The following is a 142,135-nucleotide window of genomic DNA, read 5'->3' as shown; positions in this document are numbered from 1 at the left end:
CTGGCACCCTGGGCACGATGGAGAACACATGCTGTATCTTTAAAGCAGGAGAGTGGTCAGTCCTTGACCCTTTGTATTTCATTTGCTTTCATTCACATGGTAGGGAAGCTGATAGGAGGAGAACACGTTTTTGTTTGTTTGTTTGTTTTAAATCGCTTTAAATGAAAGAATGTGCATTATTATCTCCTATAATCGAGCTGGGGACTTGCTGATCAGAGCATTGTGCCCATGTGTTATGCACCCTAACCACTCAGCTATCAGGTCCCCATATAGTTTATTTGCTTTTATTGTGATTACAGGGAAGGCACAGGAGTACTTTGTGACCATTTTTCTACAAGTGCTTTAAGATGATGTTTTATTTTTAGCATTATTACCTCCATGGCTACCTCCTGTACTTTTGTCCTTTTTTTCTTTTCAAAGCCATTAGGAAAACCAGAGTCAGACAGATGCTTTTAAAAACGTCAATACCAAACACAACTCCATGCGCATTTTACTTTTTGTGTGGACCTGCCATGTGTATTTTTACCTGTGAAGTTTTAGCCCTATCTACCATTCTACAGTATATCTGGACCTGCCAATGCGTTGCTACCTTTTTCCTTGTTTCTTTTTTTTGCATATACTCTCTCTCTAGATAACTTTCTTATTTTCTCCTTGCTCTCCCTCTCTCTGCCCACCCCCCCCCCCCCCCCCCCGCCCCCAAATAAAGGAGTTTGCACAAAAAACAATTTTGTCTTTACACCTGTAAACCTGTGATGTGACAATAAAGTTGATTCAGTTGGACCAGTAGTAGTCCAGAACCAAAAATCCAAACACCCTGTATCTGTCTCACTGAGCATAATTATGCACTGGCAAAATTCATAAGCATTGGGCATAATGTATTTTAATGTAATACCTGTAACAGAGCAATGAGCCTAGTTCATTCCTCATCATACAACAAAGTATAAACGAACAGATGTTTAGTGAGTGACACTAAATATAAATTGAGCCATATATTAGGCATTAGACAGGCTTGTTGTTGTGGGGAGGAGGAGAAAGGTCTGATGGGAAAAGACGAAGGAGAGAACAGGAAGCACTCCTCCACCATGTCAATATGGTAAGTGACAATTCCAGTACCGTGGAGAGTTCCTCACCATGATTAGTTATTAGGTGCTGAGGAACTCTCCATGGTACTGGAATTGTCACTCACTCATTCACACTGTGGAGGATATTTCCCCCCCTCCCAATGTAGAGGTGGTGACCAATTCCATCAATGAATGCGATGCTTCTTAAAATTGCTTCAGAAGCTCACAGGTAACCGGTGGAGAGCATCCAATATAGGAGTGATGTGGTCACGCTTCTTAGCGTGACCACAAAATGTATGTTAACGTTGACCGTGGCATTCATATTTTGGGCAAATATGTCAATGTCAGAATTGGACAATGTATGTATTTATTTTATCTAATAGCAGACTTGTATTTGTACGATGTGTGTGGGCAAACTGGGCATGCTCCAGTAAATATGCATATGTATGCAAAACAAAAAAAACAGGTATACACAGAAATCAAGATAATTCTGCTACAAACACCTGTGCTAATTTCATTGACAAGTTGATACTTAATTTGAATCAGATGTCTGTGAAACACAACTGAGACAGTTGTGTAAGATGTTCTAGATGTAAAGGAACTTATATTATATACTGCAACAAGCAAAGCATCCAATTGAAAGTGTCAAACGGTATTATCTCTGCAGTTTACACGTTGACAAGATGTAGGAACATATTAGATACTGAAACAAGCAAAGCATCCAATTGAAAGTGTCAAACGGTATTATCTCTGCAGAAGGATTCCATGTCATGTTAGCTGACACTGTGCGTGCGTGCGTGCGTGCGTGCAGGGTAAGGCATTCATAATTGGAATGCCTTGCCACAACAAGGCAAGCCAAACAAAGAAAGCCGTAAACAAAAATGAGGAGGACTAGAAATTAAATCTAGTGGGTGAGAGAATCCTTATACAACACTCTGTGTCAAGGTTATTTTTAATGACTTGTCATAGACATCACCCCGCACGTACAATTCTATATTATCTGTTCAATATCTTGAATAACAAAGATCTGTGTCTTTTTTTCCTTGTATTCAGTGTAGACCTACAGCTTTAAGCTCAATGTATACACCTTCGTACGACATAAGCATAAATTAGGTATTAGTCACTAAAAATGCTGAATATCAACACTGTTTATGTTGTGTGTATTTGAGTGTGTATGAGTGTATATGTGTATTTGAGTGTGGTGGTTTTTCTCAAGGTTAAAGCAGAATATTGCGGTTTACATATATGATTTATTTTAGGGTTGTCCGATATTGGCTTTTTTACCGATAACCGATATACCGATATTGTCCAACTCTTAATTACCGATACCGATATCAACCGATACCGATATATGCGGGGATTATTGTGATTAGGGTAAGCTCAAATTTCATATCACACACACCATATACAGTAAGAACTCCTGTAACTTATTTATAAAGCAAAAAAAAAAAAAAAAAAAAAATTTCAAAAACCGATACCGATATTTTCCCGATATCAATTTTTATGCTAATATCGGCCGATAATATCGGGAGGCCGATAAAATCGGACATCCCTAATTTATTTTGTCCATTTTACCTGAACATAATGCTTGGAGCGAATCACTATTCGTCATGGACCCTTGTCAGACTCAGACAAGCACCTTTACCAGCTCAGTATTGTAAATTAGTTTTGTAGTGTATTTTAGTCCATGTAATATCTGTAGCAGAGTGGGTGAGAGAGAGAGAGAGAGAGAGAGAGACATTTTGAGAGAGAGAGAGAGAGAGAGAGAGAGAGAGAGAGAGAGAGAGAGAGAGAGAGAGATACAATGAGATGAGAACTTGCAAGAGGGATTCTTGACATTTAACATCACCTGATTAGTGTTGATGAGCATTCAACGATCCTGGAGCCTAATTAATTCTTCAATCTTGCAACAAAGTATAAACGAACAACAGAAATAACAGCAGATGTTTAGTGACTGAGCTAAATATAAACCGTGCCATAAATGAGGCATTAGACAGGCTTGTTTAGTTGAGGGCTGGTGACAGGGACACACCGAGGTGTGGGGAGGAGGTGAGAAAAGACAAAGGAGAGAACAGGAAAAGGGAAAGAAACTGAAAGAACAGAAACCACACAGAGACAAACAGTCAAGCAAAGAGCACTCCTGCATCTCATTATGCAACAGGGGACAGGAGAGAGGAGTGTAGACTACAGATTTTAACTGCATTCGTCTTGCCTGAATTCATTAACCAGAGCCCATTGTGGACCCCTGTCCATTTATCTGGCTTTAGTACAACCATGTCATGTTTTAAGGTTTTGCTCTATTTAAACTGAGGGCATCCATCCATCCGTAATCGAAGCATGAGTTTTACTAGTGTGGTCGATGCACCATTAACATTGCCCCTGCTGGCGTGCTGCAGCTATGTCATCTCTAATATGTCAGGAGTAATCACATGAGGGATCACTTGAAGAGGTACAGAAATGACAATGAGAATCAGCATTTATTGGCCAAGTATGCTTTCACACATACTGTGCAAGGAATTTGACTGGTCGTCAGTGACTGCTGACACCTGAATTTTGGTCGGGCTTAGATTCACAACACACTATAGAGTTGAACAGTGCGGTGTCTAAAGTAATCAGCTATAATATCATAACAATCCAATGTAGACTTACCAAGGGGTCCTAGTTGTAATATTTAACCCACAAACACATTTTGTTTGCAGGATAAATATGGCTGTCTTTAATCAAACTTGGACATTGTCAGCGGAATATTGCCCACACACCCACATCAGGAACGCCACAAACTTTTTGGCTCACAATACTTGAAAATATTGGCGCTGCCAGGAGATTTCTTTAGCACCTTCATGGAACTTCTTATGAAGTAACTTTTGTGAGAAACGCGTGAGAAGAGAAGAGAAGAGAAGAGAAGAGAAGAGAAGAGAAGAGAAGAGAAGAGAAGAGAAGAGAAGAGAAGAGAAGAGAAGAGAAGAGAAGAGAAGAGAAGAGAAGAGAAGAGAAGAGAAGAGAAGAGAAGAATACAGGTGTGACAGTGGTCAAAGACTGGTGCCAGAGGATGTGCCCACATCGTCAGTGAAAGCATTTCTCCTGCCAGAACATCCCAATATCTGCTTGTTTAAGCACACTGAAAGGGTTGTCATGGCTGTCCAGCTACCACAATTTCACTTATTTTAGTTTTTTATGATTGACAAACGGACAGTCCAATAAAATGTCTGCGAGTCAACTGTAGCATGCAAAACGAATTCATTTCACATACCAAAACTGAGTAATTTGTCATGGTTGATCCCGAACAAATTGATAAATGACAGTTAATTAACGTTTAATGTGGAGGTGCAATAAGCGACCTAGAAACAGTCTGCAGAGCTGGCAGTGATGTTCATAGTACATCAAAGGCGAAAAGCAATAAGTCTGGATCGGCATTCCATCTTTTAGGCACAGGCACAGCATCACAATTTAGCCCTGCATCTTGCCTTGGATACTTTTTTCTTCTCTCTGAATCTCTCTTTAACATATACTGTACAAACACACACATACAAAATGATCATTAATGTGTGGCCTGTGTTAGCACTTAGTGACAGAAACATCCCACACTGTCACGGTATTAGCTGGTAGGCCTATTACTGTGTTGAAGGCTCTGCTCTCATCTGACAAAATCTATATCTATATCTAACTTTAAAGTACATTGTACATGTACATTTCTGCTGTTGGAGTTTTACTTGTCACTGGCTCTGGAAGATTTGCATGTCATATAGCTGAGATATAATATTGGTTCCTCCCCATGGCATGGGGGCAGAGGATGAACGTGAAGTGAGCATGATAGGAGGGACCTTGGTTCTGAGACCTCAATTTCCCCTGGCCCATACATTGACGTCATGGGCCTCTAACAGGCAATATTTACCATGTACACTTAAAGTGTATTTGCCATTAATTGTCGTGAAATCATTTCGTCGGCACTCGATTTGGAAATCACAGTTTATATTTAGCTGCCATCTTTAGGCATTCATAGGGGCAATCATTAGAACTTGATTAAAATGCCATGGCAGAAACTAGTGAGTACAGTAAATGACAGTTACAGCATTTTTCTTGTATAAGAAACTAGGTATTGTGTCGCCTGAATGCAATGATTCATCAATGAATCGTCTTTATTGTCACACAGGTTTGATTCTTTTTTTCAAGAGTGCCCCATCATCTGTCCATAGACCCATTAGACCCAACCTCACTCATCTCACTCATCCCACTTGTCTCACAGCTATAAAGTCTTGGATGTCAAACAACTTTCTGATGTTGAACAATGACAAAACTGAGGTGATTGTGTTTGGACCAAAAAGACACAGATACAGTGTATCCCATTCCCTGCTGCTAGAAGCCCAGGGTTTGCAATGGTCCAAAGAGGCCAGAAACCTTAGTGTAATTTTTGACTCTGATCTGAATTTTAATAAACATTTCACCAATATCACTAAATCTGCAATCTTCAAACTAAGGAGCATCTCTAAAATTGGGTAATTCATATCACTTTCTGATGCACAACCTCTTATTCATGCTTTCGTCACTAATCACCTGGACAATTGTAACTCCTTTTTTCCGGACTCCCTGGTACATATAAGTGTGCAGTTAGACCATTTTGTGGAGCTAACCACATATAGGTATAATTCAGTTCAGTTCACTTTTATTTTCGGATTCTTTGGACAAATATAAAAAGGAAAAATAAATATATATGTGTTCAGGCCTATTTCAATCAGTCTGATGATATTACTATTATTTCATTTTTGTTGTGCATCTTAAAAACATCTGTTTGTGCTTGTACACTCCAGAAATAATTGCAATCAGGTGATTTCATAATGAAGTGTTATTTTGATTGAACTGCAATGAGGCCCTACTTGCTCCCTCCCATAGAATACAGTTTTCCTCGATTGCTAAGTAAATTTGAAACTGTGGCCCACTTAATCATGACGAGGACCTAAATGAGCAGAGGAGTATGGTTTGTTGCAAAAGAGCAAGTAATTTATCATTGCTTTCACACAAAATGCTCATGTTAAGCACATTTTTGTACAATTCTGTACAAAAGACTCAAAACATCAATGAAATAAGTCATGTCAAACTAAACTGAAGCATTTGGTCTCAGCTGACAGAAAGAGTCACCCTTGAGTTGGTGTTTTGCAAGAATGGAGTAAGTAAGAAATCAAGGACAAGTTCAAGGAGAGGAACAGGGGCCCATAGAGGAAGAGGGGCGTGGTGGCGTGAGTAGCTCAGAGGCTAAGACAAAAAGCCAATTTTTCAGACAAACTCCATGCCAGTTATTGATCATGACATCAATCACAGCCTTTCAGTGAGAGAAGCTGTGCAGGGGGTCCAGCCCAACCTCAGGAGATTAACTGTGGCATCAATGGTAAGAATATTCAGGAATGCATATTATAAGTGACTGTGCAATACCTTAATGGATATTTTAGTACTACTCTATACAATTTTTCCATCAAGGTCCTTTAAATAATCATCAAAATATCTTTCTTTTTTTTTATCACAAACGTCTTTACAGAATTCAAAGACAACCACATGCTGTTGACAGGGTGTCAACAGTGGATAATTGATACTGTATATGCCATTGGATTACAAGAAATCCAGAGAGCAGTCATGCAGTAGTTTGCCAATGTCAACAGTGTAGCTACAGTATATTGACCAAGAAAATGTAAAAGAAAATGAAAACAGCTCTGCAAAGGAGTGAAGATACCAGTATGTACAGGTAAGAGTTTATTACTGTAATGTATTTTCTTACAGTAAACTATTACATTCCATGCAGCTGGAATATTTTACAAGATTGTATTGTATTGTATTTTTTTTACATGTATTTAGGGTATTTATAATCATCTTTACTGTTTTTCTCAATAGACAATAATGAAGCTTGAAGCCAGTGCAACACCCCATATTTTCATGGATGTACAGTAGATGACGCAGGCTTCAACCTATCAAAAGTAAGGAGATGTGGAGGGAACATCTCATTTATCAACAAGCCACTGTAAATGTGACCGGTCAGAGGAAGGCCATCATGCATTTTAGACAATGTGTGCCACCTTGCAGCATAGATAGCCTAAATATGGCCCTGTGTGTGTGCTGCAATCTCCAGTGAGGGTGTTCTTACCCACATTCAGTGGAGGAACTAAAGTAACATTTACTCAAGTACTGTACAATTTTGAGGTATTTTTTACTTTACTGGAATACCTGTCCACGACCACAGAGTCTGGGATTCGAATTCATCGCGGTGCATCCGTATTGCCAAACATCTACCTGAACACAATTAGCTGTGTTTGGGGGAAGGGCAGCTGGACGGGGAGGGTGATCTTTGTCGCTGTGCTAGTGACTCCTGCAGGCTGAGGTGGCACCTGTTAACAGGGTGTTGAACGGGAGGAGTGGGGCAGAGACGCTACATCCTCCCAGAATGTAGGACTGGCAGGTGAGCCAGTAGGGTACAACAGCAGTGGCAACACAGAAATGTGTGGAGAGGAAGGATTGGCTCAACGAATACATTGGGAGAAAAAAGGGTAAAATTAATAATTTAAAAAAGAAAAGAAAAAAAAGGTGACTTCCGTCTGGAGAAATCTATGCAAGCGATAAGAAACAACTCTAAGATGAGCAAGACTTTGATGTAATAATCTTCAGAATAGATAACTATCTCTGGGTTGATATTAACTAAAATGAAAGCAATGCTAATACAACACCACATTAATATTATCATTTGAAAACAGATTGAAAAAGGGACAAAAATATAATTACATTATTGTATTTTAAATGTCAGGTGTATGTGTGTGTGTGTGTGTGTGTGTGTGTGTGTGTGTGTGTGTGTGTGTGTGTGTGTGTGTGTGTGTGTGTGTGTGTGTGTGTGTGTGTGTGTGTGTGTGTGTGTGTGTGTGATGATGATCAAACAGTACTGGAAATACGATAATAATACTGGAAATCATTTTTATTGAAGCGACAAAGTCAAGCCAGAGGGAGCATAATCCCTAGGCTCAGCTTTTAGTTCCATCAAAAGTTCATCCAGGTTTCAATATTGTGCAGACTGCACATGCATTCAAATGATTTGTGGCTGTACTCAAGGCACTTTCTCCTAGTCAACAAATTCTATGCAATATCAATCTTAAAATTTTCACTGAATATACAAAACCTGGCCTAGATTTCAAAACACTGTATCAACTCTGGAATAACAGGAAGAGGATCTGTGACAGCCTGTCACCTCGAAGCCTGTGCTGTGAGTTCACGGAGACCACTTGTGTTTGTGCTGATTAGTGCTGAGATGACCTCACCAGGTTGACTTATATGTTTTCCTTGTCAATTATCTGCTTTCTCAATCAGTCTGCAGGCAGAAGTGTTACAGGAAATTGATGAAGAACGGCGGTGGCATTTTCAAGCTATTTTCAACCACATATATTGCCACTTAAGATTGGCTTCCTGTTTCACAAGCCACAGCATAATGTCCATCAATGAAAAGTTCAGAGTGAATGAGCTCTGAATCGAAGTTTCTGAATTGGCTATTTGGGGTAGAGGGGGTATATATTGTATAGTAAATTTTCAATTTATCTTAGCAAAAGCTATGCCTATTCTGACAATCTAGTCATCCTTAGTGCCCTGTGGCTAGGCTAAAATAGCTTGTCTAAAGACTGGCATACAGTACACATGGTGTGCACACAGGGGTCTCGATATCTCTCTTGAAAATAGCTCCCCAAACGATTGGCAGCAGCACGGTGCATGAAGCATGATTACGGTGTGCTTAGAAAAAGCAGAGTATACACTATTGTAGGCTACACAATGGCATTCAATGTATAGTAGCAGCAAATGGAGACAAAACAACAAGTTCAACCTTGAACCACAGAAAGACCAAGCATAATAATGACTGCCAAAATACGTATTTGCCCTTTCTCTTTCTATAGAAAAGGCCTTGGAAGAATCAACATCATAAAAAGATGCCAGAGCTTTGTCCAGAGACAGAAAGACATCAACATCCAGTGCTGTTACCAGGTGACAAAGACTACAGGGCTGTGAAATTCACAGTGGTGGAAAAAGTACTCACATTCTTCACAAAATATCAATACTGCAATGTAGAAACACTCTGTTACAGGTGAAAGTCCAGTAATCAAAATTTACTTGGGTAAAAGTACAAAATGAATGGCATCAAAATATACTTAAAGTACCAAAAGTAAAAGTACTCATTATGCAGATGGTTATCATATGTCTAAAATGTTTGAAAATCTTTTGAAAATTAGCTTGTACTGTAGATTGGCTATTTTCAAATAGCCAAAGTTTAAATAGGGCTGAAGTGGTTAATGTATGTTTTGTAATAATAATATAAATCTATGAAGTAACTAGTAACTAAAGTTTTCAAATAATTGTAGTGGAGTAAAAGTACAATATTTGCCTCTGAGATGTAGTGGAATAGAAGTATAGAAAGTTGGAAATAGTCGAGGTAGGTAAAAGTACCTCAAAATTGTACTCAAATACAGGACTTGAGTACATGTATTTGTTACTTTACACCACTGGAAATTCATTTTAGGTCGGGGGCCACATTGACAAAAGCGCAACTCAATGAGGGCAAGACCAGTTGTGCACACGTACGCGTTCACTTCCACAGCTCTCACTGCCATTGTTTTTTAGCCTGTTGTCTCAGTCACTGCTATAACTACGGAATCTAATTTACAAATTGGTTTATCATTAAGAAGATTAGCTACTGTAATTATTGGTATTACGGTTGCAGGCTGCAACAAACTTGTTATCAAAGATTAAATTTGATATCGGTATTTTTGGTTAAGGAGCCAATTCAAATTTAAATACCGTCCCCGCTATAACTACAACATGTTTTGCAATTGCACTTTGCAATTACACGGGTGTGGTTAAAATAATAAGCTAACTGTGTTTCTGGGCTGGTGCGCCTGTTTGATAAGTTACACATGATGTTGTGTGCCATTTTAAATGAAGCTTTGATTGTCGCAACCAAACTTCTGACATGAGTTTAGGCCACTGCAGAGTGCAGACTAAATGCATGATAAATGGCACATGTATAGGTATTGCAGCTTTCTCCAAACAGCTTAATGTGCGTCACATTTACCCAGTGAATCTAACGTGCATACTGTATAATTATTAATTCCCCAGTTAAAAGATAATTTACAGGTGAGTGGGAGACGTTTAAAATGTGGCTCCAAAAAGAGGGTCATATACTGCACAATAACCCCGGCCCACATGGCCACCCAGCACCCACTATAGTGTCTGTCATTGGCTGTTTCTCATTAGTATGGTGGTCCCTCTCTCCCACATTCTCTCACACACACACACACACACACGCACGCACACACGCACGCAGGTGGAATCGTTGAGACATGGTGCCTGAAGAGTGGAAAATTATTAATGCCACTGAGGTAACTGAGAGTGATTGTAAGCACCTGTGCAGAGATAACACATGCCAGTCAAATATTAGATTTAGTATGCATGACACACACGTGCAGCACACTGCACATCAGTCCTATAATATGTGTTTATCGCAAGAGCATGTATTACACACATGCAACATTTTCTGGTTAAAACCAAATGTTTTTGTTTTAAAAGTTTAAGGTGCAGTCAGTGATATATTTTGTTTGTTATATAGATCTATATTCTGATAGCAATCATTGTTATAGTGTTTATTCAGTAACAGGTCTAATGAATACAGGAAAGTGGGAGTTATGACAGAAATGAGCAGACAAACTTGAAAACTGGAACACCATAAAATTAAATCTGATAAATGGACCTCTAATGATTGGATGAAATTGGTTTATTAAAGAGCTAGGTGTCAGGGCCGCAAACCAACCCGAACTCTAGCTTTGCTCACATCTAGTTGTATATAATGTCAGTGCTTGAGGTTAAAAGATATGTTAATGAAAAAAGTATGAGTTTAATGGAAGTTGATGACAAGCAGGAGTTGTTGATAACATGCTTCAAAGCAGCCCACCAGGTGGCTGTCAGTGTGCACAACACATGAATACTTAGTGCTTAGTGCATTAAGCCTGAGGAACACCATTTTGGTTGGTAAGGGAGCTATTCTTTCATGTTCTCATGCACTGTTTTTTCAAACAGCACCAGGCCTACTTAGGTTTTGTATGTGTTTCGATTCCTCGAGTCACACATAGACATGCACAGATTGTACACACACCCACTTGCAAACACATCTGACAGAGCATGTAACAGACTAAAAACAGATTTTATATTAGTATGTATCCACCGAAGAGTTTTTTGTTTTTGTTTGTTTGTTTGTTTTTCCCAGCTGAAAATGCAAGGCACTCTTCTAACACGCTCATCTGGGTGCGCTTGAAGGTGAAGCGATTTTTCAGTGATGAGCACTGCATTCTACCAAAAGTTGTCAACTCTCAGCAATAAAATGCCAAACGTTCACAGCTCAGCACAGAATAGAAATTATGAGTCTCGTCATGCTGCTGGCCTTTCTAGCATAGCGTAAATATTATATGTGGCACTCCCAAAGAAAACAATTCAAAACATAATATGCTGGCTGAGCACAGGAAAAAAAACACCTTGGTGGACACAACCCCTAAGAACGGTCTTCTAAAGATACCCAGATATAAACTGCTAAAAAAAATAAAGGGAACACTTTGATCCCTTAATTCTTTTGAGCAGTTTTCGTTAGCATTATGTACACACATCATGAAAAAACTCAAAAGAATTAAGGGATCAAAGTGTTCCCTTTATTTTTGTGAGCAGTGTATATTGAATCTGGTCTACAATCAGGAAAGCTTTTGAAACCAAAAGGTTGTGCAGAAAGATTATTGGATTATTGGAAGGGCTTAGGTCCTTTCAACACAAGCCATCTCTATTCACCTGTCCTCCTGTCATCAACTTATTTTGGGCTAAATCATTATTCAATTTAAAGACCTCTCAAACTCTGCTGTGGTCAATTGTACAAATCTCCAGAGTCAATATAACCCGATCCGTCAATATAACGCCATGCGTTGCGAGCTTGTAGATTTGCTATTTTCACAATATTTTCTGTGGAACCGAGTCAAACTAAATGTAATGCCTCAACTCCTACAATTCCAAGTGCTTGTCAGGGTGGCTGGTCCCCAGTTCAAATATGATCACTTTGGAGGGTCACAGCCTGCAAAGGTTGAGAACCACTGCTCTAGCTAACAGACCGAGAACAGCCAAAGAGTATTTGACACATCCCTACTCGCACTCGAAATAAAGATATCATCACTGGTCCCCTTTGATTAACTTGGACAGGCTGGCTGCACTGCGCATCCTAACTCAGTACTACAATGACAGATATTTGGATCTTGTCTATTCCATAAATCATACATTGAAGACCTTTTTGACAGCTGGGTCAGTTAGGAGGGGCCCTTTGAATCCATGGGGATGAACTATACCAGTACTCTGTACATGTCATCAGTGCAAACATGAGGGGAATGGTAATGACATAGCAATCAATATAACTTGGGCAAATGTGAACAGAGATGACAACAAATACATGTACGCACACAAAGGCAGTCACACACATGCACAAACATACACAGGGTGACATTAAAGTTGCCTTTGACTTTTAGCAATTAGGTTGTGGAACGGCTGGCAACTCATGCATTTTTCCCTGAGAATTGGTTATTTCAAACTTAAACGATCCAATCCCACAGCCTCTCATGGGGGCTGTGACATGAATACTGAACACACTCATCTCGATTGCATGTTTCTTCAGATTCATAATTCCTTAATTACTGTAATAAGTTCAATGAAGAAAATTCTGACTCTGTGCGAACATACAATACATCTGAGAATCCTAATGGTTTGATTTACATTAGCAGGGGAAGATATGCTAATCCACATTTGTTTGTTATTCAACTGTCCCATTTTGTTAAAAACGATTATTAAGCCCCAAGCTAGTTTTCAGATGATTTATCATCACAAATGACACATTAAGTATTTTGTGTTATATCCAACATATGTTTGGCCCATTGATTAACTCTCAAGGACCTGCTAATTAGTAAGCAAAGCAGCTCATAAAATCCACCCTATATCATCATTATCGAGGCCTCACACTTTATATCAATAATAAGTCTGCGCTAATCACCTCTACACAACTCTCCCACTGAATGCAATTAGAGGACATTGGCATTATACTGTATGTTAGTGACATTTGGCTGTGACATTTGGCTGTGACCTATGTCACAGCCAAAAGGCTGTAATGAATTATACATATATATATATATATATAGTATGTGTGTGTCATATATTGTTTTGAGAGTTATGTGTTTTGCTAATTATTATTAGCAAAACACAAAATCACATAAAGCAACAGCTTTACACAATACACACAGCATACAACAGAAGCAGCAGCTCAGCAAAGAAATAAAAAAGGTTATCCAGAGAAAAAAAGAACGAAAGAATGAAAGAACAAAAGAACAAAAGAACGAAAGAACGAAAGAACAAAAGAACAAAAGAACGAATGCTGGCCATGAGGAATAGGTCTACATAGAGCCACCCATGTTATGAACCAATACGGCCCTGTCACAACTCACAACCTTGAACACAGCCACAACACAACACAACACACATAGGCCTGTAGATCCACATCAGGCTTCGATTCCAAATGAACAATTGGAACTGATGGCTGTTATGTCCAAGCACAAAACCTCTACCTTAAACCTAAAAGGAAATAGCATACTCACACATAGGATAATTGAAGTGACCAAGAGCCACATATACGCATATACTGTAGCCTGTCACAACTCTGCCACCCTCAACAACAGAAGCAATAATAATAATGTAACAATATTTCAAATTTATATAGCGCTTTTCTAAGTACACTTTACATGGAAGAGAAAACAACAAAAGGAAATCAACTTCATCAGTTGACATTCATTCAGCAGTCATTCACATTAAGGAAACACTAAGGAACTAAAACAGGGGGGTATGCAGTTAGATGCGGTGGGTTTTGAGGGCGGTTTTGAAGGATTGGAGGGAGGGGGCTTCTCTGATAGTAATGGGAATCACATTAGTATACACACACAGCATACAGCACAAGCAGCAGCAGCAGCAGCAGCAGCAGCAAAGGAAAAGAAAAGGTTCCTACCTTGAGCAGTCTTCTGCTTGTCTTCCTCAGTTGGGTAAGTGATAGCCAAGGTCAAACTTTGGAAGAGAGAGAGATAGAGCTCCCCTCTCTCTACTTAGTCCTCGGACAAGCCCTCCAGCGGCGTATCCAGTCATCTCCATCCTCCATACATACTGTATCTGGCTAGCTTCGCCGGTACTTTCCTCTCCCGCTGGGAGCTCCCTGTGTCGATGGCAGTGACCGACCAGCCTCATGGAGCACCTGTGCCTTCTCTACATGATCAAGCAGAAGTCATCTGCATAGTCTAGGTCTGTTAAGAGTAGTGAAGCCAAGTTCTTGCTCCCCTTCACTGATCGTCTGCATAAGTGGTTATAGTGAAGAGGAAGGGGGCGAGCGAGGGTGTCCTACTGCAACACCCCTGCCACTCAGGATGTCAAGCTCCGCAATGTTGTCGTCTGGGGCTGGCTCCTATAGACCAGAGTAGATACCATAAGCCTTGAATATCTGAAAGAAAGAAAGAAAGAAAGAAAGAAAGAAAGAAAGAAAGAAAGAGTTCAACCACAGAGCTACTTGGGGGCCGTCAGCAATGTACTATATATATATATATATATATATATATATATATATATATATATATATATATATATATATATATATATATATATAGATGCACACACACACACACACACACACACACACACACACACACACACACACACACACACACACACACACACACACACACAGCACTTTTACTTATTCTTTATTTTTTACAACACATAGCCTACAGTATGTGTACACATCAGATTAAACTAAAACACTAAAACCACACACACACACACACACACACACACACACACACACACACACACACACACACACACACACGTATGGATAGCTTCCCAGACCCACACTGTAACAATGAGCAACACAGTAACTTAACAATGTTGCAAATACACATGCTGTAAATTATGCCTTCAGAGATACAAAATAATAAAGGAACTTTTGAGGCTCAACTTCGTGACTGCTTTGAAATGGTGTGTACTTATTTATGATCTATACTAAGACATTTTTCATTAACCATATTTTTCCTTAATGCTTTCTGCAATGCATCATTTAATTTAAAAGGCAATCCGCCCACAACCAAGATGACCTCATTTTGAAATATGTATTTATTTATTTTCATAAACAGACGAAGTATAAGAACGCCTTGTACAAAGTACATAAACTCTGCCAATGCATTCAGACAATAGGAAAACAGACAGCCCAGGCGTGCACATGCGAACACGCACGCACACATGCGCGCGCGCGCGCACACACACACACACACACACTTACCTCTACACGGCCGATCTACACCAGACTTTTCAAAGCGAGCGTATGCGTGGTGCGTACATCGCGTTTGTTTAGATCCAAGTGATTATCAATGATAGCGGCTACACAAGTAAGACGCGCGAACGCAGCTGGAAAATATTGTGTATTTACGGACTGTGTGTGTGTGTGTGTGTGTGTGTGTGTGTGTGTGTGTGTGTGTGTGTGTGTGTGTGTGTGTGTGTGTGTGTGTGTTTTGACTGCACTCTGGCGCCACTCTGTTGGTTGCACACAGGCAGTGCAGTGCACACATACTGCACACAGACAGACAGACAGACAGAGACACAATGAGAGCAGAGTTTCATAGGTATGCTCCACTTGGGCGGAGGCGCGGCTTTTTCCGCGTTCGCAACCAGGCGCGCGGATACGCGAGTCCCCCATACGCAGACTTAAAATAGGACTGGATCTAAAAGTGCGCGTGTGCGGCGTGTGTGCGAAAAAAGTCTGGTGTGTGCCGGCAGGGGGGACTCACGTATCCGCGCGCCTGGTGTAGCTGCTATCATTGATAATCAATTGGATCTAAACAAACGCGCTGTACGCACCACGCATACGCTCGCTTTGAAAAGTCTGGTGTAGATCGGCCGTCATACAAAAATTGTTTATCCTGAATAGTTTAATATTCATTTTAATATTAAAAGTGAAATTATTCTCAATTAAGCTCTATGTTATGTACTGTATGTTAATGCTAAGCAGCTAAATAGTAGCTAACTCACCGGCTGGCTAGAGAATCCAATCAGGTTGTCATGACGTTAATTAACTTCTCTTTCAAATGTCATGTGTTTCAGCATTTTTAACTCCTAGGCAGTACTGACAACTCTACTCAACTTCCATGTGGTGGAATGTTACATTACACATCGTTTTTTCACTCTATTACTTATAATGACGCTTGTGTCAAACACCTGACCCTGTCTGTCTCGTGCGGGGGGCGGGGGCTAATGCAGACTGCTTCTAGGCTAGGGACTGGGAGTGTCTACAAAAGAACCTGGCATTCACGGTGTGTCTAGCCTCTAGGGGGGAGTGTCTGACAATAACACTTATGTTGTGTCTCAATTCGCTTTTTTAAATGAAGGCTATATTTATAATAAATAACAACTAGGAGAAAGACTTGGTTTAACTGAACAAAGTTTGTTCAATTCTAGGAAACAAAGAGAATTCAGTCAAAGTAAAATAGGACAAAATAAGCTATAAAATAACCCAAGATAAAAGCCACTACTTTTGCTAAACAGTTAAAATCCTTGGGTCCATTTTGCATGGTGTCTTATGCCTTAATTATGGCTAATCTTATTAGGTATTTTTTGTTATTTTGAAAAACATTTTTAAATTGTGAAAATAGGCAATCTACAGTGACGCGCTGTGAGCTTGTATATAATGTAGAGTCAGACAAATGAGATTAGTCATAAGGTATAAGACGCTGTGCAAAATAGGGCCCCTTGGTGTTAATTTAACTCTGAGAGTACAAATGTAATCAAATGGGGTTCATTTGGATAGTTACAAATGGATACTGAGTATTTTACTGTGTCACCATTACGAATGCATCGGCTGCTGTCGCTGTTAATGACAATTCGGTGTTGAATTTAAATGACTTGGCTGTATGATCATCATTGCCGTGAGCCCGTGACCCATGAGAAAAAGGTCAAACATCAGCATTGCCAATTGATGATGATGAGGAGCAATGTATGAGGGCTGAAGGCTAAGTGGTCTATGGACTTGGAACAACTCAAAAGTCATGCTGCACATTATTCCATACTAGTATACATTGTTTCTCTCCTTGAAATGACTATGATACTGGGACAACATTGTCCTCCCCAGTAACTGTAATTGTATGAAGATTTGCTTTTCATCAAGTTGTTGCTGAAGATATAAGTCATCCTGAACCTTTTTTTTTTTTTTAACCAAACTAAAGTGAGGTCTTTGAGTATCTGCTTTTGGGCTTTGCAGCTCCAGTGCTTCTGAATGGGCGTCAAAGGTGTAATTATTTTTCTTTTGAAATGGGGTTTTGGTATTTTGCTCTCAAACGAAATGGTCCTTTCCAAAGACTTGGAAACCAGTTCTGCAGCCCGACATCCCATTTCCTGTCAAATGCCTGAATGAGTGCTTCTGCATTTGGCACTTTGCAACATTTGATTAACAGCTGGGAAAAAGGTACCTTTCCGTGACAGCCACTTGGAATAGTTACTGTCTGACTACAGGACTAAAAGGAGCATGCCGGATCAAGGGCCTCCTCCTATCAATCATAGGCTACTTCAGCACCACTCATTAATTAGAAAAAACAGTAAACGACTGCAATTACTGTCTGATCACCTCTATTGGCGACAAGATCTAAACGAATTAAAGTGATGTCAGAATCACAAAGATTCCACTCTTAAGAGTTCATACTTCCGCCAAAATGTTAAGATATCCCATATCCACCTTAGTGTATGTGTGTGTAAGTGTGCCCTTGCCTTTGATAGTGACTTTTTCCTTTGACCTTTTGGCGCAAAAGTAGTTTTTCATGGCAGCCTACTGTGATCATTCCAACCAAGTTTCCTGAATATCTAGCCCGTCCAACTCCATTGGAAGGCAGTCGCACACTCATAGCCATGATGCAAGAAAAAAATATTAAATACAAGTTTTTAGACATAACAAATCTTCTTCAGGGGATTGATGGACATACCAATCAGTCATTCAAGAATCAACTCCCTACACAGTAGGAGAGGCAATCGTTGACCCTGTCCCATATATGCCAACATAACATCTACAGAAAGGTGCAATGCATTTAAAAAACATTTTATAGGGTTACACAATATATCAAAAACATCTTCATATCAGTCTCAGAGTCTCAAATAGAGCATTATCATTACACCTACAATAATATAAGCAGAGATAGTATCATACTATAATTCTAGTAACCGTCTTGAGTAGGTGAGTAGGTGAAGCGTAGGTGAGTAGGTGAAGCTAGCCGGTTCTCCTCAGTGGCTGGACCAATTGCTCTGATTTTGCACACAGCCATTGACCATTACCATCTGAACTTAACTGTGAAGCCCGTTTTTCAATTTCATCAAATCTCAGCTTCTTATTAGCGCTTTTGTGTCAAACACTGTTGCCATGGTTATGGGACGAACTGCCTCCCGGGTTGCCAGATCATGTGCGCATATCCCCCCACGGATGCGTCGACCGGGTATGGTCTAGTCTATATGAACAAGGGAACCAGGAGACCTGGTACTGCCAGACCCCTAGTGGTTGAAATCTGAATGGCCGGGCTTCGCATGACGTGTGTCCCTTCTATGTCCCTTCTATGACGAAAGGGGGACAGACTTTTTTGGCTGGGGCCGGGGGACAAAGTGACCATGCCCATGTATGGAGAAAACAGATACAAAGCCTCATGTAAGCCCGACCCCTTGGGTCTGGCAACAAAAATGTACTTGTGGGTTGACGTTGGGTCGATGTTGGGTTGACGGTGGACGTCACAAACGTAACATGCCCACATATGGTCAGTATTCTGACACACGGACAGTTAAAGGCTGCTATATGCTGGTGTCTCTGATGCTGTCACAATCTGACGTGGTGACCATATATGCAGACTATTCTGGATCTCATAGTGATGGGCTGAGTGGAAAGTCAGTTTAGATCAGCGGAACTCTGGCTTCCCAGGTGGGCTCACTAACCACTCAGCTATCGCCGCCCCAAACATATACTCCCCCTGCTCCGACTAGAATGGGAGACCACAAGGGGTAGAAATTGAATCTCACAAATAAATTAAACATTTGGAAGTTTAAAACATTTTGCAAATAAATAAATCTGAGATTTTTCTGTACTCATTTCTATGGAGCTTGTGTTGTATTATCTACAAATGATCTACAGTGCGTTGGGCTCCTCGTTTGGTCTTCACCTATGCACCTGTCGCCTTTGTAGATGTGCAAAAGACTTGCTTTGTATGTATTATCTACAGAAAAATATATCTTATTCGTGTACACATTCAATCAACTTTCTTCACCAAATGTACAAGGTTTGTTTTGGCAGGTCAGCAAAAATATACATGAATTAGAACAGGGGTCTTCAACATTTTTCAGGCCAAGGACCCCTTAGCTGAACCATTACGTATATAAAATTGTGTTGCATATACCAAAGGTCTTCTTGGTTGTGGGTGGATTGCCTTTTAAATTGAATGATGCATTGCAGAATGCATTAAGGAAAAATATGGTTAATAAAAAATACCGGTTTACATCAACAGGTCAAGGTATTAGTATAGATCATAAATAAGTTACATTTACCTTTGAACCCCATGGTTCCATATTGTCGTCATTTCAAAGCAGTCACAAAGTTGAGCCTCAAATTATTCTTTTTTAATTACAGCATGTGTATTTGCGATATTGTTAAGTTACTGTATTGCTCATCTTTACAGCGTGGGTCTAGGAAGCTATCCGTGTGTGTGTGTGTGTGTGTGTGTGTGTGTGTGTGTGTGTGTGTGTGTGTGTGTGTGTGTGTGTGTGTGTGTGTGTGTGTGTGTGTGTGTGTGTGTGTGTGTGTGTGTGTGTGTGTGTGTGTGCGTGTGCGTGCATATGTCTGTTTTGTCCGGAGCTAATCTTGCAAAACTGCAGGGAAAAAAAGGCAGAATATGTACCAAATTATTATCATATCATGTTTTATATTTTGGGGCTCAGCCTCAGATTGGGCTGAAGCCTTGCCAAAATGTGGAGTCATGCGTCATAGCCATGCCATTCCCATGTTGATCTTGAGATGCACATGATTAGATTTTTACCTCACTCTCCAGTTGTTTCCCTGGTGCCAGACCCATAATGTTTTCAGAGAAAATCTTATACGGACCAAATTTGAACCACGGCATATCCCTTTTCAATGGGCGGTTTGAGGGCTGTTAAATACACAAAGAAGGGAAATTGCGGAACTTCTCTGATGTCAGAGTGGTGCTAGTAGTGGTGGGTCGAGAGAGACAGAGAGACTGTGGTGGACGGAGAAAGACAGAGAGATGGAGGTGGATGGAGAGATGCGGACAGAGATGGTGGTGGACCACAGGGTTGGTGTGGAGTTGGAAAATTAATGTCATATTGTCGCTGCTGGGCAGAAACCAAAACAGTGTCTAAAACAGTTACAAAACCTGTGTTCCAATGGATCCAGTCGAGTTCCAAGATTCAAGTCACAAGCTCTTGTTAGCACTTTTCATTAGTTAACTTACAACTTACAGTACGTATTTACAAAACATGTACAGATGTAAAGGGGTACCATTTATGGAAAGCAAAATAACACGAAATATGGAGAAACAAGATTTCTTCCCAACAGCGATGACGTCATGATAAAATTAAAATAAAGAGCACGAGTGGTAGACAGTAAACAACTTCAACCTGTCTAGACAGGTACCAGTTTAGAAATCAGAAAAAAAGAGAACAGAGACATTTGTGCGTCAGAGGTTTCATGCACTAAAAGATCTGTCAGCATGTGGGAGAACTGATCATCCAAGGAAACAAAATAACAAACATATAACAAATAAACATAATTAAAGATTAAACGAATGGACAAAACATTTTACTGGCAGCTTCTGTCACTCCTTATCAAGAGGAAGAGATGTCTGATGATGACGCTTTAAAAATAAATCACCTTGAAGAGAAAGTGAAAATATGTTGACATCAATCAACAAAGTAAATTAATTACATCACTCACATGAGGGGGGGGGGGGTTCTACATAATATAGAAGTATCTATTTGCAAAAGATTTCAAATAATGTCTTGATATCCTGTGATTCCTTGTGCAGGAGGGCAATAAGGTGTGCACAATGCATATACATGTCAAGCAAACTATTCTGATAAGGGAGTCTTTAGATAAAGGACTTTGAGAATAAAGGGCAAGTATGTTCTATCTATCTGCTCATTGTAAAAGGTCTGTGGTAAGGTGGTAACTTACCACCTTACCACGGACCTTTTACAATGAGCACCACTCTGACATCAGAGAAGTTGCTACTTACTACTGGTAAGTAGCAAAGAGTGTAAAAATAATATATTGAATCTCCATCTCAAATAACACAGGCAACTAATGAGCCTTGACTTGTTGCTGCATTTACATTATCTCTCTGCATTTCTTCTGCATCAACTTAGGCTATGTCACCCATAACTCCATTGCAGCTATCTGTGCTGCACCCTATAACCATAGGTTAGGTAGGTTTTATAAGTGGCTGGTCTCGCCACTGTTCCAGCAACTACATTGAGATGTCAACAGACGGGAGAGATCTCAGAGCGTCTGGGAACTCCAGACTAGGTGGGCTTTACCAGTACCTCAGCCACAGCTCTATATACTGTTCTCTGTCAGCTACCCTAAAGCCTATAAGCTAGCTACAGTACGACGACAAGTAGGCTTACTTTTAACTTTTTTAAGTTAATGACTGTACAAATCTTTTGTTTGTTTGTTTTCCCCCCCAACTACAGTACTTCCATCAGCTTCAGGGAAATTCTGAAGTGAAACCTATTTTCGTGTTGTATTATCTTTCATAGCATCACAAGTACGGGGCTGTTAATGAAACCCCCCACAAAATACTTTGCCCCCACCCCCTGCATAATACTGCAGGCTTTGCAATCATCCTAAGAATAGACATCCACGTTACAGCACAGTGCTGCCAGGTCTCTTCTCTACATTCCCAGAGAGACAAACACAATGATCTTCATCTCCTCTTCACACTTCTCTTTTTGTCGTTCCTCCCTCTGAACATATTTTTCTCTTCCTTGTTTTCAGTTGTTCTTCTCCTCCTCCCACATGCATTTCTTTCATCTCCTTGCTCCTATCTCCCCTCTATGTTAACCCTCGGCAGATGTTTGAGGCTGACTCAGCCAATACAGAGGCTGTTCTCATATTCAACATGTTTTTTGTTTTGCTCGCTGGTGTTTACAGTTACATAATGGCTTTTTGTAAGTCAAACCCTATTTCTTGACACTAATTAATTACACTTTTTTTTACGAAGTTGGCTGCACCTGTGCCATAACAATAAACAAAAAACGAATCTCTTTGCAAAGCATAGCTCCTCCAACAGCAGAATAGAACATATGAAACTATTTGCAATTAATTTAGCAAAAGCTAATATGCACTCATTAAAGACATACTGTGTTATGATGTAAGCCTAATTAGTTGGATTTGTGGCTTATATTTATTACCCAAAAGTTTTGTCAGCATAATATCACAGGCACAGCACTGACAAGTTTGAGTAGTAGTTCAATTAGGTGCAGAGAAAGTTTGTTTGGAACATGTTAGCTTTTCTACCAGAACAAATAATCTGCATGCAGTGGTGGAAAAAGTACTCAAATGTTTTACTTAAGTAAAAGTATCAATACTGCAATGTAGAAACACTCTGTTACAAGTAAAAGTCTGGTAATCAAAATTTACTTGAGTAAAAGGACAAAAGTATTTGCATCAACATATACTTAAAGTACAAAAAATGAAAGTACACATTGTGCAGAATGTCCTGTTTCACAAGTTATCATAATGTCAGCAGATCAAGCTCACAACGCATTGCATTGCGATGTGTTGTGAGCTAGTATATCAGCTATTTTCGCTGGTTGGTGGAGGCATACAACTGTGATGCTGCATAACTGCATTTATATTATAAACTGCTTTAATCCTCCCTATTTTGTATTCAGGTGCTTGTATATCTTGGCTAATATGAGTCTGTTGTTGCTTGATTCCAATTAGTAAGCTACGGTACAAATAACTCATTAAATGCATGGTAACTGGTGTTTTTATGAGGAGCCACTCAAGACTGTGTGGGCAATTTGTGATTAAGCTAACATTTATTCTTTTATGTATATAGGCCTATTCAACATAGCTAATTTAATCACCTCTGCATACAAGGCTGTTCTCCATCTTGGAGCTCTTTAATCAACAGTCTTGTCCTTGAAGGGGAATTAATGAATTGAACTCAGTTTTATGCCAAGCTTGAATGCAGGGGAGGCTGAGGTCAAAAGTAACAGGGGGCAAACGTAACACACATCAGAAACAAGCTAGAGGGGTGAGACTTCGTGCAAATGCTCAGTAGGGTCCTTTCTCTGCCTATGGAAGCATAGAATGATCGTTTTATCTCAGCAGAAGTTTCCAACAAAAACAGATTTTGAGGTGTAAACGTACATTTTGGAATGTACAGTATTTTCCTTCTGCTGTCTAAAGTTTAGATTACATGTGCTAATTTAAACTAATATATATAGCAAACATGTATTTATGTGTATCATTTAAGTCGATCAATATTTGTACTCATTACTTTTATAAAACATATGCGTGTTGGACTGCTGTTATCAAGTTTATTTTTGTTGTTTTTTGTGCCTTACCCAGTGGCAGCTGCCTGTAGGTAGGCCTACTGTACCTGTTCTTTTTCTCCTGTAAGATAAAATGAAAAGTTATTTAAAAAAAGATTATGCAGAGGAGGAAAACGGAAATAAATAAGTAGACCTATATGTATAGAGCCATTTAATCCATAATTTCCTATTCAATTTGCAGCGCGAATCCAGAGTGAATGAGTGTTCTGCTGTGAATATTGCCGGATTTAAATAGAACTGCTGCACATATATATGTAAATGAATAGATCAATGTTCAGACCTAAAGTTTGAATTCAATACCATGCAACGTCATCATGTCTCTTTGTCACTCTCTTTTATTAAGACATGGAAAGCATCGGTGTCATTTTAGATTTCTTTGGCTATTCAAAAATAGCAGATATACAAGCTCATAGCTTGTAATGTATATAGTATAAAGTTGTTCTGGATTAAGAGCGTCTGCTAAATGCCTAAATTGTAAATTGTATATGCTATTTTTGAAAAATCTTGAAAATGTGTGCAAATATTTGAACATTTGAACACACAATATATTTCTTAAAGTGAACATTTGTAACTCAAATCTTTGCTTCTGGGGGTCCATGGAACAAAATATTTTTGAAATGGGGGGTTTGCGGCCAAATATATATAATTTTGGGGATCCTTGACATGAAAAAAATTGAGCAACAGTTTTCAGAAAAGTGTTAGGATTTAGATTTTAGAAGACATGTTTAGAATCGACCTCAGGTCTTAATGGGTTAATCCATCATTTCCTACTATTCCATTTGTAGCACTGAAATTATTATGAGTCGAGAGTGAATGAGTGACTTAGCTTAGGCTACATTGCTGTATTTAAAATAGAACTGCACATAATTATGTCAATTAATAGATCAAGATCAATGTTCAAACCTAAAGTTTGTAATACCATAATACCATGCAAAGTTGTCATCACGTCTCTCACTCTGCCACTCTCTTTAAGTGATGTTGTTGAAGTGTTGACGTCAGGAGGACAGAGGACCGAAGCCTACAGAGCATCGGCAGCAAGCGCGGAGGAGAGAGATAACCAGCGCGTCAGGACCATGCACCAGTGTTGCCATGTCGGCTTATTATAAGCGACTTTGGGCTTGTTTTTCCTGTAAAGTTGTTTATAAATATTGGCAGTTGCGGGTTGCGTTTTTTGGCCTTGTTTCTAGAGCAGTTGCTTATTTGGGCTTGTTTCCACAAAAACTATTTTTTTTAAAAACCATTGCTTTTCAAATATTTTCATGTCAAGGAGTAAGGACCACCAAATTAATAGAGTATGTAATTGCCCCCGCCCTAAACCCCATCTGAAAACATTGTGCCAGGGACTCCCCTACCAAATTTGTGTTGTTAGAATGTTGACAAAATATTTCACATTTTTCACTTTTTCTCCAAGTTCTATTATTTTCAAATAGCTGATGAATACACATTTAAATTGATCATGACCTAAAGTCGCTTCTTTTGGACTTGTTTTCATAGACCTGGCTGCTTATCTCTCTCACACAATATGGCAACAATGGTCAGGACCACCATGCACACAACCTGTGCCGGTGGTGCGCGTCGCTGCTCCGCGCCCGTCCAACGGCGTCTTCACAAACTTCTGCATGAAAGATAAGAGCGCGATGGAAAAAATACATAACACAAGGAAATAACTAGAGAAGCTAACCGAAAGATGAGTTTATAGTTATAGGCATATCGTTTTACTGAGGTTATAAGTTTAGGAATAAAGTTAGGGTTTGGCACCGTTTTACTGAGGTTACGTTTAGGAATAAGATTTAGGTTTTTAGGCATAGTTTACAGGGGTTACGTTTAGGAATACCAGGTGGCGACCGTACCCGAGGTCGCCGGATTTTGCCCCGGGGCGACTGTGTTTTGGGGCGAGCGTTTTGGGGTAATTCGTACAGAACACCCGAAGCGATGAATAACAAGTCTATTCATCCGAACAGCAGCCCGCCTCGGGCCAGCAGCGGCGGCGGCTCTGGGACCGACGACCAGGAGCTGATCATCACCTCCACGTTCGGCACGCTCCTCTCCGTGGTGTACATCATCGGCGTGTCGGGGAACGTGTACACGCTGGTGGTGATGTGCCACTCCATCCGCTTCGCCACGTCCATGTACATCTCCATCATCAACCTGGCGCTGGCGGACCTGCTCTACCTCTCCACCATCCCGTTCGTGGTGTCCACCTACTTTCTGAGGGACTGGTAATAACAGTGATAATGATCTTTATTTACAGCAGGGGTCTTCAACAGGGGGGTCCGGGACCCCTAGGAGGTCCTCAGAGTTACTACAGGGGGTCCGCCAATTTTTTTGTGTGATATGATTATTTGTTTTACCTTAACCACTTGAACCCTATAGCATCCCTTTTCTAAGGAGAACTTTACCAAAAAATAGCAGATCTACAAGCTCACAACGCCTCGCGCTGCGAGGCGTTGTGGGCTTGTAGATGTGCTATTTTTTGGAAAAGAGGTGTTTGGTGTAGAGGGAAAAAAAGAGCAGACCAAGTAAACAGAAAAAGTTAAATCTGAAACACAATTTTATACAATATAGAGGGGGGTCCATGCTTCATCTCTCTCTTAGCTAGGGGGTCCTTGGCCTGAAAACGTTGAAGACCCCTGATTTACAGAGCAACCTTTCAGACATAAATGTAGTTCAAAGTGCTTTACGTTCAAGTTAAACATACAGGTTGACAAAGCAATAAGTTAAAATCTAGTCAAGAGTAAAAATTAAAGAGTGTAATTGAAAGGGGGGAAAAGAACAGTTAAAAGGAGATCAGTTAAAAAGCAAGGTCATAGAAGTGGGGTTATAGCTGCCTCTTAAAGCCATCAACCGAGGTTGCCTGTCTGATATGCAGGGGCAGTAAGCTCCGAATCCTCAGTGCATCATAGAAAGGCAGCATCACCAGGTCTCTTGCCATTTGTCGATGGCTCCGTCAGCAGTCCAGCACTGAGGGGGGGGGCGGGCGGCCTGGGACGTACTTCTGCAGGCAATCCGACAAAATAGGAAGGTGCTAGACAAGACCAGAGGTCTTCAACAGGGGGTCCGGGACCCCTAGGAGGTCCTCAGAGTTACTACAGGGGGTCCGCCAAATCCTTGCATGTTTTTTTTTACATTAACCACTTCAACCAAGCATCCCTATTCTGGGGAGAACTTAAGCCAAAAATAGCAGATCTACAAGCAAACCTGTTTGGTTTTTTTTTGTTCTCTTGTTTGATCTCCTCTCCTCCTTACCCCCCCTCTTCTTCTTCCCTCTCTTTTTTTTCTATGAAAATAAGGATATGATGGGAACTATGCACGAAAACCAATTTCACCCACTTTTTTCACTTCTGTAAACCTGTGACAATAAAGCTGATTCTGAAGCTCAGCGTGAGGCGTTGTGCTTGTAGATCTGCTATTTTTGGCAAAGAGGTTTGGTGTAGGGGGGAAAAAGAGCAGATCAAGTGCAGAGTGAAAGGTCAAGTTTACTTAGTATTGACGGTTTAAGTCTGGAGATCCATATTAACATGAATCCAACATACACTGATGACAGTGCTGTCAAACAAGTCTATGAAGCTACCTATGAAATCTATGAAAAGAAAAAAATATATATATATATTTATACAATATATAGGCTAATGGGGGTCCCTGCAGTGGTGTGTTCTAGGTTTTTTCGAATGGCATACTATAATTATTCCCTCCCACACGCGTGGCACGTGCATATTTGCGCGTATGTACTTGCTCGCGTGGGCGCTGAATGAAATAAATTGAATGAAATGAAAATTGAATTGAAGTCTAGATTTTTGCTGCCCCCAGCCCCTCCTCCTGCGTATCAGATACGATTTCTCGGCCGGTTTCTAGATGGCTACGCTTGGCTAAAAATTATTTCTGCAGGTCACACTATGTATATAGCCTAACACGGTAGAACACGGTAGAACACACCACTGGATCCCTGCTTTATCTCTCTCTCAGCCAAGGGGTGCCTGGCCTGAAAAACATTGACCCCTGTGCTAGACCCTTCAAGACTTCAAAAACATGTAAAAGAACTTTAAAATCTATCCTAAACTTCACAGGTACTTCGGCGACGCGGGATGCCGCGTCCTCCTCAGCCTGGACCTGCTGACCATGCACGCCAGCATCTTCACGCTCACGGTGATGTGCGCTGAGCGCTACCTGGCCGTCACCCGGCCGCTGGACACGGTCCGGCGGTCCAAGAGCTACCGCACCGCTCTTGCCTGGGGGGTGTGGCTGGTGTCGCTGGTTCTCACCGTGCCCATGACCGTGATGGTCACTCAGGTCACCAAGAGCACGCCGGACGGGGGCGTGAAAAGGATGTGCGCGCCCACCTGGGCGCCCCTCGCTTACAAGGTATATAGGCCATATACAGTGATGTAAAGTAACTAAGTACATTTACTGAAGTGCTGTAGCCTGCTTACGTGCAATTTTGAGGTATTTTCTACTTTACTGGAGTATTTCCAATTTCCAGTGCTTTTACTTCTATACTCCACTACATCTCAAAGAAAAATGTTATACTTTTTACTCCACTACAATTATTTGAAAACTTTAGTTACTAGTTGCTTTGTAGATTTTGATTATTATTACAAAACCCAAGCATTTCAGCCCTATACGTTTCGGCCATTTGAAAATAGCTGACCTACAAGCTCACAATGCGTCGCGATGCGACGCATTGTGAGCTTGTAGATCTGCTATTTTCAAAAGATTTTTATACATTTTAAAACTTGTGAAACGGGACAAGTACATTTTGAATTCCAGACTTTTACTTGTAAGTTGTAACAGAGTAGAGACTTTGCAGTATTGATACTTTTACTCAAGCAAAAAACATTTGAGTGCTTTTTTTTTCTCCCTCCACCGAAGGTATACGTGACTGTGTTGTTTGGCACCAGCATCATGGCACCGGGGCTGGTCATCGGCACCCTGTACATAAAGTTAGCCCGCACGTACTTAGAGTCCCAGCGCAACGCCGTCATAAACAGGGGCGGCAAGAAGAACAAGAAGTCCCCGAAGCAGAAGGTCCTGATCATGATCTTCACCATCGTGCTGGTGTTCTGGGCGTGCTTCCTGCCCTTCTGGATCTGGCAGCTGCTGCCCCTGTACGTCAGCGAGCCGCTGCACCTGGCCTCGCACACGCACACGTGCATCAACTACCTGGTGGCCAGCCTCACCTACAGCAACAGCTGCATCAACCCGTTCCTCTACACGCTGCTCACCAAGAACTACCGGGAGTACCTGAAGAACAGGCACAAGAGCTTCTACCGCTACACCTCCTCGTTCAAGCAGCGGCCGCCCAGCCTGTACTCCTCCTGGGGGAAGTCGGCGTCCTCCAGCAACCAGTTTGAGTTCAACTCCGAGACCCTGGTCATGGGGACGCTGAAGTGACGGCGGGGAAGACAGGCTCGCTGTAGGATCCACAACAGGTAACCAAGACCAGACGTTACAAACTTGTAACCGCTGTGTTCGTGCGTAATTGTGGCATTGACGACCAAATGATTTACTTCAGGGGTCTTCAACGTTTTTCAGGTCCAAGGACCCCCTAGCTGAGAGAGAGGACCCCCTACCTGTCAATCTCTATAAGCTCACAACGTTGTGAGCTTGTAGAGATTTTTATAAATTGTATACATGATACCTTGTGAAAGATGTTCCACTACTGGTGATTGGCAATAGTCTCAAATTCAAATGAACACAGGTGATTTTGCATATTAATTTAATTCTGCACAGTGCAGAGTGTTCTGCTTGCAAATGTGACAGATTATGCAAATCAGAAAACATAAATGCCTGTGAGATTTGTGTGTCTCCAATGCATGTGCTGGAGGATGCTTGTGCAATGTGCAGCAACCCTGTCCCATTTATTTGTACTCTCAATCATTGAGGAAATAGATGACATCAATAGAATTATTTAGGCCTATTCCTTCTGTTCCTTTATTGATCAGGGCTGGTTGACATAAAAATCTAACAGTATTTTTGACCAAATATCTAAACATCGCTATTGTGACGATAATGTCGTATTGTGACGTGATCTTGTAGATCGGCTATTTTAGCTATTTTAGGAATAAAAACGTAAATATACAATAAAGTTAAGACTTATGCCATGGATATAACGATATCCAAATTCCAGATGATATGTAGTCTCACATCACAATATTGATTTTACAGTATATCACCCAGTCCTAAACCTGAGATATGCAGGAGTGGGTCCTGCACTCAGGATGTTTCATATTTGGTCTCTTCATGAGCAATGCTGAGCTGCACCTCATGTTTCATGTAGAGGCCATAACGCCTTAATTCAGATGGCCTACGGAGCTGGAAGGAAGCTCCTTGGCTCTAATCCCTTCTATTAGGAGTGCCCAGCAGCACCCCTTTCATGTCAGGCCCCCTGCTGTACTAGGACTGCATGTTCTAAAACATTTTCATGTCAAGGACCCCCCTAATTGATAGGTATTTGGCCGTATGCCAGGGACGAGAAGATCCCATTCATTCCCAGGTATTCATTCATTCCGCCACTGCCAGCGGTTTACCTAATTTTGAGTCTTTTTGACGATCCACAGAATTCTTTTTTTTTTTTCAACGCGGATGTAAACAAACGATGTCTCGGTGAGAAGACGAGTCTGTCTTCTAACCACGATCGTCCGTTCTGTAGTTATCAGCAGTTATATAGCTCGTTTTCACCAAAAACGCAATCTGGGAAAATCCGAAAGAAATAATCTATTTTTATAAATCTGATAACATTGTAGTGGACGAAGTGAAAATGTTTTAGATTACGTCATTTCCGGGCGTATCCTTCTCTCGAAGTCAAGGCATCATTCATAGGTTGGCGAAGAGCGCCATCTTTAAAAAACACCGCAGGTGACGTAATATTACGTCATTGGCAGTCAAGCGTTGGATTTGAGATGACGTAATATTATGTCCATGGCTTACGTCAATGTGTTAAAAGTTATCAAAACATTCCAACTTTTTCAAAAACGTTTTGAAAATTGCTGTTCTAAAGGCTCACGTCGCGATTGTACATTGGCTATTTTTGAACAGCTGAAGTATGAAATAGGGTTAAAATTAGGGTTGTCCGATATTGGCTTTTTTACCGATAACCGATATACCGATATTGTCCAACTCTTAATTACCGATACCGATATCAACCGATACCGATATATGCGGGGATTATTGTGATTAGGGTAAGCTCAAATTTCATATCACACACACCATATACAGTAAGAACTCCTGTAACTTATTTATAAAGCAAAATGTATTTTTTCAAAAAACGATACCGATATTTTCCCGATATCAATTTTTATGCTAATATCGGCCGATAATATCGGACATCCCTAGTTAAAATGGTTACATTGTTCCTCGTTCCCCTGGATCCCCTCAAGAACTCCTGCAGGGCCCCGGACCCAGTGCTATACTGTAAGTCAACTCTGCCTCTTCAGATCGGTTCATACACTCAAACCACCGGTCAGTTTCATAGTTTGATACGGTCAGATGGAACCATCTGGCTGTACCAAATTAATTGATCACTATGCTGCAGCTTTGCCCACGTATAGGCCTACAGTAAAATCCTGAGTGATACAGTCCGTTTTAAATACACTCAGATAACTGAATACCCTGGATTATGCAGTGTATCCTCTTCTTCAAAAGACACGCACACGGTCACATGTGGAAAAGACGCTAGTTGCAGATTCATTGCATTTTGTTTTCTGATATACATACTGTATGTCACATTTCCAAGCAGAAGGTCTGCAGACTGAAATGTATAAAGCATCTGTATTTATATAAAATCTTCTCCTGCATGGTGCGCTAAGGAAAGTCAGTAATACTGACCTGGGGAGAAACATCAAGCCACTTAAAAAATGGAATAATAGTCAGGGATGTCCGTTATAATTTTTCCTTAACCACTTTCAATCTGACGTCCCTATTTTGGGCATGCCATTGGGTAAAACCTTTCAAGAATCTTCTGGAAAATAAATCGACAAGCTTACAACGCATTGCGTCGTTGAAGGTATAGGGGTGCCATGCCTTTGGTTGCTTTGTAGGCCAACATCAGTGTTTTGTACTCTGCGGGCAGCGAGCCACTGGGAGATCAGTCAAAGTACATATAAGGCTCAGGTGTGTAAATCCACCCAAGATTACTGAGCCCAGGAAAAGGGAGGTCAGTGACAAAGGAGCTAAGCAGCTTAACTACTTAAACCCTATATACTTATACTTGACCCGAGTCCCCCAGGGTTCTATACTAAGCCCCCTCCTTTTTCCCCCTCTACACGAAATATCTTCACCAAAAAACATCTACAAGCGTAAGCTTGTAGATCGGCTATTTTTGCCAAATGTTCACTGGTCTGATGTTTGCTTATCAGGGCGGGCACTTTCATGAAATAGGGTCTATTTTCTGTCAGTGGGATCAGGGACTCCAAGACACACGGTGTGAATTACTTCATCTAATAGCAATAATAGTGAGATAATTTGTCACTCTGAAAAAGCAATTAGACAAGTCTGATATTGATAGGGACAGTTAAATTTCTAACATTTTCTTATGACTCTGTCAGCTGGTCCGATTACTTCAGGAGTGGCCTGACTGGAATCCATGTCTGTGTTTATTGTGGCAGGCCAGTATAAATACTATATCAGGTTTAATAGAAATTAAAGGCAAGCATGCTGCACACTCCTGGCAGGGTTTTGGTATTACCAGACAGTGAAAGCTCAGATTACTTGTCTGTCCTGACGTACGTAGACATGGAATGAGGGACAGCACGAGGTTCAGTGTGTGGGGTTTTTAATAAGTGGGGCCAAGTTAGAGCAGTTAAGTGAGAATGGTTGATGTGTCACTTTCCCTTCGGTACAAAAGAAAGCCGTCATGGAGTTGCTTTCAGCTCTGACATTCTTAAACTGTCATTATGTATGATTCTCCCTTCTGGCTCCCAAACTGTGGCACGAACTCCCCATTGTAATTAGAACTGCATGCTGACTCACTCCCAATCTTCCGGCGTAACCTGAAGACTCACCTCTTCAGACTCCACTTTAGCCAGTAGCACTTGCCCTAGCCTTGATGACCTTGCAGGATTATGCATAGGCTAAAATGTAATTTAGATAGCATGCTATGCTATGTATGCTATGAGGACAGATTCCAGGTGAATGTGTAGACCTGGCATCCTGTAGAGTGTATAGTTTCAATGTACAGATTATAGCTTTTTTGAGATTATACTGTTTAGACTGATGGAAAAATCTTGAAAATGTAATTTTAAAGCAAACATTTTAACTCAAATATTTGCTTCTGGGGGTCCCTGAAACAAAATCTTTTGAGATGGGGGTCCGCTGCCAAATACATATAATTTTGGGGGTCCTTGACGTGAAAAGGTTTGAGCACCACTGATATAGCACCATATGTTTTTCAGAAAACAGTTAGGATTTAGAAGATAATTGTAGAATCGGCCTCAGGTCTTAATGGGTTAAGCTATGTTAAAGAAATTGTACTAATGTAGAGGGGTGTTAGTAAGTTAGTCAATTTATGATAATAATGTTGATCAATACAGAAAAGAAAACCCATTTTGATTATATGAAATACACTCTGACTGAAATGTCATACATAATGTAGTAAGATGACAAAAGGACAGAACATATAGCAAATAAGTGTGTAATTTCTTGCAAAATGTAAATTTATGTACCACCAGTCTTTTCTTCATATCAAAAAACTTAAAACGTAAAAAAAAAAAAAGTTGCAGACCAAAAGATAGTGGCGCATCGCAACATGTTGTGAGACACCGCTGTACAACAAAGTATAAATCAGGCTTTAACATAAATTGCGTTTAGGCCCCAATCCGCTGCACGTGAGTTGTCATTACCATTTCTGGCCATCATCTCTAATCTCACCTTGTGCTGAAGTCCTACTCATGCCATCTCTTCTCACAAAGAATTACAATACAGTGGTGGACAAAGTACACTTCCTCTGTACTTGAGTAAAAGTATAGACACTCCTGGTCAAATATTACTCAACTACAAGTGAAAGTTGCTCTGTCAAATTTGTAAGTTAATGTACTGGAGTACTGGCTTTAAAATAAAACCTAGTATTCAAAAGTACATGCTCAATCTTTTCTGGATCAGGGCCCACTTGAAAATCTATAAAGCATTTTTTTCCTTCTCCCCCAATTATTTGGGGGGCCACTTGCAATATCCTCAAGCCCCACCAGCGGGCCCGGCCCACAGGCTGAGAACCACTGAACGAATAGTGGATAAAATCCTTGAATATTAGTCATTAGTCAACTAAGAATTTCTTTAGTCCACAAATATTCCAACCAAAAGCAGGCAAGGCTGCTCAACAAGGCTGCTCAACACTTCAGACACTTCAGCATGAAGTAAAAAGTGTCAGAATAAAGAGTCACGGTGATTGAGGCTGAAATAAATAAATATATTAGGTTTCATATCCGGCCAAGCTGCTCTGTAGATAACAAGAGCATTGATTTGGTGCATCCAGGCCCAAGGTTCGATTTGTACAAAGAACAGAGGGGGTGGGATACTGCTTTGTTCGACAAATGGCTAATCTACAACCTTGGCTTGTAAATCTTGTGAGGTTCGAACAAAAAATATACATAAAAAAAGAAAATTGGAAAATCACTAGCGTCATGATATCAATCACATTTAGTCACTATAGCAACTCTAGTGACTGATGGGTGATGGGGGGGGGGGGGGGGGGTATAGGCTATTGAAAGCAGAGGCATGGAGTTTCGCACCCCTTACACCTCAGCAAATCAAACCCTGGGTACGTTTTAGCCAAGTTTCTTCTGTACTTAGTCAAAGAATAGACATGTTATTACAATTTGCTTACTAGACATGACATCAAAGTAATGAAAATGATTTACACTGTGATTTGCAATGCGCTAATCACATGATTTCTGAAACCACTATCCAGCCAATAGATATGATGCAAATATAGTAGTCACTTTGTTGTTGCAAAGTAATTATATTTCCATCAATGTTGTGAGCCAAGAAGGAATGAAGAGGGGGGTTCTTCGCACATGTACTGTATATATTATGACACCTCGTGCAAAAAATACTAAAGATCCAATGATTTCTTAAAGAGCTTAAATGTGTAAACATCAGCCTTGTGTGAAGTAATTCCACAAGTCAGGCTCAGAAAGTAAAAGCTAAGACTCAATAGTAATAGGAACATTATGCATAATTATGCATAACCATTGTGCATAGGTATAACATTAGTAGTCAATGTAATGGCAATTCGATATCAATATGGATGAACTATACTCATTATCCGCACCTTTTGTACAAAGAACAGACAAAGTTGATCTGCCTTTACTGCAATTCAAACAGATTTAATGAGGAAAGTGAAAGTGTGTATGGCGTGCGATATGACATCCCTTTTCGCCGAAGCATGAATTAGGCATCAGTCGAAGTCCTTGACTGATGTTCTTTCCTCTCAGTGCCAAACAACATGACATTTAAAAGTGTAATCTTGATCAAAGAAACCGGGAGTTCAATCAGAACATAGACATTAAGATCATAGAGCATAAGTACATAGGCACCCGCATTGGCCGCTGGATTGTGCGTCAATATCCAGGGCAACATCTGAAGCTTGTCATCGAGTGTTTGTCCACGAGCGCCTCACTGCGGTAGCAGAGTTCATGTGCAACCTCTTCCAGAGAGAGATAAAGCAACTAGAACAGGGGTCTTCAATGCTTTTTTCAGCTCAACGACCCCTTAGCTGAGAGAGAGATGAAGCAGGGACCCCCACTACATATTGTATAAAATTGTGTCGCAGATTAAACTTTTTTCATAGATGGCTTCATAGACTTGTTTGACCGCATTTGTGTATTTTCAGACATTTAACCACCAATACTTTGTAAACTTGACCTTTCACTCTGTACTTAAGTCTGCTCTTTCTTCCGTCTACACCAAACCTCTTTGCCGGAAATAGCAGCGCGAGGCGTTGTGAGCTTGTAGATCTACTATTAAAGGCTAACGTTCTCCTCAGAATAGGGATGCTAGGGTTCAAGTGTAAAAAAATATCCTGGCTATCACATAGAGATTTGGTGGCCCCCCTGTAGCAACTCTGAGGATCCCCTATGGGTCCCGGACCCCTGTTAAAAACCTCTGAACTAGAAACTCTACTGGAATGACAAAACAAACTACATCAAGTGCAGACCAATATACTGTATCGGCTGGTTTAACGCATCACTCCATTGAACAGTAGCAGCCAACGTGTGTATATACGTGTATGCATACGTGTCTACTGTATGGTTCAGCCTCTCGTGTTGTTTTCCATTGACAAGCATTTGAATGACTAAAGTCAATCATGTCCAACACTGAAATAGGGCTGCAACTATCGATTATCGTCTCAGCTGTATTCTATCGATTACGGTTGATTAATCAAATCGTTTTTATTTTTTTTATAATCGACTACATCGATTAGTCTGATTAACCACTTAAGCCCCGTCTTATACTTTGTCGTACAACGGTGTGTCGCAAAAATGTAGATTGCCTATTTTCAACATTTTTGCTAATCAACTATTTTATTAAAATTGATTAATTTTTTTCATAATCAATTAAATCTATTAGTTTGAGTAACTGTTGCATCGCTACACTGCTACACTGAAAGAAACATTACTGATTCAAGTGAAGTAAATTCAATTGGATTTTCACATCACCACCTGAAATAAACATGATATCAAGGGTTTTTGACTGACTGCATTACAACATTTTAAAATATGTCTGTGCTTACCAGATATCTCAAAGTCATTTCCCTGTCTGTTGGTCTTGAATAAAACATTGACAGAAACCATAAATATTGGTTCAAAACAAGCCTCACAGGGCAGACACCAACCACTGGATAAAGAGAAGCAGGTGTGAGGAGGCCTAGAGACACGATGCACTCGTCTCTGGATTGTATTTTACCTCCTTCGCATAGACGTCATTCAAAGTAAAACATTAACGAGACAGAAATCACAAATTGTTCTCGGACAAAGAGAGGGTTCTTCTCAGAAGAAAATACCTCCTGGATGTCTGAGTACCGGGGCAAGTGGCAGATTCCGGGATGAAGAGGCGATTTCTGCAGATGATTCAGCAGACCGATGTCGTGTCTTCAAGCAGAAATAGACCACTCTTTCTTCCAAAGTACAAAAGAGTTACGAGGGGAAACACATTATTACTTCTGCCTCTTTCAACAAACCCCGTTTGTCTTAAAGCAATTTCCACTTTGGCTTGAATCAAAAGGAGACATATTGTAGAAATGGACGTACTGTACTGTAACGTCTGAGTGTGATGTACCCTGACCAAGCAACTGGTACACAACAACAGGAAACAAAATCAAGGAACACATACATGGCAGCATAAAAAAAGGCTTCATATTATGTGACTGTTTTCTGTGGCACAATTATGAGAAGCAAATCTAGAAATGAAAAGGAAAAACCCCAGAGACATGTACACACATGTGCCATGACTGAAAATGAAACACGTAAAAATGGAATGTGCAACAAAATCATTTTACGTCATTTATCGCTCTCCTTTCACAGCCTCCCCTTTACCATTCTATCTCTTGTTTCTTTCATCTTCATCTCCTCTCTCCATTTCCAACCCCCCCTGTCCCCCGCCCACACAAAGCCTTAACACTTTTTTTCCACAACCCAACCCCCGCCCTTCCCCTCTGCCCGCTCTGTATTTCAGTGCTTATTCTGGCCAGCAGGCGCCGCGGTCACCCGGGTGCGATTCAGGTCAACATGGGGTCAGAGATGCCGTGCGCCGGATCGCAGGTGAAGGCAACGGTGATGGCGTACCGCGTGCCCCACGCCACCTGCTCTACGCGGTGGAGGTTCTCCGAGCCAGAGGAGAAGAAGGACACTCGCCCTGCAAAGGATTAAGAGAGAGAAGAGGGGTACTTTTTAGGAGGGAAGGGAACGCTTTGGTTCGAGGGTTTGAGGGCTCTTGGGAGGGTTTATTGTTGCCTCACAAGCAACATGTGAGAAAGATGGAGGGAAAGAATTAGAAACACAGTAAAAGAGTGGGAGAAATGAGAAGCAAAAGCAAAGAAAAAGGGAATTGGGAGATGGAAAGTTTGATACTTGATATTTGATATGTTTACTCTCACTTTCACTCTTATTCGTATTCTTTATTTCATGTAACATGGGAAGCTTGCACAAAATAATGTCTCCAACTCTTATGTTCTTGGTGTAAACTTGTGATGTGACAATAAACTGAAGTGGAAGTTATTTCAAAATCCAAGACATCTGACATGAGTTGGCCGTCTGAATAAAAACAAATTCTCTTAGACATAACTGTCAAGGGTAACTTCAGCTCAGTCAGCAGAGGCTTTGCGTGGCTGGACCACAGCTAATGAGTTGTTGCTTTTTAACGAGCTAGCCCAGTGCTATATAAAATACAAACCGCAGTTTCTGACAGATGTTTGCATTACTGTTTGTGTAACTCACACACTCACTGTCATACTGTACAATATATTTAGTTAAGGTTTTGAGACTTGTTTTGTGATCTTATGAATATCACAAATAAATAAATACAAAATAGAAAGAATTGCGCACCAATTTGTTTGCTCTCCATTCCAGAGGGCAAATGCTATAGTCTGATAATTTGTGTGTTTGTGTGCCCGCATATACATCCCCCAGGCAGAGTATTCACATGTCAGGGGAACTCAGCACTTGGATGTACGTATATGTAAGTAATGGGATTTTCTACTCCGACAGTGAGAATAGAGGGAATCACTCAGCATGAAAAACTAAAGAATGGAAAGTGAGAAGAATCACTCTGCACATAAACAAAAGAATAAGCAAGCAGGGGCTTATGTTGTGTTGTTCTGCTTTCAACTCACATCCAAGAAAAGTTAAGGCATTCTGAAGTACTAGAATTTGTCACACTGCTTTAGATAACTGCTGCACAATAACTTTATTTTTGAAAATAATCCCTCACACTTACATTTCCACTGTTTACTGTGAAAGAAACAGTACATTCAGCACCTTCGGTAGGGCAGATTAGTGCCTATACAATAGGGGGATATAGACTTATCCAATAGGTAAATTGTGTCAGATTTTTTTTTCTCTCATTGCCATTGTATGTACAGTATGTTTGGATGGGTCTATTTAATCCTTGGCCAGGATTCAGTTAGTCCCATCTTGTATGGCTCCAAGTCTTTCTAACCATTGGGTTACTACAAGGTCTATGTAAATAGATGCCAAGAATCAAGAGGAAGGTTTATTTGTCACTAGTACTCATACAGGTACAAGAAGCGGCATGCAATTGTGGTACGGTCTGCAATACTGTTATAACAACAACATAACAATAATAACAATAAAGATAAATGAAGATATTTGCAAATCTCTGTTTTTTCACACAAATGTAATACTAGTAGGCCTATGTAATCAGATGGACAGCTTTGTCACCAATTCTTTACACACTCCACTGTACTGACTCCTACAACTGCTGCCTATATTTCCCCTTTTCCTTTTAGATCTGAGGCCGATTCTAAAAACGCCTTCTAAAACCTGACCAAGTTTTCTGAAAGACTTCCAAAAGAATTCACCCAAAAATTATGTTGCTATATACTGTACGTACAGTATAGGGATTCCAGGCAGTGCTTAATTTGTAAATGATTAGGTGCGAGAGCTTTTATAAATATATTTTACTATATTATATACAGTATACGTATATTTATTTTTACATGAAATAATAATTGATTTAACCATAAAATGGCCCCAGAAAGCTTGGCCAAATAACAGCATAAGGGTCACCGTTTCCACATCAAATAATGCATTTCATAATCAGAACAATAGAAGAATGCTATAATTTATGAACGATTCTGACCAAAAAACAACAACAAAACAACAGGAGGGGAGTGGACGTGCTTTGAAACAGCTCTGTCTGTCTGTCTGTCTGTCTCCCCCCTCTCTCTCCCTCTCTCCCTCTCCCCCCCCCCCCTCTGTCTCTCTCTCTCTCGCTCTTTTCCCCTCTCACTCAGCACATGAGTCACAGAACACAGACATATAGGCACTGCCAGCTCATTTAACAACACAGACAGACTCTCTCTAGTCACTAGAGAGAGTTGCGCATCTGATTCTGCGTAACTGTTATTTACTGACATCAAAAGTATAGTTCCACAATCCACATGTCTTCTCATCAAGTTGTAAACATTGACAACTGTTTTGACGTGAGGGGGAGGTGGGCCTTCACATTGTTTGCGTAACTCTCCGCAACTAGCGTAGTGAGGATGGGACTCACGGGCGCAAATTTTCTAACAGCGAATAATAAAGTGGTTATTGTGAAGATTTACTGTATGAACGTATCTCAGTTTAATTTCATCCAGAGTCCCTTTCCTTTACAGGAAGGAACATTGAGGGGAAAATGTGCATGCTGAATTAATGATACATATTCTAAATAAAAACGTATTGTATGTGCATTTGAGGTGACGGTACGCCTTCTAGAGGTACCGGAGCGCAGGAGGCAGGTTCCGGAGCCGACCTCCGGCCAGCTCCGGCATCTAAATGGGTTAAATCCCCACATCCGGAAAATGAATTCCAATTTGACTTTCATGGCACCTTACCAGGCCCAAGGGAGACGAGGGTACTTGGCTCAGTAGTTGCTGCATACAGCGATTCATCATGCAGTGTGTCGATACACCTGAGGTTAATGCTACCGCGCAGTGGAAGACGCCCACGCGTTCACATCAATACACATCCCAGTCAATCTATAGGCCCCCACATACACATCATAATTAATTAACAGAAGATGAATGCGTATGATGTCTTAGGGGACTGTCAGATGAAGGTCTTTTGGAGCTGGCCATCATAACATAATTGGGAGTTCAAGGTGGTATGTGGGAGGGGAAGGGGGGTTGAACTCTCAGGAGTGTTAAAGTACGTGTGCGACTCAGTGACTCAGCTTCCTGATTTATCCTGAATTATATTCAGCGGTGGAAAGTAACTAAGTACATGTACTCAAGTGCTGTACAGTTTTCAGGTACATTTACTTTACTTGAGTATTTAAAATCTACCCATCAACGTTTTACTCCACTACAATAATTTGAAACTTTGAGTTCCAAGTTACTTTGTAGATTTAGAACATTTTTAATACAGTCATTTTACTTGTAACAGAGTATTACTGCATTGTGGTATTGCAACTTTCGCTTAAGTAAAAATAAATCAGAGTACTTTTTCCATCACTGTACTTGGTTACGGGCTGGTGTTGCCACACTTAACCTATTAAAACCAGGAAAGAATCTGTGTCATTTTAGATGTTTGCGTTGGCTATTCAAAAATAGCAGATGTACAAGCTGACAGCTTGTACATCTGCTATTTTAGAATATTTTTTGAAAAATCTTGAAAGAGTGAGAACTACTGATTTGGAAGGCATTTGTAGAATAGCCTCAGGTCTTAGTGGGTTAAAATCCCTCACAAGTGGCAGAGGATGATGGAAGTTTCACGCTGCTCACAGCGCCACGTGCACTAAAAAGGAATTTCACACTGCTCACAGCGCCACGTGCACTATAGGGAATTTCACATCGGGTTTTAACATGTAAATCTGCGGAGCATGAGCATCATTCCAAGTGTCTGGCTTTATTTAATTATTTATGCATCGGCCCACTTGTGTATGGAAATTGGATACAGGCTGTTTCAGCTGTGTTCCCTTCTGATACACAGCAAGGGATATAGGACACACTTTACAATTGTTTTCCAAAATCGATTAATTTTGTTTTCTTTCCATTTCGGATCAGTTGGACCATAAAATGGCAGTAAATATTATGATGTTCGTCACATCTGAACCCAAACAGACATGAAATTGCTCAACCCGTTAAGACCTGAGGCCGATTCTATAAATGTCTTCTAAAACCGAACCGTTTTCTGAAAAACGTATGTGTCTGTATCAGTGGTGCTCAAACCTTTTCATGTCAAGGACCCCCAAAATGATATGTATTTGGTCGTGGACCCGCCCCCATCTCAAAATATTTTGTTCCAGCAAAAATGTTTGCTTGAAAAATATATATATATTAAAAGATTTGCACAAATTTTCACGATTTTTCAAAAATAGCAGATCTACAAGCTCGCGAGCTTGTATATCTGCTATGTTTGAATAGCCAACGCAAAAATCAACCCGGACAGACACACACATTGGGGGGACTTCATAGATAGGGACATGGACATAGAATCGCTCTTCTAGATGGCTTGCCTGTCTAAAAGACGGATGCTTTGGGAAAGGGTACAGGTATGAAAGAGGACTTCATGCAACAGAAGTTTATGAAGAAGAACTAGGTAGTGCGAGAGGAAAATAACTGCAAAAGTGGAGACTTTTGTGTTTTTTTATGGGTTTCTTCATGCACTGTCATTTACCACTTAATCCCTCTATTCTTAGTAAACTGGACATGAGTTTCCTCTGTACTTGGTTCGCTTTTTATCCCTCTACGCCGACTATCTATACACTCAATCTATAAGCTCAGCTATTTTTTATTATTTTCAGCAAATGCTCCCCCCAGAATTACGATGCTACGGCTACGGCTCAAGTGATTAAATTGATAACTATCAGAATTGCTAGTTAGAGTGAGAGCTCGTGAAATGTATTTCAGAAAAGCATTCATAATCTGACACCCCTTCCTGTCATTACAGTTTGCACATGAATGGAAATAAGTATGACTGCTGCCAAAAACTAAAAACACTTAAAACTAGAAAAGCGCAATTTGGGGAAATTGCTATTGTGGTTTCACCGACGCGAGTAGCAGGTTGCGGCCGCCGGGACCCAATACGCTGGGAGGAATAGCGTCGGAGGCCATGCGACGTGCGATTCAAATTCGTTGCTGATCGGATCCTGTGATCGTGATGTATGATGTTTTGTTTTTAAGAAAAAGCCCCCTCCCACAAATTTTGCAAGCCAATTACGTTGTCACATCACTACTGAGATCACTTATTTCATTTTGAGAGGATTGATCCCCCCCAAAAATCATGTTAGATAATAACATGATTATACTCTGTGCCGCATTGTGAGCTTGTAGATCTGCTATTTTTGAATAGCCAAAGTATAAAATATGGATAAAGGGGTTAAAATGATTGTGACGCTTTATTAACCAATTTTGCTGGGGACCCCCTGGTACCCCCACAAGGACCCCTGGGGCTCCCGGACCCCACTTTGAGAACCAATGGTTTAAACACACCAATGCATTCGTTTCCCCTGCAGATGCCATGCAGCATGCAAGGTTAAACCCCCCCCATTAGTTCTCCTGATGGGCCGATGTGCTTCTTTCACGCTTCTGCCCCCACGGCACCATCTGTATCTCTCTCTCGCTCCCTCCCCGCTGTATGCACCAACTCTCCATCACGCAGACCCCATCTCCCAGGTATTTCCCATCTCTAACCACGATCCATCACTCAGCCAACCTGTCTTTTCTCGTCCTTTAACACACACTCTTTCCCAAACCCGCAGTCTATTAGTCTGCTGTCCTTTTTGCCAATGTCCCTTCTTCATCATGGTCATCCCTCATTCCCACAGCATTTACTGTCTGTCCTCTTTGCAGTGGTGGAAGAAGTACTGATTTTTTTTTTTTACTTGAGTAAAAGTAGTAATACCAGTACCACAATACAAAAATACTGTTATTGTCTGCCCGCCAGGAGACTATGCTTTCGTTCTCGTCCTTCCGTGTGTCCACCAAGCTAACATTGGTCAAGCTTCACGTGACACGTGACAATATGTTGAAAGGGTGTGCTTTGATTTGCTAGCGAGACGCATGATGAAATAGGTGTGTCACTTCAAAAAATCATTTATATTTTTTGAAGTGACACACCTATCCATCAGCCAAGCTAACATTGGTCAAGTGACACGTGACAATATGTAATATTGACAGGATTAATGGAGAGTATCTTTTCCTCGGAGAAAATCTTAAAGGTAGGGTAAGTGATTTTCTTGGTTAAAATAAGCGTTAAATAGCTCTATATTCTGATAGTACTCATTGCTATAGAGTGTTTGTTCAGTAAAAGGAGTCTCCTTGTCTCTCCAGCTCTTTATAAAACAGAAAATGCATTTTCGTTTCAGTTTCATTTCCAATTGTATCCAATCAGGACAGAGAACTCAATCAGGATATAGATTAAACAAGTGAAAGTGATGACACTAAGAAATTAGCAGGCAAAATTACGTGACACGTGACAATATGTTGTCACCAATGCTTTTGATTGGCTAGCGAGATGCATGACGAAATAAAAACCTATAAATAGGTTTTTCATTTATATTTTTTCATTTATATTTTTTGAAGTGAGCTTCCATCAGCCAAGCTAACATTGGTCAAGTGACACGGGACAATATGTAATATAAATAGGTAAGACAGGATTAATCAGGAATAGTACTGGCGGAGACCTGTGCTCCGAGGAGCACATTTTCTAGTTTATACTGTTACGAATGTTTAAAAAAAGAGGGAGAAAATTAAGGAAATACTCAAATTAAGTAATCTATGTAACTCAAAATTGTACTAACATACAGTACTTGAGTAAATGTTCTTCTTTCCTTTCTTTAATGGAAATAAAATACGAAAACAAATTCCACCCACTGTGCTTCTGTAAACCTGTAATTGCTCTTAATTTTTGTTCAGTCAAAGTGAAAGAGGTTATTAAGTCTGTGTGTTTATCTATTGGAACACACTGTTTTTGGAAAAGTAACAGTTTTGGATATACAAGGTTTACCCCCGACAGCGACAATATGCTAATTGATTACGGTAGTTAAATCGTGAGTTTCAGCCCTCCCGAGGAGGAGCACAGAACTGAGTTGGCGGAGATGAATGAGGTGTAATTATAACAGCAGTCAAGACAAAGAGCCATCATTATCTCTGTGAAATAATGATCAGCTCCAGGCATGACGGTCTGACTCTCCCTAAGTCAAAAACTGTCAGTCAACCCTCTGAAGTTGCCCTTTCTGGGCGAGGAGAGCTGTGTATTCTAGAACAAAAAAACAACAGCAAAAATAAAACCCTGGCTATTGATGAATTATATATGATGCTCGCTTTCCCTCTCTCTTGACTTGCTTCTCTAAAAAAACAGCACATTGCAGAACACTATCACCATGGGTTTGGTACATCAAAGTCAGCTTCGTAAGAGGCAACATTTGATAATTTCTTGCATACATTTTCACCCATTATACGCAAAAAAAAAAACACATCACAACTAGAAAAAGTGCTCCTCGGAGCACAAGTCTCCGCCAGGTCAGGTAGATTATTATGGCCTCCTGGTGGCGCTATAATAGGCCAATGTGAGAAGGGTGCCATTTATTCCTAGGCCGTGCACGGTTATCGGACACTGCATGTATGATTTGAGGCATTTTGTTCTAAAAATGTGTTTTGCTAAATTTGACCTGCTGGTGGCGCTATAACAGGCCAATGTTAAAAGGGTGGCATTTGTTCCTCAACATAGTGTGAATGTGCGTTCAAAGTTTCACCGCAAACGTTCATGATTTGCGGCATTTTGTTCAAAACGGGCCACTCCTGCAAACATTACATGTCAAGGTTAACCAATCAGGATGGAATATGAAAAATCAAACAGATCCGTCTTGATCACATGACTATAGAGATCATGGGTACCGATTTGCGTGAAATTTGGATCAAATATGAAGGCTTAATATCAAAAAAAATGTTTTACATAAGTCTGCCTCCTGGTGGCGCTATAAAAGGCAAATGTGAAAAATGCAGGGCAAAGGTTTTTCCTTGGCCTCTAGAGAGTGTGCATACAAAGTTTTACACTGATCGGTGCAGTTATAGGTAAAAACACGAATCGGCCTGTTACAGCGCCACCATGAGGCTGATTTGAACATTTTCAAATGGCATTTCTTCCTCGGCCTAATGGGAATATGTGTGCAAAATTTCACGGAAATTGCATGCTGTGTTGATGATTTGAGGCATTTTGTTCGAAACGGAGTACTCCTGCAAACTTTGAAAGACAATTTTTGCCAATCAGGATGGAATATGAGAAATCTCAAATGAGCGGTTTCTTTTAATGACTATAGAGATACTGTGTACCGATTTGGGGGATTTTTGGCCAAAATCTGTAGGAGTACTGTTCAAAAATGTGTTTTGCACACATCGGCCTCCTGGTGGCGCTATAAAAGGCCCATGTGAAAAATTTTGAGCAGAGGTTCAGCTTTGGCATCCAGGGAGTGTGTGTGCACAGTTTCGCTGCGATCAAGCCAACGGTGCCAGAGATTAGCTGTCCACAAAATTACAGAATGACACACGGACGGACACACACACACACACACACACGGACGGACGGACAGGGGGTAAAACATACTCTCTCGCCATGCCTTTCGGCCTGGCGGAGACAATGAAATGTGGCGCTTTGTGAGCTTGTACTGTAGATCAGCTATTTTCGCCGCATAACACCGTTGTATGATGAAGTATAAAATAGGGCTTGGGTGGTTAACATAATCCAGGTCTGTTGAGGTATATATATCTTACCAAAAGTAAGATATAATATATATAATATATCCCTCATTCAATCTGTTCCTCTCCATCTCCCTTCATCTGTCACTACCTCTTCTCGGGTCACCGATGAAGTGCACTCGTTTGGGATTCAACTCGCAGGATCCACAGGGTTTGACATGAGAAACTGTGCAGAAGTCGTGCTCAGCAAGCAGTTGGTCTCTGGGTCAAACACTGTGATACAAACATCTTTGTCCCGATGATGGTGACAGAGTGGCATAATGAAGTAGGTGTCCGTGTGCCTGTGGTGTTAATTAAAGACCAGTTTATTGTGGTAGATGTCACTAGTGCGTTCAGTCAGCATGTTGAATCCTCCAAAGATATACATGACTTTTCCCAAGACACAGGCTAAGTGGCTCTCCCTTGCCTCTGCAGCAGTCTCAGATACCTTGGGCTTGAACCAGATGTGGGTCTCAACATCAAATGTAAAAAGCATGTTGCAGTACTTTCTGTAGCCCTTAACCACCTTCAAACTGGAGTCCTTACTTTGGACGATCTACAAGCTCTCAACGCTGAGAATGAAGATCGGCTATTTTCGCCACGTAACACCATTGTACCATGAAAGTATAAAATGGGGCTTAAAGGGTTAACAAAATCCAGCTCAGTTGAAGAATGAACCCCCACAAGGAAGAAAAAATATTTTATTCTAGCCCTTCCTTTCTCTCTTCCTCTGTCTGTCAGTGTCTCTACTTATTCTCTGGGTCACCAAAGACGTGCACTCGCTTGTAAATTCAACTGGCGGGGTCCACAGGGTTTGAGATGAGGATGCCCTAGTTCAATCTGTTGTGTGCTGTCGAGTCTAAGTTCGGTGATGCAGGAAAGTTCGGTGGTTTGACAAAGCCTGACCAGAGGGAGACCTGGCAGCAGGCGGACTGCAGCGTTTCCCCATCCTCATTACCATATGTCCTTCAGCAGATGTCAGCACCGTTTACAGGGCCGTTCTGTGGGAAGCGGCGTGTCAAGACTCGGGTCACTCACTGAGCAAACTGACTGGTTTAGAGGCTTGTCTATGGCTGGCACGGAGGGTGTGAAACAGCAGCAGCGGTGAGATAAGGGACCAAACTAATGAGAGAGGGTAAAAAATAAAGAACAGAAAGAGAGGGAGGGGACGGTGGTCGGTCACTGCAAAGGCTACTTGAAAGACAACTTGGCTGATAAAAGCTGGGAGAGCTTTGCGAGCAGAGGGACTACACACAAGTGAATGAGATAAAGAGAGTCATGGAGCGAGGGAAGATAGGGGGAAGAGAGCGAGAGAGAGAAAGAGAGAGAGGGGACAAGATAAGTGGGGATGGATAGGGCAATGTTAGAAAGGGACAGGATTGCTGTTAGTGAGGTTTAGAGAGAGGAAGTGATCAGATGCACCAGGCTCTGAGGCCGTTTCCCATGTTGATTGGACTTTGTGAAATTTCTCAGAAGCCTAGTTCAAACCAAAGAGATGTGACAAGACAAAACTGTTTTACTTACACGAGATTTATATTCCGTTGTACGATGGTGTCGCATGCAGAAAATAGCCGTTTTACAAGCTCACAACGCGTCGCATCCGTGATGCGTTGTGAGCTTGTAGATTAGCAACTTTCGTTATGCAACACCATCGTACGACAAAGCATAAATTAAGCATTAGAAAATTGCGGAGAAAGATTGCAGTGGTCTGAATTTCCCTTGAGGCAACTTGACCGATATGAATCCAAGGAGAAAGAAAAGCAATCAATCAAGTAAAACATGAACAGAGACAGGCAATCTGAGTAAATTTTGGGTTTTCTCCTCAGGTGTACTGTAAGTCAAAAGCCCCACTACATATTGTATAACATTGTGTTGCAGATTAAACTTTTTAATAGATTTCATAGATTGTTTAACAGCACAATCAGTGCCTATCAGTGTGGTGGAAATTAATGTTTTTTTTTTGTTAATGTGTGTTTTCAGACATTTAACCACTTAAAAACTCCATACTTAAGTCAACTTAACCGTTGGCTCTGTTCTTGGTCTGCTCTTTTTTCCCCCTACACCAAACCTCCTGTAATAACTCTGAGGACCCTCTAAGGTTCCCGGACCCCCTGTTGAGTTAAGTCAGTGTAACATATATTGTGTCCTGGTATCAAACGTGAATTGAGGATTAAGACTAAGACTTTTATATTATATTCTTCGTACTAATAGGATTAAGAATGTTTATTACAGATTAAAATCAAGTGGATTTACCCATAACAATGCCCTATTCCCTACTCAGTTCAGAATCGGCATTTTATAAACCATAATACAGTTTCTCTAGGTAATACTTTCAGGTAACACTTTCAACACTGGTACTCTTTAGGGTAGTATTTTGTAGGTGGTGGTCACCTGCTCGTGGCTCCACAGTCCGGTTTCCATTGGGGTCCATGAAGATGAATCTTCCTCCGGTAAAGTCAGAGCCATAATCGGATAGGTACAGCAGGGATGTGTAGTCAAAGGAACCGTAAGTCACCTGGGACATGAAGAGACGAGTAGATCAAAAGAACAAAGTTGGAGAATGCAACGTCTGAGTTCAAAGACGACCTTGTTAACTTTCCTACCATGAACTCAACCAGACAAGTGTGAAATATAGTGAATGACTAATCCTTTTAACAAGGGAGCTGTAGCCAAGAGGCACTAGCAGGTATTACCATCTGATTGTGGGCATAAGCAGCAATATCACAAGTTCAGGGCCTGAACTAGTAGGCAGTGTACCATGTTTGATCTCGTCACTGTCGGGCAGAAAAAATCTATCTCCATAATTCAACTTTTTATGTTTTTCGTAAATGAATGCCCTACTTCATTGTACGAGTGTTCCACAAAGGTAGCAACAATAGCCGATGTACAAGCTCACAGCGTGTTGCATTGCGATGCTTTGTGAGCCTGTAGATCTGTTATTTTCGCTACTTTCGAGCTATAAATGTGTAGTGAAAGTGGTTAAGTATTTCTGTGGGTTTCATAAATATTTAACCAATGAAAAGTAGAGCTTGTGACAAAAGAATAATTACATTGGACCCATTGGCACACAGGTTCTTTTTTACATTTCCTGAAAATTAACAGCTGTTGACATACAAGGTTTCCGTCCCACATTGATTAAATACATGCTATCTATGCTCCGCATATCACAACCATCCTGGTGATTGATGTTCAAATCCAAATCAATGAACTTAGTCATCTGAATGATACAGTAAGTGGCTTAGATAATGCAACATTAGACAAAGCTGACAGCTTGAGATGGATCTAGCTTCTAGCCAACACGCCTAGCCATGCAGCAATAAAATACACTGACAAGGAGTCGAACAGTTAATCGTAAAGAGAACTATGACTGTGAGAGCAAACCCGTAGCACTAGAGTGCCTTCATTCTGGTGAAGGAGGACCAGTGAGATTATCTGATGAGGAAAATTGCTGGAACCATCCTCCAAGGTCAACAGAGATGTCTGCGGTGCATTGATTTCTGGGGCTAAAGAACATTGGTTTCCACTGTAACAGTCAGACTCATTACGTTGTCAAGATTATTCCCCACCATGAGTGACGGAAAGGTCACTTTTCCTGCCACCTTATGACTGCACCATGGCACCACATCAGCAATATGATTCATGGAGAAAAATTACCACCAAAGATGTTAGAAGCCATTTACATTTAAATGAGGGCTGGGTTAGCCAATTAGTACCAAAATGGCAGCAGCAGACAGATGGGCGGGAGACTGGGGGCTTTTGGATTAAAATGCTCCATCTGTCAAGGGGTAGGAAGAGAGGATGACTTGAGGTAAATTAATATGGCTGAGAAACTCAGGGGAGACGGGACTGTGAACAAAAGCACAAGCAAACAGGTAATGTTCCAAGAAATTATAGAAGCAAAACAAATATAGATAAATATAATGATCCCCGTGGGCAAATGCAGGTGTCGTAGCAACAACAGCGAGTTCTGAATAAACCAGTGGATAAATCATACAGGTGTACTGCACATGTGGCATGTGTGGCGTATACCAAAAGAATGGAAATGTTATTTCTATTTTAATAGACCCCGTAACAGACAACGTCACACTGATAAGAACCAGTATGCTTGCAACCAGTATGCGCGCAATGAAATCCATTCTGTCAGGTCTTGCTAGGACTCGCCTCACTAGCAAACACACAAGAAGGGGGCTGGGGTTTGCTGAAACTAGCGCACACCGAAACATCAGGTTGAGAATTGATTGCGTGAAACAATCACCTGTGCATCCAGTCTCAATGTTGGTAAACAAATAATTGGTCTATTAAACTCATAAATAACCAGAAGGAGGCGGAACAAGGCGGAAGGAGCCTGCTGGTTGGTTGGTCAGTCAGGGACCAATCAGAAGGCTGACAATGGGTCAATTGCAGCTCATGCTGTTTTCCCAAGACATGTTTTTTTTTAATCACACACACACACACACACACACACACACACACACACACACACACACACACACACACACACACACACACACACACACACACACACACACACACACACACAAACACACACACACACACAGTAAATATACAGAGCATGGTAATAAAGCTGTGTCGAGAAAGCTGCACTCTATAACTCTAGGGATGGAAATAATGATGGGAGAGGTGAGGAGTAATACTCTAAATGAGATTTACAGTGTGGACTAGTAACATTATCCACATTTATGATCATGAATATCTCTCAAAAATGTGCCCGGTCTCCTCTCTTAACAAAGCAGAGAACAGATATGAATATGAAACATCTGGAGATGCTTCACCAATAATGAACAGACAATGATGGCAAATGATGTTACTGAACTGTTAACTGTGGACATTTCTGGGGGTAAGGGTGTAATATACAGTACTTTGAGTGGCATTCTGCTTCCATTTTGAAACAATGGCCCTTTAGGCTTAGATGTACTGAACAGACTGTACGTTTCCCTTTTCAAGGATATATAACTTGGCAAACCGAGTAAAATTGATTTCAATGAAACACCAAGTGTGAAGACTGTGAGAGAACTCCCAGGGGTGCGTGATGTGCCTCAAACAATTCTCAATGACGCCTTCCCTGCGCCGTTGGTCCATGTTGAGAGCAACGGCTGTGTTGTCTGTACCTGTGTTAATTTTGTCGACTAAAACTATGACGAAAAATGTTCGTCGACTATCTTTTTTCACTGACGAAAAATAGATCAAAACTGACCTATGATGATGACTAAATATACGGACAATTTCCACAACAAATTAAAACTAGACTAAAATGTTAGTTAGGGGGCTAGTGGAGAAGAGATCCAGTAGAAAAAGACAAGTAATTTTAAGTTTGGTTGCCCTCGGGTGTTGCACTTTGAAAACAGCAGCTCTAAAAAAAATCTATCTAGCTATGTAAGAAAATAGCAGATCTACACGCTCACAACGTGTCACGCTGCGACACGTTGTGAGCTTGTAGATCTGCTATTTTCAGCACGCAGCTAAGTATAAATCAGGCATTACGACGCCACCACGCTCCTGACAAAAATACATTTTAGTCAACTAAAATCTTATGATATCAACTAAAACTAAAACTAGACAAAAAAACATTTCAGGTGACTAAAATGTGACTGAAACTAAATGAAAATGTATTCAAAAGGCCATGACTAAGACTATATCAAAATTCTCTGTCAAAATCAACACTAGTCTGCATCTGTGTGTTTCATGCAAGTCCGTTACCTTATCCACGTGTGGGTGCCAGTACTCGTCGTGTGTCATCTTGGCTGAGGTGCTATTGATTCTGGAGAAGAAGGTGGGCTTAGTGAGATACATCAGGGACGGGTCCAAACCAAACGTCTCGGCTATCACTGCCTGGATACGGCCACGCACGTTTCTAAGAAGTAGAAAGCACACACACACACACACACACACACACACACACACACACACACACACACACACACACACACACACACACACACACACACACACACACACACACACACACACACACACACACACACACACACACACACGAAACCTGTCAGGCCACACTCACTACATATGAAACGTAAACATATTGACATTTGACATGTCGAGTCAACATCAGATGTGGTGAATGAACAAAGGAACTATTAATACATCCAATAGGCATTGTAGTCACTAAGACACCAGGGAAACGTGGGCAAGTGCATGATAACATTATGGGATTTTTTTTACAGGAGATAACTCCACAATTCTATGTGAATTTATGGTTCTTACTGGAAGATGTGTTGGCTCTTTTGTGGTACCTAACAGATGCTAGGGGTGTGTGTGTATCCTTAACACTACATGTTCTCTGTGAGGGCAAAAGAAAATAAATTCTGCTTTCCTATGGAGTTGGAATTTCTATAATAATAGTGTGCTCTAACATATAGTTAGACACAATGACCCTTATGGGTCCATTCCATTTTACACTCTCAGAGTTAAATTAACACTCGGGATTCAGCAGCGTACCACCGTTAATCAAAGTTAGTCAAGTCAGTCACCTGTAAAGCTGGAAATCCTCTTGTGTGAATACCTCCCCGATCTGATCCCCAAAGTACCTGTGGTCACATGCCCAACACAGAGCCACAAGCACAGACACAGATGATCACAGACATAGACCATCACAGACACGGACCATCACAGACACAGACGACCACAGACACAGACGATCACAGACAACGGCAGACACATAAAACAGTCACAAACTCACACAAGGAAAGACAGTCCCAGACAGGGCAGACGGGAAGAGAACAGAGCAGAACAGAATCATTAGCATACAGTACCATATTGAGCATGGCACAGCGCACAATTATTCAAGTGGGCACGCCAGACGCCACCCAGCCATTCAAACATGGCAGATAGGGAACGTCTGACTGCTCCGACGTTCCCAGACAGAGGAGTGGCATTCATAAACTTTTCAGTTGGAACCAGCTGAACGGTCCTGAAGGGTTGCATTTCTGTCCCTGTTCAATGGACTAGGAAGTATAAAGAAGTCAAGCAAGGAGAAATGAATGGAGGGTGCAGCGTCAGGAAAGTAGAGGGACTAGAGGAGAGACACAGATATAGTGAAATGGGGCAAAGACAGAGAGATGGCGATGGAGAAAGAGCCAAGAGATATTCCAAACAAGGCCATGTATTGCAGCCAGATAGTTCAGGGGCATTCTCAACCTTTTTAGGCTTTTTGACCCCCCAAAATAATCATATTTGAACTGGGGACCCCCCTCCACCCTGACAAGCACTTGGAATTGTAGGAGTTGAGGCATTACATTTAGTTTGACTCGGTTCCACAGATAAATATTGTGAAAATATCAGATCTACAAGCTGTGAGCTTGTCGGCTATTTTCAAAATGTTTGCCTCTTTCTTATATTAATTGACAATTTGGCCAATGTTTCACCAGTTTTTATAATATAGTTTGTTGATTACTTTTGATGCAGTAATGGTATTTTTTCTCTTTCATTGAGGTATTAAAAATGTCACTTCGCTGTCATCTGGGGACCCCCCCCAAATCATGTGGGGGTCCCGACCCACAGGTTAAGAACCACTGAGATAGTCCCCCGACTGGATGAAACATTGACTGTGACTGGCTTTGGGCCACAACGTCTCTCTACATGTAATATAACCACCACGTACCAAGTCTGGTTATCCTAGGCCTTACATTATAGATATGAGAGAGAAATGCTCCGGATAAGATCTCGGACTGAATGACAGGCAGAGTGCAAACCGATAGTTCCCCCCAGAGGTGCCTTGGTGGACTAATAAAATGGGCAAAGAGACAAGAACAACCAGCATCAACAGGAGCCAATGAATAAACTATAGTCTTTGTTCAATACATTTGTGTGCTTCATTTGTTATCAGATTCTAGGGGGGATATTCCTGTGGCCACATTTGTGTGTTTCATTTGTTAAATCAGATCTAGGCAGGTGGGGGGGGGGGGTATTCCTGTGGCCTGTGGGAAGCAAACAAAACTAGTTTTGAAGAGACACATTAGTAGAGGAACAGAACAAATGTATACAGTAATGCGTACCTGTAAATGTTAACGAACTGTTTCCCCATCGACAGTGCTCCAGAGTGTAGGTCCAAGATCGAGGCCTGAAGTAAATGGGAAAAAAAACATGAATTGTCCAAGTACAAATAATTGAAATAACAAATAATAATAGCTGAACTGAAGATAAAAGAGGGCTGACAAAAGGCATTACGAAACACTTCCATTCCATGGTTTAACTGCTGCAACTTGGCTGTGACCACATCATAGTTTAGTTATTATTGCTGTGAACTTGTCTGGGGGACACTCTATTGTCTTTCACAAGCCAACAAATAAGTGACTTTCTCTGAAGTCCCCTGTGGTTTCACTTCCCTTCATTTTAGTGAGTTAACACTCTATAAACAACAAATGTATTGGCTGGGGACCAAGCCGGCAGGGGTGGAGTGCAGGGGGTAGGGCAGATGAGGGTCACCCAGAGAGCATGGACAAGAATGTTACACACTGCCTCATAATGCAGGCGCAGTGGAGGTAAAAGTACTCACATTTCTTACTTAAATAAAAGTATCAATACTGCAATGTAGAAATACAAAAGTATGAGTACAAAAGTATTGGTATCAAAATATACTTAAGGTACGGCCGTATATAGGGCTGAAGTGGTTAATGTATGTTTTGTAATCATAATCAAAATCTACAAAGTAACTAGTAACTAATGTTTTCAATTGTAGTGGAGTAAAAGTGTAATATTTGCCTCTGAGATGTAGTGGAGTAGAAGTAAAAGTATTGAAGATTGGAAATACTCAAGTAAAGTAAACATTACTCAACATTTTACTTGAGTAAATGTACTTAGTTACTTTACACCACTGTGCAGCCGTGCAATATGTCATATCGGCCCAGCAATGTGTATTGTATACTGTACCAGCCTGCCCTCTAGTGACAAGAGAGGGCAAATGCAGCTAAAAAGCTGTATAACTGCTTAGAAAAACACACCATCCATGGGAATTTCATAAAGTTATTGGTTTAATACATATTTGCCACAACATTTTTAACAGATGTGTGGTGTATTATTACCTCTCTTCAAACCCTTCACTATTCTGTACCATGATTCTGACTAAACTGTATATTTTACAGACACAGTATACTCACTCCTCCTTCTGACCCAGCGAGAGATAGTCCCCTCTCAGCCAACCTGTGCAAAGGAAGAGCGTTAAAATGAACGTATCAATAATGGGGAGAAAGAACAGAATGAAAGAAAAATGAATTAAGTTCCAGAACAGACTGCAGTCATTTTGTATAATAGCGTCTAGACTGTCTACCTTCTCAGTGCTTGAGCCTCCTCCCTCGTCACCACACCATCTGTGACAGCTCGGCCACACTGCTTAGGAGTGCATCCTGGAAGTGTCACAGAACGAAAGATAACACATAACTGTGTAGTCCAGTTTAAATGACCACCAGACATTGACCATCATTACCCCCGACTGCGCCCAGTAACTTTCACTTATCTCAGTATCATCATATCTTCATGGAACAATTAAGATTTCTACCACCAACTTAGAGCAGATACTAGCACTGCATGGTTTTCAACATTAAAGCCATAGGTAGGACTGAGCTTACTTCTACACATTCAGTTTCCCTTCAAAACCAACATTAAATTCATTATTTTCTTTTTTTTTATAGCTTGTCGCAAAGACAAACAATTCACCCGCTTCACGTCATTTAATTTTGGTCATGTTTCAACAAGAGGACACCTTCTAACCCATTAAAACCGTGAAAGCATCCGTGTCATTTTAGATTTTAGTTGGCTATTCAAAAACAGCAGATATACAAGCTCACAGCGCGTCACTTTGTGCCGCGCTGCGCGCTTGTACATCTGCTATTTTTGAACATTTTTGAAAAATCTTGAAAGTTTGAGAACTACGGTTCTTACTTTTCTTATTTCTCATTTCTAAACTGTTTATATGATGTTCTGCATAGTAGTGTATATCTGTCTGTCATTTAATGTCACTATGAATTGAGTACAAGAGTACTATATATATACTTGAGTACCCCAATTGAAACAAGCCAGTAGCTTTCTTGGGCTTTTTAAATCCTATTTAGTTGACCTTGTATAATGAAATGTACTTTCATGTGCTTTTTGTCTGCAAACTTCTAAATAAAGTATTCAATCAAAACTGATTTAGAAGGCATTTGTAGAATCGGCCTCAGGTCTTAATGGGCTAAACGCAAGACTATAGCAAACTCACCAGGGTAGCGCTTATAGTTCTCATAGTCAGCGGAGCACGGCACGCTGTAGACTCTGGGCTGCGGAGACACCTGTTCCTTCCACCTGACTAGAGTCTCTGTGACCTCGCTGTCCCCCAGGGTCACGTAGAGCCACGCTCCGAGTCCGCCAATACACACCGCCCCGAGCAGCAGGAGAAACAGAGGGACTCTGGTGCCTCTCCACGCAGACGCTTGCCGCAGAGCGTTACCCCTGAGAACGAGAGAGAGAAAGCATGTGGACCAGCACTTAGGACTGTCATAAACGGTCTGATGTTTGTGATCTAGGGCAGTGGTTCTCAGACCCCATGGGACCCGCCTTTGGGTCCCCAGATGACTTGCTCACTGTGCAACATTGTTTTCTCACTCAACAGTAAACAAACCAACATACAGTATAAATGGTAAATGGTGCATTTATATAGCGCTTTTATCCAAAGCGCTTTACATAGATTGTGCATTACATTCACCCATTCACACACACATTCATACACCGATGGCGGAGGAAACCTAGCCTGGTAAACCATCCCCTTTCGAGAAATCTCATTTGCATTTGAATTCAGGAATTTACTTTTAAGATATCGTTCGGATAGAATGTAGTTGCTTAACTTCATATATGTGGTCAATTAATCATGACAGAGCCTATTTAAAAAAAAAAAATCAGAGAACCAGCAGGGGCAGGCATTGACACGCATGTATCCGAATAAAGCAACCTATTTTCGGCATTGCCCTTTCAAAAGTCCGCAGCCCACAGCCAAATTGCCCATACAGGTCTGCAGGCCAGACCAATTCCTGAAATCAAATGCAAATTAGATTTCTGGAAGGGGGGTGGTTTACCAGGCTAGAGGAAACCGTGCAAGGCACCAACCTGCTCATCGGGAGCAATTTGGGGTTCAGTGTCTTGCTCAAGGACACTTCGACAAAAACTCTGGGGGAGCCCGGGATTGAGCTGGGAACCTCACGGTTCCCATCCGCCCGCTCTACCGGCCACTCTACCCCTGAGCCACTGCCGCCCCGTATAGGTGAAAATACAGGCAGGGTATCTGCACATTGATTACTTTTGACCATTAGCGGTTCAAAAGTATTGAACAAACAATAGCCTATATAAACATGGTCAAACATTGGCCAAATTGTCAAACATTACCTAAGGAAGAGGCAGAAAATGTGAAAGTAGCCGATCTGCATGCTCGATATGCTGATGCATGTAGATCGGCTATTTTCACAAGATGTATCTGTGGTACCGAGTGAAACTAAATGTAATGCCTACAATTCCAAGTGCTTGTCAGGGGGGGGGGGGGGGTCCCTGCCCGGTTCGAATATGATTAGGTTGAGAACCACTGATCTAGCTAGGGCAGTGGTTCTCAAACTTTTTCCATGTCAATTTGTTCCAATTTTTTTCAAGATTTTGTGAAAATGGCAAGCTCACGTGTGGCATTGCGTTATTTTCAAATAGCTGATGTATATACAGTTAAAGTGGTTAAACTGATGTTCAGATGCATTTTGCTGGGGACGCCCTCAAGGACCCCTGGGGGTCCCTGGACCCCACTTTGAGAACCGCTGATCTAGGGGATCAGAAAGCTACACCTACTTATCCATTCTCAATGTTAAGATGCATTGTTGTTGTGGTTATAAAAAGGTACCCCTTCAACCACACAATCATAAATCACTGTTTACAACTTATTTACAACTATTACACAGAGAAAGAAAGGAGGAATGACATGAGAGGGAAACAGAAAGACAAGAGAGAGAGAGAGAGAGAGAGAGAGAGAGAGAGAGAGAGAGAGAGAGAGAGAGAGAGAGAGAGAGAGAGAGAGAGAGAGAAAGAAAGAAAGAAAGAAACTGAGTGAGTTAGTTACTACAGGGGTGCCACCAAATCTTTGTGTGATAGTAACCTTTTCTCTTTCATTTGTTTTACATTAACCACTTAAAGCCTAGCATCCCTATTTTGGGAGGAACATTAGCCGAAAATAGCAGATCTCCAACCTCAGTGCTGTCAAACAAGTCTATGAAATCTATGAAAAGGTTTCTGCAACACAATGTTATACAATATGTAGTGGGGAGGGGGGTCCCTGCTCCATCTCTCTCCCAGCTAAGGGGTCCTTGGGCTGAACAACATTTAAGACCAGTGGTTTAAGGTTATGGTCACAGTTTAAGAATGGATGTGACATATCCATATCCTGATATCCCACCCAGTCCCAGAAGAGAATACCCCACCGGTCAAACCCTATCCTCCTTAACAACAACACCACCAAACCCAATGCCTAAACTTCAAAAAACAAACAGCACCTAAAAAGAACCATAACAATGCATGTTTATAGTGTTTCCCTTAATAAAAAAAAGCTATTATATTTGCAACACAGAAGATGACTTACCTTTTAATTTTCTTTTCAATCCCATTTGCATCTGGAGCTTTGGGATTTGCTCGTCGTTGCACTGTCATGATAGAGTCCAGCTTGGTACCTTATGCATTAATAATAAACAGTAGGGGGGAAAGAGGCTGATTGTCCCCTGTAGTACAAGCATTCAGTCAAACTAAACGGTGTTGGTACCATGGATGGATGGAATGGATCAAGGAATGATGTTTTACTTCCTGTGTACCGCGTCTCAGCTCCTCCCATTGGTCCATCCATCAGCTCCTCCCATTGGTCCTTCCGTAGAGCAGCTAACGTTTTGATTGGACCACATCATCGACTCGTACAGAAAGTGCATAGCCCGAACAAATACACAGAAACGAAGCCTGAGATCATTCAATACAATTTTCGGGGTTCTGATCCGGTTGGAGCGGAAATAACTTACGTCATCAAGTGGCCGGAACCAATGACCGGAAGCTCTGGTGCCGTGCACCACCAAAATGATTCCCCTCGTTTAAAATGTGTTTAGTTGACAGCATCGATTGCTCTGTGTCATTTTTAAGGCAAAATGAATCGATCGCCTAAACACCAGGATGTAAAGCAAAGCGTAATGAATGCAGTGTTGCCATGTCCGCTTATTATAAGCGACGTTGGGCTTTTTATGTAAAGTCGCTTGTAAATATTAGTAGTTGCGGGTTGCGTTTTTTTTGGGGGGGGGGGCTTGTTTCTTAAGTGTAGTTTCTTATTTGGGTTTGTTTCCTAATGTTGTTTAAACCAGTTGTTCTCAAATATTTTCATGTCAAGGAGTGGACCCCCAAATTAATGTATTTGTAGACCCAACCTTCTGAAAATATTTTGTGCCAGAGACCCCCATACAAGATTTTGTGGATGTGAACATAATCCTCAATTTTCACTTTTTCCCCAAGATTTGTCTTTGAAAATAGCAGTACAAGGCATTGAAGGCAAGCTCACAACGCGTCATTTGGCCTTGTTTTCGTCGACCTGGTTGCTTGTTTCTCTCTGAAAACCTGGCAACACTGGTGTGAGTAGTGTTTATACACAATTGTGTCACAATGTGAGGTGGTTTATACACATGTAATACAGTATTGTGTCACCATTTCTCGCACCGTCCGTTGCACGGTCTTGTTTAACGATCTACGTATTCCTATTGACAGTGGTGAGTCCAAGCAATGAATGACATTATGAATGAATGCTGATAAGGTATGTCACTTTATGCAAAGGTGTGTCTGTGTGTGACGCCCCGAAAACAGCAGATCTACAAGCTCACAATGCGTGGCTTCGCAACGCATAGTGAGCTTGTAGATCGGCTGTTTTCAAATGGCCGAAATGTATATAGACCAATTATTTGTTTACTAACATTGAGCCTGGACGCACAGGGGATTGTTTCACGCAATCAATTCCCAACCTGTTTCGGGGTGCACTGGTTTCAGCACACCCCAACCCCCTCTTGTGTGTGTTGGCTAGTGAGACGCGTCCTAACGAGACCTGATATAATGGGTTTCGTTGCGCGCATACTGGCTGCACGCAGCCAGTATGACGTCGTCTGTTAAGGGGTCTATAGGGCTGAAGTGGTATGTTTTGTAATAATCAAAATCTACAAAATAACTAGTTTTCAAATAATTGTAGTGGAGTAGAAGTACAATATTTGCCTCTGAGATGTAATGGAGTAGAAGATCGGAAATACTCCAGTAAATAATAAATACCTCAACATTGTACTTACAGTACTTGAGTACATGCACTTAGTTACTTTACACCACTGCCCGTGGCCATGCAGTGCAACTATTGTGAGTTTGTAGATTGGCTATTTTTGGCATGCAAAGTATAAACCAATTTAATATCTTCTTATTCAGGCGTGCTGGCTTTGAGGTTGTTGTGAGATTGCCAGCAGGACCAAGTTCAGACAGAAATGACGTCTTCACCACCCTGGCCGAAAGGAAAGAAACTAGTTCACCTGGATCTGAAAGGTGCCCCCCCAAGGATTGAATACCTTCACAAGGTGAGGTCCCTGAAACCAGTGGTGGAAAAAGTAAAAGTATCAATACTGCAATGTAGAAATACTCTGCTACAAGTAAAAGTCCGGAATTCAAAGTGTACTTGAGTACTCCAGTAAATTGGAAATACTTCAGTAAAGTAAAATATTCCTCAAAATTTTACTTAAGTTCAGTACTTGAGTAAATGTACTTAGTTACTTTACACCACTGGTATTGTTGATAGTGTGAGTTAGTATTGATGACATTACACATTTCTGAACAGAGTAGCAGTATATTATCATTACAGAGAGGCCAATCGTGTGTTGGTTCTTAGTCTGACTCTCTCCTGAGTGAGTGAAATGTGTGTTTTATTTTCACCATGTCCCCGCAGCTGATCGACTTGTTCTCTCAGCTGGGAGCTGATGGCCTTCTAGTTGAGTATGAGGACATGTTTCCCTATGGAGGGCAGTTGAGCCTGCTGCAGGCCACGGTCCATCCTGCTTACAGGTGATGTATTGTTCGTTGTTTGATTCATAAGTGTGTGTGTGTGTGTGTGTGTGTGTGTGTGTGTGTGTGTGTGTGTGTGTGTGTGTGTGTGTGTGTGTGTGTGTGTGTGTGTGTGTGTGTGTGTGTGTGTGTGTGTGTGTGTGTGTGCGATTGCTTGCGTGCGTGTGCAGGTACTGTAGCCTATGTACTGCACACACCCACGGACAGTTTATGACTTGCTGATTGACCCACAATGTGAGGTAATAAAACTGCAATTCTTACCTGGACTGAACTTACTGTGCTCTCTTAAGAGAAAACCCTTAATGCAAACCCGCTCACCCCGTCATAAAGATATCATTTGATAAAATGATAGGCTGGTCATTTAATGACCAGCCTCAGGTATGGGGACTGACACTGCATTGACCTACTGCTGTCTATTCATTTTTGCAGTCACGAGGAGGTCTTGTCCTTACAGGACGTTGCCAAATCAAGAGGGATGGAGGTCATCCCTCTGGTGCAGACGTTTGGTCACATGGAGGTGAGGCAGGCACCAAAGACCCAATCAATTCAATTTTCAATTCAATTCAATTGAAAATTGAGAAAAAAACATACGTTTGTAAAAACATATGTTTACATTGCCAAAGCAAGTGTCAAAAAAAGACCTGAGGCCGATCCTGCAAATGCCTTCTAATCAGTCCATGTCTTTGTCTTTGTTTCCCCGCTGTCGCTGTAGTTTGTGTTGAAGCACCCGTCCATGCTGGGCCTCAGAGAGGTGGGCCATTGTCTGGGCACCCTGAATCCCCACAGAGAGGACGGGCTGAAGCTAGTGGTGGAGATGGTGAGGCAGGTGGTGGAGCTCCATCCAGGCCTCAAAACGCTGCACATCGGAGCGGACGAGGTGAAGACTGTGCTTTTGATCATGAAGACCAGAGTGAAAGAAATAAAAAGTCCAATTTAAAACCCATTAAGACCCGCGGCCAATTCTACAAATACCTTCTAAATCAGTAGTTCTCACACTTTCAAGATTTTTCTAAACTGTTCAAAAATAGCAGATGTGCAAGCTGGCAGCGTGGCACAAACTGATGCGCAGCTTAAGGGTCACACTTGACTTGAGCGTGCAATTTCATACACGTGATTAGCTCTTAATTAATGATGAACTCACGCATTCATTCATCATGAATTTATCATTAACTCATCATTAACTCCTGATCCTCACCATTAACTAATGTTGAACTTAACCAAGTGTAATATATCATTAATGAAGGAGTGAAGCGAGGAGGGTCGGTGTCTGTTTGTATCTACAGTCTTCCGGTGCAGCTGAGATCAATAGATGCTTTCTATGTCCCATGTGTCCCAGGTGTATCTGCTTGGTGAAGGGGAGGAGTCTAAACTCTGGTTGTCCACACCTGGACGTACAGTGGAGCGGCTCTTCCTGGGTCATGTGACCAGGGTGGCCAAGGCCATCAAGGAGGTATGGCCTGACTTGAACCTTGTCATGTGGGATGACATGCTGAGAGGGATGAACCATGACACTCTCAAAGGTGAGGGGGCGGGGGTATGGGTCTTGACTCTTGTATTACAGTGGTTTACTTTTCAAACCTATTGTGCCCATTTCACACCAATGGGCTGGTCAAAATCTCAAGGCACACTTGTTTTTATAGCAAAAATAGGCAATCTACAAGTCACATCCAGCTTATAGATCTATTTGAGCTATTTTTGAAAATGTGTGTGGGAGAGAAAAAGAAAAGTAATAGGGCGCAAGGTTGAAAGTGGTTAGAATATTTTTTTTTACGGTAAGGAATTTGTAAAGAATTCATAACGTTTTGTACAGTACATACAGACAGAGATTTGCAATAATAATGTGTGGTTGTCACTGTTTTGTTCGATTCCTGTGTGTAATATACATGGCTCATTGCATCCTTTGTTTTCCACCTGACAGCTAGTGGTCTAGTAGGTTTGGTCCAGCCCATGTTGTGGGACTACGGCCCTGCTCTGGATGTGGATATGACTGGTAGGAACCCCAGCGTAAACTTTTACATCATATAAAGTTCATTTAACTACTTATACCCTGTATGGTGATGTCAATGTCATGTGGTGGGGAAGTGGCCGATCTACAACGATCCACAATGCGCCACGTCGCGATGCATTATGAGCTTGTACAGCTGTACAAGGCAAGCTCATAATGTACTGTAGCAGTAGCTGGAAATCTGCTATTTTCACTATTTTAAATAAAGTGGTGATTAGGTATCAGCAATATGGACCAAATCAAATATCACAATATTTTTGACCAAATACCTTTTTTTAATATAAATAATTATCAGTAATGCGGGTAATGTCGGTAAAGACAAATAATAGAACACAGAGGACAGTCAGAAGTTCAGAAAATGACATCACTTCACTTGCAGCCTTTAAAATCAGGAGAAGACGACGCTTATGCCATATCACAATATTACCAAAATCCGAGATTATATTGATTCTCTTATCATAATATCAATATATTGCCCAGCCCTAGAGGAGAGCATGCTCACAGTTAACGGCATCAGATTATACATTTTCACTCGCCTTTTTGGTGCTTGAATGGAATTTTTCAAACTGTGCATAATATATTATTACTGACATACTCACATACAATAATTTGAACCACTCTGGTCTCCACAGTGTCTCTGTTGGAGAAGTACAGCAGTGCCGGTCTGTCAACGTTGTGGGCCGCCAGCTCCTTTAAAGGCTCCACCAGCGTCCACACCAACGTGGCCCTAACCCAGAGGCACGTGGACAACCACCTGCAGTGGTTGAAGGTGGCAGAAGCCATCTCCCCAGCCGTACACCTCCAGGGCATTGCTCTCACCGGCTGGCAAAGGTAAGAATGTACTTAGTAGTTCAAGTAGCAGTTCTGAACCTTACTTTTTCATTTCAAGGAACCCCCAGATCACTATGCATTAGGACCCCCATTACTCTGAAAGTTATGGACCAAAACGGGTCCATTTGGTTCCATTTGTACTCACTTAGTTACCAATCATTTAGCTGGGGACCCCTGGGGGTCCCCGGACCCCACTACGAGAACCACTGCTGTAGTTGTTAATTAGTATATTCAACCATTTAAACCCTATATACTTTGCTGTTCATCAAATAGCGGGAAAAACATTATCGACCATCGAATGTTCACCTATTTTCACCATATGTTAGCCTATTTTTGCCAAATGTTTGCCTATTATGACATGCCCAGAATAGGGATGCTAGGGTTCATGGTTAAACTTTTTTTTGTATTCCACTTTTCAGTGGGTTTTACCTGGCCTGAGTGGTCTGTATTGAATATTTATTTCCTGTCATGCAAGGTACGACCATCTGTCAGTGCTGTGTGAGCTGTTGCCCCTGGCATTGCCATCCCTAGCAGCCTGCCTGCAGACTCTCATCCATGGCCAATTCAGTTCTGAGGTTCAAGCCAATGTGACTAAGAGCCTAGGTGTTTCCTCAGTGGAAGTTGAGAAAATAGAGAGGTGAGTGTCAGCCTGTGATACAATTTGCTGCACTGCTATCATACAATGTAAAAATATTGATATATGACTGGATTTTGTTCCCTATGCAGCCATGTTGATGACTCATCGTTTCCTGGTGGCAGACTGGCTGCGCTGATTGTAGAGCTTGTGTCGATACTAGACTCAAATGATATTTGTGGTTTTGAACACAACATGTGAGTAAAAGGAAAAAAAGGGCAAGGACGTTCGAAGCTAATTTCAGTGTCTCTTCCACTACAGTACAGTACATTCACAGAAGGTTTAAAGATAGGGTAAGTGATATTTTTTGGTTAAAACAAAAACGTTTTTCTTTGTTAAAAGGTTATAAGGTTGTCTGCTGCTCATTTCTTTGTCATCACTTCCAATTTCACTTGTTTAATCTGTATACTGTCAGTTCGCTCTCCTGATTGGATAAAATTGGTATCCTGACCTGAAAATGCATTTTCTGCTTAAAGAGCTGGAGAGACCGGGAGACCCCTGCTACTGAACAAACAGTCTATAGCAATGATTACTATCAGAATATAGAGATATTCAACACATTCAAATATCACTTACCCTACCTTTAATTGGGGCACCAAATATCCAAAATTCTTACTGCAATGGATATACAGTATCATTTTCACGGTAGACCTACTGCCAAGTGAATAATTCTGTATGCCTTTGCTACTGTAGGTATGTAAGAGGGTGGTTTTCTCCATACCACCGACAGAGGAAAACAGTCAGCCCTCTTATCACCATGCAGATTCGAACTCAAGCAACTGAGTAAGCTTGAATCTCTTATTTCCATCCATATCTTCCCATCTATGACACCTTCTTTTTTTCAAATTATGCCTAAAAACAATTCTATTTTCAGGGTGTTGAATGTGTTAGAGCAGAAAGTGAGCACAGTGAGGGAGGAGATGGTACGTCTTTATCCACCCGCCACAGCCCAGGAGTGGATAGAGCAGCACGTGACCCCAGTAGTGGCTCCTATACAGAAGATTGTAGAGGATATCACTGCCTGCCTGCTGGAGATGATGCCCCAAAACAGCCTCCCAGCTCTGGTTGAGCAGCCCAAGTGACCCAGAGGTCAAGGATTGTGAGAATGAGGATAGAAAAAGGTTCAACAAGGGTCATGGGCTTTTACCCAGGTCGATTTCACAGATGCATCCTAATCCAAAATAAGGAACATGCTCCATTGTTTATTCCAAGTGTTCCCTGTGATCTGTAAAAGGCACTCGTATGGAATAATGTAATCAAAGTTTTATTTGATTTATTTTCTGTGCAAATAAAAGCTGATGTGTGCGGTGCACGCAGAAATGACAATGAAACATCGATGACATACCAAACAATTATTATTATTTTTATTAAGTAAAAAAGACAATTCTCTTACATGTAGTAATAATACAGCCCTGATTCATCAATACTCAAACAGGTGTTTGCCTGAGATTCAGTCTTTGGTTCACAAAAAGGGAAAGACTAACAGTTGGACAAAAAAACTGCAACAGTCAAAAGCACTTCACCGTGCACACATAAATCACCCTTGATTGAGCCATGCAAATCCTTCATGCTTGATTATAGTTTACACAGTCAAATGCATTCATGGAGGATTGGAATAGACAAACATGCAAAAGGTGATTATCAACTGGGTGGTCCAGAAAAACACTGGCGTTCCCTCTGCTGTGGGAAAAACCTAAGCACTTTCAAATGGCTTAAGCACATAAATACTTATTAACAGTTCAGTAGGAAGGCACAGTAACTATACAGTAGAAGACACATCTCGGGTGGTAATTGGTCCAGGAATGCTTGCATCAAAATAAACGGTACCAGGTAATCCAAAACTGTCTTTAAAGGGTATTCAAACTTTTGTTTTTTCTTCACTGTGTTGCACCGGTATAGGAAACTGAGGGAATTGCAGGTGTCTGGAGTGCCATGTAACATAAAAACCTTACTGTACACTGAGTTCATTGGCTTTTTATGTAGAAAATATTGTTCTTTTGAGTGCACATGCTTCAGGGTACTATTCCATTTTGTTCCCCAGTTGGCCTTGTATGATATATTGAATGATAATATCATGAAAGCAGACCCTCTGTTATGTGCAGGATCAAAGCCCTGTGTTTTGAACCCATTTACAATAAGTTAAGGCTAGTAGTCACAGAGAGCTCAAAGTTAATCTGCCTCATCCTCCGTGTCACTGCTATGCTCCAGATCTTCATCCTCGTCTTCCTCCCCTACAAACTCTGCCCCTTCTTGCTCCCAGCGTCGCTGGAGTTCCTCCAGGCCTAGGAACCGCTTTAGCAATGCACCGACTGCCTCCACATCGCTGATGGACATTTGGATTTGGCAAAATATGAAGAAAGAGTTGAATTAATGTATTAAAAAACTAATATTTTCCCATTACTCTACACATCTAGTACGAGCTAGGGACTTAGAATCAACTAACACTTGACTTGACTTCAGGAGTCCTGCTGTTAGACTTGATTTACTTGCAACAAAACTTTGCACAGATCTGACACAGTAAAATCCTGGAGCAACAGCTTATTCAAAGAACAATGCAACTTTAAATGTATCACTATCACACCCACTGTAGTTTAGCCTATTTACATTTGTTTGTTTGGAGTAAACATGTTAACTGGCTGGGCAGTGCCCAACTGTTGTGGGTATTTGATAATAATTGGGCAGAGCTGTAGAGACAAGTTTCAAAAATCAGAACACTTGTATCTTGACCTGGATTTGCCTTAAATGACTTGGCACTTGACTTGAACTTGAACCGAATAGGGTTGGGAATCGGAGGAACCGGATCCAACATTGGATCACATTTGAACCCGTTTATGGAACCGTTTTTTATCACACTGTCAGAGCTGGCATGTGGACTTCACGTCTGCTATGCAATTACAATACCGGTGGTACGCAAACTTTTAAGTTTCAAGGACCATAACTGAGAGAGTTAGGGTCCATTTGGAACACCCTATAGGAATCGTTAAAGGGAACTGTTAAGAAATCGGACCTATAAGAGGGAACCGGAAAAGTTAAAATCCTAAAGGATCCCAGCCAATGAACCGAAATAATAGAAAATGGAAAACATCTCTGGTCTGGTTACCTGCGTCCACCAAGCATAGCAGTGTGTGTCAGAGGGTAGGAGAGACCTGTAGCCAGCCGCAGCACCAGCACATAGCCCGTCCCCAGATAGCGAACCTTCTCCTCCTGGACAGAGACATCTCGCAGATGCGTCAGGTCCAGCACCACTGAGAGATGGATGGAGAAAGATGCATCAGAAATTAATGTTTGGAGAATCAAAAGAATTGATTACATTTCTGTTTGGCTTTTAGGCTTTGTGAACAAAACTTTCACAGGGCAGATATGACAAACAACTTCAATATACAAAGAAATGACTGACTGATATTGAATAACTGTATACTTCTCAAAATAAATATATATAGGGAAAATAGCGACACGTTGGAAGCTTGTAGATCGGCTATTTCCGCTACTTTTCGAAAATATATGAACATTTTGACATGGAAACGATTATGCAAAAATAAACGTTCAGATGATTGTGATTAGGCGATTACCGTAAGTAATAATTGTGACAGGCCTACCGCTCAGCGAAAGTCAGCTATTATCGTCAATTGACAAGAATTAGATATGAATTAGGATTTAAAAGTAATCTGTGCTGTAGATGGTATGCCTACTTACAGTACTAACCATCTTCCCGATGTTACTGACCTTTCTCTTGTCCTTTCTTCCACAAGGTCAGGATAAGGGCATACAGACTAAAAGACCTGAGCTCAATCAGGTTCTTGGTTTTGTCAAATACAGCCTCCTCCCACTCCTCCATATTTTGAATGGCCACAAAGATGCAGCCAGTCACGTAGAAGAGTTTCCACGGGATGCTGTCTGTTGGTTCCAAATAAAACACAACAAAACACGTGATGGGCTGACAGCATCTGACATGGAGTCACCAAACAGGTTCAAACAGAATGTTTCCCTATTTGGGACAATGGTATACTGTGAAAGAGTACAGTATATCAGTGCATCATCCTAAACAGGGCTATATTGACAGGTGATGATACATGTTGTTTGTGTACCTGAGCTGTAGTATGCAGCAGCCAATCCAATCGATGCTATACCTAAAACCAGATAAATAACTCTTTTGAGGCAGTACAAGACCAGGGCAAATGAGAGAGAGACACTGACAAGACAATTTGAACCACTCATTTCATGTTCATTACATGTAGTTATTTGAAAGCCTTGTGAACGCACGTCCGTGCACATACACACACATACATAGACACACACAGGCCTAATTTACCAACAAGGAGAGACCAGGATCGGATCCCAGGGGACCTCTTCAAGTGGAGCAGACTTCCACGCTGCTCCTCTACCATCATGTATCCCATCTGATGAACAGAGAACATAATTTCTTAGCACTGCATCATCCCTCTACACATTGAATATTAGGCCATACTAGAACTAGGGGCATGATTTCCTTTCCACCGTAACCAGGGTTGGATCAGATCAGATTTCAGAGTTTGAAATCTGGCCAGATACTGAATACAAATGACATGGCATTTTTTGTAATTTAAAAAATAAGTATCTGAATACTTTGATTACTTTTGACACTGAGGTGACTGGACTGTATGGGTCTGGATTGAGAAGGTCCTGAACACAAATATTTCACACAATTGCCTAATCAAAAATGTAATCAAGTTTCCTTGACAATGTAGTATAATCTAATTACACGTTTTTCCTGAATATGATGTGTCCTGATTGATTGATTGATGATGTTTTTATTGACAAAAATGCATATAGGTTATGACCTAGCCATGGTTCACATGACAGCCATGTTTCAGGGCTAGTTATGACCATATATTTGTACATCTATCAAAAGGAGGATAAGACAAATGGAGCAATTCCAATGTGGTGCTTTGCGTGCAAAGGAGGTGGACGTAAACAGAGTGCCATGTTTGTTTGGATGCTTGTTTGTTTGTTTGTTTTTGGGAGGGGTAGCAGACACATACAGAACAAACTCCAGATACTGAAATAATACATGAAATGTATGTACAGTAATATCACAGACATTCTAGCTAGGGCTACTGTTCAGTCAGCTCTTTGAGTAGGACTTGATTATGGTTACTAATTTATTGTGATATAATTACGAATCTGTAATCTAGCTGGCTTGTAACTGTGTCTAGTTACAAACCAACCCTGACTGTAACGGTTACATTACATCCCGACAGTCAGACAGTATGATGATGATGCTACTACCTGATGGATGATGACCAAGTACTGTCCCTATAACTGCTGAAGTCAAAGGGTCTTTTAAACATAATAAATATTTATAGATAAAGCTTCATTTATCCATTAACTTACCTTAAAATCGTCCAATTCTCTTCAGCGACGCGTACTGATCAGTTTAACTAGAGAAATGTCTGTTAACTTGCATTACAAGGAAGTTGCACATTCCATGTCACATAACTGCTGTTTGAAGAGACTGCTACTTCCTCCTGCTTTCACCACCTCTGATTGGACGAAGCCTGGACGTCGCTGGCCAAAAAGGCTAGATCTCTAAGATCTTACAAGCTAACAACGCTTCCGCATCACGAACCGTTGTCAGCTTGCAGATTCGTTCTTTTTTTGCCCAGCGATTTGCCCTGTGTATTCTTTTTTTATAAAAAAAGATTATTTTTATATTATATGTTATAATATTTTTATCATAATAAATATAATATTTTGTATTATTGTGTTATTATGTTATTATTTCATATTTTACTATTTATTGTATTCATTATTATTATTAATTTCATACATAACAGTGTGGTTGTGCGCATGCGCCTCTGTCCCATGGCGAGCCGGGGGGGAGACAAGCCCCCAGAACTGCCGTAGCACATTGAAGCTGCCGTTACCTGATGGTCAAATCTGAGATTGCAATAATTTTGCATTTAAACGCTACTGCGCTGCCTGTATTGCCTGAAATGCTAGTGCGCCTGCTCTATAGGCTCCAATATTGGAGCCGATCCAGAAAGTTGCGGTACTTCTGGGTGCTTCATGCGCTTGTGAGCAACTTTCATTGAAATGAATAGGTGGGGGTGGGGTAGTCCGCCCTCTAGATATTATAACTATGGGGAGAACACAACACAATGGAGTCAGACGTGCTGAAGAAGAAGAAGATTCATGACATTTATTATCAATAACTCCGATTTATAAACGCATTTTAGTTCGCTAGACTTCGTAACAGTTTCCCGAGTTCTATGTAAACTAAAGGCAGTGATGGTCAAACTGCCCTCAGACCATTTAATCTCAGATTCTTCAGAATTTAGCCAAACTGGATGACTAATATTACTTGAGTTCACCTGTCGTACCAAGTGGCGCTGTGTCCTTTAGCAGTGACTTCTACCTCCATGTCTTTGTCTGAAACCATAATAATAACACTAATACCACAGAAATCAACCGGTGAGTCCAGATGAATATGATCATTGTTTAGAAGGCTTATGCTTATTGTTGAACGATCCTATACTAGTGCTACTACCCTGCAGTTGAAAGGTTACCTAAGGTTACCAGCAGGATTTTAACTCCCTCCCTGCCATATATATATATATATATATATATATATATATATATATATATATATATATATATATATATATATATATATATATAAACAAACACACTAAATTCCATTTCTTAATTCTGTCACACACTTATGTTTGATCATTAACGTGTTGTTGTCTTATTCTGAAATAAAATGATAAGAGGCTAGATATAAATTCTGGGTGTTCTCTGGGATTTAGTACATACATGTAGACATTTTTTATTTACTGTAATTGGAGACTGTTGTGTGGTGTCCTGTCCAAATATTGTTTGTGGTAAACATGTCCACACATGTCTTATTTTCCCCTCATACAATCATAATGTGATGTAGGCTGCTAAGGAGATTTGTGGCTCTTTTATGTTGTCATTGTGTATATAATTACTGTGAGCCATTATATTTTGATGACGGGAAACTACTTTACTCACCATTATAAAGCTGGTTACCTGCTGTGGCTGTTGATTGGACAGTAGCGTCTGAGCTCTAGTCTAGGGTGGAGTTGCCAAAACAAAACACACACACACACTGTGTGTGTGTGTGTACAGAGTATATGTATATCGACAGTCATCCTGTCAGCGCTCAGAGAGCACACTTAGGACTGCTGTGTGTCACTGAGGAACTGAACACTGATTTGTGATGTTCTATTTGTGTGTGGTATCCTATTCACAGACAACCTCAAAGAACGATGGCCGAGGTCAGCATAGCAAAGCGCAAGGAGAAGTGTGAGAATTGCACGAAACAGGTAAAGCTTGTGTGAAATGATGTAATTGCTTTGTGTACGTGTAGCGAAAGTGAAACATTTTGCTTTACGTTTCTGGCTGTAAAATGTTTGTTGATTTTCAGTGCAACAAGAAACAGAGTGAAGATGAAGGCGTCAGCTCCCTCCAAGAGAAACATGAATCCAATGGAGAGGTATTGACATCTTATTTGTTTTGTTTTGTTTTGTTTTGTTTTATTTTATATTTCTTGTTCTGGTAGAAAGGTGAGATAGTGTTTTTTTTGTTTTGTTTTTTACTTGGATGTTGCAGACTTATCACAATCTTCCCATAGGCTTTCTGTTGCACGATTCACGATGCATATCAAAAGTTTATTACATGGCTACACATGAATAATTAAAACATGGGTTCCTCCACACACCACTCTCTCTGTTGTGTTCTCAGGTGAGTGAAGGGTCTCCGGTGTTGCTAAGTGCCTGTCTGTCCTGTGAGGGCTGTGTGTCAGAGGAGGAGAGCCAGAAGATATCTCAACAGAGCCTGGAGGAGGTGAACCAAGTTCTGGCCCTCAATAAGGTACACTACTAGGACCACACATATACAGTACCGTGAACAGGCCCCCATTGCCTTATAACAGCGACTATTATTTTGGGGGGGCACTATAATTGCAGCTTTAATCCGTAATCTGACACAGTGGTTTTGTCAAATTATTTCTCTGAAACAAGATTCAACTAATGCGACAGAATGTCTGTCTTGTTTTTCGAAAAGGAACAAGGAACTTGTCAGTTGTCAGTGTTGCTCATCGCAATAGCAGATCTACAAGCTCACAATACATCACATTGCGACACGTTGTGAGCTTGTAGGTCGGCATGTTTTGGTGCGCGACACGATGCGCAACCAACTATAAATCAGGCATTACACCTGGCACTGTATACCGTTCATGCAGGTTATTTGTCTCTACCATTTTTTTTGTCCTCGTCAGAAGTGTGACGTGTCCAAACACAAAGTGTTGGTCGTCTCAGTGTGTCCCCAGTCTCTGCCTTTCTTTGCCGTCAAGTTTGGCCTCGACATTCCGGAGGCCGCCCACAAGCTCTGTGGCTTCCTCAAGAGTCTAGGTAAGCCGTGTGTGTGTATGTGTGTGTGTCTGTGTGTGCCAGACGAAATATAATATGTGTGTGTGAAAAAAATTGCTGTGCCCATTGGTATCTATCGTGGATGCTCAACACTCTCACCTCTCTTGCCTCTTTTTCCCTCTCTGTCCTTTCTCTCTCCCTCTCTCGTTCTCTCCGTGCGTTTCTTCCATAGGAGTGCAGTATGTATTTGACACCACTCTGGCGGCAGGCTTCAGTATCCTGGAGAGTCAGAGGGAGTTTGTTCAGAGGTACCGCAGGAGGAACCATGACTCCCACGCCTTGCCCATGTTCACCTCATCTTGCCCAGGTAATAATCTGCCTCTTCCCTGTCAGGCCTCTGCTAATGGTCCTGGTACCCTTTCTCATTTCCTTCTTTCTTATAAAGAACCACACTGGTGGTCTGGCTGCTCTGGCCTGTTTAGCCCATTGAATACTTTCAGATGATAGATATACCGACCTTAAAATTCGCTGCTTCTCCAGCTGTATTTTGGTCATCATTAAAATATATTTTCTACAGGGACTATATAATGTAAAGTATACCATGAGTCACAGTCAATGGGCTAAACGTGTCCTTTAATTTCCCACCCCATGTTCACTCTCTGTGCGGGTACATGCCTTCCTATTCTAATATTATTATACACCATTTATCTGTTCTTATTCGCTCTCTTGTCATACTGCCCCTGCGTGTAGCGTGTGGTTGCGGGACACATATTGTAAAGAGGCTGAGAGAGCTTCTTTTAGTGAGGGGAGAGATAGCAGTGGAGTGCTGTTGGAGAGAGATAGACTGGGGAGCTCGCACCACTCCCTCCACCAGAGATACCAGCAAGAGTGCAGAATGTCCCCGGTCTCTCTTTTGATTTTGTTCATCAACCCTTTGCCTGAAAGCACACATCCATACCCTTAATATTGCTCTGTCCATTTTTATATTTATATCCATAAAAAAAAATTGGGCCTTTTATTGATAGTTCATAGTAAGTGGAGATGGACAGGAAACAGGGAGAGAGCGATGGGGAGCGACATGCAGTAAAGATCGTCGGGAACGGTTCTCGAACCCACAATGCACTGTCAGGCTACATTAGAGCCTAGGTGCGGCCACTCTGTGCATTTTTAACATCATTTTGTAATTATAGTTTAATATTTGGTATGATTATGCAGTTGTGTCTATTCTGTGTTTTTCAGGAATATAGGCTAGTACAGTTTGAGTACACTAGTACACTTCACCATCTTAATTTGTTTTTACTATATTTAAACCCTTACAAAAATGTTACCTTCTAAGACTATTGTGTGTGTGTGTGTGTGCGTGTTCAGGATGGATTCGGTATGCTGAGCGTATCCTGGGCAGTCTGGTCACCCCTCACATCTGCACAGCCAGATCTTCTCAACAGATCATGGGCTGTCTGGTCAAAGACTACTTCTCCAAGCAGCAGGTCAGCATGGATCGTGTGCTTTCATGGTGTATGTATGGGATTTTGGATAGTGTCATATTATGAGAGTGTTGTCTTATCCAGATCTAATTTTTAAATAGCTAAAATAGCTGATCAACAATCTAACAAAGCATTGTGATGTGATGCTTTGTGAGCTTGTAGGTGGGCTATTTTAGCTAATTTGAGCAAAATTGACTGCCAAAATTGGAAATGGGCTGCCAGTCTGACTCTGAACATAGCCATACAGTAGATCCGAATTCCTGATTCCGATTCTTGTCATTTCCGAGCAGAAGCTGAGTGCAGAGAAGTTGTACCATGTGGTGGTGGCTCCATGCTTTGATAAGAAGTTGGAGGCAGTCAGAGAGGAATTCTACAACAGTCTGCTGGAGAGCAGGGACGTGGACTGTGTCCTCACCTCAGGTCTGAACCTTATCTCTCCTCATCTCTACCTCATCCTTACACCACTCACCACATCACACGGCCACGCCGCTGGACAAAACAACACTTAGTGTCAACATGAGTCATGACTAATAAATCATATCGACATGCGTTGACCCTATTTTCAGTTAGAAATATGCTACTTTTGTGGAGCATCACGCTAAGGTGACGAAGCACAAACATGTGGTGATGCTGCCGACGTGAGGTAAAAGCAGTTACAATGAATGACTAAGTGATGTGTTGTTGCTGTGTCATCATCAGGGTAATCTTCTAAGTATTCAAATTCCTCATCAGATATATGTCAGTACCACAGGTCTATGTTCCCTCAGCTATGTGTTAACCCTGTTAACTTCCTCCACTCCTGGTGTCATTGACTATACATCCTGTACAGTTGCCTTTTCAGCAGTTACAGTATGGCAAACTTATCCAAATTTAAGTCATTTCCATATGAATATAAAGAAAGCAACTGATTTACATATTACTGCCTGTAGTATGTAAATATCTGAAGTTGCCCCTTATCTGTTGCCCTGCCTTTAAGATTAGATAACATTGGATTCTGACATGTTGTGAGCTTGTAGATATGCTGCTCGAAAATGTTATTAAAACATTTTATAATCAATTACATAAATGAGTTTGGTTAACTGTTGTACCCCTAGCGTACTCTATGCCTCTCTGCTCCCTCAACCATCTGTTTCAGTACATCTCCTTTTCTACCCTTTTCAACCAATCTCTGTCTACGGTCTCCTATTTCCCTTGTCATTTCCTGTTTCCTTCTTAAGCAAGACATGGTTTCTTATGTCACTTCTCATTTCTTTCAGCTAGCACATTATGTCAGCCTAACCCGTCCAGTTTCCTGGCGATGCCAATGAAAATGTCCGCTCTGTTGCAGGGGAGATCTTTTACATGATGGAGCAGAGGCATGTGTCCGTGGAGGAGCTGGACTCAGTTCCACTAGATCATGTGTAAGTGTGGTATACCAACACCACTACTTCTGACCAGTTGTCATGTTCTCTGTCAGAGCATGTATGTATGTGAAGTGCATTGCATAGATCACGGCTAAGTAGTATAGTATTTACCTACTGTATACAGTATACAGCCCATTTTTGCTCAGCCATTCAACTGCATGAAGTATTCTAGTAGGATAATGCTGTAGTTTTACTGTAGGTACAATGCATGGGCTTCATTTAGCTAGTAAAAAACTAATTTTAAGTTGTTTATAACCGATTCCAATTCTAGTTTTAACTTCAAAGTTCCTGTGTCCTGCAGGTTGGGAGAGGCCGGTGATCCTGGGCTGGTGAGACACGAGGGACGTGGCTCCGAAGGCTTTTTAGAACACATTTTCAAACACGCTGCCAAAGAACTATTTGGTCTTGACGTTCATGAGATCACATACAAGACCCTCAGGTGAGAGAGCAGGTGGGGGTGCGATTGTAGGGGATGTACAGAGAGTCAAGACAAAGAATAGACCTGATTTCCTTTTTTAATATAATTATCCTCCTATAATTCGACAAAGCTCTGTGCGGTGAGCCCAGAATCTGTTCTGCCCGGTTCTCCTCAGTGGCTGGAGCAATTCATCTGAATTTGCACACAGCCATTGACCATTACCATGTGCACGGAACAGCGAGGCCCGTTTTTCACTTTCCCCAAATGTCAGCTGTTTATTTGCGTTTTTGTGTTCGCTGGCTCCCGGGTTGACAAATCATGTGCGCATATCCCCCCACGGGTATGGTCTAGTAATAATAATTCAACCGTTCAACACATGCCAGACAACACAGTGGACAATTTGGGTGATTATTGGCAAATCAGCTAATAAACTAGTTAAGTAAATTATGCAACATTTACACAATTCAATCCTTGTGTCCACTCACTTGGGCCAGGATCTTGTGATTAAAACATGGCCAGGACTGTACAGTATGTATACATTATACACAAAACATAATCAATGCAAAATACATGAATGAGTTTTGATTGAATACTTTATTAGACAGAAATGCAAACAGCAGAGTCATACATTTGGGCTAAAACGATAACACAAAAAAATCCTGAGGACTTGTTTCAATTGTGGTCCTATGTATTCAATTCATCAGCATAGCATAAATAGGATTGAAATCTTACGGAGTACTGCTTTAAATTAACCCTGAACATTTTTCTGTGTAGGAACCGTGACTTCCAGGAAGTGAGTCTGGAGCGGGACGGAGAGACACTGCTGCAGTTTGCCGCCGTCTACGGCTTCAGGAACATCCAGACGCTGGTGCATCGCATGAGGAAGGGCCGTGTGCCGTACCAGCTGGTGGAGGTGCTGTCCTGCCCGGGAGGTAACGTGACCATTAGAGACATGGTTAGGGCTGTCACGACATTTTACATGACGATTAGTTGGCGCTCAAATAATTGCGATTAACGGTTTAAAGCTCACAATGCGTGATGTGTTGTGAGCTTGTAGATCTGCACATATTTCGGCATACCTTTTAGCTTGTTAGATCGGCAGCACATATAAAAGCTGGTCATTTGAATGCCCTCTTATCTCTCCTCTGTCCTCAATGTCAGGGTGTCTGAGTGGCCGTGGTCAGGCAGAGAGTGAGGTGGCAGGTCGGGCGGATAAGGCCCTGGTCCAGCAGATGGAAGAGGCGTACAGCAGCCTCCCGGTCCGTCTTCCAGAGCACAATCCCAGCCTGCACACCCTTTATCAAGACTGGCTGGAGGGTCAAGACTCCAAGCAGGCCAACACTCTCCTGCACACAGAGTACAGGCATCAAAATACACAGCTACACACACAGCCCCCACACATACAGTGGTGAGGATAGACGCGTGCATGTGTGTGTGTGTGTGTGTGTGTGTGTGTGTGTGTGTGTGTGTGTGTGTGTGTGTGTGTGTGTGTGTGTGTGTGTGTGTGTGTGTGTGTGTGTGTGTGTGTGTGTGTGTGTGTGTGTGTGTGTGTGTGTGTGTGTGTGTGTGTGTGCGCGCGCGCGAGAGAGTGAGAATAAGGAGTGCTGGAAACAACACTCATATTCATATTTAGCGGAAACGTGTTCTTCCGTCATAATATGAAGCTAATATCGGTGCCAATATCATTGCCACCGCCGGTGCGTCCATATATATAAGCTGAGTGAGGACCATTAAAAGTTGTCATTCCTCCTTTTGGCCACAGGAGGGCGATGTCTCCTGCTGATTTAACAAACGGCCACTGTTCTGCCAATCAAAGGCTGTAGGGAAATGAGGGCCCTCCACAGTGCAAAGCCACACACATTTACTACAAACTGGGGAGAAAAGAAAAAACCTCAAACAGTGGTTTTGTTGTCGGTATCATATCTGGGAGCGTAATCATCTCATATAGACTGTTGTACTGGGAATAAAAAAACTGCTGGGTACAAGGTCACGGTAATTCTCCGGTAAACATTTCCTTCAGCATTTCTGAGCTATAGGTTGGTTGGTTCTGGTTGGTTGTGGATTGCAACCATCTATGCTAATCTCAACAGAGCAATAATAAGCCACTAATGAACATCTTTTGAAGTATTTGGTGCAACTGGAGATCAAGGAACTGAATGTACATTTGGGAGCCAGTTGTACTAGATGGTCCAATTTTGACCATGCTAGCCTACCTTAGGTAAATCTGTGTCTGTATTGTCTTGTATGAATCAGTGTGGAAAGATGACTGCAGTTGAAATGCATGTGATTTCAGTTAGAGCAATCTGACGTACACAATAAAATCCTCTGGGTCAATTTAACTCTGAGTGAACAAATGGAACCAAATGGACCCTTGCGAGTCCAATTGGTTCCATTTGTTCACTCTCTTATTAACGCTGATGATTTTATAGTGTATCAACTAATTAGCAAAAACTGGGGCTGCTGTATGATAGAACAATTTAAAGGTATCTCCTGCATCTGCACTGCTTTAATGCTATGATTTGACATCGTCAGTTATTTGTTTTTACCAATCCAGTGTTTTGTTCTGCCGTCCAAATGAAGAATCCAAAACTCCTCTAAGCGGTACAGGACTCTTTCATTTGTCACTTTTAAAGTTGTATTCTTTTGTCCTTCTCGTTTGACAAAGACGTCCAAACAATTATATTTCTGTTATGCTTTTTGTGTTATATTTCATACATGTCATACATGTTGAGCACTAAACTATTCGAAGAAGTGAACAGTTGTGGTGTCATTTCTAGATGGAAACATGTTGAAATCAAATGCATCCACTGTTAAACATCTGTATGACTCCCCCTCCAGTGATATGAACCACCCTATAAGTCATATAATATGAATCCACCTTGTCAGAAGGTAAATGTGTAATACCATAAGTCATATAATATGAAACCACCTTGTCTGAAGGTAAATTTGCAATGCAGTAAGTCATATAATATGAAACCACCCTGTACCCTAAGTCAGGGGTCTTCAATAGGGTCCTCAGGGTTACTACAAGGGGGTCCCCAAAAGGAACTTTTTTTCCACTAACATTTTGAACCCTAGAATCCCTATTCTGAGCCAAACATTAGCCGAAAATAGCAGATCTACAAGCTCACAACGCCTTGCACTCCTGTGAGCTTGTAGATCGGCTATTTTTGGCAAAGAGGTTTGGTGTAGAGGGGAAAAGTCTAAGTAAAGAGTGAAAGGTCAAGTTTACTGAGTATTGAGCGTTTAAGTGGTTAAATGTCTAAAAATGCACATTAACATGAATCCAGCATTATACAATATATGAAGCAGGGACCCCCCTGCTTCATCTCTCTCTCAGCTAAGGGGTCCTTGGGCTCAAAAACTTTGAGTCATTTTTGTCAAGGTTTGGTGAATAGGGTTTTATGACGTATTATAAAGTATGTTGTCAGGGTACATGGTATAATCCCCAGTGTTAATTGAACTCTGAGAGAGTATACGGTCAGTGTGTAAGCAATCATATCTGCTCTGATGAGCGGGGCCAGGTGAGGCTATTTAGGTCCTGGACAAATGAACAGTAGAAAATCTCCACACTGGTTCTCAGCTCCCTTTTGTTATTGTTGCTTTCAACGTTTTGATCTCAGTCGATCATCAGGAATTTTGAACGTTGAAAGAGTGGAACTGAGAACCAGTGTGCGGATTTTATTATTTTATATTTTGTAACCTCTGTTTAGTGTAAGTGTACTACAAAATATAGCTAAGTAAGCAAATTCCAACATCACAATACAAAACACAATAACTAATTATAGCAAAATGTAATATAAACTATAAGTAGGTTAATACACAATAGAATAAAAAGATTAGGAATGCTCACAAATCACAAACCCACAAGAGTCTTCAATGTATGAAAATATGCTTCTCTCTGTAGGAGTAAACAGTGTCTGTCACCTCTTAGACCTCATGTCCTGTGGCATTAAAGTGCCTCGCTACCGGGGATTTTTCATCATGGTTTCTGATGTCACTTCTATGTTCACAGATTCTAATCTTTAGTTCTCTGTGGTTTTTCCAACGTAACAGACACCACAAGGATGTTTCAAAAGAAACCCCACACATTTTGGTTTTACAAGTAATCCTCCTCACTTTTATATGTTTGCCTGTATGGGGGTGTTGGAAAGAATCACCCTTTATCATGGCATTACAGTTCACAATTATTGCAAGGAAAATGACCTGGGGACTAAAGTATCTAAGTTTTTTTTAGATACCCTACTTAATCCCAGATATGGCCGGAGGAACTGAAACATGTCTATTTATCTGCTGCTGCTGTAAATTAAAATGTTTAATTAACACTTCTTGAGCTGACAAAGCCTTAGTGCCCCACTAAATGAGGCTTTGAGATACTTTTCCTTTGCATCTACTACTTTTTATTTCCATCTGGACCCTAAACAATTATCAATAACAACAATAATCCTGTCTTATAATGTCATGCAGGCACTTTTGGTTGAAGAGTCATTTGACATATTAAATACGTACAATGCATTTTCAACCAAAAGCGACTAATACATTTGGTTGCTTTGGTTTTATTTTTCCTTTTTATTTTTGTTTGCCATGTTCCTAAGCTCTCTGAGATTTTGAGAATGACTTCTACAAATACAGCCAATGATGTTGATGAAAAGTTAGAATGTTAAAAATAACCAATGGCTATTATTATTGGTCCCTTGTATAAATATGCATCTTAGATGAAGTTACACTGTTCTGAGGTTAGAGGTTATTGTCACTATAGGCCAAATGCTTGATAACATCATCTCTACAGATACAGCTTGCTCACCCTCTCCCACCTACACCCGCAGCCCTCAACTCATTTTAAACAAAGAAATGGAGAATACAGTACTATGACCTGTTTCAAAGTCAGAAATAAACGTAAGCACAAGCAGTATTAAAAGCATGAACAGGTTGTTTCGAGATGTGAATACAAGGAAGTCCTGAAACGGCCAAGAGAGGTAACATATCTGAGAGACTTAGAACATAATAATGGTTTGTAAAAGACAAAGATTTCAACATTAAGTCATTCAAGAGGTATAGCAGTATGGCGCATGTATATGCACACACGCTCGCTCTCTCTCTCTCTCTCTCTCTCTCTCTCTCTCTCTCTCTCACACACCCACACATACACACACACACGACAGTAACCACAGTGATCTGATAAATAAAATACACTTCCTCAGCAGGTCACACTTCACACTGCAGACAGTATGTTCTGTCGTGACTTTGTACTGTCTCAGACTAACAGAGGTCTTGCAGAGGTCCCCACAGCCCATGTTGAGAGATGGAACCCCACCTGTGGAGCTGCCTTTTGGGAATACTTTGCACACCTGCAGTGGTCATTGGGAAAGGTGAGTGACTGCACTATACACAATGCTCACAGTGTTCAGCTGAACTTTCCCGGTGGGGTTGTTTACATAATGCTGTAGTTTTACTGTACGTACAGTACATCATCACTGATGCCATCAAAATGTCATTATTAGTGTTAGTCAAAAAAGATGATGTGTGTGTGAGTGAGAGAGAGAGAGAGCTTCGATTATGATTAAAGGAAGATATATGTCACTTCCTTTGCAGTCTCAAACTGTTTTCTTTTACATTTTTATTGATTTTATTGCAAAATACACAGAAAATCATGCTGACTTCTGGCACTTTGCACAGTAAGAGCAAAGATTTAACTATTTGTTTCACAAATGAATTTAGGTCCATTTCCACGCTCAAATGAACAAATGAATGAATACTGATGCTTTTACTAGCAGAGAGCAGTGTGTTTTTGATTGTATGTCTCTCTGTAGTCCACAGAGGAGGTTCTCAAAGTGGGGTCCGGGGACTCCCAGTGGTGCTTGAGGTGGTTCCAGGGGGTCCCCACTCCCCAGCTAAATGATTGATATTTAGGAACCAAATCGACACTTACAGGTCTATAACTCAGAGTATACAAATGGAACCAAATGGACCCTTATACAGATCCATTTGGTTCCAGTACACTCTCAGAGTTAAGGGGATCTGTGGCCTAATGCGTTCCAAACTGGGGGTCCTTGAAATTAAAAGAGTTTGAAAATCACTGGTCCACAGTGTCAGCTATTTGTGTTTCTGACAGTTTCCCAGAAGCCACCTGCCATCACCACGGTGAAAGTCAACACATCTGCTGAGATCCACTGCTCCACATCTGTTCCTGGACCAAAGGGGCTCTCCCTGAGGGGCCGTTTCCATGGCAACATAGACGTTGTGTACCTGTCTTTGGGGAAAAATGGAGCAGTCCAACAGAAGACCGAAGATAAAAACTACCGTGGCCGAGTTTACGCGTTTCCGAGCAAGGACCCTGTACACCGCCATGGATGTAGCATCACCCTGCGGCTGTCTCGGTTGGCTGTGGATGACACAGACCAGTACATCTGCCACTGGAGTTATTCCTCTACAGAGTCCGACACGTTTCACCGCAGTGGCACAATTTTAATTGTTAGAGGTAAAAAAAAAAAGTTTTATCAATGGAACTAACATAGGCCTAGTATACGGCACGTATTTAAAGTTCCTATTCATCGGTATCAGAATGAAGGCTTAAAAGAAGAAATACCATGAACTTTTTAAAAAATGCATTTTTCTATATTAACATTACTATCTTAATGTTTTGCCAATTATTTGGGGGCCCACCTACCAGTGGGCCCTGGCCCACAGGGTTGGGAATCGTTGTTTTAGAGAGAGTAAATAATGTTACAGCTTCACCATTCTTGCTCTGCCACACCCACACACTAGAAATCACACACAAAACAGGGCTTAGTTAGAGTTAAGCCTAATCTATACTTCATCGTACACTGACTGAAAACGGATTCAGAGAATTTATTAAACAAAGTTCACATAATGTTGAAAATTGCATAAATAGCAGATCTGCAAGCTCTTTTCGGCATGCGATGCTGTCATACGATGAAGTATAAACTAGGGCTTAAGTGGTTAAATACTTCATGTTTCAAACAAGTAAATCATCTCTCCAACTTTGTGTCATACAGCAGGCCCAAGGCGGGAGCACAGCTGTGGGTCCCATACTGAGAACACGCCCCTTATTGACAACTTCATCTTGGTTGTCCTGAGTGTGACGTCATTCTCTGTCATGCTCATCATCTTCATTGGAACACTGCTATGGAGATGCAAAGGGGGCAAGTATTCACTGAGTTAATGATGGAATTAATTATGGAATTCGTATGTATTAAAGGAGCATAGTTCCCCCAAAAAATGACATATTTTCTATCAATTACACACAACATGAAGCCTTGAATTCATGGAGAGTTTTTTAGTTTCAGTCGCATTCCTGAGCCAATAATTTGATGGCCGGGTCATCGGTCAATAGGAGAAATCGGTCAAATTATTGGCTTAGGAATGCGACAAAAAAAACAAAATCGCCATGAATTCAAGGCTTCATGGGGTGTGTAATTGGCAGAAAATAACGTAACCTTTTGGGTGAACTACTCCTTTAATTAGAATTTGTAATTTACTCTGTCCACAGGGAAGGAAATAAATAATTTGTATAGAGAAAAAGAAGTGTAAAATATAAGAGTGACAAAAAAGTAACAAAGTATAAAAGTAAAAATATGAATCTAGATAACATTATGACAGTTTAATGCTTGAGACACTTCGTTATGAGAGGATTTGTCCTTAACATGGTTCCTTTATGTCTACAGGTTAAAAAGAACTACACCATGTACATACCAGCCAGAAATAAACCAAGGCTTGGCCCACAAAGGCATCAACAGGTGTCCATAGGCTAAAAGTCCACTGTTCACCTACTCAGTCAACAAACACAGCTCTCTAAATAGCTGTGATTTTCAGACATACTTATGTAATTCTGACGGGAGATAACCCATGTGACAGAATATTCTCAATGTACATTATTCTAGTGAAATATACCTACATGGAAACATGCTGAAAGTGTTCATGACTTATAATCTGTTACTGTCAAGTCCCCATCATCTGGAGCATAACAGAATGCAGCTGAATGGAAAATTGCAGATGCAGTGTTGTTGAATTGTTGATTTTGGTGTCATTTCCTCTGCTTGTGATGTGAACCTGTATTTGTTCTTTTGTCTCAGTTTTGTCAACCTGTGTCTGATGAAATGAGTCAGACACCACATCCTGCTTTTGATGCATGACATAGCCTACAGTAGAATGCATAATAATTCACAACTTTGCTGGTAGCCAAAGGTAAATATAATAGGCCTGTAATATCATGCAAACTGTAAAAGCATGTTGATGTGATATATGCAGCCAAGTGTTCTAAAACTTGTAAACATGTCAGTTATTCCCTCCATAGGCCTATATTGTTTATTAAACGTTTGTTTGCATTCAGTTCATTAGTGTGTGATCATGAAGTTATTCATAGTGTTTGTAAACCTGTTTCCTCCACTAAAGACTGCTGTGGTTGTATTATTATGTTAATCTAAACCAACAGTGGTGTTAGTGGTTTCCTATATAGCCTAATTTAAGCCACATGGGGGAGAATTATCAGAATGAGTCTATGGTCCTTACATCCTACCAGTGGTGGAAAGTAACTAAGTACATTTACTTAAGTACAATTTTAATGTACTTAATTCACTTTACTGAAATATTTCTGTGATAACGAGCCCTTTTGCGGCTGGAAGCAGTACAGAGGCGTTTGTAAAGTGCAACCAAGAGGTGTGTTTGTTCACCGACATCACATTTACAGAAGACAACACAGGAGCTCCAACACAGGTGACAGACATGGTGTTGCCTGGCTCACATTCTACCTCAACTGAACAGGGTTGTTACTGGCAGCATTTTATACTCAGCTGGAGCAGCTGAGGCAATTAAGACTCCACCATGTCAAGGGGTAGATAAACAGATACAAATACAGAAATATATAAATACAGAAATACATATAACATTAACTCATAAAATATCTTAAAACTCCATGAACTACACCACTAATGATTCTCATACTACAACTTTACACAAGATCCCTCACAATTCCAAATACACATTACCCCTCTCTGCCCTTCTGACTTGGTCCAGCCCAATTACACTGGCAAACAGAACAGCCCACTTTGGTACATGTTAAGCTTTCAATCATTACTCAGCATTACCCATATTGCACCTCTCACACATTCCACTTAGTCTCTATTGCACTCATATTACACCAATTGCACTTGCCAGATATCACCAAACATGTTGTCTCCATAGGTGGACTAGTTAGCTGAGTGGCCAGCTCAGCTGGACAGGACACAACTCAAATGTTCAGTTAAATGTAATCAACAATAAAATGACTGCATTCCTTTCTGTGCAAACTACAATGTGCAAGTTATGCCGTGCAAATACTAAAGTGACCATATGCTATACAATTAATCCATCCATAAATAAAGGTTACAATGTACATGTGCAAATGGCAAGTAACAATTTCCAATTTGTTATACTTTTAATATTACTCATCTCAGAGTCAAATATTGTACTGTTTACTCCACTACAATTATTAGAAATCTATAGTTACTAGTTCCTTTGTAGATTTGGATTATTATTAGCCTACAAAACATACATTACCCACTTCAGCCCTCTTTAAACTTTGGCTATTTTCCAAATATTCATAGTTTTATACATTTAAATCTGTGAAATGTGACATTCTACTTCTTCTACATTGCAGTACTGATACTTTTATCTAAAGTAAAAAACTGTGAGTACTTTCACCACCACTGGATACCCCCTTATTACAACATCCTCAGCATCTAAAGACTTGAGCCTGTACCGTGCAGGGAACGGGCGGAACCATTAAATAATACTTTTGTTCAATGGGGAACATTCTAGTCGACGCACTGCCTATAACTACTGGTTCTTCGCATTCAATGGAAGATGAATCCAAACTATTTGTGGTAGTTTATGAGTCACGTACAACATCTACACACAGTCTGTGTGTAGTGATTGATTTCTCTGCACGTCCCGCCTGTGTGTGGATCATATAAACAGCTTCAAGTTGTCACCTTGGCTGCTGCTGCTCGCTGTCCCCCCGGTGGTTGTTGTTGTTTTTACACACTTACTCACTGTGTGACAGCAATGTGTATATCTGCTTGACAACAACTACACACTAAAACAAGACTGCAAGACCCCCTGCCTAGAAGATGAGCCTCCATACAGCGATCCTCTGCCAGATGAAGATGCTCAAGTTATTGCGTACGTCAGGGAGACGGAGAGGTGCGTGGCTTCATGATGGTAAGTGGCCTATAGTACGTTTCTTTTTGTATTTTCAGAGACCAGTTACGTATCATCTGCAAGAGGGATCCATTCCATATATAGACCAATGATTCTCAAACTTAAAAATAAATAAATCTAGGTCTCCCCTCAACTCTGATAGTATTCAAATGAACGGGTCCATTTGGTTCCATTTGTATACTGTCAGAGAGTTACAGACTTAAGGGTGAAGTTAGACCAACCCCTAAAGCAACCCAGAGAGTCCTTGGAATCCACTTTGAGAACCACTAACATAGACCCATTTGGTACCATAACTGTGGACACTCAGAGTTTAATTAACACTCAGGATTCCACTACTGTGTGCTGTCACAATCAGGTAATTATTAACTATAGCTTCACAATATAATAAAATAAAATTGTGCACAGTACACATTTAGTTAATCGCCTACTGTTTATTTTTACACAGTGAAATCCGAACTCTGAGAGTGAACAAATGGATGAATTAACAGTTTACTATGTATTTGTTTCTACGTTATTTCCAGGTGTTCGTGGGCTGGCAACTTCCGCCTCCACACCCAGGGTGTGTATTGTTGGAGGAGGGCCAGCAGGATTCTATACCGCCCAAGGTCTGATAAAGGTACAGTAGAGGTTTCGTTGCCACTGTTCAAACATAAACAATTGGAGATCCGGGCACTCAAGGTTAAAAGAGGTAACAGCCTTTATTTAATACAACAACGGCATGTTTCGACCTGAAGCGGTGAAGCCCTGATGAAGATCGCTTCAGGTCGAAACATGTTGGCGTTGTATTATATAGGCTGTTCCCTCTTTTAACCATCGAGTGCCCGGATCTCCCATCCAGGGGCACCTTTTAATATTTTAACTTTTCTGACTAATACGTCTCCGGTGAGCACATGGTTGCCTCGTTCTCATAGACACTTGTATGATTATATTTCTCCAGCTCAACATGGCACTAATGAGACTGAGTGTATGATGCACGCGCCTTTCTGTATATCAGTGGTTCTCAAAGTGGGGTCTGGGGACCCCACAGGTCGATTTGCCGTGCTATGAGCTTGTATATCTGCTATTTTTGAATAGCCAAAGTATAAAATATGGCTAAAATCTCAAATGACACCGATGCTTTCCAGGTCTAAATGGGTTAAAGCTGCAATCCGTAACTTTTATGTCCTACCTGGGATTGTTTAGTTTCAATTAAAAAAAAATATTATTGGCGGTGCGGGGCATTAACACTTAACACAATAGCAAACCTTTGATACAAAGTAATCAGAGTAAATCTGTGCTGCTGTGCTGAATGTGCCATTATACTCCAACAAATTGTTGCGGTACAATGCAACAATTGCATGTCCTACTTCATACTACAGTGTCTCACAAAGGCAGCACAAATAGCCGATCTACAAGCTCACAACGCGTTGCATGCAGATTTGCATGCAGCTTGCAGATCTGCTATGTTTGCATTTATGTATGTTTTGTGAAAGTGAAATTGTTTAAGTGTGTCTGTTGGTTTTACAATTATTGAACCGATGAAAAGAAGAAGAGCTTGTGACTAAATCATAACTACAGCTTGGATCCATTGGAACACACATTCTTTTTTCTTCTTCTTTTTTTTAATTTCCTGAAAAGTAACCCCTTTGAACATACAAGGTTTCTAGGTGAACTACAAACACAGAACATTCTGTCCTAATTAACAGCAGATTAGACAAGACGGTTGTCTGTTAGCCAGGAAATGACTCACTCAAATGTCGTGAGTCTCAAAGCACCAACACCGGTCATGATTTTTGGTTCATGTCATATGGCTGAAATACATTTCCGTTACATGCAGGCTTGTGATGGTAAATAGCTCCTTGTGGTCAGACCCAGCTGTTCTTGTTAAAGACATGACAAGAAATGTAGGCTTATTGGCCAGCTGTGTCTGAGAAACAGGTCAGCATTTCTTGAATGCAGATAAGAGGAAACTATTGATCCCTGGGAGGGCATTTGGTAGATTTCATGAACGTATATTAAATTGATCTCAGGTTAAACGTTGCCACCAGTTAAAACCCATTTAGACCTGTTTAACCTATACCTCTTTATACCTTTCAACCATCTGTGTTATTTTATATGTTTTTATATGTATAGCAACATTATCATTTTCCTTTTATGAATGCAAATGTTTATTTTTTCAGAAAACTGGTAGGATTTAGAAGGCATTTTTTAGAATCGGCCTCATGTCTAAGTGGGTTAAAATACTCTGTACCCGTGTTCGCTTTCTCGTCCTCTCAGGCTCGACAAGACATGGAGGTGGACATTTATGAGCGACTTCCTGTCCCCTTTGGCCTGGTCAGGTTTGGGGTGGCCCCTGACCATCCTGAGGTGAAGGTGAGAGTCCCAGCATTCTCTTCAGTTCACACTGAACGTGAAGCAAATACGAGTGAAGGTGGTATGGGCCATTTTAGCCGGAGCAAGTCCTTATAATATTCTCAAATATACGGTAAAATAACGGCTTGTGAGTAAGGCTGGTCAATATATCAACTTGTCCACTATGTTACATCTATAAATGCGCGCAATCTCTGCATGCGTGCAATCTCTGCGTGTGCACGTGTCCCGCTCACCATGTCCCCATGCATATCTCGAGAACAGTCCGACCGATCGACCGCATACTCGGTGTGTGTATAGTATAGCCGAGGACCTGAGGGAGTGAAGTGCCAAGTTGTCGATATCGACAAAAGTCTTCAGGGTTCTGATTGTTGAGCTAAGAAAGTTCAGGGATAATTTGACAATATCATGATAATATGGAATACTGCATTTAGGTTCAGTCCATGAATATTGTTTTAGAAAGTCATTACAGTTCTTGTATGTTGACTGTCTTGTTCTCATCTCCTCTGAACGTTGTAAAAGAAAGTTCAGGGATACTTTGACAATATCAGGATATTTAGAATACTGCATTTAGGTGTAGTCCTTGAATATTGTTTTAGAATGTCATTACTGTTTTTTATGTTTTACTTTCATGTTGACCGTCATGTTCTCATCTCCTCAGAACGTTATAAACACGTTTACTCAAACAGCGCAGCACGCCCGCTGTAGCTACTATGGCAGTGTGAACGTGGGACAGGACGTGAGTGTGGAGGAGCTGCAGCAAGCTTACCATGCAGTCGTACTGGTAAGAACCCAAAGAAATAATGTACTGTGTAATGTCATTTAATTCACTTCCTTTATTCTCATTGCAGATGCAACATTTAGTTTGCAACTCCCACTGAGTGCACAAAAAAAAGAAACAGAAAAGAATACACAAGGAGGATTTTTAGAGAAATATATATATTTCAATCTATAAAGAAAATTGAGTCGTATGACATAGTTAGCATAAATTCCAGTCCATATTATTTGGAGAAAACAACATTGTGTCTATATTGCACAGGGGCCACTGCATCTGTGCATCATGAGAGAGAGTTGAAATTTAACCCATTAAAACCAGGAAAGCATCTGTATCATTGATATTTTATACTTTGGCTAGTCAAAAATCGTGAATATTTGTGACAAATCTTTGAATAGTACAGTAAATATTTTTTAAAGTGAACATTGTTAACTCAAATCTATGCTTCAGGAGGTCCCTGGAACAAAATGGTTTTGAGATGGGGGTCCGTGGCCAAATGCATATAATTTTGGGGGTCCTTGACATGAAAAAGTTTAAGAACCACTGACATAGAAACATAAGTTTTTCCGAAAACTGTTAGTATTTAGAAGACATTTTGTAGAATCGGCTTCGGGTCTTAATTAATGGGTTAAGCAATAACATTTTGTCAAAGTAAGTGTGTGTGTGGGTATGTGTACTGATGTGTACAATATGTTTTCTGGTAGAGCTATGGAGCTGAGGGAAACAGGAGAATGGGCGTGCCAGGAGAAGACCTAGCCGGTGTGTACTCGGCCAAAGATTTTGTGGGCTGGTATAATGGATTACCCGCTAACCGGCAGGTATTCTGCGTAAAATGACATCAAATCGTATCTCGTTCTTTGCTTGAAATGTTCTTGCTTTCGGCACGCAACGCTGTCACTTTTTTGTTTTTGTTTTGTTTGTTTTTTCACAATATACTGTACATAAGATAAATCAGAGCTTCTATTACCGTTCGTCTCTTCCTGTACCTTTTCCATGACGTAAAAGTTAAAAAAAAGTAATCAAGTAATCATAATTTTTCTCTCCCTTCCCTGTTCTGTTTAGTTGAGCCCAAATTTAGACAGTGACACGGCAGTTGTTCTCGGGCATGGAAACGTGGCGTTGGATGTAGCGAGAATACTGCTGTCTCCCGTCAGCATTCTAAAGGTAAGAAACACAGACTCTCTGTCTCCTTCACTATAAAAGCAACGTACACATTATTCACATGGTGGCCATTTTGACCTTACGTCATGCAGTAGCGACTATGACGTGAGAGTAAAATTAGGGTTCGGACCGCCTTGTTGTGAATATGCTCAGTTCCTTGTCTTTTTTCTCACATGCCGAAGCATTTTTCGAAGCAAATAGAAGGGATGGAGAGTTTTGGAACCTGTAGCAGGAAACATTTGTGTTTTGAAAACTGTTCCTTTTTGTCCTGCCTGCAGAACACAGATATCACCCAGGATGCCCTGGATGCCCTTGCAGAGAGCAGAGTCAGGAGGGTGCTGCTTGTGGGCAGGAGAGGACCCATACAAATAGCATGTTCAGTTAAGGTGTGTTCCTAAACTATAGGCGGGTAGAATTGTTTTTTTTTGTTTTTTGAGAAGATCAGAGACACCTTATTTACTGTACCCACTGTCACATCATATCTTGCAGTTGTTAACTCGCTCTTACTCATCACTGTTGTTGGTCTTTGTGCTTTCTACAGGAGCTTCGGGAGATGGTGAATCTGCCCGGCACTAGACCTGAGATGGTGACTGCCGACTTTGAGGGTGTTGCAGAGGCCCTTAAAGGTGTGACGTGGCACACTTTTTCTCCCCAATTTAGTCGTTATGGCAATTGATTCCTCCCCACACACATTTCTGTGTATTGTCACTGCTGTTGTATCCTACTGGATCACCTGCCAGTGAGGAGCCTCCACTGGGAGGACGTAGAGCCTTCATCCTACTCCTCCTCTTTCTTAGCTTGGCTCTTCTGCACTGATTTTTGTTGCAGAAGTTACTGAGGTGCCATTTAACATTGTTGTTGTGGGTAAACATTGGGAGCAAAGTGAATTTGACGAATTGGATGAAACACATTACTTTTGTTAATTTATGCCGTTATTTTTTATATTTGATTTGACAATGGCTAATTATCTGAATAATTTGGACTTCCAGGCAAATCTGAAATTGGAAGAAACGCATATTCTTTTTATCATTCACACTAAGGGCTTTATTGTTTTTGATTTGACAATATTAACTGAAGGATTTGCGTTCTTTATCACCACACTGCTTTCATAAACATAAGAGGTGGATTTAGTCTTACAAATGGGTTGGGATCAGTGTGTAATACTCTGCAAAGCCTGTGCAAAATATGACATGCAGTATAGGAAGGAAGAAGACAAACTACAGAGTGTAGTTTGTGGTTTCCAGCTGCACAGTGTACGTAGATGCAGTATACTATAGAACCTATAGCCCTAAGCCCTTTCAAGTGGCAGGGTTGACAAAAAAAGTGAAACTCTCAAACAGTGAAGCATGATAAGAATGAAGCCTCCCCCAATCCCCATACCGTGAGAATGATTCTATTTGTAATTGCTTTAAAATGCTTGAGAAAGGAGTTGGAAAGAGTGTACTGTAGGAAAGGCTTGGGAGAGTTACGCAAGTCCCATCCTTCACTAAGACCAAATTCCTACAATCACTTTTGACCTCGTCCTTGATGGAAGGACATTGCTTTGAACTTGACACTGCCCAGCATGTTTTGAGTGATTACAGGCATCATTAGCCCTTGAGTATACACCAGATGTTTGCCTTGGACTCACTTGCTCTCTTCCATTCCTTTTGTGTTTGTGTTTGAGAGTGCATAAATGTTGGTTCATTCAAGTAAGCATCCTCCTGTGTTCATCCTGTAAATCTGTATGCTGTTTTTACAGCATTAAACTGTGAAACCATCTTTTAGTAGTCCTGCTAGCAGGGGCAGGGCTCTGAAGCCTAGTGCAAGCCTACAGTAGTTCAACTTCAAAAAAGATTTGCCACGAGACAAAACCATTTTAAGAAAGACAGATTTTTCCTTTGTTGTTGAGCTGTTTAACCATTTGAGTGACCTCTTGAGCTCTTGAGGTTTGTCGGTGCATGTTTTGTTCAAGAAAATGTTATGTAACCCAATCTCGCCTGCTTCACATCAGAGGTGCCGAGGCCAAGGAAGCGTCTCACGGAGCTGATGCTGAAGACTGCTCTAGAGACCCCTGGAGAGAAGGAGCAGGAGAGGCGCAGCAAGGCCACCCAAGTTTGGGGTTTACGCTTCTTTCGCAGTCCCCTCGAGGTGCTACCCTCCTCCGACGACCTCACCAGAGTAGCCAGCATCCGATTGGCTGTCAACAGACTTGAGGTGAGCAGGATTGACCTCTCCAAACGTACCAAAGATCATGGCACCGGTCCATTGTGAACCATTTCCTGCTCCCGAAGTCTGGGGTGACCAATCAGGGCCCAGTATTCAAATATGGGAGACTGTAATTGGTAGTTGGTTGTAGGTCTAACCAATTGCGTCCAGAGCCATTATTTTGATCCCGCTCCTTGGAAAAAAATCTTCTTCATAGAAGCACCAGACTCATATCCACGCAGTGATATAGTCTGGCCAAGCGAGGCTACTCCTTTATGTGGACATAAATACATTGTTAAAGTGCGTGTGTGCGTGTTTTCAGGGGTCAGGTGAGGGAGCGCGTGCAGTGCCCACAGGCGAGGTAGAGGATGTCGCCTGTGGCTTGGTCATCAGTAGCATCGGCTACAAGAGCCTCCCCATCGACTCAACTGTGCCCTTTGACCCCCGCAAGGCCATCGTCCCCAACTCCATGGGCCGTGTCCAGCAGGCCGCAGGTGCTTTGCATTGGTGTTTAGGCACCAAATGTAATCCTTACTCCTGTCTGTTAGTGAGTAAAAATGACTAAACATAAACCTGAGTGAAATTCTCTCTCTCCAGGTCTGTATTGTAGTGGATGGCTGAAAACGGGCCCAACCGGAGTGATTGCCACTACAATGAACAACAGCTTCGATACGGCACGCTCCCTTCTGGATGACATTGACTCAGGAACCCTGGATGTGTCTGCTGCCAAGTCGGGCTCGCAGGGAATCAGTGCCCTGTTTGAGAAGAGAGGTGAATAAGAAGTGCATTGACTCATTTGCTTGTGTGGCCGCTTATCTCTGTTGGTACAGGTGTAAGCAGTCCCTGGTGTCAGTCAGATCATTGAAGAGCAGTTTTTATTTGACCCATTAAGACCTGAGGCCGATTCTACAAATGTTTTCTAAATCCTAACAGTTGCTATATCAGTGGCGCTCAAACGTGTTCATGTCAAGGACCCCCAAAATGATATTTATTTGGCCGTGGACCCCCATCTCAAAATATTTTGTTCCGGGGACCCCCAGAAGCAAAGATTTGAGTTAGAAATGTTCGCTTTAAATATATATATATATATATTTGAAGATTTGCACAACTTTTCAAAAATGGCAGATCTACAAGCTCATAGCGCGCCACAAAGTGACGCACTATGAGCTTGTATATCTGCTATTTTTGAATAGCCAAAGCATAACATAATGGTTAAAGTGGTTCAAATGAAAAATGACAGATGTCTAAATGAGTTCGTTTTCCTGACCTGTACCAACCAAAGATGGTCTTGATGGAGGCATCATAGACCATCTTAGTGCAAAAAGTGCATTTTTTTAGTTCAATATATATAAATAAGTTCTGATCATCAGCTTCAATTTTTATAGTGTTCCTGTTACAATTTCAGCTGCACATTATTTTGTTCATCATCACTTCCAGGTTCACTTGTTTATTCTGTATGAGTTATCTCCCGAGTTTATAGCAATGATTACTATCAGAATACATATTACATCAGAATATAGAGCTATTTAGCATTTATTGTTAACTAAACAAAAAAATCACTTCCAGCACCTTTACATCTAGTCTATGTGGATTGATGAGAACATTTGGGACGAAAAACCAACATTGTTATTGGCTGGAGGGGTCAAGAAAGGTTATAATTTAACATATTGATAGTATTCACTCCTATTGCCACAAACTTTGCTTTATTGAAGTAGTCATTAGGTCCCATGTTAAGTCCCATGTTCATGGCCACATCAATGGCAGATTATTATTAAGTGGACTCTGGACAGTGAGGCTAGTTCATTCCCTGCTTTAATAAACTGCCGGTCCAAAAATTGAGTCAGTGTCGTCCTGTTTACAACTTTAAAACTTGCTTTTCTATTCCGTTTGGTTAGCTGCTCAGTACCTGTTGGTCTAATGTCTAAAGATAGGCTAGTTATGCAGCTACAATAAAATAATGTATAGGTGACTGTGGATATATAGATCTCATATTTAAAATGTGATTATTTTGTATCTACTATGGTTTGGGTTTGTAGGAGTGAAGCCGCTGACTTTCTCAGAATGGGAGAAGATTGACAAAGAAGAGATGACGAGAGGACGGGCAAAGGGGAAACCACGGGAGAAACTGCTGGACGTGGAGGAAATGCTTCGCGTGGCCAGGACATAACATAAACCAAGCAAGGTTAACAGAACCTAAGTGTTTTGTATACTCCAGGGGTCTTCAACAGGGGGTCCGGGACCCCTAAGGGGTCCTCAAAGCTACTATAGGGGGTCCGCCAAATCTTTGTGATAGGATTTAGTTTTTTTACATTAACCAGTGCCACTTGAACCTTAGAAGGGGAACATTAGCCGAAAATAGCAGATCTACAAGCTCTGAACGCCTCGCGGCAGAGCTTGTAGATCGGCTATTTTTGGCAAAGAGGCTATAGGTGTAGAGGGAAAAAAGAGCAGACTAAGTAAAAAAAAACTTTAATCTGAAACACGATTTTATACAATATAGAGGGGGTCCCTGCTTCATCTCTCTCTCAGCTAGGGGGTCCTTGGCCTGAAAACGTTGAAGACCCCTGGTATACTCGGTTAAAAATGTTTGTGTCATGACGCTGACTATTAGACTAAAATCTAATAATGGTGACAGCCCTACTTTGTCAGTGGTTGCAGGCCTACACACTCAAACTGGGACTAAAGCTACCAAAGCAGCATCCAATTTTTGGGACCATCCAGATTTTAGAAGCAGAAACTAGCCTGCGTTTACTTTGCTGATCACCATAAATTTTTCAATCTGCAAAAGCACTTAAAGAACTATGTTGATATCTGTGGTACTAGCCTTATAATGAAGTGAAAATCTATATGCTGTGTATATTTTGAGGAAATTATGTGACTGAAATGTGTTTAGTTTTTATTTTGTATTTCATTTATACAAAGATTAAAATTATGTAACCTATACTGCTTTTCTGCCACATCCTGTCATAGATAACATAACTTGATCATACCATTGTGACCATTCAACTCTTTGCCATTCTACTGTACAATATTGCACTATACTCCACTGTACAGTCCTGTTCATTTTATAGGACATATAAAAACAATGCCTATGTGCAATACCATGTCTTTTATGATCCATTCTCAGGTGGAAAGTAACTGAGTACATTTACTCAAGACATTACTCGAGTCTAGTACAATTGAGGTATTTTTACTTTACTGGAGTATTTCTGTTACTTCTACACTTCGGTATTGATACTTAAGTAAACAGTGGGTATTTTACTTACTTTTTTTTTTACTTCTGCCATCACTAAAATTCTAGTTCTAGGTCATGGTATTATTAAGACCAGCATCATATTTTAGCATACCTGCCAACCTCGGACCATCCGATAACAGGAGATTTTTTCCCAGAGGGGGGGAAACTCTGTTAAAAACATCTACTTTTTAACAGAGTAGATGTAATTTACAGTATTCTGGTGGATTTTGGGAGTTTGACACTTTTTATCAGGCTTTACTTACTTATTTAAAACTTAAATCTGAAAACTTTGGCACCTCGCTGTTCCTTCATACTTTAACCTATAAACTATTTCAAAATTCCACCTTACTGTGGACATGAATGCTTGAGATTTTTACTTTGAAATAATTTGTAGTTTTTGAAATATTTAACTTTAAGCGCCCAATGCATTGTCAATGGCAATGGACATTTAAAGAAGAAAGAAATTAGTAGACCCATGGTAGCTAGATTGCTCAGGTGCTGAGTTTCCTGTGCTAGGATTCGATCCCATGACCTTGTGGTCTGAAGTCAAGAGCTCTTCTGACTGAGCTACCCAAAGCATTCTAAATTCTGTCCATTGACATTTCATGAACGTGATGTGTCATTCCCCCAAATTAATTTAAGTAATTTGGCTCACGCACTTTACAAGTGGGCTTATTGTCAGCAACAGCCAAGAACACAGGAGTCTATCCCTGTTACAGCACTAGACCCCAGGGAGCGAGATTGCTCACATGCTGATTCATACCTGCCAACCTCACTGTCCGATAACAGGAGATTTTTTCCTAGGGAGGGGGGGGGGGGGCAGAGGCGTACGTTCATTGGGGCCAACGAGGCCATGGCCCGGTCTGTAAAACCCTGCTCCCCCAGGGGGAAAAAAATCAACATAACATTAGCAGCCCCTCACCCTATTCTGCTGTAGCCAACCACAGAAAGTCGCCTTTGTTTTTTATTGCGCCCATATTAGGATAGTTACAACATGGCGATTCCCACCATGATGTTACCACACTGCTGCCATCATAATCACACACTACTGCCTTTATTTTTGCCAGTCACATAACCAGAAACAGATTTAACCCTAAACATACACTAGTAAAAAGAAGAGAATAGTAAATGGTCCATTTATATAGCACCTTTCTCTTTCTTTTTTATTTCATGAACACATTTTTGAACATTACACTGAGAGGAAAAGAAACCTCACAGAATTATGTTAAAAAGCAATACATGTACACACATGCGCACGCACGCAGAACAACCACCTGACTGCATGACCTCCCTGATCATAATTAGTCCGTTGAGAAACTGATTAAACAGGAACTTCTGGACAAAATACCCTCTTGATCCGTTGCATTTTATTATAAGAGGAATCATGCCAAGCTGTTTGTTGATTTTTCATCATCTTTCAACACTATTCAACCCCACCTGTTTGTGGATGAACTCTGTAAACTACTTTGGCGTTGACACTATAGTTTTATTGATTGGATCCTCTCCAAAAGAATGGTGAGGCTGAATGAGAGCATGTCAGGTGAGCTCTGTTCATCTACTGCTTCCCCCCAGGGGTTTGTTCTGAAATTACTCATTTATATATATTTTTATGACTGTCTGGGACAGTTTGCTTACTGATATATCCTGAAGATAATTGATGGCCATGACGATGAATCATTCAATCAAATGAACAATATTAATCATATACTACTCTAATTGATTGATTACTTGCTTCTATTAACCACTTATGCCCAACATTATACTTTGGTCATATGATTGTCACGCAAAAATGATGTTTAAAAAATAAAATCATTTTGATTCATCCATCTCATGGTGGGGAGTTAGAAGAGCAGAAAGGAGGAGTACAGTTGGATGTGTCCAGGTTCAGACCAACCTGGAGTCTTTGGCCATCTTGTAAAAGATTCCTCTTTGAGAGATGAGGTTGGAGGGGGTATCAAATTCAGCCATCTCCCCCTTGTCCAACACCAGGACCCTGGTATAATCCATGATAGTGTTGAGGCGATGGGCAATGGTCAGGATGGTGCAGTCCTCAAACTGGGTGCGGATGGTGGACTGGATTAGATTGTCTGTCTCCAGATCAACGGCGGCTGTGGCCTCATCCAAGACCAGGATCTTGGTCTTCCTCAGCAGAGCTCTGGCCAGACACACCAGCTGGCGCTGACCCAGACTGAGGTTCTCACCTCCTTCAGAACATTCGTGGTTGAGTTTGTCTGGCAGACCTGATACAAAGCTTTTGAGGTGGGCCAGTTCCAGAGCTGTCCACAACTCCTCATCAGTGTAATAATCAAATGGGTCCAAGTTCATCCTCAAAGAGCCTGAAAACAATACTGGGTCCTGTGGTATGATGGTGATTCTGGAGCGGAGTTCGTGCAGGCCCAGCTGAGCAATGTTGACCCCATCAATGAGGATGTATCCTTCGGCTGCTTCAATGATGCGGAACAGTCCCAGTGTCAGGGAAGACTTCCCTGCACCTGTACGCCCTACAATACCCACCTTTTCCCCTCCCTGGATGGTGATGTTGATGTTGCGAATGGCCAGCACATGGTCCTCACGGTAACGCAGGCCAAAGTCTCTGATCTCAATGTAACCTGCTGTTGGCCAGCCAGGGGGCAGGGTGGATGGGTCATGTTTCCACTCTGCCTCTTTCTCTGTGTCGCCGTACTCTTTGACCCTCTCCACAGCCACAATGTTTGTTTCCAGATCAGAAGACATCCTCACCAGCCATGACAGTAAGACTGTCAGCTGCAGAGCATAGGATATTGATAGGCCTATGATACCAGGACTCAGGCTTTCTCTGGCCATCACAGCAAATAAAGCAGCGAATAACACAATGCAGTTCCCCACGAAGTCCAGACGGACTGCCATCCACCTGTTGGCCACGATGCTGGGGTAGTAAGCCTTCTGGTTGTGATCGACGCGCTGGTCGCTCTCTTGGATGAAGCGCTCCTGCTTGCCAAAAGCACGTATGACGCTGGTTCCCAACAGGGTTTCGTTGAAGTGGGTAAAGATGGGCGATCGGCTTACCGACTCCAGCCGCTTGAGCTGGCGTGACGATGCCACGTAGAACCTCTGTACAAAAAAGTAAAGCAGTCCCAGTGGAGGGATGATGATCCCGACCAGTGGCGTGGCCACCATTATCATGACGCATCCATCCAACACGCTGAACATAGAACCCATGAACATTCTGATGATGCTGGGGAGGACTGAGTCGATGGTGTCCGTGTCCTTGGCAAAGCGGTTCACCAGGTTGCCGCTGGGTGTGCGCTCAAAGAACGACATTGGTGAGCGCAGGACATTAAACAGCAAGGACTGGTGGAGGTAGCGTGAGGCCAGGATGCACCCAATGTTCATTGAGATGGCATAACAGAAGACCGCCACACCTTGTAAGAAGCCCAGAGCGCCATACACGCCCAGTCTCATCTCCTTGTAGGGTTGAGTGCCGTTGATCACTGGGTCATCTGTCCACCGACTAAGCCAGTAGTTGGACAAGAGCGAGGCCAAGTGGTGAGTAAAGAACATCACCAGACTAATGCAGGAAAGCTGCACTCCTATGGCCTTCGTGTACTCCCAGAACACAGCCAACTTTACCTTTCCTGTGTTGGCCTTGTCTGCCTCCATCAGCTTGCCCACTTCATTGTTATTGGCTTTCGTTCCAAAAAACTCATCTCCTTCACTCTTCTGACACAATTTTGTTGAGTTACTGCTGTTCTGAACACCTTGACCAATGACAGTAGCGGGGCCACCGCTTTCCATTCCCTTTGGTACAGAAGTCGAGTTGTTGCCTTGCTCGGCGTTGGTGTAGGTATGCAGGAACTCTGCAAAGGCACCCTGTCTGGCCATCAGCTCCAGATAGGACCCCATCTCTGTGATCTCCCCCTCCACCATCACCAGGATTAGGTCAACTTGCGGCAGGTAGCTCAGGCCGTGAGTCACCAGCATACGTGTTTTGTCCTTGAGCATACCCTGTGGGCCGATGATCTTGTCAAAGATGTGTTTTCCCACGTGGGCATCGACCGCAGACAGCGGGTCATCCAGCAGGTAGACGGAGCAGTTGCAATAGACAGCCCTGGCCAAGCTTACCCTCTGCTTCTGACCTCCTGATAGATTCACTCCCTTCTCCCCAATCTCAGTAATGTCTCCTGCAGGCAGGATCTCCAGATCAGGCAGCAGGGCGCAGGCCTCCACAATGTGCTGGTACCAGCTATCATTCCTCTCCTGACCAAACATGATGTTGTCTTTGAGGGTGTCATTCTGAATCCACGGCTGCTGGGGAACATAGGCCACGGAACCCTTGACAGTCACAGTCCCGTCTATTTTCTCCATTTCTCCCAGCAGAGCAGAGAGCAGTGATGACTTTCCGGATCCTACATGTCCAACCACTGCCACTAGGGAACCTTCGGGTATGGACACATTCAACCTCTTCAAAGTCTCTGGTTCATCTCTGGACCAGCTGAAAGCCCCGTCCACAATGGAGATACTGTCAGCAGATCCTGCAATCATCTTCCTCTCCACGCTGTCCTCCTGCAGCTCCTCGTGAGACAGGAACACATGTAGACGCTTCATGGAAACGCTAGCCTGCACCATGCTGCTGATGACCATGGGCAGCATGTTCAGAGGGAAGCGCAGTATGTTGAATAGAGCCAACGACACAAAGGCCTTCTGGGCATCCAGCACGTTGTTCTCGTCACTCAGAACATACACAGCGAACGTAGACAGCGCTACCAGAAAGGGGGTGCTGATCCAGGTGAAGGTGGATATGGCGTCCAGGTAAGCAGCCTTCTTTAAGACACGCAGCTCGCTCTCGCGGATAGCAGACAGCTTTTCATTGAAGGCCAGTTCCCAAGCATACAACTTCAACACCTTGATGCCATTCAACACTTCGCTCATCAGCTTAATTCGGCTGTCTTTACTCTTCATCTGAGCTACCTGGTGGGCCTTGGTTTTCATGGCAATGACAGCATTGACTGGCACCACCAGAATCATCACGGCCACCCCTGCCAGTACAGATGGACCCAAGTTCTGCCAGAGGAAGTACAGGGCCAATACCACCTGTAGTGGTGCAGACCAGATCATGTTAATGTAGGGGAAGAGGTCCATGAGTCTCTGGGCGTCTACAGACATCAGGTTGACAATCTCACCCACTGTGGAGGTACGTCGCGCTGCATTAGTGATCACCATGGCCTTTCTGTAGACAGCTCCAATGATGGCGGTTCGTACACGCATACCAGTCACAAAGCAAATATGGAAGTACTTATGTAGAATCAATGTCTGAATGCAGGAACACACAAACAACAGCAATGTGTAGAAGTAGCCGTGCCAGGAGGGGGCGCTGGAGTTGTTGACAAAGTAGATCAATTGTCTGAGGATCTCGGGCCCGACAAACAGGAGGATGTCGTAGATGATCTTGTAGAGGGAGGACATGATGAAGTATGGTCCAAAGTTTAAGCACAGGGCCCAAAACAGAAAGGGCTCCCTGGTCTTTTCCTCTGGCTTTTTGACTTTTTGGCACTCTCTGTTCCAGCCCTGCAACAGGTGTGGGACGACCCCCTGGGAGCAGTCCTCAGGGTTCAGGGACCACAGGTCTTTCTCCTCCAGAGGACGCTTGTAGCCCGTCATCATCATTCTGGTGATCCACCAGAAGGTTATCCTGGACAGGAATGAAGCCCGGGCCTCAGGACAGGGATTCTGGTCTTCAATGGCCTGAGAGAACAGTGGTGGAGGGTCTGAAAGGCAGGACAGTAACAGGGCAATGAGCAGCAGGGCATAGTACACATAGAAGGTGGTGTATCGCCACACACACACAGCTGACGGCTGGTCAAGTGCCTGAATTATCTTGGACCTGAATGTGACTGTGGCACAAACCAGAGCCAGGAGCCAGAAGCCCAGCATCAGCCCAGACGACTGGATTCCTTTCATACGCTCGTACTGGGTCAACAGGGTGGCCAACAGCATGGTGACTCCGAGTACGGTAGGGCTAACCAGGTAGACCGGTGCAGGAGCACCGCGTGGTTGGCTTCTTTCCCAGACAGAATAGAAAAGATCTGCCCAGCAAATAATCCACAGCAGAAAGCCAACCGTCGTTTTGGATCTGTTGAGGTGGCTCATGCCGTTGTAACCACAGTTAAGGCTGCGGAGGTAGACGAGGTAGAGCGGAGCACACAGCCAGAGGTAGAGGCAAGGTAACCACACCAGTACTGTGTTTTGGAAGCACTGGGTTAGGTCTGGATTGGCAGTGTACCAGGTCCGGTTCCAATCCCAGATGGGATCGGAACCGTCCAAACTGCAAAAGTTGTCTAAGCCCATAGATGTAATATAATGTAAGTAAAGCGTTCTGTTGTTTTTAAGCCAGTGTGTAAGTACCATTCCACCTGTCCACCTTGGAACTGCACTGAATGAAATTTGCTGCTGCGGCAGCTTTTACTGCTGACAGCTATGATGTCAGTTACAGCGTAACCTAGCAACGGACACTGTCTGCTGCAGGGTTTGTTTTCTTTACTTTCTCTAATCAGAAAATATTATAATTGAGGTGTAGTGGGGCGGAGGCAAAACGGGACAGCGCACCCACACTGTTAGAAACGATACACAAGATTTACTCAATATGTAGGCAACTATTTACAATCAATATATTATTAAGTAAATCTAATTAACTTGGAATTAAGTAAACTTGCTCATCGAATCCATCAGTGGAAGAAAGAGCAACGTCATGTGCGTACATTTGACCACAGTGAAATTCAGTTCCACCAGAGGAGGGCGGTGTTGTTCAGCTGTTATGCTGAAAAGTAACAGTTTTGGCTGTAATGAGGTTTCTGCCCGACAGACAATATATTTATATTGTACATGCAAAATTGCTGCTATACGAAAACGTATTGTTACTGCACCGTTTCTTATTTGTATTTTCATTTGTAATAAAATGTCACTGACATCACAAGGTAGGCGATTCTTCATTTTACGTATGGTCCAGTATATTATTGCCAGACCTGAAAGGTATGGCCTACACGAGCCTTTGTCACCAATTTGTCCATACATGGTATGTCTGGTTGTGGTTAAGTTTCTTATGCATGAATAAATAGGCACAGACTAGTTGTGACATCACTACAAGTATAAATACGGTTGGTATATAAAGTAAGACACAAAGATTTCAGAATTAGACTTCACACGACTTCACACAACACCGGCTTAGGTCTGGCACAACTAGGTCCCCTGGTTTTTTAACTTATTCATATCAGTCACTGTATTCCAGAGGGGCAAGGCAGCCTACTGTAAGTCTCAAATAAAATATATAAAACATAACCCTAACCCTCAACAGTGGGATAAAATCAATATGGTAACGTCTTATGCAAATGAGCCATGCGGTCGAATGTAAACAAATCGCTAGTTTTTTGGTCCGGGTTTTGGTCAATGCCCACACCCCTGCCCGACCACTCCGGTCTGCCACCTCGGGGCGACTGACTCCCTCGCCACTCAACGGTCCTTCTGGTCGATCGACACGGTCACGACTTTTTTCTGTTCTGGCCCCACAGTGGTGGAATGAACTTCCCACTGATGTCAGGACAGCAGAGTCACTGCCCATCTTTCGCCGCAGGCTGAAAACCCACCTCTTCAGGAAACACTATCCTTCCTCTTTGCCTGGCCTACTTGTTGTTAACTAGTTGTACGAACTCTTGTTTTATTTTTGTATTGTTTTATTGGATCTTGTTTAGTCGATACACTTATTTGTTTTAGCTCGTGCTCATTTGATTTTGCCATTTTTGTCTCATCTGTTTAAGAAAGTAGGTAGCTGATATATTGCACTTTTACCTTAGCGCTAGGTATACTCTTGGTTGCTTGTTTTTGCAGGAAATGTACTTAAAACTTCTGGTGATTAGTAGTTTTCGTTCCCTACCTATGTTGAATACACTTATTGTAAGTCGCTTTGGATAAAAGCGTCTGCTAAATGACTGTAATGTAATGTAATGCTAGTGCAGTCTGGATCTGTCATGACCGTCATGGATGAACTTCAACCTGGTGTTCGCACTTCGCACTCTGAATGGTTAGAGAGCCTGCCTGGCAAGCCATAAATACCAGGTTCGATCCCAGGCCTCAGCAATATGTCAAATTGTCCCTGAACAAGACACTTAAAAGAATAGTTCACCAAAAAATTACTTATTTTCTATCAATTACACACTCCATGAAGCCTTGAATTCATGGAGATTTTTTTGTTTTTGACACATTCCTGAGCACAGACTCAGACATATTGGTTGGATCGGCGGTAGGTAGCATAGCGGCCAGAACCTGAGTCTAGTAGAACATAATCAATCACGATTCAAAGAACCACTTTTAGCACTATGTAGCACCATTTTAGTTTAGTGTGACATATGATCCACAGCCTGTAGATCATGTGTTTACCTGTAGACTACTTCATTCAACATGAAGTTGATGAAAGTGACAGCTTCTGTAACCTAAAGTTTAGGCATTATTTCACATTCCTAATTTGTCAAGTGTTTTGACAGACTTAGTATGACAATAAATGTGGAATATAATCAGACCAAGATAATAAAATCAACCGAAAACTGATTAATAGAAAAAATGCTTTATTATATTAATCAGAAGCACATATATATCAACAATAATTCCAAATCTGTGTCGGTATGTGATCCACAGGATGTTAAGACTTCCTGTGTTTCATACTCAATAAATTCCGTAGGTGTGCTCCTTTCCATTTCGGTATCGGTCCAGGTAGCGGAGAGGTTGTCTGTGAGGGTATTTCACTTGTGGAGGATGGTAGACAGGTGGCCTTATAAATTCAAACACTGGCTCCTTCATGTCTGTGAAGAGAACAAGTCAAACAGTCAAACCTCTATTTAAAAAGACTACAGCAGACTCTAATTACAAAATAAATGTAATCTAGCTTTTCTTTAAAACAGAGCAACCTCGACCTATTAGGAAAATATGTGGAAATATGTGGCGAATAGTACTGAACGATTTGTTTTTGTAGTTTTTTTTATTTATCCCACGATTTTGTAGGCCATTTTTTCACCCAGTGCCAATGCCTAAGCTGTAATCCTGGGTGCTACTCTCCTTCTACCAGCCTGGGGAGAGCCCCGAACTGAATGTTTTACTTATCCAGCACTGGAACAGTCAAAAGCAACCCAACAGACTCACTGGCTGTTCATGATGAATCAAACACGTTTACAACAAAAACCATGAACATATAAAGTGTGTGTACTTACCAAGTGTATTGTGAAAGGTGTCTGTGACTGACTCATCCCACTGGCATTGGAAGAAAGCCAGACCAGCTGGAGTCATTGCATCTTGATGCTTCCTATAGAAGTCCACCGTCTTAAACGTACGCTCTACCAACGAGTGGCTGGACAGGGGGAGAGAAAACGTGCTGTCATGTTTGTATGTAGAGGTATATTGCCAAAGGTGTTGTTTGTAATTATGAGAATCCTCCAGCGACTTACATTCTTTTATTGACCTTACTTCACTTTTCATGCTTATCTAACATTTATTTATTATACGAAGTGCATACACGTCTTCTCTGCATCACTGCAGAAACCTTCGCTGGACCAAACAATACTACAATGCCCAGAATACTTTGCTCTAGCTTCACACAATCCTTCCTCACTTAGTAAGAGGAGACATACACATAATGTGAAAATTTAAGAAAGACCCAAATATAATTTGGGAGTTGGTCTGCCTGCTTCCTTCATGTTCGTTCTGCAGCTATGTTATACAGTGGATGAAACTAAACTATATGCTGCTACCGCAATAGTACTGTGGATATTATTGACAGGCTGCCCACATAGTAAGTGCAACATTTTCATAACCTTCACCCTTGTATGGTTAGTGTGTTTCTCACCATGGGGACGGCCTGGCATCTTCCTGGAAGTCGATGGGTGCTTCCTGTTTGAACAGGACGTAAGCATATCGGTGGAAGCCTGTGCCTTTGGCAGGGAAGGGGGCGAGGTAGTCACACAGTACCTCCCCTGACTGCACTGCTCCCCCTGGGATGTTCCCCCTGTAAAAGGCACAGTCAATGAAGAGTTCCCCGTCAGTCGGGATGAACCAAATAAAAAAGGTAGAACATTGGTTCAAATTGGATTGACAACCATCAAGAACCATAATCTGTCCGCGTGGCGCAGGGAAAAGCCCACCACCGCAGAGACTAGGGGTTCAAATCCGGCTTGGCTGGGGCATTCTAACAAACAACGGGCCATTGTTAAAGGGTGGGAAGCCAGGCAGGGAGGGCGATCTCTGTCACTGCACTAGAGACTTCCACAGGTTGGTCGGGACACATGTTCGGCAAGGAAAGGAGAGGGATAGCGTGTTCCTCCGCATGCGTTTCGCCCTCCCAGTGAAAACCCTCACTGCCAAGTGAGCAAGCAAGCAGCTGGCGTCTCCATATGTATTGGAGGGGACACGCGGTTGTCTACACCGTCCATCATTAACAACAGTAGGGGTTAGCATTGACAGGGACTACATGTGTGTGAGGGAAAGGAAAAAAAGATTGGGAGAGAAATAAACAACAGCATATCTGCAGAATTGTGTGGCCTAAATGCAGAGAAGGTGCAGGCTGCTCATTTGATCCCCAGCACCAACAGGCAAGTGTATGTCAGTGTGGCTGGTATAAAGGCACCCATCAGCTCTGACAAAGTTAAAAAGGGCTCTCTAAAGGCATGTGTGTGTACATTTGTAGATCGCATGTGGCTGCTGAATCTCTCAAAATGAATCAACTCCAACCACCTGTGAGTGTGTGTGTGTGTGTGTGTGTGTGTGTGTGTGTGTGTGTGTGTGTGTGTGTGTGTGTGTGTGTGTGTGTGTGTGTGTGTGTGTGTGTGTGTGTGTCATTGACAAATAAAGGACTTTGCTTACTTACACTAGCCAGTGCACGTACTCTCCCTCACTGTCCAGCAGATGTTCATCTGGTAAAACAAATAAAATAATGAAATGTCAAAGTCTTTGTGAATCTAACAGTTGTAACCTGGTCATACGTCGCCTCCATGTGGATCTGAAATAGAATTGCATAATATGGTGGAAGATCCTTCAGTGACTCATATAACAGAAGGACCTTTCAAAAAGGCTTATGTAGAGTGGCAGACACCGACGTTGGGAGACTCACCTGGACAGGTGAGCAGCAGTGTCCATAGAGAACCTTCCTCTGCCTCAAAGCTGATCTGGGGAGCAGAGGCAGCCTGCATGGAATAATATTGAGTACAATAAGAGAAGGCAAATGAAGAACATTTTTTAACCCATTGAGACCTGAAGCCGATTCTACATGTCTCCTAAATCTCAACAGTTTTAGCCGCGCTATGAGCTTGTATATCTGCTATTGTTGAATAGCCCAAAGTGTAAAATAATGTTTTTTTGCTCAAATCAAAAAATGACACAGTTCCAGGTCTTATTGGGTTAAAGGAATACAATGGAGAAACGTCTCTGCATCATTTGCAGACAAAAGGAGGGATGAAATACAGAAGTGAGACATAATATGATGCCATCTAAATATTTAGAGAACTAAAACTCCCGTTAACCTACTTCGGTAGGTGTTAGGCGATTCCCATAATGGACTTGAGAACTGTCCTGGCCATAGGTGACCTGGAGGGGGACTACGGGCAGGAAATAGGCCATGGGGAATAGGTCTTTGAAGACCCCATAGTGGTCTGCCAGCCTCTGAATGTGGAATGGGCCGGTGGTTTTCTTCCAGGTGTCCTGAACTCTATCTAGGGGGATCTTGACTGAAAAAGAAAACAAATAAGACAGATTTGTTTTTTAATTACATTTCTGAATTTAGGAAATAATAGTGGTTGTTCACATTGACTGGAAGCTGAACATGAATTCAGCAGAAAAGGGAAATGTTGTTCTTTTCGAGACATTTGACTACAAACCACATTACAAATTAATTCAACTGTGATGAACTATCCACCAGGGAAGATTATATTAAAGATTATGCGTTTACATTGGTCTGGGCAGACTTACACGTTCGCAGACGGGTTGCCCTCTCCAGCTCCACGTCTTTCTTGTTGGCCTTCACAATGTGGCTCCTCTCCCTCGTCTCTTTAGCCCGAGAAGACCGGCAGCGCGGCAGCCCGATGTCCACCCGCTCCGCACCTGCAAGCAGCACCATCCATAGGGTTGAGATCCTTTAGGATTTCCTTAACGATTCCCTCTTAACGGTTCGACTCCTTAACGGTACTCTTTAACGATTCCTATTCACCTGTTTCCTAGGCTTTTCACTTCCTGTGTGTGTTCCACTTCCTGTCGATTTGATCCAATGAAATCCAATGAAACTGGTCAGATGACTAATGATATCCAATGAAATCCGACAGGAAGTGGAAAACACACAGCCTAGGAAACAGGTGAATAGGGGGTTCCAATTGGACCCTAGGCTGCACCAGCCCTACCTAGAGGGGCGGGTTTAGCATCTCCGGCGAGAGAATGCGTGTGATCCCATTGGTTCACCGATCTGTCCGTCAGCCCCCGCCCCGTCAACACAACATTACGAGCGACGCCCACTGCACTCTCTATATCGGGTACACCGACGCGCTGGTCCAGGCTTTTATTTTTTAACAAAACTAAAGAACAAAAGCCTGGAGATCGAGGCTAATTGGACACTAACAAGACTGTAACTCTGAGTGTGTACAAATGGTTGAGACTGTACAAATGAAACCACTCTCAGAGTTATGGTGGTCCTTGAAATTTTAAAGTTTGAGAACCACCGGTATTGTAATTGTACAGCGGTCGTGAAGTCCACATATCACCCGCTTCTGACAGAAACATGTTGCAGAAACGGTTCCAAATGTGACAAAACCGATTCCGGTTCCTCAATGTTGGATCCGGTTCTTCCGATTCCGAGTTCCCAACCCTAACCCTACACGACTGAATATGTGGACAATTTGATCATTAAGATTTGAGTATGTGAAACCAGTCAATGAATCAATTCAATCAAATGTATTCCACTACTAGGGAAGATTTGTTTTGTGCAGCCTGTAGCAAAGACACAGAACATACAATAACATACTTTGTATAAACAGAAAAGCTCTTCAAGGAGATGATGTGGAATAATTATCTCAAACATTTAAAAAAGACATTAAAAAACTAATGAAACAGTAGAAGAAAACAAAGGACTCGTATTCCCGAGATGATGATAAATTCAGAATGATGGTTGTTTTGTAAGCGGGTAAAACACAACTTCCTGATGGCAACAGAGAAAAATGTACCTGCCAAACAAAACATACCTAGAGAAGACAAAATGCTCACAGCTTTCCAGAGGACTTGTTGGACACAAAAATAACTCGAGTCACTTTGTTTCATTCCGATAAGGGGAAAAGATCTCGACAATGCTGTTCAGACTTAAGAAAAACTCAGAAGACTCTCAATAAATGATTGAAAAAAGCAACAAAGGATGACAAGCCTGGCAGCAAAATATGGTGAATTATCTCTGTTTTGTTATGTTGTGGTGATACATAGGCCTGATCGCAATTATTTGAGATAATCGCAATTATTTTTGCATGGTCGTCATAATCGTTTCCATGTTGTTGAGAAAGGTTCATATATTTTGAAACATTTTCAGGAATAGTGGAAATAGCCGATCTACAAGCTCACAATGCATCGTGATGCAACACGTTGTGAGCTTGTAGATCATCTATTTCCACTATTTAGTAAAAAATATTTAGTATAAAGTATTAAATATGGCGGTTTGTGGTTTATGTATTTAAGTTTTTTGTCATATCTGCCCCGCAGGCCTAAAAGCCACACACTTAAATCGTTAATATCATTTATTTGTGACAATTAATTGGGGCGGAAGTGGCTCAGGGGTAGAGTGGCCGGGTAGAGTGAACTGGAAAACCGCAAGGTTCCCAGTTCGATCCCGGGTTTGGGCGCTCCCTTAGAGTTAGTGTCGAAGTGTCCTTGAGCAAGACGCTGAAACCCTAATTGCTCCCGATGAGCAGGTTTGTGCCTTGCATGGTTTCCTCCGCCATCGGTGTATGAATGTGTGTTTGAATGGGTTAATGGCACAATCAATGTAAAGCGCTTTGGATAAAAGCGCTATGTAAATGCACCATTTAATCGTCACGTAAAATGTCATAATCGTAACACGCCTAGTGATACATGAGTTGGTTCATACCGTGTTCAGGGTCTTCGTTCTCCACATGCTTCCTGTAGGTCTTCCACCACACGTCCTTGTTGTTTTCTTCCTGAGCTTTTCTAAGGTAGCGGGTGTAGCTGCGGTACTTCTCCAGCGATTCTAGGTTTGCGGCGTCGATGTCCTCATTGGGCATTGGACCCAGTGGGGGCGCCAAGCGGCACAGGAACGCTATAATTCATAAATAACATCATTTAGGCATGTAACGATTTATCGTATATCGATTTAAATCGATTCAAAGTGGTGACGATTTAAATCGATGCAATAAAATATGACATCGCGATGCAACCAGCAGAGGGCGCAATCGAGTCAGACTCCCTACCTTGTTCTCCGCCTACTATTTTGTCCCCTCAGGGCCACCATAGCTGCCTGCGTTGGTCTCTTTTTCACTCACTGAACAGCAGGCTATGAACGGCAGAGTGGGGTTCACGTCCTCTCAGGCTATGAAATCTAAACAACTAGGCGATCGCACTGCATAAAGAGGGAAATGTGCGTCGCATGTAAACATGTTTATTTGATTGATGAATTGCCCAAACTATACCGTTTACCCCCTCCCCCGTCTGACGACGTTGTTAGCTGAAAACGGCTAATTCTGGAGCTCCTCCGTGCGGCTGCAGAGTACAATGAATAATAATCTAATTTAATAATTTAACAATTGTATCAGACCGCTGACAACACCAAACTCCTTTCAACACTGTCTTTCAGATATATAGCGAATTTCATTGATATGAATCAATTAATTCTTATCTAATCTCATTTGGAGCAGTTTAAAACAGTTTCCCTTATTACTGTACATAAATGTGTTGTTTTATACAGAATGCTGAGAATGTAGCATAGATAAAAAATAACTTGTAAATCCCAAGGCTAAGCCTTAGTTTGTTTATTTGAAGGTTTTCTTTATAATTTATTTCATCTGGGATATATGTTTTAAAATTCATTTATTTCATAAGACTTATATATTTAAAGTTATTATTTTACAAATAAAAAAGTATATGTCTTAATGTGACAGTTAATGCATGTACCTCGTGAATAAAAAGGCTTTATTTAATTTCATGTATTAAAAAGAGGATAAGAGAAAATATAGTTTTTTAAAAATACATGATTTTTGTAAAATGAATAATCAAGGTTTTCAGTAATTTGTCTGGAAAATAAATGTGCTAAAAAAAATCGTAAAAAAATCGTGAAGAATCGTATCGTGAACCTCGAATCGTGATTCGAATCGTATCGTGAGTTGAGTGAATCGTTACATGCCTAACATCATTGCAAAGAGAGATGATGGCAATTAGTCTACACACGCAATCTAGAACATTGGTTGTCGAACTGGGGTCCAGGGACCCCCAGGGGTCCTTGGAGGGGGTCCCCCGCAAAATGTGTTAATATAGCATCACAAAAATGTAACCACTTTAACCTTTTATACTTTGGCTATTCAAAAATAGCAGATATACAAGCTCATAGTGTGGCACCGAGTGCCGCACTATGAGCTCGTAGATCTGCTATTTTTGAAAAATCTTAAAAGTTGTGCAAACCTTTAAATATATATACATTTTCAAAGCAAACATTTGTAACTCAAATCTTAGCTTCTGGGGGTCCCTTGCCTGGAAAAAAATATTTTGAGATGGGGGTCCGCGGCCAAATACATATCATTTTGGGGGTTCTTGACATGAAAAGGTTTGAGAACCACTTATCTAGAAGCTAGCAACCTCAAAATGTAGTTCTGGAGACTTTATATACACTATTAAAATCCTCTGAGTTTATTAATTTGTAGCCTCGTAAGACAGCCTCTGATCCGTTTGTAACTCTGAGAGTGTACATTTGGTTCCATATATACTGTACACTGATACTAACACTGAGAATGTTACTGTGTATAGAGCACTCCATGGTTTTAACTCAGAACTCAGTGAAGGAAAGGCAGAGACAGTGTTACATTGTGGTGTTCAGGAAGTCTCAACCCCAGGCCAGCAGTCCCCCAAAAACACTAAATCAGTAGTTCTCAAAGGTTTTAATTCCAAAGAACCCCAGTTTGGTGGTATGCATTAAGCCACAACCCCCAATAACTCTGAGGTGTACAAATGGTCCATTTGGTTCCATTGGTCTCAGAGTTACAGAGTAAGGGTCCACTTAATTCCTTTTCCTAACTATCAATAATTTAGCTGAGAACCCCCTATGGCCACAAGCAACTTGGATGCTTAATGGTATCTGCATAAGTTGCTATACCAACCCTTGACATTATAGCATGTAAGTTGCTATAATGGGACCCCTGGAACCCCCTCACTGCCATAAATACTATTCTCATATCTCACCAATATATCCTGCAAACAGTTTATAAGGATAGTAATCAGATTGAAGGGAAATAATAACCCAATAAGACCCCATCACCTCACTAAATGACCACTATTGATGCACACACACTGGGTGTTAAAATGAAGGAACAACATTCCGCCAAAACGTGTAATGCTTCTAATAAATAAACAGACCCATTCATAACCTGGTGCTATTTATTAAACATCTTACCCGTTGTGCCAAACGCCCTGGCATTAATATTGACCCCTATTACATCTGTCCCAGTTCTTGATGCAAGAGTGCAAACCATGCGCAGCGCCATCTTGGATTATGGACGGAGACTCATCAGTGTTGCCAGATTATGCGAGAGAAAGAAGCAACCAGTGGTCTAGGAAAACAAGTCCAAAATAAGTGACCACACGCGCCAGCGATCAGCTTTTTTTGTGTGTGTTTGTGGAAAGAGTGAAGAAGAAAATGTATATATTTTTTTGAAACATTTAAAAACACAAATCTGATACTGGGGTCCCTGGCACAGAATATTTTTTAGATTGGGGGCGGGTCCGTGACCAAATACATATACAATCTGTAAAACGTGGAAATGTTTGAGAAGTTGAACCACTGGTTTAAACAATATTAGGAAACAGGCCCCAAATAAGCAACTACACTTTAGAAACAAGCTCCAAAAAAACCTGCAACCAGCAACTACCAAAATTTACAAGCGACTTTACAGAAAAACAAGCCCAAAGTCGCTTATAATAAGCGGACATGGCAACATTGGTGGACAGTGACTGTGTGACGTAGTTACGTTACGTTCCTCACAGTTACGATTGTTGGTGTGTGACGTACGACGTCATCAGCGAAGCTCCACCCAAGCCCCCAGGGACCGCGGTAGAACAGTGAAGCTGCCGTTGCCTGGTGGTCAAATCTGAGACTGCAGGACTTCCACATTTAAAACGCTACTGCGCATGCTTCTACGGTCTGAAACGCTAGTGCGCCTGCTCTATTGGCTCTGATATTGGAGCCAATCCAGGAATTGGAGGTACTTCTGGGCGCTTCATGCGCTGGTGAGCAACGTTCAATGAAATGGATAGGTGGGGGCGGGACAGTCCGCCCTCTAAATATATTATAACTGTATGAGCTCCACCGATGATCTCCTGCCTGCTGTATTCATATTTCATACAATCAGATGCTATAACATGAATGTATTGAATTGGTAAGAGTTGTGTTGTGATTGTTGCATGTTAGTGTGAATGTGTGTACTAGTTTTCACCACATTCTTAATACATGGTGTTATATTTCAATTGTGTGTGTGAGTCCTAGTAGAGTCCCAGCTAAAGTGTGTTGAAGCTCAGCTAGCATAAGGTTAGCTCATCCTTCCACTTGGATGTGTACATGTACATTATCAGTGGTGGGAAAAGTACTCACATTTTTTTTACTTAAGTAAAAGTATCAATACTGCAATGTAGAAATACTCTGTTATAAGTGAAATTCCAGTAAAAGAACAAAGGTATGGGTATCAAAATATGCTTAAAGTACCAAAAGTATTCATTATGCAGAATGTCCCATTTCTCAAGATTTCAAATGTATAAAATGTTTTAAAAATATTTGGAATATAGCAGATCTACAAGCTCCGAGCTTGTAGATTGGCTATTTTCAAATGGCCGAAATGTTCTGGAGTAAAAGTACAATATTTGTATCTGAGATGGAGTGGAGTAGAAGTAAAAGTATAGACAATTGGAAATACTCCAGTAAAGTAAAAGTACCTCAAAATTGTACACACACCTTCTATAAGCCTGTGTTGTCCATGACTACCAATATCCAGGGCAGCATTTCATTTGTTGAAGTTGAAAATTGTAACGGTAGGTGATCTTGGCAAAGTGACTTCTTCATGACTGAAATGTACTGTAGTATCATAGATGTATTTTAGCGATTTTGACATTTGCATTGACACGAAAGTAAAAGTCAGACTCAATAAAATACATATCTGATGATAGTTTGATCCAAGGCCAGAACTGTAGTAGCTACTGTGTTCTAACTCTTTTTCCTTTCACAGACAGACCTACTGTATAAAAGGTGTGTTGCAAATCTCTGGGGATATGATGGAGTCACAGAATTCGCAGAATTTGTCCTGTGCCATATGCCTGGAGCGCTTCCGCGTCCCCGTCACCATCCCCTGTGGGCACACCTTCTGCCAGCGGTGCATCACCCTCCACTGGGACACCCAGAGCAAGGCGGACGTGGGACCCCTGTGCCCGTGCTGCAACGAGAAGTTCCCCACCAGGCCCACTCTGAAGCGCAACGTGTCCCTGTCGGTGTTGGCCGAGGCTGCGAACAGCTCCTCCGGCTCGTCCTCCTGCCGGGACTCGGTCATGAGGAGCAGCGAGGGAGGGGCGAGAGGAGCCAGACCTCTGTGCGATCGCCACAAGAAGCCGCTGGTGTATTACTGCAAGCAGGACAAGATGTCCGTGTGCTGCGAGTGTGCCATCGCCGAATGCAAGAACCACGAGAAGGTGCTGTTAGAAGCAGAGAGAGCGAATCAAGAGGTACTTCCACATAATCCAAGAATATTAAAACTATGTAGAGGGTCCAGGTGGGTGTGTAGGTTTTTTTAACGTGCCATCTTATGTCATTGCCTGCTACTCTTGTTTGTCTTACACACGCACCATAAACCTTTCAAATGATGTTCTTGGTCGAAGCTAATCAATGACATGCTTTTGGGTGTACATATAACTATCTGAAGTCTAATGCCTTTTTATTTACCTAGTTGCTACTCACGAGGAAGAGTATGGAGTTGGGGAAACTCATGGAAGAGACAGAGCGGAGTATAGTTGAGCTGAATGACAATATCAGCAAAGCCAAGGTAAAGCCATTTTCAGTTCATTTACAAAACAGCCTCCCATGTTGACACAGGACAGACCAAAGTATGAGGATTGAGTAGAATGTCAACCACAATGTTTTTACCCATTAAGGGATTTTTTTTATTTGAGCTAAGCATCTTACACTTTGGATATTCAAAAATAGCAGATATACAAGCTCTGTGCCGTGCTATGAGCTTGTAGATCTGCCATTTTTGAAAAATCGTGAAAATGTGCAAATCTTGAATAGTTTTAAAGCAAACATTTGTAAGTCAAATCTTTGTTTCTGGGGTCCCTGGAACAAAATATTTTGAGATGGGAGTCTACGGCCAAATACATTTTGGGGTCCTTGACATGAAAAAGTTTCAGAAACACTGACAGAGCAACGTACGTTTTCAAAAAACTGTTAGGATTAGAGAAGACATTTTGTAGAATCGGAACCTCAGGGCTTAATGGGTTAAAGTAGTCGGTAAGTGTGCAATTCAGTCTGTTACACCCCTCCTCCCACAGGTGACGCTGCAGCAGACGTCAAACTGGGTGAATACCAAGTTCTCCACGCTACTGAAGGTGCTAGCCGACAAGCAAGAAGCTACAGAGCACTTCATTGAAGAGGAAAAACATGCTGCACTTTCTGAAGCAGAAGCTCGAGTAGCTGAACTTAAGGAGAGGGCCCAGAAACTGCAGGAGAGCCAAGAACAGATAGCTGGCCTGCATCACCTTTCTGACATTCAGCTTATAAAGGTAAACATTTGGCCAAAAACAGACGATCTACAAGCTTAGTTAATAGATTTGGTGTAGAGGGAAAAAAGAATGCATAAAGTACAGCGCTAACCATTTGACTAAGTAGTGACGGTCTAAGTGGTTAACTAGATGAAAGTTTAAGATTGGATTTACTCAACCTCGAATATTCAAATGCAACAGCTTGAACCTAGTAAACATTAGGGAAAGAAAGAGGCCCAAATGATGAAGTTTAAAAACTTTAATTTAAGCCAATAGACAGAAGGATTATTGCCAACATCTTGATAAAGTTGCTGTCACACAGTTCTCAGTCATATTGTCAGCGTACTGTCGTTGTTGGTGCCATCGTTGGAGTCTGAGTTGTGTTTGACCCGCCACTCGTGTCGTCCGTCAGGTAGGTCATAGTAGTGTTGGTCTCGCCACTGACGTCATCGATCAGTTCGGTCATGTTTGACCCTCCACTCATTTCATCGATCAGGTCGGCCGTGTTTGACTCGCCAGTCACTTCATCGATCAGTTCGGTCGTGTTTGACGAGTCGCCACTCACTTCATCGATCAGTTCGGTCGTGTTTGACGAGTCGCCACTCACTTCATCGATCATTTCGGGGGCGTCGTTCAGACTCATCATGAGGGGTTCGGATAGACTCATCATGTTGCCACCGTCTGTGGCCCGACGTTTCACGTGAACAACGTCATCGTTTCCCACCTTAGCAACTGGAGAAAAAAAAAAAAAAAAAAACCTATGAGAAAACCAATAACCACAGACTTGCCACAGCATTACATGTCTCCAGATTACCTAGCCACATGGAGGGTACCCATAACCACCAAGTTCCAATTACTTCCATTAACAGCTCTCTTAGAGAGAAAAGTCCAATCTGATTGTGTAAACACTACGACACATATGCTTCAAAGTAACTGGGATAACAAGCAAGCAGCTAGAAGAGCCTTGTTTTTACCTTCAAATTCTGTTAGGGCATCGAGTGTGAAACGGAATCCTGTAGACACTGTTGGCACAAGACATTCTGAGTTTTAATACAGCTAATGACTAAAGCTCATTTCTTCACAGGGGAATAGCCACATTAAGTTAGCGCTATCCAATATTTGTTGATAGCTCTGACCCAAAGCTTGTAAACTAGAGAACCAAGACTGCAAGCAAACTGGGACAGTGGAGATGATTAGCTTCAATGCCCATTTAAGTGCCAAGTATAGGCTCTATGCACAGCAGCCACATTTGAAGGAAATTGGGCCTCTTCCTTCCTAGGTCTTACCAGAAGCAGCACCATGTAACCTTTTTTATGAATGAATGTAATTTTGGCTAGTCTGTATGGTAGAGCATTTTAATACAATTACTGATGGTCAAGATTCAATTCATCCCCTGCGCAGGCAGGCTCCATTAGCTCAATGGTAAATATTTCAGCACTTGCACAGGAAACTGGGTTCAAATGTAGGGTAGAAGAGGAAAGTTGCAAAGTGCAGCTTTAAGGCTCTCCTTGTAATCGCCTACACTGGAGCCAATGTTGAAGCTCCATGCAGCTTCAGTCTGATAATCAGGCTACTCATAGTGTACAAATGGAACCAAATGGACCCATTTGGCAAGACCTGTAAAGGAACCTAGGAATTTCGTTCCAATATGGCTGCTGTGCATAGAGCCCATTATGATACAGAAACACTAAAATTGACATCAAAACTCATGCCGAGTCATCACATAGACAGACTGGAAAAGCTTAAGTAGTTCACCCAAAACAACTTATTTTCAATTACGCATCCCATGAAGCATTGAATTATTGGAGTTTTTAGGTTTTGTCACATTCCTGAGTCAATAATTTGATGATAATAATGCTAATGTATCTGGTAGGAGACACAAGGAGACCCTGTGTCTCCTACCGGAGAGGCCGCCGGTTATCAAATTGGCTTAGGAATGCAGGAAAACAAAAAAATCTCCATGAATTCAATGCGTCATGGGGTGTGTAATTGATAGAAAATAAGTAATTTTTTTGGGTGAACTACTCCTTTAAAATGAATTCTCTGGAGCTGTATATTCAGGTGACATCATAGAATGCTCTCCCAAACTATCAGGACAAAATTATAACATTTCAGAGTTGAAAACTGCTTAGTCTTTCTATGAATCTGCAACAGACCTACAATTTAATAAATGCACATTTGAAATGAACCAAGAAGCTCTTACCTTGGGCAAGCCAAAGAGTCAGTGCAACAAGAACAAGATTGCCAATGCTTCCCATTGCTGCCATTGTAAGTTAGAAGTGCTGAGGAAGAAATGACAGGCAAGCCCTCAGCAGAGGTTTTTAAAGGCTTGCTGCTGGTCCCATAGCTGTTCATGATCAGCATTAATGAGTGGAAGAGTTGCTCACCTGTCTGTCATTATTTGGATGGGAAAGTTTTGACTATATTATACAGTTTACTGACTGTTCATATTATGGGTTATATTATACAAATTATTCTCTGTGCTTACAAAAATCAAAAAATAATATATAATAATAATTACACAAACTAAAATGTTGGTGAGGCTTTTGGCTTTGGAACACCGTAGTTAACAACCATGTATCATAGGAATTCAACTGTCAGCAATGGTATGTTTGAAAACTGAAATTTGTTCATTAATCTAATATCCATGGCAAAAAAATATATGAATAAAAGGAACTGAATATCTCTCATAGCTCAACTGAGCATAACTCCTCAACTTTTCATACTGCACATCCCTCTTCATAGGAATCCATGCTGGTAGAGGTTCCACATTTTGAGGATGTTCCGGTGGACCTTACACCCAACCTGCAGGATCGACTAAACGGGGTTACAGATGTTCTGTCACGGGTCTCCAAGCTGGTGTCCGAGGACCTCGAGAAAGCTGTGACTACTGCTGTGGCCCCTGACAAACAAGGTGACCTGGGTTTTAGACAGATGTTCCCCCTCAGCCTTATGTTACTGTACCTTAGTCCAGGGGTCTTCAGCAGGGGGCCTTGGACCCCTAGGGGGTCCTCAGAGTTACTACAGAGGGGGCCGCCAAATCTTTGTGTGATTGGAACCTTGTTTTTTTTTTACACTAACCACTTCAACCCTAGCATCCCTATTCTGAGGGGAACATTAGCCGAAAATGGCAGATCTACAAGCACACAACGCCTCGCAGTTGTGAGCTTGTAGATCGGCTATTTTCGTCAAAGAGGTTTGGTGTAGAGGGAAAAAAGACCAGAGCCAACTGTCAATTTTACTAAGTGTTGAAGGTTTAAGTGGTTACATGTCTGAAAACACACATTTAACATGAATCCAATATGTAGTGGGGGTCCCTGCTTCATCTCTCTCTCAGCTAACGGGTCGTTGGCCTGAAAAACGCTGAAGACCCCTTAGTCACAGATTACCCTAAATTATTAGTTGTTCAGTTTAAGTTACTCATGCTTGAATTCATGTACTATTAGTACAGTATGTTTTCAGCCCAATTAGTTTAGCCCTAACCATTCCCCCACCCTCCAATCTGTAGTTTTCCCAACATGATCACTTTATTATTCTACCTAGGCCCTGTGTTCTCATGTTGGTCTTGTGCTCTCAGCTTCCCCGCAGGATAAGCGTCCAGTCCTGGCTGTGGTTCCCAGTCCCGCTGCGCCGTGTCACCCTGGTGGCAAGGAGGGCCTCAGTGCTTGTAAGTGCTATCAAACATCACTAAAGCTTTGTATTCCAAAGACTTCCTCCCTTGTGTGGATAAATATCTATTTGCAATAGATATTTACAATTGTTAATGGACTTCACACTCAACGGATCACTGAACAGTTATTAAGATTTGTGAACGACAGACATACAGACAGACAGACAGACAGACAGACAGACAGACAGACAGACAGAGATTCTTAGATAATATATATTGACTGGGTCTCTAGATTGCATGTGATATAGATTTGCATCATGAGATGAAAACATCATGACCACCAGGCAATAATAAAAGTCCAAGCTGCAGACCCCTGATATCATCCTATCCTTGAATCCGTTGTTTCATTTCACTCTTCATTACAGTCAGATGCTCCTTGACCTTTGACCCTCGCACAGCCAACGGTCACCTGGTGCTGTCGCAGGAACTGCGGCGGGCCGAGCACCTGCCCTCTGGCCCGCGCCCTGTCCCCACCCACGAGGCCCGCTTTGACCACACGTGGCAGGTGCTCTGCTTTCAGGGCTTTACCCATGGACAGCACTACTGGGAGATGGAAGTGTCCAAGCCCTGGGCCTATCTGGGGGTAAACAAGCTCTTCATTTCACTTCATTTAGAAACATAATCACTCAGAAAATATCAACCACTTTCAACTTGGCATCTCTATTTTGGGCGAGTAATCTACAATAAAATAAAAAATCACACCCAGTGTGAAGTGGGTGGTGTGGTCACATTGGTCATTACAGTGACACTAGCTGGTGATGACACTAGCTGTAATGTGATTGGCTGATATTACAGCTAGTGTCATGCGAATCAAAAAGTATCGATTTGCATTAACAATGGCAGAGTTTTACTGTGTACATAATTGGCCTATCACGGTGCAGGATTGGCCGGTGTACAGAATTCTCGGTGTATACAAATTGCAAAAGTATCGATTTGCATTAACAATGGCAGGGTTTTGCAGGGTACAAAATTGGCCAATCACGGTGCAGGATTGGGCGGTGTACATAATTGCCAAAAGCCACTTATAGAGGGTGGTTACACCACCCTAAAAATAATAATAATTGCACAAATAGCAGTTCTACAAGATTCCAACACGTCGTATTGCAACGTGGTTTGAGCTTGTATCTATTTTGTAGCTATTTCCGCCATGTGACACTGTCGTACGACAAAGTATAAGGCTTAAATTGGTTAATGAGTGAAAGGTTTGAGGGCTTTTTTGCAGGACGCAGGAAGCGGTGCAATTTAAAACACAAAATAAAACTACAAATATATTAAATTAAATTAAAACATACCAAAAAAGAAGAAAGAAAACGATTACAATAACCTGCCATCTATGTTTAACCAGCATAATTATGTAAAATAAAGTCATTATTTGTTTGTTGTACAATACTTTGAATACACCCCCACCCCTTTTAATGAATATAATCACGTGACAAAGACAGAAAAGTGTCTTTATTCTAATCTTTATTTTATTGTATTATTCTAACTGTTAATGAACTCAGCACATTCTTGAAAGATAATGAGAGGATGAATGTTATCAACATTTTATATTGTTATTAATATACATATAATTGTTTTCTTTGTGCCACTCTACTTCCTGCACCACCCTGTCGTCGCCTGGTGTCCTCAGGTGACATACGAGGCCATACCCAGGAAGGAGAAGGGCAAGCGGAGCATGGTGGGCATGAACGAGCTGTCCTGGAGCCTGCAGCTGGACGAGCGGCAGCTGAGCGCCTGGCACAACGGCCGCAAGGAGCCGCTGCCCGGCCACACCCAGCACGGCCGCGTGGGCATGCTGCTGGACTACGAGGCGGGGACGCTGACGTACTACGGCGACGGGCAGACCAGGCTGCACGCCTTCCACTGTGCCTTCACCCAGGAGCTGTTCCCGGCGTGCTGGATAGGCGAGGGCGTCAGCGTCACACTCTGCTCCACATGATCAGACTCGTGAAGGGGATGCGAACAGTGGCGTGCACAGACATTTTGAGGGGCAGGTGCTCAAGTAAAAAATAAAAGGGCACCTTGCACGGCGCGCGGAACCGCCGGCTACCTCTTTGCCAAAAATAGCCGATCTACAAGCCCACAACGCCTCGCAGCGCGAGGCGTTGTGGGCTTGTAGATCGGCTATTTTTGGCTAAAGTTCTCCTCAGAAAAGGGATGCTAGGTTTCGAGTGGTTATCGTAAAAAGAAAAATCATATCACATAAAGATTTGACGGACCCCCTGTAGTAACTCTGAGGACCCCCTAGGGGTCCCGGACCCCCTGTTGAAGACCCTAGCTGTAAACTGGAAAAAAAAAACTTTTTTTCTTTTTTTCAAAAAGGCACTTCTGGTCAAGGCACTTCTAGCTCCACCTAGAGTCTATCTGTGCACGTCCCTGGATGCGAAGGAGAGCATGACGGTTCTTCTGTGATAAGTGATGGACTGATCTTTGTCGGCTTGCTGTAGAAGGTGCCCCTGACCAGACATTTGGGACTGTTTTCTTTTATGCCCGTGTTTTATGGCTATTAATCTAACATGTTTGGATTAGGGGGAAAAAATAACTGATTTTGTACGAAAGGTTAAGGGCATCTTCTTTTAACGACTGGTCAGCTGTTTAGTGTTGCTGTCTGTCACATGGAGTAAAGCAGTAGTCATGAACTCTGACCCTGGAGAGGATTAGGAAAACAAGGTCTTAGTTCACGTCCAGCTCTACCAGATTATTTATTTTTTTAATAACCAAGAATTGGATGATTAGATTAATTGGATGAAAGTTTCCAAATAGAGAAGCAGGGTAAGATTTCCAAACGGAACTACAGACTTCTAAAAGACAATTCTTTTAGTAAAACTGTTTCTTTCACCTTTGATACATGAGCGATAATGGTTTTGAACGTGAATATCCCTATCTTGGCCCGAAGGACTTGTATTGACCTTTGCTACAGTATGCAAGTTCCTTTTCTGGAACCCCACTATGGAGAATGATCGAGGAGGCATTACTACTACAGTTACCTTCAAATGGGAGTATGACACAGGTCTTTTGGCTAACAGAGGAAAGTAAAGCTTAATTTACACTTGATTTGACTTGACTTCATCCTGTTGTCCACTTTCAACCTGGTGTCCCTATTTTGGGCATGTCATTATAGGCGAAAATGTAAGAAAATAGCCCATCTGCAAGCTCCCAACACGGCACACATGGCAAGCTTATGGATCGGCTATTTCCCGCTGTGCGACACCAATGCACACCATCGTATGATTAAGTATAAAATATGGCGTGAGTGGTTAATCTATCATTTCTGGCATTCTCCCATGTTATTCCCATAGTTGAAACTATAAATACACTAATTGGTGTAGCATCTATAAATGAAAAGGGACCACACCTGTTTTGCTTGGGATCTTGCATAGGTGTACTCAAACCATTTATCCTGACTTGAATCCCAAACCTGTGATGCTGACTGTTGTGATGAAATCTGCTGTATTGAACAGATGTTTTAATGGTATATCAGCCTTTTTAAATTGGCCATGAGCCCTTGAAAGCATAGCTGTGAGTGACCTGGGAATCCTTTCAGGACGTTGGACATCGGGTCTTTTGGGATGCTGTTGTGGATTTGCACAAGTTGTCCAGGAAGCACAGACAAGGACTACTGAATGTGTGGGAAGGGAAAAGCACATTTCAAGGCTCAAGTCTAAAGACATTTAACCTCAACTCTCCTAATGCCTCTGGAATACATGTTTGTGTCGATGCATCATGTTGAAACTGGACATTCAGTAACAGTAGCCATAACTACGTGCTAGCTAGAGACATACTAGAGAATGAATAAAGACGGAGACCCACACAAAATTCCCATGAATCAAGATAAGTTTAATAAAACTCAATCCAATGCATACATGCATTAGTTACATTTGACATCATGCTTTGTTTTGTCGAGAACACTTTTCTTTACCCCTCATTTCAAAATAAATTACTTGTTAACTAAAAATAAATACATAGGTTTATTAATATGCACACAACTAGGGAAAATGGGGGGTTGGGGTGGAATGCATAGCGCTCTGTAAGTGCAAAGAATCATCTATCTGCCTTTTGCCACACATACATACATATATATATATACATATACATATATATATACACACACACATATATATATATATATATATATATACATACACATATATATATTATATATATATATGTATACACAATAAAAGGAAGAAAGTGGACGCTGAGGGGCTCAGATGTCAGTTACAAACATAACCACGAAACACAGAAACAGTGGTTACACAAGTCAAACAAGCTGGTGTTTGTACATGCTTCTGTTAGTGTTATAGTACATACTGTACAGCAGAGTAGAACAGTGAGGAGTGAAGCCATTTCTCAGTTGAATATCCTCATTTCCGGCAAGCGACGCAGTTGTACAACAAAGTCTAAATTAGCTATGAGTTAAGCAAGGTATTGTTGTGGAAAAGTGACCGTCTGACCATTGTGTGTTCTACATATATATATATATATTCAGGGGAATGACAACCTGCACATTGACATCATCGAGCAACTGCTCTGCACTGCACTCACTCTCTCACACACACATAGAAAAAAGAGTAAGTTAATCCCTACTAGCATGTTATTACAGGCCCTAGCCACATTCAGTCACTAGTCTAATCCCAGATCCAGGATTCACTGCTGGGGCTGTATGCCCTTCTAATCGTTGTGGTCTTCATCAACTAAACATGTCAAAGCCGACAAGACCGCCCAGCAATCAGCTATCTTTATAAAAAGCATTTTATCATAGATTAGTACTCAGAAAATGTTTTTTTTTTTTTTTTCCCTTTACTTTATTTTTTTTATTGACATAGTAAAAGCCTGTACACACAAATAACTTATAGAAAAATAAAACACTGCATTTAGCTTGCTCCTGGACAGGTTAGCAAAGGAATTATTTCAGTCTAGTTTAACGGTTGTAGAAAATTATAAGTGAGCTTCACACCACAGCTAAATCTATAGTCTGGGGTGGCAGTCTGTTTCTGCTTCAGCTAACTTGCAAGGCAACACATTTTGAAACAGCCAACTCATCAGGCTACAAAGTGTAGGCGAACTATATTGAAAATGTCCCTCATATCCTGACAGCTTTGGCCCTAATTACAATCATAACCACTATCGAAAGACTGGTGTTAATACTGTTTACAACTTATATCAGATTGGATCTTTAGGCTTGCCAAATAAGAATAGAATGTAGAAGAAAGAAGAACTGGTGGCTGATTAGGTCATGTTTTTTTTTAAAGCCAAGTGAAAGAAAGAAGGGGAGAGATGGAAAGCATTGAAGAATAGGAATGTATATGATACCAACGGGAATGGCTTGGGAGGTGATCTACCAAGGGAGAGGAGACAAAAAAAGAATTGAAAAGCGAGACTTTGGCCTTCCAGTTAACGAGATGGGAGGACTCTGATACATTGAGATATAAGATAAGGTGCGATATACAGTAGGTGAAACCGAGGGAGACATGAGATAGAATAGCTTTACTGGTTCTTCTTGTCTTCAGAGGGAGAGTAGGGAGGAGGCTTGTCCTAGGAGAGAACGGAAAGGCGGTTAATGTACGGAGCAGCACAAAGCGTTTTCTCAATGAGTGCACACAATGATCCTTTTTATGCTAATTTATTCATGTCCATCTGAGCTGAAGGCGCCTTGTGTCAACTGAGCTCGCCGAGTATACAGTAGCTGAGCCCTGCTTCACTGAGGCCCTGTCCTTGGGTCACTTCTGGGCCAGATTCACTTGCTACACTTTGCCCTTACAGGGGAATTCCGGACAAATGGTCTATCTTTCCCAACCGTAGCCATTGTCTTTATTGATTAGAAATCAATTCAAATGCATCAATTTAGAGTGCTGATGATCACAACTGCACAGTAGACAGTACTGTACACTACTTGGTACTTGGTAGCATAACCCTGTTCTGGTGGAGCAATGAAATACACCACTAAAATGATCACTAAATAACCCCCCAAAACTATTTTAACCATGCTGTTGTGGCTGGTGTTGTTTTCAGTTGATGTTTATGTCTGTGAAGTGAACAGATAGCGTTACCACGATAGCGTCACAACCATACAAGATGCAGTCACAAGACTTTACAGGTGTGTAGTTCAGATTATAATGCAGGCCAAGTTCGAAGATGGGGGTGGTCTGAGCAAGGGCTCCGGAAGGGTAACCGCCTTCCATTCCGACATCCCACTACTCCGACTACGTGGCTTCTGCGTGCGGTTAGGGTTAGGGTTAGGTATAGGGTTAGTAACCGTCGGAAAGGCGACATGTCGGAAAGCCGACATGTAACCCTCCGGAAGTAAGGGGTCAACAGACACCGGCTAGCTGATAACATTCGTTTCCATTAGCATTGCTAGTACAAAATGCTAAAAAGCTTCCAGTGGAAGTTTCTCAGTAACCGTAGGGCCAATTAAAAAAGGGTTTACAACTATACGACTAGTATGTCATAAAAAAAACGAATTGGTGGCTTGTTCTGCAACGCTACCGTACATACCCGTCTGCGATGGAAATATTTCAGGACATTAGCTAGCTTGCGTTGGTTTTGAGGCTAGTTTTGCTGCAAGGTTTGACATTTTTGCCGATGCAAAACTAGGAGGTGAAGGCTCCTGCCAGAAATAATGGTCCGATCATGTGTGCTTAGTTCTCTAATTTGAGAGTCAGACACTTGAGGCACTGTGGTGCCAGGCAGCCTACCTGTGGTAGGTAGACATGTGTGGAGGGGAGCGTGGCGCTGCTGGCACTAGCGGCTGCCTCTGCTGCTTTGGCCTCCGCTGGGGGGAAGAGAGAGGGAGAGAAAAATGGAGAGTAAGACTCAGGGATTGCAGTAATTATGCATGGTTTTACAATTAATCCATGGGACCCACGAGATGACTGGAGCTAATCAGTCTGAGCTAACATGAGAGGGAATGAGGACAAAATAAGAAATTAGAGAGGCAGCGCAGTAGCCAGTAGAGAAAGTGGAGCAAGATAGAGATAGAGAATACGAAAATATAATTCAGTGACAGCAGTTGGAAAATGCTCCATTGCAGTGAGTCTGCAAATGCGGGAATGCCTTAACATTAGACACTGTCCAACTGATACACCCTTTCATTAACTACCACTTTCCATCTGGCGTCCCTTTTTTCAACCCAATTTTCAAGCATTTTCAAAACATTTCAAAATGTTCAAAAACAGATCTATGCAAGCTCACAACACTTCTCATCGCAAAATCAACACTTCTCATCGCAAAATGTGAGCTTGTAGATCTGTTATTTTCCCTACCCAACGTACGAGACTATAGCCTATAGGGCTTAAGTGGTTATGTCTCACCTGCGGATGTAGAGGGCAGGTCTGGGTCATGTGGGGGCTGCTGGCCCAGGGGAGCAGAGTACGGAGGGGGAGGCATGTAAGCCGCAGGGCCGTCAAACGCTTGGGGATAGAATCCACCTATACAAGAGGAACGGGACGCTTGCAGTTTAGGTTCGATCAATGCAAGTTGCACCAACTCCACAAACATGGATTTGGCCTTGATATTTGGAAATCAGCCTTGCATAAACATCCAAGTACGTAAAAAAAAAAAAAAGCGTAGCTGATGATAACGGTGAAACTTTTGTGTTAAGAGTGTACCTTGAGGAGGAGCGGGGCTAGCGTAGGAGTAGCCGGGCGGGGGTCCGGCAGGGTACATGCCATTGGCAGGTGGAGGGGGGTAAGTGTAGGCCCCGTTTGCCATGAAAGGGCAGCCACCGAACCCCGGAACCACAGGCTGACCCCTGGATGCTGCAATCCATGAGATGGGAAAAAAACGCAGATAAAAGAAAATGCTACATTATAATCACCACGTCAAGGATCCTGAGACAACAGTGCCTTGGAACTGTACGTTTCATAATGTTACCTTGAGCTGCGACCTGCAGCATGTACTGGCCAAACTCTATGGCTCCTCCAGCAGCGAACACCAACTTAAACGTGGCAGAGCCCTCCCATCCCCCTTGAACAATAATGAAAAGAAGGAATCCAGTATATAAGTACAATATTGTATGTATTATTATCAGTGTAGGAAAGATAATGACTTATTCTGTAATGCAGTGGTTCTGAACCTTTTCAGGCCGCGACCGACCAAAATAATCATATTTGAACTGGGGACCCCCCAAAATAATCATAATTGAGTTGACGGCGTTACATTTATGTTGACTCGGTTCCACAGATTAATATTGTGAAAATAGCCGATCCACAAGCTCACAAAGCCTCGCGTTGCAAGACGTTGTGAGCTTGTAGATCAGCTATTTTCACAATTTTGGCCAATGATTGACCGTTTTTTATGATATACTTTGTTGATTGCTTTTGATGTAGAAATGGTCTTTTTTCATTTCATTTCATTTTCATTTAGGTATTAAAAAGGTCTGAAAAGTCCTTAAATTGTCACTTTACTGTCATCTCGTGGACCCCCCCAAAAAATCATGTGGGGACCCACCTGGGGATCCTGACCCACAGGTTGAGAACCACAGCCGTAACGCTCTGACACACAGACAGACACACACACACAAACACACACACACACACACACACACCTCCGGGCTCAGCGGTGACCGTGCCTTTGATGTAATTGGCTCCCAACACCGGTTGTTTGACCTCACAGCCCTTCATCAGATAAAAGGGCATCATGAAGGACTTGAATGCATCTCTTCCCTTTGCCTGGAAGATCACCTGCGAGACGGCAACACCATCCTGTCAGCTGTTAAACAACTCAAGTGTCAACTTTTTCCATCACCTTGGAGATGTGTGGTGGCCCACTCACAATAGATGCATATAATACATAATGCTCTTAACCCATTAAGACCTGAAGCCGATTCTACAAATGTCTTCTAAATCTGTTTTCTGAAACACTTACTGTATGTTGCTAGAATATCAGTGGTTCTCAAGCTTTCATGTACATGTACAAGGACCCCCAAAATGATATGTATTTAGATGGCGACCCCCATCTCAAACTATTTGGTTCCAGGGACCCACAGAAGAATTTTTGAATTAAAAATGTTTGCTTTATATGAATATATATATATATATATATTCAAAGATTTGCACACATTTTCACGATTTTTCAAAAATAGCAGATCTACAAGCTCATAGCGCGGCACTCGGTGCCGTGCTATGAGCTTGTAGATCTGCTATTTTTGAATAGCCAAAGTGTAAAAATAAAAATAAATTACACAGATGCGTTCCAGGTCTTAATGGGTAAAACAACTCAAGCGTCAACTTTTTCCATCACCTTGGAGATGTTGTGGTGGCCCACTCACAATAGATATATATAATAAATAATGCTCTAAAAGGTAGAACGAAGTATTTATGCTTTTTGTTGATGACTTGGTGTCAATGATATCAGGTTTTTTTCCCTAAGCTATGGGTTTGGGCCTGATTTATTATACTTAAGTTACGTGGCGGTGTCATGCGTCAAAGATAGCAGACTGGGCTATTTTTTTATGCATGACACAATCATGTGCAACCAAGTGTAAATCAGGCATTAGCCTCTCACCCTGTAAGGAGTGAGGTAGACACTCCCCTTCTTGCTCTTTCTGAAGGCTTCTGGGAGGTTGTCTGCGTCGGAAAACACCAGCTCCACATTGTCATAGTTCATCAAAACACTGGAGAGGAAAATAAAGCATTTTGCACTGCGTTAGATGCTACATTAGGACGGTTAAAATATCCATTTGCCTACAACAGGGGTCTTCAACGTTTCTTCAGGCCAAGGACCCCTTAGCTGAGAGAGAGATGAAGCAGGGACCCCCCACTACATTGTGTTGCAGATTAAACATGTTCATAGATTTCATAGACAGCTTCATAGACTTGGTTGACAGCACTATCGATTCATGTTAATGTATTTCAGACATTTAACCACTTAAACTGTCAATACTTAGTAAACTTGACCTTTCACTCTGTACTTTGTCTGCTCTTTTTTTCCCCTACACCACCAAATCTCTTTGCCGAAACTAGCCGATCTACAAGCTCACAGCGAGGCGTTGTGAGCTTGTAGATCGGCTATTTTCGGCTAAAAAAAAATCTCCTCAGAATAGGGATGCTAGGGTTCAAGTGGTTCATGTTAATGAGGACCCCCTACGAGTCCCGGACCCCCTGTTGAAGCCCCCTGGCCTACACTATAAGAATCTGCAATCAGTATAGTGTAACTGTCTTACAAATACTAGTCTAAGCTTCATTTATTTGACCTCTTTAACAGCCAACACCACGTTTCACAATCGTAAGCACTAAGCAGATCATGTGGGTCATTGTGTGCAGACAGTTGTCCAGTTACAAAACCCTCAATGTCTGACCATCACTTATTTCCAGTAAACAGTAGTAAAAGGATTAGGATTATTACATGACAGGTACGGTACTGACACTGGCCTGCTATTGGCCATGGGCGACCTGACATATATATATAGTAGGCCTAATAGGTTTAACTTTATAGGTTTGAGTATGGTATGTTCTGGATCAGGTTCTGTCGCCACTATATAGATGGAGATTTGGCCTTTATTTTTCAACTAGACTCAATAATATTCGTATACAACACTATTGTAGCAATAAGGAGCCAGACATAACCTGATGGTACTGGTGTGCTGGTGACAGCTAGCAATGCAACACAACACACTGCAATGACAGGGGTCTTGGATGCTGACCAATTAAACACAAAACGAAAAGCGACAGATTATGTTATATTAGTGTTAGTGAACACTTCATCACCCATGGTGTCCCTATATCCTGGGCATAGGCGAACATACAAAATAATAAGCTAAAATAGCAGCTCTACAAGCTCACTGGTCGGCTATTTTCGTCAGCAAATCTGTATATCACCAGCTAGCCAGGCGAGAGTAACGTTACATACCTTTCACTGTTGTTGATGATGACGCCGCCGGACTCTGAGTTGTTCATGTTCAGAGCCATGTTGATGATGATGATGTTGTTGTTGTTATTGTTAGTGTCAGTGTGTGTGGGGGGGGCAGATGTCTACTGTTTAAAACAGAACGTAAAGTGTGTGTAGTGTTCAGTGCTGCTCAGCAGATGAAGCCGTAGCGTTGTGTTGTTATGGTGCTGATGATGATGACAGCTCTGCCTCTGAGCGGATGATGACGACACCTGCACTTCCGCCATGCGTGCGTGCCGTGCGCCCCGCCCACAAAGTTACGTCAGACGTCGTTTGCTAGAAAATAAAATTTAAAATATTAAAAATATTTTTTTTTCAGTATTGTAACTGCATTTTGTCCTGTTATTTGTAATTTTAATGTTGATGTTTTATCAATAAAAATATTTTATTATCATTATTATTTCCTGCTGCCTTAACAATATTATGTGTACACAACCAGCTTCCCACAGGCCTGCTGCGTTCTTTTTGGCAAGCGACACCCTCGCTGTATTATAATTATTTGTCATACTAAAAACATTTATGAAGTTTCCATGGATTATCAATGGATAATCAATGCAAGACAATGTAACCAGTAACTCCACGTGGGGGCGCTAAAGCTGTCGGTGGTAATGGTTTGGCCTCTTGATGCTTTGATACATTTTCCTGTAGGCCTATGTAGGACTTTTCGCTAATCCTACCAATTTCGAGCAAACCAAGATGGAAAAGGGGACTTTTTAGAATGTTTGATATTCCATACGGTTTTGAATTTGTATTTATTTAATGTATGCACAACTTTCCAAAACTATGTGACATTAATTTACACCAAAAATCAGTAGAAGGTGTGATATTTTTTCAGACTTAATTTCCACCAACAGGGAGGGTTGGTCACCTTCTCTATGGATAAAGGTTGCTAGGGTGTCCATTTCATTTCAAAAGTAGGCTAGTAGCTAGCTACTACCTGCATGTTTTCAGAACTCACTTTACCTTCATAGATTACCATTGTGTTTCAACCAATGGATAATATAAGGGTTTACACACAATACAATTAATGTTGTTTGTGCAAGTTTTGGGAACTTATACTTTGTCTGTGTGATTTTATAGCCAGGCCTATCCTATTTAATCACAGATTTCCAAACCATGAATTAGTTAAATGCAATAGCAGTGATACCCGGCCCCTCACTACATGTGTGAGTTGAAACCTCACTGTAAAAAAAAAAATATGATTTTTTCTTTCTCCTCATCATCTTCTCATCATAGTCATCTATTTTTCTCTTGTGCTTGGAGTCCTCCTGCAGCTATATTTTACATATGTATTTTTTTCCACTATAGCCCATCACGCATATCTGAGTCACACTTGTTTGGGTGACTACACAATGAATTTGCATTCTCTACAAGGAAGTGGTCTACTTTTGCTACCGAGTCTCATGGAAAATCATCTTTACTTGAAGTTAATCAATTGACGTTATCTCCCATCAAATATGAACTCTAAAATATATTAAACAGTTATCTTTTCAAAATCTTGTATATCTATTATGCATCAATTCAGACGTCTGTCTGTCTGTCTGTCTGTCTGTCTGTCTGTCTGTCTGTCTGTCTGTCTGTCTGTCTGTCTGTCTATCAGACTGACTGCTGACTGTGAGTGTCATGTGACATCATTTTGATTTTCTCTTGTGTTGTTAATAATGGGAGACATGGAATGGGAGGGAGCCCTGTGAAGTAAGATGGAACGGTACCTATAGAAGCTTTGTAGAATAGATTTAGCATGATAAAAAGGGGCCATGCCTGTGAAAAATATGTTTGCTTGTTTATCCAAGATCTTTATGCTCAACTTCGTTCTGGAATCTTGCCCTGGCCCCCTGCTCCTTGAGACTGGTTGTTACTGGGGGTTATGGAGGAAGAGCATATTGTAATTGTTGCAACATCAATTAAATGATTTCCACTTTTTGTTTTATTGTCCTCAAGATTTATGTTTAAAATAATTTAACAGGTGTCAAAACTCAGACTTTATGTGGTATATAGGTGATGCAGATAGACTTTTTGAACACTAGAGGTTCGTGCCACTACGCAGCCCTCACATCTAGAGTTCAGGCCGCTATGCGGACCTCACATCTACGTCGCACTGCCAATCCGAATGAATTTAATGTGGGTCAAAACTCAGACTTAAGACACAAAGTAAATATGTAAACATATTTACTTTGGCTCTTTGTGTTAACAAATATTAATTCAATGTGTCTCTTTGTGTTACAAATATTATTTAAATGTTTTAAATTTAAATGATTTAAATGCTTTGTGTAAACCATGTTTACTGTGCAGCTTTCAGTTGAAGTGAATATAACTGTTTATACTTGTGTTTTTGGTGTTTTATAATCCAATATAAAGGATTGGGCCTTAATACAAGACATGTAAATAAAATAAATCAAATCAAATCAAATTCATACAGTGGTTCATAGTACAGCCATGATTCGACTGTGCTTTAATCGGTACAGTGCATACTGCATACCATATGCATAATAGTATATGCACGGCTACTTGTCAGAACATAGTTTGTGGTTTGCCTGTGGCCCTCGCTTCTCTTACCGAGGTTTGCATGCGTAAACAAATGAACAGAGGAGGGGAGTATCTGCGGAGAGAGAAAGAAACATGACATTATGCAGTTACGCACACACAGTCTAGGGCCCTAGATAAAGGAACGGTTACAAGTCAGAGATACCACCTTATAGAGGAAGTGATGACTTCCGGCTGCAGTGTAATAGCACCAGGCTGCATGTGTTACTGCCTCTCTGAACCTTTCCTTGACACTCGTCTCTAGACACACTACGCCTAAACACAGGACACTCAACTGAACAGCTCGTGCGCCAGCGGACTGGTTATCATAACACCCATCATAATGTCAACCCAAAGTGGGATTGCAGCCACAAGTGACAATCTACTAGAGCCACCTGATCAGGTATGTACCAGAATGTCCCTTATTTGACAATGCTCAATTGTGCTGATGTTGATGTGTGCAGTTTAGAGCCGGTTTTGTTTACCACTCATCCAAAGCTGGCTTGAAACACTGGCGGCCTGGCCGGTAATGTGGTCAATATTCTTGATTTTAAAGTATCATCTTAGTTCGTGTAAGGTAGGTCTAGCTATGATGGAAGTGGGGGATGCTTTGCAACAGCTATCTTTAGGCTGTCGTGACCATGTTTCATCCCTTAGTCACTTGCCGCATGGAACATGTTCCTCACAGAGGGGGGTTTTTCCATTTTAACCAAGTTTCAACTTAAAGGTTGATTGTCACATCACAAGTTTAGAGGTGTAAACTTGTATAAATTGCAGTTTCAACAGATAATCGTAAGAAAAGGAAAATGTCAAACAAGAAAAAAGAAAAGAGTGTCCTATTTTTCATGTGGGAAGGTTGAGTGGGTGATTTGCCTGATACCCTTTCAGTCAATTTCCTTATCAGCCAAAATGAGGAAGTCCCTTAATAACAAGCTCCATCACTCTGAGAGTCTCCCTGTTATTTGCTTGGTTGATGCACTTTGAAACCCCCAGTTTCTCTCAAGCTCTGTAGCAACAGCTGTAATCTATACACTGTGGTGAGACTGAGAATGCTGTCAAGGACCTTTCACAGCACACTGTTTAAATCCTGAATGTATACAAAAACCTGTCAGTCTGTCAGTATATACCATATCAGACAGTTGACAGTGTGCACCGTTGTTGTTGGTGAGATTAAACGTTCTATAACGTGATCTTTAATGATTGTTATTTTAAAAGAAAATTGGTGGTGAAACCGGGATAGCTTGGATTGACTGTTTTAGTTCTGTTGTTACTACATTGTTTCCTGGATTGTGTCACTGTGATAACAAAGTATGTTATAACTCTTTGTTGCAGATGCAAGGCTCCACACCGGCCAGACAGAAACACGTAAAAAATAATTTAACTTACAGCAGTTATACACCTTCAAGTGTGATTCAGATATTCTAAGTATTTTTGGTACAGCACAGTTGAAATGTTATATTTCATATGAGCTTTCAGTAACATGCCCACATAACGATAACTTTCAATAACACACTGTTTTGCTCTCAGGGTTCGCCCGGTCATGTACGTAGACTCGGGATGACAAGAAGAAGAGACAGGAAGGTAAGGCCATACTCTTAAGTAGTTCACCCAAAAAATTACTTATTTTCTATCAATTACACACCCCATGAAGCCTTGAATTCATGGAGATTAAAAAAATAAAATAAAAATCTCCATGAATTCCAGGCTTCATGGGGTGTGTAATTGATAGAAAATAAGTATTTTCTTTTGGTGAACTACTCCTTTTAGGCCAGTCCACACCAATGCAACTCCTTGCAACTGTTTGGGGATAATGTTGCAACTAAGTAGTTGCAAGAAGTTGCAGTTGCAAGGAGTTGCATTGGTGTGGACATGCTATCGGCCATTATTTAACCACTTAAACTCTATACTTGGTTGTCCCTCAGGGCTCTATATTAGTGGCCTGTCTGTTTTCCCTCTACATTAAATATCATTGCTGAATAGCCAATATGTAGATCGGCTATTTGCTGAATAGACTATCTATTTGCTGAATAGCCCAGCTATTTTCTGCAAAAGTTTTCCCCACAATATGGATTCTGGGGTTTAAGTGGTTAACTTTCCTGACGATGTCACAGTATCGGCAATTATGCAGCTGATGTGTCCCAATCTTTAACCTCTTTTAACCTGGCGTCTCTATTTTGGGTGAGTTATTTCAAAAAGCAAAAAGCTTTCAAAAAGATAGCAGGTCTACAAGCTCACAACGTACTGTATAACGTTTTTTGAATAGAACCTACTGTAAGTGGTTAAATAAAAGAAAGTTCACTTCATGTGTTGTTTATTTTGTATCTATCAAAGCCTTTCAAATTGATTAGAAAATGTTGCACTTATTGACAATATCAGACAGAACATTGTAGAATAGTGGTCTAAGTAAAAGTACTCTTCAAAATCGGCATTGGACTAAAAAGTCTGGCATTGGTTGGGCTAGTTCAAACAGCTTGCGTTTCTTCATCCATTCATGTCCACCAATGGACAGAGCAGAGGAATAACAAACAACATGCCATTTAATCATGCTTGTTTGCTCAATGCGACAGTATACTATACAGACATAAGCATAGTTCATGTACAGATGGATATACCTTCTCTAAATCTGTATACCTTCTATGAACAAGCACGCTACACTGATGTATGTAAATCTGATCCCTTTTATTTTTGTAAATGCCCCTTTGATGCTATGGTTCTTTACAGAAGGCTATAATGTGTGTTTTTAACCTTTTTGTTTATATATGTTTTTTTATATTCTTTATTTCATTATAATCCAGTATTAGCTCTTTTATTATCTTGTTATTTATTTGATGTTGTTATTTATTTGATGTTGTTAGCGTAGTCTTGCGGAACATGCCACACTAACATGTCTCTGCTTGTACCTGTATGAGTGAGTGACAAATAAACCCTCTTGGTCCTTGATTCTCTTCAGGATTTGAAGGATGATGAAAACCCAGAGGAGAAAGCCAGAAGACATAAGGAACAGGAGGTATTTTAACCCATTTAGACCTGTTTAACCTATACTGTATGTCTTTATACCTCTCAATCCGGGACAGCATCTGTGCCATTTTAGATGGCGCTATATAGCAACATTATTATTATTATTATTTTATTTATTTAGAAAAAAAAAGGTTCTCAGAAAACAGTTTTTAGAAGGTGTTTTTAGAATTGACGTCAGGTCCAAATGTGTGGACCTGACCTGAGTCACCAAATGTGTGACTTTAGACTCTGCGTGTCATCTTCTCAATCTGTCTATTTCAGCTGAAACCCTTGTATAAGGAACTGTTGTACACCATCATGCATAAATTGGGGAAACCAGCATCCGCTAAGGTTTTCACAGACGACGAGCTTCGCAAATACATCAGGGAGGTAAAGGCTAGACTGACACACTGACCGCACATTTCTCACACATGACCCTGCTCCTGCTGTACACTTGGCTGGGTATGGTTGAAGTTGAGCTGGGCGATCAAACAAAATATCACAATATATATTTTTGACCAAATACCTCGATATTGATATTGCAACAATAATATTGTATTGTGACGATAATATCGAATGCATTTGTTTTTTCAAAAACTTTCAAAAATAGCAGATCTACAAGCTCACAAAGTGTCGAGATGCAACGTGCTTGTAGATCAGCAATTCTTTTTGCAAATTTTTACAGTTATCAAAAACCAGGAAAAGACAACACTTAGTATATGCCATACGACGACATTACGATATCCATCCCAGACACTAGTCGCATACTGTATCACGATATCAATGTAATGTCAATATATTGCCCAGCCCTCGGAAGAAGTTACTCAAATGACTGACAGAGATCGTTGCCAGCTGTTGTTAGACTCTCTGTTCTCTCTCTCTGCCAGGCATTCAGTTTGACAGAGTCAGAACACAGCAGTCTAATGGAGAAAGTACAGAACACAGAGGTGAGAACAATCATCATTTACTAATCGCCTTTCTTTTAAGCATTTATTTTGTGTTATTCATTGAACAGAGTCAGTGATTATGTTATTTAGACGCCATTGACACCCACGCACGGTTTTACACTTGCTGTTGTATTTGAATACTGGTTTGACTGCCCTGCACAGCCCCCTGTATACTGTCTGATGGCCACGGTGAAGGAAGCCAAAGGTATCCTGGGAAAAGACATCAGTGGTAGGTTCCTTTCCATTCAGTCTCCTGCAAGCCAGATCTTTTCCTACAAATTATTGCAATTTAACTTGATTGATTTGTTTGTTGACAAGAATACAGCCCAAATAGGTAACCTCTTCTTTGCTTGAGATTACTATATCATCAACTCTGACCTTGAAATCCTTTGCATTGCTAAGGGTATGTTTGGACACAAAAGGAATGGATTCTGTTTTACCAAGGTGTAATTGACAGTTTGTTATCGGAAAGCCAAGTGCGGAGTTCAGAACTGAGGGTTTCCTCAACTTGCATTTTGTCCTCGCCCGATACCAGGAGTTCTGAGTCATCAACGAACAATAACAAATTGCAGTTACAGGCTGCTTTCATGTCGTTAGTGTGTAGGAGGAACAGTAACTCTGAGGAATCTGGTGGGGATGTTGTCATGGCCAGTGGCCTTGGTTGGCTGAAGGGCGTTTTTTTACCGATTTAAGTGTACTCATAGTGTGCTTGGGTATGATTTATACCATAGAGAACTGAATGTGCAAGTTTGTTAAGTTAATTACCATTGCCTAACCCTGTTGGTGGCAATGGTAGTGGAAAAAACTGTTGATACAGTTTGCCACCAGTTTGTCAGCAAACTGTTGAAACAGTTTGCCACCAGTTTGTCAGTAATGAGTGAGCCACCTTGTAGTCTTAGTTTGTAGTTTGTTGTTGAAGCCTAATTGTTAGTGCTTCACTATAGAGTAGTGTTTCATTGATCCCGATTTGATTGTGTTGTGAGAATCATTTGAGGGTTATCATCAGAGGTTTAGCTTTGGGATAAATTACCGTTATCCATAGATTCAGTGGAGTTGCTGCCTATGTCTGAGAGTACATTAAAGTTAATGTTGGATCTCACATAGATGAGGAAGCCATATTTAAAGGGACCACCTTGTTGAGAGCATGAGCTGACAGGAGTGTAGAAAAGCGTGGCTGATTTGGTAGCAATCAGCAGACTGACAGCTGATTACAGCTGAGGTGCGTATGTGTCCTGCACAAACAAAGCAGAGGTTTCCTCTCAGGTTTGACGTTTCCAACAGACCTCTGGTGCATTTCCACAGGTTTCAGTGACCCGTACTGTCTGCTAACCATCATGGAGGACGAGAAGGTCGTACGCACAAGGCGCTCCAGAGCCAAACCCCGTAAAGCTATCGTGAAGGACGTGGTTTCAGATGATAAAATCTTCCCTACGGAAATAAAGAAACAGACTTTAAATCCTATTTGGAACCAGACCTTCATTATGTGAGTCTGTTGCTTGTTTTATACTCCGAAAATAGCAATACCCAATCTACAAGCAAGCTTGTAGATTGGGTATTGCTACAATCTACCATTGGGTATTTTTGGCACACAACACCGGTGTATTAACAATTGGGTCTGTTTGTGTGTGTGTGTGTGTGTGTGTGTGTGTGTGTGTGTGTGTGTGCGTGCGTGCGTGCGTGCGTGCGTGCGTGCGTGCGTGCGTGCGTGCGTGCGTGCGTGTGTGTGTGTTTCATCTCTGACCACAGAGAATTTGAGGACAGTGCAGGTGCCAGCTTCCATCTAGAGATGTGGTAAGATAATCACACAACTCGTCTTTGTCTGAACTATCTACTACCACTTCTTTCCCACTTTAATATTCATATCAATTGTGGACATTTTAGGGATAAGGATGAAGAGGTGTCTCTTGCACAGAAACTGGGGGAGTTCAACGTTCATAATATAAAGAGGTACTGTGCTATCTCTCATACACTCCACTGTATGTGACCTAGCAGGACATATGGACATAAAATAAACTCTTACTGTGTTTCTTACCCGTTTTAGAATGTTCAAGGATGCCAAAAAGGAGAAGGGCGAGGATGACTACTTGGGGAATGTTGTCTTAAAGCTACAGGTAGAACATTTCCCGTTTTTAGCTCTGCTTGTTTTTCTCCACCCTTCTCAACTCTGAATAATCTATTTCATGTCATTTGTTTATCAGATCTGGTTCATCTAGTATATGTTTGTTTAACCCATTAAAACTGGGAAACTATCTGTGTCATTTTAGATTTTTATCTAGATATATATAGCACATTGGCTCTCTTTGGCTATTAGAAAATAGCAGATATACAAGCTCATAGCGCGTCACTTCGTGCCGCGTTATGACCCACGGGTTGAGTACCACTGCTGCACAGTAACAGATTAGTGGGAGTTAGTACAAAGGACAATGCAAACCATGTCAGTATGTGTAATACAAATAATTACTTATACAAAGCACTATTTGACCTCCTGCTTTGGCGTTCTGAATCTGTCAACCTTCAGGATCTGCACTGTACAGAAGATAACTGGTATGACCTGGAGCCAAAGACAGAGACGTACCCTGACAGGGGCAAGTGCCATCTGAATCTCAAGTTCATCCACAAAGAAGTGAGTTTTAATCCAGTCATTTAACCTGTAACCGTCACCTGTTTTTCATGAGGAGAGTTGATGATGATGAGTTGACAATATATCAATAATGCTTTTACAGAGCAGATCAGAGTATTTTAGATGTAGTGATGATCAATACAATGAATTGATGATTGCTGATATATAATGATATTGAATTGCCAGATAGAAATATAGTGATGTATAGACAAGTCGTTACAGCTTTGATAAATTGATTTCACATACATCAGAGCACAAGGTGTTTTTGATGGCAAGACCATAGCAGTGGTGGTGTGACATGTCATAACATTAATTAGGACTCACAGTATTCTTGACATTGGTGCCAACGTTTTACTAAAGCGTGGTGTTGTTTGATTTTTGATTTTGAAGACACTGGATTTCATTCATTTCAGTACGGTATGAAGATTTACTTGTAGAGACTTGAACCTTGCCTACATAGGCAATCCAACACTCTAAATATTATTGTACAGGCATTCTTTGTCAAAATACATTATTGTTGCGTTTATCGCAATTTTAAGCTTGGATTGGTTTACACAAGAAATATCTTATGGTTGCCCATCTTTTTGTAAACTCTGGAAATACTGTAATTGTGGTAGTCTATTTTTATTGACTACCACAATTACAGTAATAATCAAATATTTATTGATTATTTTCATGCAAATACTAAATGTTTTGCTTAAAATGTAAAACCACATTGAGGATGTATATATATATATATAAAATACAGGGGTATAAGGGATATGTCTTTTATGTCTTGTGTGACTGACAGAGAGATACGACACTGAGTGCTGGCAGATGTGCCTATGTCAACTACTGTGGAATTCTACAGCAGTTTGTTCAGGCTTACATAGCTACACAACAGGTAAGGGATTGATCTAGTCCTCGTTCTTTATGTGGCACTCATAGACACAGTTTTCACATTAAACCTTATTTGATAATAAGATGAACAGTGCATACACATACAACACCCTTTCTTTCGCTTTCTCTCTCTGTCTCTCTGTGTGTGTGTGTCTCTCTCTCTCTCTCTCTCTCTCTCTCTCTCTCTCTCTCTCTCTTCCCCAGGGTTCTGATCCATGGAAGGGGGAGTTGTGTGCTGAGGCACAGGTCCTGTTGGAGCTCTATGCCACTCAGAATGACCTCTCACCTTTCCTGCAGGACTTGGCGTAAGCATCATCTCATATTAAAATTGGCTTAAGAGAGGACGGGCAGGCGGACTACGTCGTCACGCTCATGTCTCTATGACTCAGGCACTTTCAACGCCAGGTTGAAAGTGCCTAGTCTGTCTGTCGGTGTTATAAATTAATGAACCAATGAAAAGAATGAACAAGCTTGTGACTAATGAATCACTACATTGGATGCAGTGGATCACAGGTTCTTTGATTCCAACGGTATTGGACAAGATTTCCGACCAACAGCCACGATAAGGGTCTATATCTATAAATAAACAGGTGAGACTGTGTGTTTCACATTGTCATTTTGGTGGTCAGAAAAAAAACAATTCTCCGTAGTGAGCTGTTAGTGAGGGGTTTCCAAATGGACACTTACAGGTCTCTAACTCAGAGAGTCTACACATGTTTGCGGGTCCATTTGGTTCCATCTGTACTCTCTCAGAGTTAAGGTTGATCCTTGATATTAGTCTCAGTGCCTTTGTTGGTGTGTGTAACCCTGACAGGAAGTGGGTTGCCTACGGTAAGCTGTACCAGACGTTAGAGGTGGACTCCTCTGTGCTTTTCCAGCAGATCACCAGCATAGAGTACCACTGGCGCCAGCAAGAGCTGCCTTACCAGCAGGTAATCATCACATTCATTCATTCATTCATTCATTCATTCATTACCACATGAGCCCTATAGTGCGTTGGTTCTCAAACTTGGGGGGGTTCCAGGGGGTCCCCATGCACCCAATATAGCGTCACAATAATTTTAACCACTTTAACCTTTTATGCTTTGGCTATTCAAAAATAGAAGATTTACAAGCTCATAGCAGCTATGAGCTTGTAGATCTGCTATTTTTGAAAAATCGTGAAAATGTTTGCAAACCTTTGTATATATATATTTTTAAAGCTAACATTTGTTACTAAAATCTTTGCTTCTGGGGGTCCCTGGAACAAAATATTTGAGATGGGGGTCCGCGACCATATACATATCATTTT

General features: G+C 41.5%; 12 protein-coding genes across 13 annotated transcripts in view; 7 read left to right on the top strand and 5 right to left on the bottom strand.

Annotated features, from left to right (window-relative positions):
- Positions 1-25,706: 25,706 nt before the first annotated feature.
- On the top strand, positions 25,707-29,162 carry LOC311060687 (urotensin-2 receptor; the record flags this gene model as incomplete). The annotated part of the gene is made up of 3 exons (XM_084078966.1): positions 25,707-25,993; positions 27,839-28,133; positions 28,641-29,162. 3 exons carry the CDS (start codon positions 25,707-25,709, stop codon positions 29,160-29,162), a joined length of 1,104 nt encoding a protein of 367 aa, XP_083935092.1.
- A 5,900-nt stretch (positions 29,163-35,062) lies between these two features.
- On the bottom strand, positions 35,063-58,967 carry ogfod3 (2-oxoglutarate and iron dependent oxygenase domain containing 3). Its single transcript, XM_084078906.1, has 9 exons — positions 58,772-58,967; positions 56,387-56,616; positions 55,460-55,535; positions 55,290-55,332; positions 54,189-54,253; positions 52,665-52,721; positions 51,877-52,030; positions 48,550-48,673; positions 35,063-37,616 (listed from the first exon to the last, which is right to left on the bottom strand). Exons 1-9 carry the CDS (start codon positions 58,837-58,839, stop codon positions 37,480-37,482), a joined length of 954 nt encoding a protein of 317 aa, XP_083935032.1. The 5' UTR covers positions 58,840-58,967; the 3' UTR covers positions 35,063-37,479.
- Positions 58,968-59,791: 824 nt separating this feature from the next.
- On the top strand, positions 59,792-66,048 carry hexd (hexosaminidase d). The gene is made up of 12 exons (XM_084078730.1): positions 59,792-59,927; positions 60,622-60,767; positions 61,133-61,248; positions 61,678-61,765; positions 61,961-62,125; positions 62,585-62,768; positions 63,167-63,238; positions 63,886-64,084; positions 64,560-64,721; positions 64,811-64,915; positions 65,412-65,501; positions 65,593-66,048. The coding sequence occupies exons 2-12, from the start codon at positions 60,678-60,680 to the stop codon at positions 65,798-65,800; spliced, it is 1,479 nt and encodes a 492-aa protein (XP_083934856.1). The 5' UTR covers positions 59,792-59,927; positions 60,622-60,677; the 3' UTR covers positions 65,801-66,048.
- Positions 66,049-66,581: 533 nt separating this feature from the next.
- Positions 66,582-70,226, bottom strand: cybc1 (cytochrome b-245 chaperone 1). Its single transcript, XM_084078731.1, has 6 exons — positions 70,089-70,226; positions 69,028-69,115; positions 68,804-68,845; positions 68,442-68,612; positions 67,819-67,963; positions 66,582-67,041 (listed from the first exon to the last, which is right to left on the bottom strand). Exons 2-6 carry the CDS (start codon positions 69,113-69,115, stop codon positions 66,888-66,890), a joined length of 600 nt encoding a protein of 199 aa, XP_083934857.1. The 5' UTR covers positions 70,089-70,226; the 3' UTR covers positions 66,582-66,887.
- Positions 70,227-70,846: 620 nt separating this feature from the next.
- narf (nuclear prelamin A recognition factor) lies at positions 70,847-79,151 on the top strand. The gene is made up of 12 exons (XM_084078905.1): positions 70,847-71,168; positions 71,974-72,046; positions 72,148-72,216; positions 72,465-72,593; positions 73,000-73,132; positions 73,323-73,457; positions 74,459-74,577; positions 74,865-74,994; positions 75,902-75,974; positions 76,279-76,416; positions 77,170-77,327; positions 77,557-79,151. The coding sequence occupies exons 2-12, from the start codon at positions 71,990-71,992 to the stop codon at positions 77,805-77,807; spliced, it is 1,392 nt and encodes a 463-aa protein (XP_083935031.1). The 5' UTR covers positions 70,847-71,168; positions 71,974-71,989; the 3' UTR covers positions 77,808-79,151.
- Positions 79,152-80,160: 1,009 nt separating this feature from the next.
- Positions 80,161-84,744, top strand: LOC311060611 (uncharacterized protein). Of its 2 annotated transcripts, none has more exons than XM_084078846.1 (4): positions 80,161-81,764; positions 82,508-82,873; positions 83,412-83,558; positions 84,081-84,744. In XM_084078846.1, exons 1-4 carry the CDS (start codon positions 81,698-81,700, stop codon positions 84,083-84,085), a joined length of 585 nt encoding a protein of 194 aa, XP_083934972.1. In that variant the 5' UTR covers positions 80,161-81,697; the 3' UTR covers positions 84,086-84,744. The 2 variants fall into 2 exon arrangements, with proteins under 2 accessions (XP_083934972.1, XP_083934973.1); XM_084078847.1 differs by having other exon boundaries at positions 80,164-81,764; positions 83,415-83,558.
- A 1,356-nt stretch (positions 84,745-86,100) lies between these two features.
- On the top strand, positions 86,101-96,169 carry fdxr (ferredoxin reductase). Its single transcript, XM_084079017.1, has 12 exons — positions 86,101-86,613; positions 87,135-87,229; positions 88,870-88,965; positions 89,624-89,746; positions 90,442-90,555; positions 90,800-90,901; positions 91,177-91,284; positions 91,440-91,524; positions 92,892-93,094; positions 93,408-93,579; positions 93,683-93,856; positions 95,122-96,169. Exons 1-12 carry the CDS (start codon positions 86,523-86,525, stop codon positions 95,250-95,252), a joined length of 1,494 nt encoding a protein of 497 aa, XP_083935143.1. The 5' UTR covers positions 86,101-86,522; the 3' UTR covers positions 95,253-96,169.
- A 2,035-nt stretch (positions 96,170-98,204) lies between these two features.
- LOC311060955 (multidrug resistance-associated protein 1-like) lies at positions 98,205-102,644 on the bottom strand (the record flags this gene model as incomplete). The annotated part of the gene is made up of 1 exon (XM_084079378.1): positions 98,205-102,644. One exon carries the CDS (start codon positions 102,642-102,644, stop codon positions 98,205-98,207), a length of 4,440 nt encoding a protein of 1,479 aa, XP_083935504.1.
- Positions 102,645-104,894: 2,250 nt separating this feature from the next.
- Positions 104,895-113,087, bottom strand: mrpl38 (mitochondrial ribosomal protein L38). The gene is made up of 9 exons (XM_084078089.1): positions 112,975-113,087; positions 110,446-110,634; positions 108,297-108,428; positions 107,856-108,055; positions 107,443-107,515; positions 107,200-107,245; positions 106,183-106,341; positions 105,551-105,687; positions 104,895-105,145 (listed from the first exon to the last, which is right to left on the bottom strand). Exons 1-9 carry the CDS (start codon positions 113,063-113,065, stop codon positions 105,009-105,011), a joined length of 1,164 nt encoding a protein of 387 aa, XP_083934215.1. The 5' UTR covers positions 113,066-113,087; the 3' UTR covers positions 104,895-105,008.
- A 784-nt stretch (positions 113,088-113,871) lies between these two features.
- Positions 113,872-123,126, top strand: trim65 (tripartite motif containing 65). The gene is made up of 9 exons (XM_084079359.1): positions 113,872-113,956; positions 114,797-115,286; positions 115,508-115,603; positions 116,109-116,339; positions 119,064-119,232; positions 119,896-119,985; positions 120,354-120,571; positions 121,619-121,953; positions 122,377-123,126. The coding sequence occupies exons 2-8, from the start codon at positions 114,840-114,842 to the stop codon at positions 121,925-121,927; spliced, it is 1,560 nt and encodes a 519-aa protein (XP_083935485.1). The 5' UTR covers positions 113,872-113,956; positions 114,797-114,839; the 3' UTR covers positions 121,928-121,953; positions 122,377-123,126.
- A 155-nt stretch (positions 123,127-123,281) lies between these two features.
- Positions 123,282-131,055, bottom strand: wbp2 (WW domain binding protein 2). The gene is made up of 8 exons (XM_084079360.1): positions 130,840-131,055; positions 129,496-129,604; positions 128,537-128,672; positions 127,864-127,956; positions 127,599-127,748; positions 127,302-127,418; positions 126,687-126,763; positions 123,282-125,523 (listed from the first exon to the last, which is right to left on the bottom strand). Exons 1-8 carry the CDS (start codon positions 130,896-130,898, stop codon positions 125,476-125,478), a joined length of 789 nt encoding a protein of 262 aa, XP_083935486.1. The 5' UTR covers positions 130,899-131,055; the 3' UTR covers positions 123,282-125,475.
- A 2,580-nt stretch (positions 131,056-133,635) lies between these two features.
- Positions 133,636-142,135, top strand: part of unc13d (unc-13 homolog D (C. elegans)) — a 14,776-nt gene continuing 6,276 nt past the window's right edge. Inside the window, exons 1-15 of the mRNA XM_084077379.1 lie at positions 133,636-133,804; positions 134,734-134,766; positions 134,929-134,982; positions 136,352-136,408; positions 136,681-136,788; positions 137,286-137,345; positions 137,508-137,574; positions 138,648-138,828; positions 139,092-139,136; positions 139,227-139,292; positions 139,387-139,456; positions 139,864-139,968; positions 140,756-140,848; positions 141,049-141,149; positions 141,659-141,776. Of these exons, the coding sequence (XP_083933505.1) occupies positions 133,745-133,804; positions 134,734-134,766; positions 134,929-134,982; positions 136,352-136,408; positions 136,681-136,788; positions 137,286-137,345; positions 137,508-137,574; positions 138,648-138,828; positions 139,092-139,136; positions 139,227-139,292; positions 139,387-139,456; positions 139,864-139,968; positions 140,756-140,848; positions 141,049-141,149; positions 141,659-141,776 (1,218 nt within the window). The 5' untranslated portion in view covers positions 133,636-133,744. The remainder of the gene's footprint in view (positions 133,805-134,733; positions 134,767-134,928; positions 134,983-136,351; positions 136,409-136,680; positions 136,789-137,285; positions 137,346-137,507; positions 137,575-138,647; positions 138,829-139,091; positions 139,137-139,226; positions 139,293-139,386; positions 139,457-139,863; positions 139,969-140,755; positions 140,849-141,048; positions 141,150-141,658; positions 141,777-142,135) is intronic.

This window comes from Gymnoscopelus microlampas (genome assembly GCF_963454915.1).
Source record: "Gymnoscopelus microlampas genome assembly, chromosome: 14".
NCBI lineage: Eukaryota > Metazoa > Chordata > Actinopteri > Myctophiformes > Myctophidae > Gymnoscopelus > Gymnoscopelus microlampas.
The sequence above is the reverse complement of the archived record's forward strand: the minus strand, read 5'-3'. Positions and strand labels throughout refer to the sequence as shown.

Bases quoted from the DNA above. Each gene is read 5' to 3' on its own strand.
- trim65 (XM_084079359.1), top strand. From the start codon at position 114,840: ATGATGGAGTCACAGAATTCGCAGAATTTGTCCTGTGCCATATGCCTG. The intron at 119,986-120,353 runs GTAAGTGCTATC...TCTTCATTACAG, and splicing joins CAAGGAGGGCCTCAGTGCTT to TCAGATGCTCCTTGACCTTT. The intron at 120,572-121,618 runs GTAAACAAGCTC...TGGTGTCCTCAG, and splicing joins AGCCCTGGGCCTATCTGGGG to GTGACATACGAGGCCATACC.
- cybc1 (XM_084078731.1), bottom strand. From the start codon at position 69,115: ATGGGATACATGATGGTAGAGGAGCAGCGTGGAAGTCTGCTCCACTTG. The intron at 68,846-69,027 runs GTAAATTAGGCC...ATCTGGTTTTAG, and splicing joins ATCCTGGTCTCTCCTTGTTG to GTATAGCATCGATTGGATTG. The intron at 68,613-68,803 runs GTACACAAACAA...TGGAACCAACAG, and splicing joins TGCTGCATACTACAGCTCAG to ACAGCATCCCGTGGAAACTC.
- ogfod3 (XM_084078906.1), bottom strand. From the start codon at position 58,839: ATGACAGTGCAACGACGAGCAAATCCCAAAGCTCCAGATGCAAATGGG. The intron at 55,536-56,386 runs GTGAGTTTGCTA...TGACACTTCCAG, and splicing joins GAACTATAAGCGCTACCCTG to GATGCACTCCTAAGCAGTGT. The intron at 52,031-52,664 runs GTGACTGACTTG...TCTACTTCTTAG, and splicing joins GAGGATTTCCAGCTTTACAG to AAACGTGCGTGGCCGTATCC.
- fdxr (XM_084079017.1), top strand. From the start codon at position 86,523: ATGAGCCTCCATACAGCGATCCTCTGCCAGATGAAGATGCTCAAGTTA. The intron at 93,580-93,682 runs GTGCTTTGCATT...CTCTCTCTCCAG, and splicing joins CCGTGTCCAGCAGGCCGCAG to GTCTGTATTGTAGTGGATGG. The intron at 93,857-95,121 runs GTGAATAAGAAG...TTGGGTTTGTAG, and splicing joins TGCCCTGTTTGAGAAGAGAG to GAGTGAAGCCGCTGACTTTC.
- narf (XM_084078905.1), top strand. From the start codon at position 71,990: ATGGCCGAGGTCAGCATAGCAAAGCGCAAGGAGAAGTGTGAGAATTGC. The intron at 72,594-72,999 runs GTACACTACTAG...TGTCCTCGTCAG, and splicing joins AAGTTCTGGCCCTCAATAAG to AAGTGTGACGTGTCCAAACA. The intron at 74,995-75,901 runs GTCTGAACCTTA...GCTCTGTTGCAG, and splicing joins GGACTGTGTCCTCACCTCAG to GGGAGATCTTTTACATGATG.
- wbp2 (XM_084079360.1), bottom strand. From the start codon at position 130,898: ATGGCTCTGAACATGAACAACTCAGAGTCCGGCGGCGTCATCATCAAC. The intron at 128,673-129,495 runs GTGAGAGGCTAA...GCCGTCTCGCAG, and splicing joins TCTACCTCACTCCTTACAGG to GTGATCTTCCAGGCAAAGGG. The intron at 127,419-127,598 runs GTACACTCTTAA...CCTCTTGTATAG, and splicing joins TAGCCCCGCTCCTCCTCAAG to GTGGATTCTATCCCCAAGCG.
- hexd (XM_084078730.1), top strand. From the start codon at position 60,678: ATGACGTCTTCACCACCCTGGCCGAAAGGAAAGAAACTAGTTCACCTG. The intron at 62,126-62,584 runs GTGAAGACTGTG...CATGTGTCCCAG, and splicing joins TGCACATCGGAGCGGACGAG to GTGTATCTGCTTGGTGAAGG. The intron at 64,722-64,810 runs GTGAGTGTCAGC...TTCCCTATGCAG, and splicing joins GAAGTTGAGAAAATAGAGAG to CCATGTTGATGACTCATCGT.
- LOC311060611 (XM_084078846.1), top strand. From the start codon at position 81,698: ATGGAACCCCACCTGTGGAGCTGCCTTTTGGGAATACTTTGCACACCT. The intron at 81,765-82,507 runs GTGAGTGACTGC...TGTTTCTGACAG, and splicing joins TGCAGTGGTCATTGGGAAAG to TTTCCCAGAAGCCACCTGCC. The intron at 82,874-83,411 runs GTAAAAAAAAAA...TGTGTCATACAG, and splicing joins CACAATTTTAATTGTTAGAG to CAGGCCCAAGGCGGGAGCAC.
- mrpl38 (XM_084078089.1), bottom strand. From the start codon at position 113,065: ATGGCGCTGCGCATGGTTTGCACTCTTGCATCAAGAACTGGGACAGAT. The intron at 108,429-110,445 runs GTATGAACCAAC...TGCTGCTTGCAG, and splicing joins GAACGAAGACCCTGAACACG to GTGCGGAGCGGGTGGACATC. The intron at 108,056-108,296 runs GTAAGTCTGCCC...TTTCTTTTTCAG, and splicing joins GGCAACCCGTCTGCGAACGT to TCAAGATCCCCCTAGATAGA.